General features: G+C 40.1%; 5 protein-coding genes across 6 annotated transcripts; 2 read left to right on the plus strand and 3 right to left on the minus strand.

Moving 5' to 3' along the window:
• Positions 1–614: 614 nt before the first annotated feature.
• On the plus strand, positions 615–38,036 carry STX3 (syntaxin 3). The gene is made up of 11 exons (XM_032219308.1): positions 615–945; positions 21,567–21,644; positions 25,870–25,969; positions 26,233–26,307; positions 27,276–27,343; positions 28,029–28,137; positions 28,734–28,807; positions 29,347–29,481; positions 31,378–31,488; positions 34,392–34,506; positions 35,547–38,036. The coding sequence occupies exons 1-10, from the start codon at positions 916–918 to the stop codon at positions 34,473–34,475; spliced, it is 864 nt and encodes a 287-aa protein (XP_032075199.1). The 5' UTR covers positions 615–915; the 3' UTR covers positions 34,476–34,506; positions 35,547–38,036.
• A 971-nt stretch (positions 38,037–39,007) lies between these two features.
• Positions 39,008–46,756, minus strand: MRPL16 (mitochondrial ribosomal protein L16). The gene is made up of 5 exons (XM_032212430.1): positions 46,618–46,756; positions 45,964–45,987; positions 44,976–45,041; positions 43,270–43,418; positions 39,008–43,105 (listed from the first exon to the last, which is right to left on the minus strand). The coding sequence occupies exons 1-5, from the start codon at positions 46,754–46,756 to the stop codon at positions 42,620–42,622; spliced, it is 864 nt and encodes a 287-aa protein (XP_032068321.1). The 3' UTR covers positions 39,008–42,619.
• A 2,839-nt stretch (positions 46,757–49,595) lies between these two features.
• Positions 49,596–62,594, minus strand: LOC116505170 (cobalamin binding intrinsic factor-like). Its single transcript, XM_032212431.1, is given in 10 exon segments — positions 49,596–49,615; positions 53,534–53,652; positions 53,995–54,061; positions 54,064–54,129; positions 55,587–55,773; positions 56,250–56,431; positions 56,822–56,977; positions 58,534–58,677; positions 60,408–60,584; positions 62,525–62,594. Coding segments are annotated over 10 exon segments (1,188 nt in total).
• A 6,133-nt stretch (positions 62,595–68,727) lies between these two features.
• Positions 68,728–84,013, minus strand: LOC116509995 (cobalamin binding intrinsic factor-like). Of its 2 annotated transcripts, none has more exons than XM_032219331.1 (9): positions 83,908–84,013; positions 77,343–77,519; positions 75,064–75,207; positions 72,654–72,809; positions 71,931–72,097; positions 71,594–71,780; positions 70,788–70,923; positions 70,325–70,443; positions 68,728–69,220 (listed from the first exon to the last, which is right to left on the minus strand). In XM_032219331.1, the coding sequence occupies exons 1-9, from the start codon at positions 83,969–83,971 to the stop codon at positions 69,159–69,161; spliced, it is 1,212 nt and encodes a 403-aa protein (XP_032075222.1). In that variant the 5' UTR covers positions 83,972–84,013; the 3' UTR covers positions 68,728–69,158. The 2 variants fall into 2 exon arrangements, with proteins under 2 accessions (XP_032075222.1, XP_032075212.1); XM_032219321.1 differs by lacking the exon at positions 83,908–84,013 and adding an exon at positions 79,525–79,805.
• A 7,177-nt stretch (positions 84,014–91,190) lies between these two features.
• Positions 91,191–102,296, plus strand: LOC116514093 (zona pellucida sperm-binding protein 3-like). Its single transcript, XM_032225540.1, has 9 exons — positions 91,191–91,834; positions 93,928–94,106; positions 95,660–95,772; positions 96,199–96,302; positions 97,071–97,242; positions 98,550–98,661; positions 99,060–99,246; positions 100,207–100,428; positions 101,987–102,296. The coding sequence occupies exons 1-9, from the start codon at positions 91,753–91,755 to the stop codon at positions 102,244–102,246; spliced, it is 1,431 nt and encodes a 476-aa protein (XP_032081431.1). The 5' UTR covers positions 91,191–91,752; the 3' UTR covers positions 102,247–102,296.
• Positions 102,297–113,357: the final 11,061 nt, after the last annotated feature.

Here is a 113,357-nt window from a genome sequence, read left to right on the forward strand (position 1 = left end):
GGCAACTTTAAGACTTGGGGACTTCAACTCCCAGAATTCTCCAGCCAGCAAAGCTTGAAGTCCCCAAGTCTTAAAGTTGCCAAGTTTGGGCACCCCTGACATAGCTGGTAGTTCAAAAGCCCATGGGGAAATACTAATCCTTCCCTCTTCTCTTGACCCATTTCTGCCTTGCAACCTTAAGACCTGTCCTACGACCTTTCCCATTCTCTCTTTTTTTAAAAAGAAACTTCACAGACACTCACTTTTTTGGCTTGTTCCTGCAAGGTTTTTTCCCCCCCTTTCTTTCCTCTCCTCTTTCCCCTCCTTTAAAAGCTAACCAAGCCAAACCGTACCTGGCAGATAATCAGCCTTGTCCTCACCCGGTCACGGTGTGAGTTCAGGGACTTGCCGGTCGGCTTGTTAACTGCTACAAAACAACCCAGCCTAGAACAAGAGGAAGTCGCGGGAGTCATACAAGCGCGTCGTCAATGCCCTCCCGGGCGAAGCCACGACTCCTGGCCGACAGAGCCGCTAGGCGCGGTCGCTGTCTCTTTAAGAGAGCTTTTGCCCAGGTAAAGGAGGCGGGGCCTCCGCTCTTCCCCGCTTTCCCCCCTCCCCCTTTTCCTTCCCTCCGCGTCTGTCACCGGGGATTAGCAGCTGCAGCCAGCTCAGCGCCGGAGGATCAGGCTCGCCGGGGGAGCGAGAGCCAGATTGAGATTGCGCGGGGTGGGCTGGAGATGCCGGCATGTACGTTCGCCCTCCCGCCCTGGTGCGACTCGGACGCTCTCCTAGAGAGTGAGCAAAGGAGGCGAAAGAGGAGGACGCTCGGCTTTTCGGACTTCGCGCTGGGATTCCACTTCCTGGAGGGGCCCTCCCCGTGCACAGGTCTCCTGGGTTCCCTGCTTGGCCGAGGGACAGGAGCCGCACCCGACCACAATGAAGGACCGGCTGGAGCAGCTGAAAGCGGTGAGTACCGACCACCCCAGCCATTAGATCTTCCACCCGGAGGAGCTTCAGGGAGATCCGAGAGAAGGAAAAACCTGGCCGCTTTCAATGGAAACTCCCTCTAACTCCTTGGGCTTTTTACTTCGCAAACATACACCAGATCCGGCAGCGGAATTCATTGACACGGGAGAGGGAGGGGGCCCCTGGGGAAAGACGTTCGGTCCCCTCCAAATCCAGCTGGATGCGCTATAGAGTCATTTTTGGAAGGGGGAGGGGAGTATAATTTAGGGACGGCACAGGTAGTCCTCGACTTACGACCCTAATAGAGCCCAACCTTTCTGTTGAGACATTTGTGAAGTGATTTTTGAGCCGTTTTACGACCTTTTTGCCTCAGTTGTTAAGTGAATCCCTGCAGTTGATAATCAGTCAGTAACTTCGGTTATTAAGCCAGTCTGGCTTCCCATTGACTTTGCTCATCAGAAAGCCCCAAAAGGGCCTTGGGATATAGCAAGGGTCATAAATACGAACCAGTTGCCAAGCATCTGAATTTCGATCACATGATTGTGGGGATGCTGGAAAAGTCATAACTGTGAAAAACGATCTTTTTTCAGTGAATGGTCACTAAACAAACTTTTGTAAGTCAAGGACTATCTGTTTTGCACCATTTCTGAGGTAAAAGCAAGCTGAGAATATATCTGTCACTTTGTTGATGTCTCCATTAAAAAATAGCAGAGGGAATGTAAGCCTGGTAGGCTTTAGACCTGCTGCAAAAGTGAAGGTAGAAGGTGTGGGAAGAGGAACACAGTGGGGCTGAAGCTAGGCATTCTGGCCAATCCTGAACCAATGCTAACACTCCTTAGCACCCAGGGTGTGCGGCACAACCTGCAGGGCAAATCCTAGGGGGCCACTACTGTTACCAACCGCCTGCTGTGTTTCTGAGTTGATGAGAAGGCATCTGGTTGTAGCAGTGTAGTCCCATTAGTAACAAACTTAATTCAAGTAGTTGGAGAAGGAGTGGCAAAGTAATGCCTTGGTAGCCTTCAGAAGCTTGAGGAGAGTTAATAGAGGAGCACCACCCATTTCTTTCCATGCCTGAAGAACATAAATAGAACCCGCAGCTTCCTCCTATTTGATTTCCCTCCTTGTGACACTCAGGTTTTATTCAGTAAATGTAGCCTTGTTGCTCAACTATGAGCCTGGAAACAAAGCTGTACTGAGATGCCATGATAGGGTTAGGCATATCATGAGCTTAGGTTCCTACTTTATTTTATCTCTTACAACTGACTTATTGAATGACTGGCAGTTGCCGAAGGTCACACAATTTAGAACATCTTTTCTTTTAAAGTTCCTTTGGAGCATAAGGAACGTGGTGCAACTAACCATGTTATAGTTTCCATTCTTAAACTGTTTGAGCCATTTGCGGAAAAACAAAACGGATCTGGCTTATAAGACAAGTTTGCTTGTGATTCTCATCCAGTGCACCCTTCTTGTGTAAGCTACCTGTTCTTAGCATGGGGTGATATTATAAGACTGGTCGTTCAGCTCAGGTCATTGGCACAAGGACAGCTTCTCATTGGCTGCATTGCCAAAATATTGTTAGTTCAGTATGTGTGCCAGGCTTTGCAGAGGCCCAGATGTTTTAACCTTCTGGGAAGGCCTTTTGTATTGTCCCTAGGTTGGCTGGTTGTTTTCTAAAAATAAAGTTACTGTATGGGATCTTTATACTTGCTGGGATACAGAATTAGCCATTTTTCTGGCACACCGAGTACTGCTTGTCTCATGGAATGAACCAGTTGCTTAATGCTGCAAACAGACATTGTGGCTAAGTCAGTGGAAGTAGGAAGTAAGTTAGGATAATTACAAGCATAGCTTAATTTATAGAAGAAGGGATGTCCAGGTCATTTTGTGAATTTGCAGGTTTTTTTAACACATGCAAAGTGGCAGTTTGCATAATCATGACTTATTAAAGAAACTACAGTTTGTTGGATTCACCCTGTATATTTAACCAGAAAGGATTGTTTACATGCCACCGTAGTTGAATTCACATGTGTTATAAAACCCAAGGAAACAAACCACATTTCAGTTTGGTATGATGTACACATTCCAATCATGCAAAAAAGAAAAGGCTGCGTCATAGGAAGGAGGGTACTGGGAAGGTTACTTGGTAGGTGTTACCAACATGCATTTCTTTTACATTTCACATGATCTGAGATTAAGTTCTGACTATGGGACTGCAGATAATCTGCAGGAGATGAAAATAGGAAGGCAAAAAAAAAACAAACCCCACAGTAGAAATAATGCTGTCTAACAGAAAAAGAACCTGTGGGTTTTCTTACATTGCTGGACTGCAACTCTCATGCGGCCTGGCCAGTTATGAAGGATGCTGAAAATTTTGAAAATATCTAGAGGCCAAAGGCTTCCAAATTTAGACTTCGTATGGAGTCAACTTAGTCTTTGAGTTGAGTTGGATTGATAGCTTTCTTTGGGTGGGCTTAATGTACTACGGTAAATTAAATTTACCATAGACTTTTTCATCAGGCTTGTTTTCCAGTTCAGCTGATTGAATAAAACTGTCAAACAGCTGATGTTAGAATTCAGATTTTAGAGGAAGACATATAAAACAAGACCAGTAATAGTTACCCATCATAGAAATTAGCAATAATAAGAATTCTCCTGCTTTGATAATGCAACAACTAACACTGACAGAAGCATATAATGTGTTGTCCCAAAATAACGTTTGCATCTTTAAAATTATGAGCTCCTCCAAAAATTGTAACCACCTGTAATTCTTCCTGTGATAAAAGAGGAGATTATTAATTATGTTGGGAATAATCCTATTCCCATAAAAAGACTTGATTTGGTCTATTTTTGATAGTATGATCCCTAGCACAGCATTAAACAGCCCATGATAGTGCTTCTTAAAAGGCTAATTACCCTTGCTATAATGAATGAGAAACCCTGGTTTAAGATTTATGAAATCAAGTTGTTAGTTACTTTTAATTGGACTGTTTCAATTTGCCTTTGCCTTGAGGTTTTGTTATTCTTGCTGAATTATATGATTTGGGGGTCAGTAATATAATAATATAATTTAATTTCTTGGGTGAGTGATATTTGCCTGCTAGACATTAGATCTGTGCCTACTTATTGTTTAGTTTGTAATCTTGTTTCTCCTCAGAGCAACCAAGTATTGTAAGCATTTATTCAGCTTTCAATATAGTATGCTACAAAGAATCTTCTGCTTTTACTGAAAATGTGTGAAACGAAAGTATCTGTTAGTTAAGGTCAAACAAAGTTCCTCTTCTCAAAACAAATTGTGTTTTTTTCTTATAAGATAAAGATGATTTTTATAATAAAGTGGAATAATTAGATTAATTTCTTTTACAAATTTTAAATTAAGCAACTTCAATTCTGCAGAAATTCTGCACATTTCATTTTCAATGTGTGTAATTCATTTTTCTTGCTCAAGTCATTGGGCAATATAACGGACTGTGCTGCATATTAAAACCCTGACTATAGGAAAAGCAACTGCATTTCCTTCTGGTAAAACCTTCCTTGCATTTCAATAATTTTTTTTAAGTGCAGATTTTAAAAAGTAAAATGATGAATTGTCAGCTATTTGGCCCTTGAACATAATTTTGGAGCAAATATGGTTTAATCTTTTGACTTGGAGCAAGTAAATTGTCTTTCTCATTACCTTTAATCTGAAATGTTTGTGCATGAGCTGGAATACCTGGAATTTTGATTCCTTACACTTTCCATAAATTCTTCTTTCTGGATAGCTCTGAGGAGAAGCCTGGGTCTTATTAATCTTTTATTTCAGGAGTCTCCAACCCCTGGTCCGCAGATCACTACTGGCCTATGGCTGTTCCCTACACATCTGTCTTGCTTTGCCTGGCACAAAAGTTAACTCAGTGAGAGAAATCACCTGCTAAACTTCAAGGGGTGAATTCTGCGGTTTCCTGTATTTGGAGGGTCCAAAGTCCATGAAACATTTTGAGGGAATGGACCATGGTTATGATGACCTTGCACAAATGAACTACTTGTTTCTCTGCCCAGCTTCAGAAAGAGCCTGGTGAAGGGAGGAAAGGAGTGACAGATTTAGTCAGGATTATAAAACCATCAATCAGGAGAAGAGAAGATAAAATGCTCGTGAGAGAGAAGGGGATTAATTTTATTTTTATTCCTCTGTGAACTTAAGTTCCAAACAGGCAGTGATTTTATGGAGGACTACAATTAGGGAGGGAGTTTCTGGGCAATAGTGTATGATATTTCCTCCCTTCTTGATGGAAAAGGTTCCAGGTGGAAGGGGAACATTCAGGAAGACAAAGATTTCAGCATGGAGTTGTTTTTCCCCTGCTTCCTTGGCACAACTGTATATAACGTTTCTTGAGGGTTATATTCATGACAGAAGTAGAAGCCTATGTCCTGCGGTGCTTTTATTGTGGTGTCATCTGAGTGAGAACATTGACTCTAGAGAATATTCCTTCAGGTATTAGAGGAAAAAACACGTTGGTGGATGCTGTTTCTGTGTTTGGGGACCTGGGTGGTTTGGATAAACATTTAGTCTCACTATATGGGCCACATAATTTCTCTTTGTATAATTATTTGTGCACTGCCTCCACAAGCATGTAAATATTTCACTATGCCATCTGACATGTGAAATGATGTGTCCATAAACATGCTTTTACTTTTCTTGAAAGGGAAAGGGAAATTGTTTTGGAGCACATATTACCCTTCTGAATATATTACTGTACCCCCTTTCCTTCATATTAGTTCCTGAAGAGGATGTATACAGCTTGAACTCTACAATTTGGATGTCCGTTATAAGAGGAAAGCTTAAATTTCCCAATTCCTTTACAATTTAGTAATACAACAAGGTGAGGTGTGAAAAGTCCATTTCTTTCTTACACAAGAGTTGTAGACTTAATTGGAGGTTAATTAATTAATCTGACCCAATACCCAATTCAGAATATACAACTGAGAACTAACCTGCTAGCTTTGTTTTAATTATTTCAAGGTACCTGCTATTCCCTAAGACTGCCCTCACCCACACAGACAAACAAGAGACCGCCTTCTGCCGATTACCTCCCTTCGTCCCATCAGATCGCATAGAGTAGGCCTCCTCCGAATTCCATCCGCCAGTCAGTGCCGACTGGGACTACGCGGAGGAGAGCCTTCTCAGTAGCAGCTCCGACACTTTGGAACTATCTCCCCGTGGAGATTCGTACCCTCACCACCGTCCAGACCTTCCGCACAGCCCTCAAGATCTGGCTATCCCGTCAGGCCTGGGGATAAGACCCTAATCTCGCCCCACCCGAATGCTGAATGAATGTTGTGTTTATTGTTTTATTTTATTATATTTCACATTTTCTTTTGTGTTTGTCTTGCACTCCCTTCCTACAAATTGTAAGCCACCCTGAGTCCCTCAGGGAAAAGGGCGGCCTATAAATGTCAAATAAATGAAATGAAAAAAAATGAAACAAGTCGCCAGAATATAAACTGACAGCACTGATGATTTTACCTAGTTTGGGGTAATAAACATCTGCAAGAAAACAAGCAAACTCAGAGAGCACCAAGGATCCCTTATGTCAACCCTGAGCTACAAATATTCTCCTTTATTTTTACCTGATATTTACCATTATCCTTTTTATTGAAGAAGTTCTATCTAGATAGATCACAGCCCAAGGTTCATTCATCTAATAAATCATCATCAACAATAACATCTTAATATATTTACAGTATTATGGGCATTGAAGAGACACTGTTACTATGTTTTAGGTATTTTTCTCAACGTGTAGTCAGAAGCGCTATACTTCTGCTACAATTCAAAACTTATATTTTAAGACTGAAATACTGTGCAACTATAAGAATTATATTTATCACATAAAGAATGGTATGCTCCTGATATGGCTCTTAATATCAGATCTGAAACTTATGTGAATTCCTCTTTCCCTTCAGCCCCCCTCTCCCATGACCCCCCTCATCACTTAAATAGCAAATATGTAAATCCTAAAATCATGAGAATGTATGATTTTCTGTGTAAAAAAGCAAAACCCCTAAAGCTTAAAACTCCATTCCTGGGAAAAGATCATCAGACAGAATGTAATAGTTCTTACGGGTTTTTTTTAAGAGTAATTTTTCTTTTTAAAAAATGCTTTCCAACTAATAGAAGTTTGTTCTGTCAAGTGGAATTTGGTTTTACTGCTTTGGTTTGTCTGTGATACCACGTGGATTCAAAAAATTTCTATGAATCAAGCAAAAATTACAGAACTTGTTTAAAACTCTGGGCAGAGTTTTGAATAATTTGGTTGGTTACCCAAAGAAAAACCCTTTGGAATAAGATTTAGAAATAAAGACAGAAGGCATTTCTTCTGACTTCCATTCTACACCCTATGATAAATTCCACCTCGGAATCTAAATGGCAGGACCTTTATCCTTTCTGCTTCATTGGAATGTGTGTGTCTTGCAAGATTCCTACAAAATGAGCAAGTTACGTTTTATTAGACTAAACTACAATTACTTAAAAATGGAGCTGAAGCTACAAAGGAAAGAATGAGTCAGATGGACAGGAGTGTCACTGCTCAAGACAGATTTATTTTTCAACATTTTAGAAATCTTTTGCTCCTTTCTTTAAAAAACCCCTAATTATTAAAAGCAAAATAAACAAAGCTTCTTGCTGGATCTATATAATTAAAAGGCAAATGTTTGAAACCTGCATTAGGAGGAAAATAATATCAGACTCATAATGTTTTAAAGAGGTCTAGATAATTAAAAAAAAGATCATTAATTGTCACTGCTGGACATTCATTTCCAAGGTCACCTTTTATTTGGCTAAAAATTAAAATGAAACAAAATCAACCGATAAGTTTTACTGTAATTGTATTGTCCTTTTCTAAACAGTTTATGCATCATTTGTGGTTATTGTCCTATTAATTTAAACCATAGGTTTAGAACAATATAGCATCTGTACTATTCACAATAGATGGAAAGGCTTAATTGACTCTAACTAACCTCAACTGGAGTTGGACCAAGTTAATATTATATTTGGATGGGAGGGTATCAGGAAATCCCAAGATAGACTGGGAAATTAAAAATAAACCCCAAAAGTAGCAATGGCAAGTGGCTTCCATCAACTACCAGGAAAACTGCATGAAACTCCTGGAAATGAGCTTCATTTGAGGGCATCTGTTTTCATTTTTTTCTCACCAGCTGTCAACAGCTTCTCTTCAGAGACACAGGTCACTCCAGCCAGCTAAGCTTCCAGCATATATGGAAGCTTTCATTTTGGACAGCAAGCTCCTACTCATCTGTAGGGAAGAATGCTCTATAGATACTAAGAAGTACTTATTATATTATTTATTATTTATTATTTATTTATTTATTTATTTATTATATTATAGCCTGCCTTTATTAGTCTTGTAAATAACTCAAGGCAGTGAACACACCTACTACCTTCTCCTCCTATTTCCCTCACAACATCAGCCCTGTGAAGTGAGTTGGACTGACTGCCCAAAGTCACACAGCTGGCTTTCATGCGTAAGACAGAACTAGAACTCACATTGTCCTGGTTTCTACCCCTTTTCTGCCTTTACCACTACTAGACCATACTTTAAATTATTTTTGAAGGGGTAATGACAGCAAATGGTTAAAGCAGGTTTTGCAAGAGTTAGTCTTTTATTTACTGATACCACTTCAGTTCAGTACATGTAAAGGTTCCTACATGACAAATCTAATTACAGGTTGTTGCTGGAACAGTTCTGTAGCATACAGAATCTTTGTGCTAAACTGTAGAAGTCAGCTTGCAAATAGACTAAAAGAACAGTTTGGGTATATGGTGTGGAAGCAAGGGAAACAGAGTTATAGACTTTTTATTTGCTTGCATAGCATCCCTGTGAGATAGTGAGTTGCTTTAAAACACATGGTTTGTTCATTCAGCTAAGCAGGAACTTGATAGTTCAGCTAAGCAGGAACTATTATGAAAATTTGTCAGAATTGGTACTCCCAGTAACAGAACCAACTATTCTGGGTATGATAGACAGACAGATACAGATAAACCCCTTAGCCTTTCAGCATATTCATTTATGGAGAAAACACATGCACAATTAAATAGCACATATCTCCCCGTCAGATAACAGAATGCAGGCTGTTCATTGTGGTTTCCTGAATTAAAAACTGTAGATGTACTTCCTTAAAAAGATTTTTTTTAAAAAAGCTGGGTTGTATGTTAGAGGGTGTATGGACAGTGATTGCTGTGTGATCTGAAAAATGTGGAAGCGGAACAGGGATAATCATCATGGTCTGGTAACGGAGGGTGCTGCTGCTTCCCATCTCCCTCTGAATGGGGAACTGGCTAGATAGCTGCTTCAGTAGGTAATGTTGTGCAGAGTGTAGTAAGAGCAAAGGACTTCTGCATGCATGTCACAGTTGAAGGTTGCAGGGAACATATGCCTAAAGTCTTTGGACCACGACAGTACGGTATACTGTTTGAAGGGTACAGGAGGTTCTATAGGATTGTAAGATTTATGATCTTACAAGAACATACGACAAATATTTTACTTATTTAAAAATCTTAAATCACTTATTAGACAAAGGTCCTTGGGCACTTTTCCAAAAGAACACTGAACAGTACAGTTTGAATTAAAACATCTACAAACGTATCAAATAAAACAGAAAATGAAATATCATATAGATCAGACAGAAGCAAGACAGTATCATCTAAAACCAAGGGAATTAAAAACAATTAAACTACAGTTAAAAGGCAATTTAAAAGCTTGGGGAAATACCATAGATCTTCAACTGGTACTTGTCAGCCCCATTAAATAGACCAGACAATGAAACCAATTCAACTCCCTAGGATCGTGGTGGCGAACCTATGGCATGCGTGCCACAGGTGGCACGCAGAGCCATTTCTTAGGGCACGCAAGGTATTGCCCTGTCAGCTCCAATGTGCATGCGTGCGCTGTCCAGTTGATTTCAGCCTTCATTTTCGACCATTTTTGGCCATCCTGAAGCTTCCAGAGGTTAAAAAACGACCAGCATATAAACCGGAAGTCAAAAACAGGCCATTTCTGGCCTCCAGATAGTCCTGCAGTGGGGTAGGGGAGGCTGTTTTCGCCCCCCCAGGCTCCTAGAAAGCCTCTGGAGCCTGGGGAGGGTGAAAAACAGGTGCACCATACCACTGCACAGCAAAAGTGCATGACCCCCCCACCTTCCCCCCACTTTTGGCACGTGGTGGCAAAAAGGTTAGCCTTCACTGCCCTAGGATGTCTACAACTATTTTTAGAGACTGGTTAGAATAACGAATGACATACAACTCTGATTTTCCATACCTCCTTCTAGTTTAGTGAATTAGGGAGGTGTCCATCTCAGTTGTTTCTGAATGTTACACGGATGTTCTAGATTTTAAAAATACCCTTAGCCCCTCTTAGCTTGGTCTGCTGATCTCCCAAAGATCATATTCTTTATTCTCTAGCGCACCAGAATGAGACCAATGTGGGCATTAGACAAAAATACTCCTGCTGTCTTATTATTGTCATGTCAGTTCAATCTTTGCTTCGTTTTGGAGCAATTTCTTTCCTATTGATATTTTCTTTACTGAAAATAAGTTCTTTGCACAGTGTAAATTTAAATGTTGCTAAAGAAAATGCTTTATGATGATTGGCATCAAATAATTATCTTACAAGTCTTTCTTTCCAGAATCATATGGATGCTTTGTACAACTTGATATACAATAGCTAGGCTGACATATTCTGTAAGGCATGGTAAGGAATCATGATTTATTACAGTAGTGGGCAACCTGTTGCCTGCCTAGCATTGCCAGAATTTAGTGGTAAACTGATCCAATATCGCCATTGCAATATTTTGTTCCTTTGTTTTAAAATTAAAGGGAGGGTTGGAAGCAGGGAGATTTGAGGAGATCAAAGTACTCCCATTTAAGTAACATCTATTTTCCCCTGAAAAATAGCTATGATTTTAATAAAATCCATACTTAAATTTGATTTTAGGAAACTACAGATAGTAATATGCAACTGTTGTACCAGGAATTCACATTAATGACATGTTCATTCCACCCAGTGTGCTGTAGATGGCTTTGAGAGGTGGCAAATGCCAGAATTAATGTTAACATTCAGGAAATTTCATGAGTAAAAGTGTGGATTAAAACTCATTGTCCTTTTCAGGAAGTTCTTCTTTAAACAGCTGTGGCACATATGTCATAACACTTGAAACTGATTGGAATTGCCATATAAGTGTGGTTAGGACTGTAACTGAAAGAATGAAGATGAATCCAGCATTAGTTTGTGCACATCAACAGCAACTTTGTGCACAAGCAAAAGAATGAAGGAACCTCTCAGTAAAGGGTGCTTTTTGATCTAAAACTTTTCAGAAGCCTTCTTCGAGTAAAACTTTTGGATGGTAGTTGTCAGCTTGATGTGTAAATGTTTAGGATTGTTTTTCTTTTCTTAACTTGTATGCAGTGACTAGAAATTATAGACACTATAGAATTTTATTCTGTCAACCCAACAGAATGTTGGAAATAGATTGTGGATCCTGATTCTGCCTGCCCATCTCCTGAAAGCTTAAACAGAACAGGATCAAATGGCTGTGTGGGAAGAAGCCAGCTTTAGAAAAAAATGAGTTTGAAAATGGATCAATGCAGAGAAAAAAAGCTCCCAATTTTCCTCAATGCATCCTTATGGAAGAGGCAGTTAGGCAATAATTTAGCATGTTGCTGACTGTTGCAGTCTAAGACATTTCCCATCAGATGACCTAGAACTGCACATAGTCTGTGCTTCCCAGTAGACATCAATAAATGAAATCGCAACTTGTTATTTTGTTATTCAGAAGAAAATAGAAACACTCCCACTGCTGGTAAAGTGATTGGAACAATTCTAGCAGTTGTACGCTACATATTTCCCCTTTATTTTTCAAATTTATTTTACAGAATAACTAAAAAATTGGGACTTGAGAAACGTGGGTTGAGATATAGGAGCAAAGAATTTCACTTTTTATTTTGATCATTATATTCTGAACGTAAAGGTGTTCCCCTCCCTTCTTTAGCATGTTTAGGATGTGAGATATCTGAGGAATATGAGTGGGCAGGATTGCACTTTCACTTAACCAGCTTTTCAATATCCTAATTATGGAAAGCAGGAAGGCTAGGATTAGGGCTATACATGTTTTTAAATTAACTCCATTGTTCCTGTACTACCGTAAATGATTTCCCCAAGGGTAGAAAAATTACTCAGCCCACAGAACTGAGTTTAAACTGAGAGCTCTACCTTTTGAATCTGTGTAACATTAGAAGTCAACTGACTGATTAGATCTTAATAACAAAGATGAAAAATATCGGATACATTAAAGGCAAAGCATCCCTTGAAGAATGTTGTTTTTAATTAGCCTATTTTTAGAAAACAAAATAACTTTAGTGCTTAGTGCAATAATGGAAATATCCAGTACTTCCAGTTCATATTTCCCATTGTCAGCGTTTCTCAACTTCAGCAATTTTAAGATGTGTGCACTTCAACTCCCAGAATTCCCCCAGCTTGCTCATGGTTGTTTCTTTGTCTGGTCATTATCCTGTTCAACATGCTTGCTGGGAGAATTCTGGGAGATGAAGTCCTCACATCTGAAAGGTGCTGAAGTTGAGAAATACTCACATTTTCTATTCAACTTTCCATCCTGCAACCCAGCATGCTGTGCTCTTTTCTTCCAACTCTATATATGTACCCTATGTCCTAATATGTAGATTGGTTAAATATGTGTTGGCATTGCTTGCAAACAGGGAGAAGTCTGTAGTTTGTAGCAAGAAAACTCAATTTCAGAAGTTGGTATAGAACAGTGGTTCCCAAACTTGGCAACTTTAAGACTTGTGGACTTCAACTCCCAGAGCTGCAGAGCTGACTGGAGAATTCTGGGAGTTGAAGTCCACAAGTCTTAAAGTTGCCAAGTTTGGGAACCACTGATATAGAAGATTTTGCTATTAACGGCAGCATATTGTTATGCTGTGGAATGTTAGACATTTTTCAGTACTTTTGACTTTCAACAAAATAGGTGTGGGAGACTAGAAAAAAATGAAGGATGTACTAAAATGTGAACCTGTAAAGTTGAATAAAAATATTGACTGCATTGGTTTGCAGCATTCTTATTTCCAAGTTTCAAATGCATGGGTGTCTCAGTAGAACGGCTGTGTATTTGGTAGGAAAAAGTCAGTAAATATAGCCTGTAACAATCATTAGCTGAGACGTGGCTTTAAATAGTAGCTCCAAAGGAGGAACAGAAGGTATGAAGAATATTTTAAGCTAGATAGAAGTGTTCAAAATCTTTGTCCCTGCATTTTTTGTAGTTCTGGGAGTACATACGTTCATTTTAGCTGTTCTGCTGATTTTTCCTCATGCCAAACTATAATCCACCTTTTCTCAATAATCTTTTCTGGTATAAATAAACTTGGGATCAGTGCTCCATCTGGTTAAAGATACTCTCTCTGTGTTGCTTCCAAGCACTGGAAAGCACTCCCTTAAATGTTGTTCTTGGCCTCACTCCTGCTTTTTAGGAAAAGAAGTAAAATCTTTCATTTGAAGCAGATTAGTTTGAATTAGTAGTCATTTAAAATGTTTTAATAAGATTTTAATCATAATTTATATTTTGTTGGCTATTTTGAATACTGTCTAGGACTTAAAGTGACCAGATTTTAAAATTGGTTAAGCGTGACACCATTGACGGGGGGGGGGGTGTTCTTGATTAAACATTTTGCCGCCTGGCGCTGTGGCTAAGGTGAAGCTGCCAAAGCTCCCGCTGGCGCCCCCGCCCATGGCAGCGGTGGTGCTCCCTCCCCCTCCGCTCAAAGCACCTGAGCTGGGCACCGTGTTACCCCTGCTGCCACCTCCTCTCCTCCACCGTGCTTTTGAGAAACCATGGGGCCTTTTTTTTCCTGCTCCTGTCCCCTCGGCCACCTTCCTACTAGCTCCCGCAGCCTCATGGCTCATGTAGTCCCCACACAAACACTTTCTTTGCAAAAAGCACCCCCTCCCTTTGCAAAAGTGTTTGGGGGTGGGAAGGAGAGAAAGGCAAAGGCGGACCCCCTGCCTTGCTCCTTTGTGTCTAGGGTAGGGGTCCCCAAACTTGGACACTTTAAGACTTGTGGACTTCAACTCCCAGCATTCTTCAGCCGGAGAATGCTGGGAGTTGAAGTCCACAAGTCTTAAAATGCCCAAGTTTGAAGACCTCTGCGTGTCCAGGGTGAGAGTGAGGGTCCCCTCTTCCCTGCCCCCCATTGTTCCTTTAGACCCTTCCTCACGCAGAAGACAAAGGTGTAGATGAGGAGGACGCTCTTCAGGCAGGTGATGACTGGCTTGGTCTGCAGCCTCCATGATGGGGATGCCATTGCGCTACTCATCCAGACCAAGCCAGACTTCTCCCGGCCAATTGCAAATCTGGGTGGACCTGCCGAGCCTGTCCGGGATTTGCTGAAAGATGGAAACACCCCTCCACCTCCCACTCCATAGCCGACGCTGATGCAGCACCTGATGCTAGCCGAGCGCTTTTCCAGAAGACCCGAACCCAATCAGAACCAACCCGAGCTTTTCCGAGCTATCCCAAAAGGAGGCAGGAGCTTCCTTCGGCTTTTTCTGACGTCTTGCCACGTGCGCGGCCTTGTGAAAAATCGGGACTTTTTAAATCGTCGCAGGACGTGGGACAAATTATTAAAACTAGGGACTGTCCCGCCAAAAGCGGGACGTGTAGTCACCTTAGTCTAGGTAGAAATGTGGATATCAATTGTGAATGACAACAGCCCTAACTCTACCATTTCTGTAAGCCTGACTGAGCACAATAAACCAAAAAAATCAACTTCTAGAGGAAAGTTAAAATTACATTTGAGATCAGATATAATAACAGAACCTTGGATATTTGATTATGCTCTCCCTCTCCTATTATTTATAGTTCAATGAATTAGGGAGATATCTGCCAGACCCACTTCCTAATGTTATCTGATTGTTGTGGACTTATAATATATGTTATATTTCTTGTCAACTTGGAAACAAAGCTTGCATATTTCCTTCAAGGTAACCTTTATTGGCTCTATTACAGTTATAGTTGATTTACTCAGGATAATGTATTTTATATATGTGCACTTAATCTGTCACTAACTTGCTCTTTAGTAACAAAGAATTCAAGAGGGATGGTGCTGAAATATATACAGGAAGTCTTCAGTTTATGACTTGGTTGCTTAGCAAACAGAGTTATGACAGACCTCCCCAGAGTTACTTACAACTTGGTTTCTAAGTTCCAAATGGCTGCCCCTGCCCTGCCCCTCCCCCAGCAGTCATGTGATATTGTGATCATATTTTGGATGCTTGGCAGCGACCTATTTTTACAGCTATTTGCAGCATTCCTTGTGACCATGATTTGACATGATTTTGCCTGAAATCAGGATTTACTTCTGGTTTCCAGCAAAATGCCCATTGGGTACAATGGATTCACTTATCTATGGTATTTGTTTAATGACCACCACAAAAAAGGTCATAAAATTGGGTGTGGTTGCATGGTGACCTGCTTAATGACCAACATAACTTATTACTATAATTCCAGACACAATTAATACCATAATTTAAGGACCATCTGCATGAGATTTCTGGCAATGGATTAATAACATTTTTACAGAAGGACATTCTGGTGGCCTTTCAATCCTACTGTTTAGCTCCTCAAAGAAAATAATTCAGTGGCATGTAAGGAATCAGCATCCTTTGAGTTTCAGGTGCAGTGGGTGACACAGGTATCTGTTTTCAGTACTAGGGATGAATCACCATTGTCAACTGCAACCTCTCCACACCCCATGCCCTTAGAACAAGGGGAAATAGCAGTTTGTGCCTCTGCCAATGTTGACATACACACCTTCTATTTTTATGATTGGAAATGCCCTTAGAAGAATATCTTTAGAAATGGGAAATCCTATGCAATCCAGTCTGGTAACTACTAGAAGACATAGAAATGTAGAATCTGAAATTAATGTGCACAAAATGATTTCCTTATTATGTGCGTGCATGTGTGCATTGTTTTAACATTTTGCATGTTTAGTATTTAATATTTACTACAAATGTGATTGCCTATATGGACCAAAATGGTTCTGTAGGCTATCTCATTTTAATGGATTCTAAAATGCCATCCCTCAAGTGTCTACATATTGCCAGAGTTGCCATCCTCCTCAACCCAACTTGGAGTCTTCTCTCTGTGTACAAATAGTGTGCAACACAACAACACCATTCATTAGCTTAAAGGCTTTCTTTGTCAAGCATGTTGGTGTAATGCAATTAAATAAGGACAGCAGCCATCTGGGCTGTTTTTCTCAGACTGAGAAATGCAGGGTGCACATGTTCCTGCGAAGATGTTGGGGCATTTTTCCTTTCCCACCCTGTTGAGAACATGGGGCACTGGTGATGCTGGGAAAGGGATGAGACTCTGTTAGCCTTTGCTTTCTGTTTTGTAAAAAATGTATGTTAGAGGGATAAGAATGTTGAGAATCTCTGCTGTGCCACTTTGTAAAATGTAGGTTAAGATGAAGGAGGAAACAGAGGAAAAGGTCTTAGCCCCACTCACATCAGCTTGCAAGAAAAGCTTGAAGAGGGACAAATTCTGCAAAGGGAAAGGTGAGATTATATACAGGTAGTTGGTGTATTCCTAAAAGTGGCGAGAGCAAGCAAGTCTCCTCCTCAACGTAGTCTGCTAATGCTGCTTGTTCAGTGTGAGGCACATTCAGGACTAGATGGGAGATTAGCTGTGCTCCTTTTGAGCCAGATGACTCAGTGACTGTTCAACTAATGTAACCTCTGACCTCCATTTCGAAAACATTTCATTGCAAAAAACCGGACTTCTGCTGCTCGGAGAGAAGACTTTTTGCTGCCTGGGTTACTGCATTTCTCTCCTCCTTTTTCTGTAAAAGTTGTGGGAAAAGGGAACTATTCGGTTTGCTTGTTCTTGGATTTTTTTGGCATTGGATAGTCATTGGTGAGATGACATCTTGTCTTCCCTTCTACTTCTGATAAATAGCACAGAACTGCTGTGGCTTTAGTGGTGGCAAATTACAAACTCCGTGAAAAGCGTCATTGGTTAAATTTTCCCCTCTTTACCTTACATTCCTGCTGTACTAATGTTTTCTCTCAGCAAAACTCTCCGAAATAGCATGGAATTTTGTTTCACCGTGAAATGAGATTTGATGGCAAGTCCATTCACAATATTACTAAAAACTGATTTCAATAGGGGTAAAGAGTACATGATGAATTATGTAATAAGAAGTTGGATGTGATATTTAATTTTGATCACTGACACCAGCCTAACTGAAGTGATCCTGTGTGAATATTTCTTGCATTAAAAAATACAGGTTGGAAATGTTTCTTCCTTGTTCCTTTCTTTGGGGCTTCAGTTTTCTGTGCACACATTGTTTTTGGCTTGTAGGCAAGAAAAATATATGTACTTCCCAAATTATTTGTCATACAAATGGAAGTATTTTGAAGTGGAACTATTCATCTGAAAAGAAGTTTGCCCCTGGAGGAGGATTTGACAAACCCTCTGTTTCCATTAGTAACATAGAAACTTAGCTCAATTAGGTAGCAATATGTAACTATATTTGATTGATTTTTGGACCATCACTAGGAATTACCAGGATATTTATGTTCCAATGATTGAATGGTCACTGAGATGTGCCTGCTCATCACCATCGTACGGTATCTCTCACATACTCCTCAAGGCCTGCAGACACCCAAATAGTTTTTGTGTTATCATCACTTAGTGCTTTGTTAATAAATTGCTGGGCATAGAAGATGCTTTAGATTCTCATTGGATATGGTGTCATAGAGAAGGGAGAGCAAAGAATACAGAAAAGTGTTTTTTTCCTTGTGACTTGAGAAGTAGGTTGAATATTGTTCTCAATATTTTGGTTTCTATAAAAAGGACATGTAATCTCATCCTCCAGCACCTCCCTGAAATAGAAAAATTATTAATACAAGCAGAGAAAGAAATCATTTATCAGACAAAGACAATTTGAACTAGCATATCTCTGGTGGCTTGTGCTTGGCCCCCCAACTGTCAATCTTGTCATTTCTCCTTCTAGCCATTTTAGATGATGTTCTTTGCACTTAGTTCTTTTTGTTTCCCCAGCTTGTATATGCGTTTCTGTTTGGAATAAAGAATCAATATTTTTTTCAAGTCTATAGTTCTACATTGGAAGTTGCACTTTGTCTGGCCTTTGAAAGTTCTTAGTGTTTGTGCCGTTTGAATTCCCAATCAACCAACTTTGTGACTTTAAATCTTTTGATCTAAGATCCTGGCATTCTTTTGCAACCTTTCTACCTAAGACAGGATAAATTGCTATAAAGATGGAGATTGTTTAGCTAATGTTCCTCAATGAGCAACATGAATAATGAATAACAACATGAATAACAATCACAAGATTGCATCCCAGGCACCGAAGTGGGCATATCCTTTGATATTTGAAATGTGAGAAAATCAGACATAGCCAATATTGCCATTGCCCAAAGAACAAAAGAGACTACGAAACTGGGGCAGTGTAGGGGACATTTTGAGAAAAGACAAAAAATTTTACCTGCCACTTTTCTACCAGTAGTTAGGATTCATATTTAGCTATCTTTTTTATTCACTTATTTCTCTCTATGAATAGTTAAAAATTGATGATTTTGAATGTTTGTAAATCATGTAGAGTATTCTATTGAGATGATACTATGTTAATATTGAAAATAAATAAACATGACATATATGATCTGTCTTTTCTAATTGTAACTAATGAAAAACCAGAAAAACCAACCAAGTACTTGTGGATAAATTGTAAGGGATTGTTTTTACCTCTTGGGCTTTTCCCCGCTCTTAGAATGCAAAATGCAAAGTTGGAGGACTGAAAACAAAATACGTGTGGAAACTAATTCCATAAAATGAGAAAACATGCTCAGAAAGAAATGCCCAAGTTTGTCTTTATCCCAGCTTGATACTGAACATCAAAACACGTGGATTTGGAATACTGCTCGTGCAATTCTCCCCCCCAAAAAAAACTTTCCTTTAATGGCCCTTTTACAGTTGTTTAAATGAACACAGTTTCTTAATTGAGAAGATTAAGATCAAATCAACCCTCTTCCCCAATTGGTCATTTGTTTTTGAATGCATGTTTAAGGAAACGAAAGCCACAGTAAATGCCACTCCCCCATGCTTCTCTATTTTAACTGTGAAAGAAGACTAGCGTATGTGAGCACAGGGCAAAAGAAGGGGTGATTATGGGTACAGATGAGTAAAAGCCAACTTCCAAGCATCTCTTCAACTTGATTGCTGTATAGTCCAGATTGGTGCAGTGCTTTTAGCTTTGTTTTCATATAAATAGACTTTCTCAAGTCTATAATGGACTTGGGGCACTTTATTAATCTGTAACTGTTTCTTTATCAGAGTGGAAGAACATACAAACTTGTGATGCTCAGCCTGATGTCATTCTTATGTTTTAGGCTAAAATTGCTCTGGGACTCAGTCAGCATAATTAATAGACAGGGACACATCTGAGAGATCAGGATGGGATAACCTGCAGCAATAATTTAAAAGTGTATTATTTTTTAAATCATGTAGTGACATGGTTGTCTGTCTCTGATTATTTCCTTGCTACTGATTTAGCAATTCTAAAGCCACTTAACCATTATTGGGGTAGAATATAATAATAATTCATATCCTTTAAATCATGGTTGCATATGCTATGAAATTACTGTGATTAATGAATGTAGAACTGAACTCTGTTTCTGTCAACTGTCTCTGGCTTGGATATGAGTGGCAAAGTGGTGGCAGAACAGGCTGAATGCAAGGTCTGTGCCATTTCTCTCTAGCTTTATTGTCTTTTCATATTTTGTTAATAATTTTATTGACACTTTTAATAAACACAGTAAAAACTAATACAAACTAAACTAGAAGAGAAAAGGAAAAGTAAAAAGTACAGAAAAATGTAGAAAAGAAAAAGGCAACAAAGAAAATATTAAATAAGCATTTTCCAACCTTCATCACACTGAGCAGAAGCTAATATACTAATTTTTAATCCTCTTTTAAAGTAACAAAACAATATTTTCTTCCCATAGACTTTTATCTTTACACAATTTAGAATAGCAATAGCAATAGCAGTTAGACTTATATACTGCTTCATAGGGCTTTCAGCCCTCTCTAAGCGGTTTACAGAGTCAGCATATTGCCCCAACAATCCGGGTCCTCATTTTACCCACCTCGGAAGGATGGAAGGCTGAGTCAACCCTGAGCTGGTGAGATTTGAATAGCCGAACTGCTGAACTGCAGTCAGCTGAAGTAGCCTGCAGTGCTACATTTAACCACCATCATCTTTTTCATCCTAGTTCAGCAAAAAAAATAACCAATTAGGAGTTGCCATAAACATCAAATAGTTTATCTCTGATCAAACAGTCAAACTTTATATTCTTCCTTTTTGCTCTGCACAATCTTGACTTGTAAATTATTTCTGTGACATCCAGGATTTGATATTTCATCATTCTTTAGCATTTAAAAGGAGTCTTCAAAGCTTTTATCAGCTTATTTTGTAAATCCCACAAAGAGGCTTCTTCAGAATTTTTGTTGCAGCTGTTCTGTGTCAAGATCCTTTTCTTGATTTGGCTTTTGTGTTCCCATTTTAATAATGTCAGTTTGTTGTCTTTCATACTTTCAAACTCTGTAATGTCTAGGTCAGGTAAAAGTTTTAAAAGGTTTTCTCACATAAGCTAAAAGTTTATCTATTGAAATCTCTATTCTTTCTGAGATGTTATTAATATTTCAGTCTTGTTTTAAAAAAACTCTTTAAAATAACCCAAGGTTATACTATAGCCAGCTTAGTCATTTTAATTCTTTTTTTTCCTGGTTCTTTAGTTCCCTCTAGTGTCCATTTGCAATCTGCATAAAACTTCAGTTTTTAACAGGTTTAATTCCATTTCAGTCATTTCCATAAGTTATTTAATTATATATTTGCTTTGCAAGTCTTATAGCAAAAATAATCAATATTTCAAATCTCTCTGGACTCCCAATCTGTTTAAAAACCCATTTTTGTCTTTGGCCAATTGCATATTATTTTAAATTCTTAAGTCTCTGTTTAAAATTTCTTAAATCTGAAGAAAGTGAAACTCCCTATGTGTCAAAGAAAGCTTGTTGTTTTGAAAGTCTCTAATATCCATAAAGCAGTTAAATTGAACATTTCTAAATGTTTATAAAGTCAGTTTGGCTGGGTTTATGTCCTTGTGAACGACCTCACCACTATGGAGAAGAAAGATGCCATCTCCCCTAGCTTCTGGTGCTGAAACCTGCAGGAGAAAGTTTTATGATCTCCTCTTGAGGAGTTGCCATTCAGAGCACTTTTGAGGATGTCCCAAATCTCTTTGTTAGTCAGCTATAACTCACACTGGAAGCTGCTTCATTGTCTTTTTATTATATTATATTTTCACTAAGTGGCCCAACTTGCAGGTCTTTCTGTGGCTTAAAAAAATAATATACTTGATTATTGTCATTCAGTCAATGGGAATACCACCAATATAGGTTCTGCATTTTTCCTTCACCACACCAGATTTAGGAAATCAAGAACCATATGATTCTAAATGGTGTTATTTGTCTCTTTACAGAAGCAGGATGATGAAGCCGAAGATGAATTGGAAATTGCTATTGACAACACTGCTTTCATGGATGAATTCTTTTCAGAGGTAAACATTGTGAGAAAAGAAAAAGCAGCTCTGAAATGAAAGCTGGGGCTTCAGAGTAATAAAATTGTGGAACATTGTGAGATTTATTTAATTGTGCTGTGAAAGCTCGTTTGTGGAGATGCAAAAACTTCAGAGATCAAAAGAGACTACCGGTAAATGCTGGAGGAGCCATAGGATGTCACTAGCCCACTTAATCTTCCAGGGGCCACGAAAGGCCATTGGCAATGTGGCAGTGTGATCAAGAATGGTTCCCAAATTGGCATTTCTTTTTCAGCTTGGGAAGCAGTTTATGAATTTTTAGCGTTGGGATGATTGGGGTGTAGGGTTGGTTGTGTTGTTTGTGGGGATGTAAACTTTGACTCTCAGAGGTTTCCTCCTCCCATTTCTACTGCTAATTTTGGCTAACAGCCAGTGGTGGTATTCAGCCAGTTTGGACCGGTTTGGGCAAATTAGTAATGGTGACTTGTGGCTCTGCCCTGGCTCTATGCTATCCTATTGAACCACGGTTTCTAAGCTGCATGCATGTGTGCAAGCAAAGTGCATGTGTGGAAGGCCGCGCGCATGCACAGAAGGCGCGTTAGCGAAGTGCGCATGTGCACTCGCTCACATTTTTTGGTGTGTGATGAGCTGGTGGTAAAATTATGTGAAACCAACATCTGCTAACAGCCATTTTGCCACTGAATCCTGGTGGCACAGTCTTACCAAGCAAATGATTGCTTGGTTTCAGGAATCCTGATTGAAATAGAGGTAGCTAGTTTCAGTTTCTTTAGCACATTTAGCACAAGATTTTTCCCCTTATCCTGTTTTTTTGCAAAAAGTGTCTAGAGTGGAGTCCATACATTTAATGTAGCGAGTGTCAAAGAGAATGTAATGCCTTCTCCACAGGTTTTCAGCCCATTCCTAGCCTGGGAGAAAAACTAAAGGAAGAATTGAACTGCACTAAGAATTGAAATTCTTAAATTTCATATAATGTCCCACTGGCTATAGTTCAGGAGGAAGAGGCTTGGGAGAGCTATTTTATTTTAATCAGACTTGATAGAATACTCCTGATTCCCATCTCATTTTTTATTTTGCTAAATGGAAAGGCTTTGGTCAGTGTATTCTCAAGGGGCCTCTTATATTTCCTTGCCGTGGGCCTCTTGGAAGATCAACAAGGGGCAGACAGACAGAGAGAAAGGTGGCAGGAAGCAATAAAGGAAGCAGTGCAACTTCCATCACTTGCTATTTTCTTTAGCTCAAATTTAAAAAGAAGATATTGGACAAAAAAACTACAGTCACAGTTACCTTCCTTATCTCCAGTGCCTATGAAATAAAAAGTAGAACCTGGAATCTTTGACAATGACTATGTCTGGTATGGCCTAAAAGAGTTTTAAGCTTGGGGTTACTTGAGGGCCCTCATGGTCCATGAGAACCATTTCCCCCACCATATCAACTGCTAATATTAGGTCTGCCGCTATGACAAAGGCAACAACATCTTCTTGCTTTGAGTATTTGTTGATGATAATAATTATAATGATAGGATGAGGCAAGCTGTTGTGATGTTATGAGCAGTGAAGAGCATAGGTCTGAATTCTGCATTAGTGTTCATGAAGCCATGAAGAGTGAATGTGAGCATAATCCTTAAAATATTCCATTGAAACATATACGTCATTTGTATATATGAGTGTGGAGTAAATGGTCAGTCCCTAGTGCAAATATATATCTAGATTGGCCATCTGGGAAACTGATTCTACTGATAGATCAAAATACCTTATAAGAGATGGAAGAAGGCGGGGCTTAGCAGTGAGAAGATGGAGTTTCAGGCTACTCCTGAAATTCCTCTATACCGAAGGATTTTTGGACGGGTTCTTTGAACCCTAGCTGTCCCGGAGAAGACAGTGAAAGTGAGGAGAGACCCAGGACCTCAGAGATACCCGCAAATCTCTGGGGGGGGGTATTAACTCCTCGTGCCAATTCCTTTCTGGATTAGCTGCGTGCTAACTGAAACTGCAGGTTGCCCCTAAGAATGCTAGAAGTGATGTCATCTGGTAAGCTGATTTTATTATCCAAGAGAGACTGTTCGCGTTAAAAACTTAAGATAACTGAAACCAAAGAACAGGGAAATTTAGCGGCGAATTGGCTTTTTCTAATGGATTTATGGCTGGTGGTTACTTTACTTCTTAAATGCTTCAAGAAACTCCTCGACACCTCCCCCCTCTGAATCTCCTTAAGTGGATCGTAAAATTTATTTTCTACTAATTAGCCCATCATGATTCGACACTTTTATTACTTACTACCCGGCTTTGTTTACAATCACAGCCTGTGAGAGACTAAGAAGTCTGTGGAAAAAAAAAAAAGAGTTTGCAATTTTTAACTGCGACACACATCATGGTGTCCCAAAATACCTCTAAGATTTCATTTCAGAGACTTTTTTCCGCATGTAGAGGACTCTTTGATTCTTATCAAAGACTGGAAAGAAAATTGGATCATCTGATTTTAAAATATGAAGCAAAAACTGAGATTGTTGAATGTTTAAATGCTCCTGAAATACAAACGGAAAATGTGAGAAATGGTGTCTGGTCTATCTCAGAGGAAGAAAGGAGGGGGGAAGCTATAAAGAAGACTCATTTAAAAAGACAGAGTGCAGGAGGAATGGAAAATCCACCCTTGAGAATTAAAGTTAATTTGGAAAATTTTACAAGTCCAGGACAACATTTTATTATTTCGTCACTGACATTCAGAGTCCAAAGGTGCCAAAATATCTTTGTCTGGATTTGATTATGAAAACATTTGGTAAATTTATCCAACGCGTGGCAATTGGCTGGAGAGGATCTTGCTATTGGAGAGACACTGGCTGATAGATGGAATGGATAGTAATATATACAATTTGGAACTGGCTGATAGATTGAAGAACACAATTGAAAACTAGTTAAACCTAAATTCTTTTTCTTGTAACAGATATAGTTGAATAATAATTGATATTGATAGTAATGTATAATGTGGAGTTGATATGATAACTAACAATTGGAAGATTATACATAAAGAGTATTAACTACAATAATTATCACTATTAAAAACTAAATAAAATACATACAATCAAATGTTAATCAATACTGGGAAAATGTTATGATATATGATATAATTAAATATTATGGATGTCCAGCTAAAATAGGATATGAGGATTTGATGATAATAGAGGATTTATAAATAAGTAAATGAATTGTCAGCATGTGTTATGGATTAATTATGTAATGCATGGCTAAGGATGAAGGATGTTTAAATAACCATAGGTAATTAAAACTGGAGGTATAATGATGTTGATATGGTAAATATTCGAGTTAAGATATTTGAATTAATATGAGTTAATGGAAGAGAAGCACCAAAGCATGTTGTAACCAGTTGATATACTTCTTTTTTTTCTCATGATAGACACCTGTTTTGTTTCGTTTTCCTGCCTTGTCTCTTGTCGTTTTTGTCTTTTTTTGTATTATTTTATTTTTTATTCTTTATTTTAATTTTTATCTTTTATCTGTCCCTTTTTTTTTCTTTTTTCTTTTTTTGATTTTTCCTCTCCCACCGGTGTGGGCAGGGATTGTTCAAGATTATTACTTTCATCAATATTGCTAAATAATAATTACAGTTAAATGAAAATGGATATATAATAATGCCTTAGTTAATATGAGTTATGTTGGTTGACTGTGGAGGAGATGTACCAAAACTTATCTGTAATTGATTGATATATTTTTTACAGATGTAAAGAAAGATGTGTACCTGTTTTAAAAAAATTAAAAAACATTTATTAAAAAAAAAAACCTTATAAGAGAGCACCTTTCAGTTGTATGAACCAGAAGCGAAGCTCACACATTTACTGACATTGCTGAAAATAATAGAACACTTCAACTGAATATTGTTTTTTTCCAGCTTTGTAGTGGGGATGGTGGGGGTAGATAGAAGATGAATTGCACTTTTGCTTGATGCAGAAGAAGGGGAAAGGTCTGCCTTGTTTTGTAAAATTCACCCTTTAAGTCACTGTAGAATGAGACAGGAACATCATACAGTTGCCTCCAGTGATAAGGAAGTCCTCTCCACTACATGCACAACGGTCATGGCTGCTGCTATTGCTATCTTTCTACATGAATTCCTGTAATGAAAATGAGTTTGAGCTTTTGACTGACTTGATGGAATTTGGTCTTCCTTCTTGGCCTGTGGCAGTGATTCCTTCTCAGCATCTCTTCATAATTTTCAGATTGAAGAGACTCGGCAGAATATCGACAAAGTTTCAAAGAATGTGGAAGAGGCAAAAAAGCTGTACAGCATTATCCTCTCTGCTCCTATCCCTGAACCAAGTGAGTAGGATGCAGTGTTCACAAACCTTTGTTTGAAAATTCTAATCCTAAATCCTTCTTCCCCAATTTTCTTTAAACATGAACTCTGTGTCAGATAGAAGTAGAAAGATGGTTGCAGCTTCTGGAAGAAGTTAAAATGTTTCCACTTTTATACTCGAATTGATTCCTCCAGACAGGGGGTGGGGAGATGCTGTGTGTAGTGCAGGGAGAAAGGATCTTTACTGCTACTCTCCTACTAGAGGAAATCTATTTGTGTTCTGTAGAGACAAAGGATGATCTGGAGCAGCTGACAGCAGAAATCAAGAAAACGGCCAATGCTGTTAGAAACAAGCTTAAAAGTAAGAGACCTCTTCCTGAAACAGGCTGGGTTTGTTTTATTTGTACAGTATTACTTAAACAATTACTAAATTTTATTTGTGTTGTTTAAATGTTTGCTGCTTACTTAGTTGCCTTTACATGCCAGATGCAAGTCCTGTGAGCATATTAGAAATTCTAACAGACACCTTCCCCAGTCTCTCTTCCCTTTGGATGTATGGAGTTGAAAGCCAACCCCAGTGAAGGATGCCCAGCTTCAGGAAAAGTTTTGTAGCCATTACATGAAAGGAGGGTACCATTCTCTTTAAGTACCAAAACCAAATCCATGCTCAAAGCTAAGAAATCACAATTTGGTTTGTTCTTTCTACCTGAACAACCCACTGCTTCAAAAGCTAACAATTGACTTAAGATTTACAAGAATGTAGAACTGGGTTTAATTAGAAGTCATTGTAAGCTTCTATTCTTCCCAGTTTAGATCTGCATTCCAATTCCTTTGTTTTGAAATATCACAAATTCAGTCAATCTACACTACAGTACAGTATTGTACTTGTGTCTATTCTAAAATTGGAATCTTTTCTTAAGCCTTTCTTAGCCTTTCCCTCTGCAATTATGTGTGTTGAAAAACTGAATGTTTATTTATATGGCACAAAGAGTGATTTATATCCATGTCTATATCCCTATCTATATATCTTTAAACTATTTTTAAAGTTCCTAATCACTTCTCATTGATAAAGCAACCCCAACCTGGGGATAAAACCATGAAAACAATTTAGATAAAAACATTTTGTTATATAAACTTTCTACAAAATTCCCTCATCTTAAAACCCTTAAATTAGTTTTAAATCCTGGTGAAGCAGGCCAGAACAATCAGAGTATCAACAGAGTCAATGGAAGCCCCATAAATACAATCCAAGAGAGGGATTAACTTTGCTAAATATATCCAGAATTCCTTTCAGACTGTGATACCTCTTCATTTTTCTTGGCTGCACAGGTATGGAGCAGAATATTGAGCAGGATGCAGCTCGATCGTCAGCTGACTTGCGGATACGGAAGTCCCAGGTAAGTGGAGCTCCACGGTGGTTGGATTAAAATGACTCCACCAGCAGTTAGCAAGGGGTAAGTGAATGATACAGAAGGATATGGATGAGACAACCATATTTTTGAAGCAATGGTGAATTGCTAGTGCTGAAGTCCTTGTCCGCTCAAGCCCATAACCCTGATTCGAATCCCAGTTGGAATTATGAGCATGTTCAGATTCCTAGTCATATTTCATGAGAAGCTCTAGGGTTTAACTGTTCCAATGACCAAATTAAGCACTGAAACCCAGCTTTAATTAAAGGGAAAGTAAAGAAAAGTGATGGTTCAAATGTAGCAGGGAAATTACTAGACACAAAATACCTTTTAATTTTGAAAGGACTACGGGATTGGACCATTTTTAATGCTTTAACAAAAATGTAGTGATTTTAAATGCCTTGAAAGTAGTTTGGGGGAAGAAACAGAAGTAATGATTTTTTCAAGTTTTTCAAAATAAAAGGAAAAGGAAAAAATAAGTTAGCTAGAATCTATTTAGTAACTATTTTAGACACAAATTAAGGCACATTTAAATTTTCATTTATCAAAAAGCCAAAAACAAAACAGAGGCTGTCGATTTTATGAAATGGAATGAAAGCCAGGGACTCTAAATAATAAACAAATACAAAAATACAAAATACTCTGAAGCATGACTTATTTTCTTATCCACCAGCATTCAGTTCTTTCTCGAAAATTTGTGGAAGTGATGACTAAATACAATGAGGCACAGGTTGATTTCCGGGAACGGAGTAAAGGGAGGATCCAACGGCAGCTTGAGATCAGTAAGGCTTTTTCTGTTTGCCTTACACATCATCTGAGTAATGTAGACTCTTGAAAGCTTGGAATATTATATTGTGTGTTATTTCTGGTTCCACCACAAAACCGCGGTAGACTAAAGCGTGCTCGACGAAAGTGCGTACCTGACGTCATCACAGCGCGATGAAAACATCACGCTATGAGCGGTAAAGTTAAAATTAACGCGAAAACCTTACCCTAAACCTAACCCTTAACCTAACCCTAACCCTAACCCTTAACCTAACGCTAAACCTAACGCTAACCCTTAACCTAACCCTAAACCTAACCCTAACGCTTAACGTAACCCTAAACCTAACCCTAATCCTTAACCTAACCCTAACCCTAACCCTAACCTTTATGTGAATCGGCTTGCTTTAAAAGCGCTTTTTAAAGCGCCCTTTTTTCTCCACGGTCGTATTTGTCGTGCTGCTGATGACGTCAGGTACGCGCTTTAATCGGGCACACTTTAGTGGACCACGGTTTTGTCGTGCCACGGTTATTTCTTACAATGTGCATGAACATGTTCATTCATATTATAAAAATAATATTCTGGTTTTCTCTCTGTCTTTTCCCTGGGATACAGCTGGAAAAAATACAACAGATGAAGAACTAGAGGAAATGTTAGAGAGTGGGAATCCATCGATATTCACCTCTGGGGTGAGTGTGCATGTGAAGCAGGCTGGGTGTGTGGGGGTTCATAAAAAATAAGTTTATGATGCTAAATACTGGTGATTGCAAATATGGTTTGGGTTTTTTTCCCTAATGGCATTAAGTGTTATTGATTGTAACAATAGAAGGATGAATGAGTTGGATGGGAAGTGAAAGTGAACTGTCTGTCTGTCTGTCTGTCTGTCTGTCTGTCTGTCTGTCTATCTATCTATCTATCTATCTATCTATCTATCTATCTATCTATCTATCTCAGTGTTTCTCAACCTTGGCAACTTTAAGTCCTGGGGACTTCAACTCCCAGGCTGGGGAATTCTGGGAGTTGAAGTCCCCAGGACTTAAAGTCGCCAAGGTTGAGAAACACTTATCTATCTATCTATCTATCTATCTATCTATCTATCTATCTATCTATCTATCTAATTTAGCATTTGATGCTGAATTGGGGCAAAATAAAGCATATGTTGAATATTGTTCAGGATTATTGCAGAAGAGGCATTTTTTCCATGCAATGGTCTCTGGATCTTCCCTAGATCATGGATTCCCAGATCTCGAAGCAAGCGCTGAGTGAGATTGAGGGACGACATAAAGATATTCTGCGGCTTGAGAATAGCATCAAGGAGCTTCATGACATGTTTGTGGATATTGCCATGCTGGTAGAAAATCAGGTAACTGACCCTTGGTGGAAGGAGGGTGGGAAAATAGCCAAGTAAATTAAAAGAATACCCGTTTCAGAAAAAAATAACATCTTGGGGGACTGAAATAACAGATCCTTGCAAGAAGCAGGAAAGGGAGAGGACAATGAGTATATTTCCTACCAATCCACCTCAAGGTCTTGTTGTATTGCCAGTGCTCCAGATTATCTGGCATTATCATTTCCAGATGAAGCAAAATACGAATTAAAAAAAGGGCAATGTATGTTCCCCAAATAAGACTAAGACTTTTTTATAATACACTAGGAGCTTGGGAAGAAAGAGGCGTTCAATGGCATTGTCAGTATAAAATAGCGCTTAGGCATGGGACAGTGAAATCCAAAATAGACTGTTCAGAATATAAGGATTTAAGAAATTATGCAGTGGAGGTGATGTTGGTCTAAACCTGGGAGACCTGCTTCTGTTAGTCAGTCAGCCACAGAAACCCATTAGGTAATTTGGGGTTAGTCATTATTTCTCAGTCTAACCCAGTTTCTCAACCTTGGCAGCTTTAAGCAGGATGCTGAGTAGGGAATCCTGGGAGTTAGTCCACACATTGTAAAGTTCCCAAGGTTCAGAAACATTGGCCCAATCCATTATACATGGGGTTACGGGAATAAAATTGGAAAAGGAATTCTCTTTCTTGAAGTGTTGGAGAAAAACTGGAGCATAAATTGTGTGAAAAAATAAATAGCTTGAAATTGAGTAAATGGATGGCAAAGTAGCAAATGAGATTCAATTAAGGTAAGTTTAAGTATGTTTTTGAAATCAAATAATTCTAATTGACACTCCAAACACTGGAAGTTTTTAAAGAAGAGATTGGACAATCATTCGTCTGAAATGATATTTCCTGCCTGACCAGGGGATTGGACTAGAAGACCTCCAAGGTCCCTTCCAACTCTGTTATTCTGTTAATTATAGCTGAAAAACACAAGAGGAGGCAAATTTTAAACTTGAATAAAGACTTTCCATTTTTAATGTGATAGAACGCACCCACTTGAGTTTATTTAAGCATGGCTTTGAATGCTGTAGCTCATACTATAAGACTTTGTAGCTTGTTGATTTGCATGATGGTTTTGTTGGCTCTGCATATAATGGGAGGCTAGAAACATAGCTGAGGTAACTTGGATATGGTATCAGAGGTAAGATTTATCTACACTTTTGCTTGCTGCATTACACTATTTTAATGTTATAGTATAATATGAATTTTTTTTCAAAAGGCTCTTTCATACTTCACATGATGATGATGGTTAATATAATCCTTGTTAGAATCAGTTATGGGTAAGAAGCAGTCTGCTTAACAGTATTTAGGCTTCGATGCCAGTCTTTAAGGGTTTTTTTGTTTTTTGCTTACAATGCATTGCTGAGGAGATGGAAATCAAGTCAGGTTATGGTGAGTATATTTTTAGACCGTAAACCTAGTTTGGGATGAGGCAGAAAATAAAAGGGAATTTATGCTTGATTATTGTGGCTGAAAGTCTGGGGATCTAAAACAAATTCTTACCCAGAGAGACAACTAGCTAAAATGAAGAATTGGCATTTGGGGAGAGGAAGCACAGCTCTGCAGAGGTGGATTGCTCCTGGTTTGGCCCAGTTTGGTGGCGGTGGCGATGGCCAGTGGCAATGGCAGGAGGCTCCACCCCCGCCCGAACACTTCTGTGCAGAAGCATCATGCGAGAGAGTGAGCGAACTGGTAGTAAAACTGGTACAAATCCACCATTGCAGCTCTACTAGGGAAGGATGGCTGGGTCAGAGAGAAATTCAAGTTTATTTAGACACAGGATGGTTGGGAAGCTGTGGGTAACTTTTGCAGTCCTTCTCCACAAAGCTTTCTAGCATGTTCACATTCTTTCCCTTTTTTAAACTTCACAGGGTGAAATTATAGATAATATAGAACTCAACATGATGCACACCGTGGACCACATAGAGAAAGCACGTGAGGAAACCAAGAAGGCTTTAAAATATCAGAGTAGGGCACGCAAGGTGAGCCTCTTCTACAGACCTCCAGCTTGGCACTCTCAGCCACTTTGCCAGTTTACACTTTTTGCTTCTGCCTCTCTCTTTGGCTTCTGCCATCTTCTTCCTCTTCAAGGGAGCCATGATTGACCGCATAGAGAGCAATATGGACCAGTCAGTAGGCTTTGTGGAGAGGGCTGTTGCTGACACCAAAAAGGCTGTAAAATTTCAGAGTGAAGCACGAAGGGTGAGAAGAATTACAGGAACCCAGCCCCATTTCACCTGGTTTAGACCCTTGTCCCAGTGTTTGTTAAACTCACCTCCTGCAGACATCTCTCTGTCAGCTTTGTGTTTTAGATTCAGACCCAGTTCTTTGTTCCTGCCCTCTTTCTGTACCTCAGCCTACCCTGTAGCCAGTTCCAAACCCACCCACTTTGTCAATAAATGTTATTAGTTATTTTGCTTTGTTCCATGAGTGGTCCTCTTCTGTTCCTTCCCTTCAACATGAAGATCTCTTCTTTCACAGCTCTTTTTAAAATGTTTAAAATGTCTTTGAAGTATGTGAGGCTTGAACTTCTCTCAACACTACTCTGAATGTCTTCTGCTTTAAGTTGTCTTTTCATTCTGTTATTGTGGCTTATGTGAAGGCTTATCCCTGTTAGTTTTGGTAGATGGTATGGCACATGATTATCAATAAACCAACTTCTAGTAAAATTCTCCCTCAACTTTAATGACTATATGATAGGCAGAGGTTCAGTCACCTAAGAGTACTTTTGGCTTAAGGAGTTGGTAAGTAAAATATACTGAAAGTTTAGCAGCTGGTAAAAGATAAGGAGGTTTGTGCTGAGTTGAAAAATGGCAAGGAGAACTAATTTACTTCTAGTTTTCTCTTTCTGCTGTAAGAAAGCCAGAAACTGAAAGTAGTTGAAATCCTTTGTTCAGTGTAGTGTCAAAGAACAGTGTGTCACTTATTTATTTCAATTTATATGGTTGCTTCTCTCAAATACATGGTTCTGAAAGTCTTACAATAATTTTAAAAAATATTTTTGTGCTGAGAAAATTAGCTGGTTTGGGGGATATGGCATAAGAAAGCCTAAGAATTACAGCTTTTTTGTATACCATTCACCATGCAAAATGTGTTACATAAATGAAGATTGAAATTATGTCTTTACCAGAGTCTGCTAGCACTTTTGTCTAGAAAAAACATTAAAGCAGGTTTGTCCACATTTGTAAACCTGAACTTTGGAAAATGAGTTTGTCAAACTCTAAATAGACAATTGCAAACACTTCGTTGGCCAAGGAAAGGATCCTCTTTATAGCTTTGGTACTTGGCTGAAGAAATAATCCAGATTGGGTAACAAGGCTGTGTAGAGTTCTTAGAACTTTTGAGTTCTAAGGAAAATGGGTGTTTAGAAATCCATATGAGCATGCAAGTAGCACCTATGGGTGACTCCTTACATTAAAAGATTCCAGGAAAAGACTCAACTGCTTTAAAAAACTGCTGAATGGCACAGATCATGTGCATACCACAGCATCTTTTTTTCTTTTGATTCCAAAGTCCTGGATAGCATAGAAATGTGCATTTAATTAATGCTCATTTCTGATTCAGGTGTGCAGGTTTGGACAGCAAATCCCAATTTTAAAATACAAACTAGATAGGAATCTGTATTGTATCCATAGCTGCAGTATGTTTGTGTGTCTGTATGCAATATCGAAAGCAAACTTTGTACTGAAATGAGGGCCCAATATTTTACAAGTAGCTCTATCTTAACAATTATTTAAAAACAAGATAAGGAGGGCATAGAGATTAAGGTTTCTGGAATTCTTTCCCATAGTTTAATAATAGCACTGCTGTGGGCTACAGGACCAGGAGGAAGGGGAGGTTCAAAGGGGGGGACTCAGAACGGAGCAGTCAACAATATTCCTACACATGGTCCAACTGCTTCTCCCATAAGAGCACACTTCAGAAATTTTTCTGAAATATTTTTCCCAGCAGCTTCTAGCCAGATCCAACCTATTTTTAAAACTTTTGTCTGATTTCTCTGACCATATCAAATTTGATCCCACAATCTCTTCAATTTTCAGAATTATCCTGCTGACAGAGTCCAGTGTCTCTTTACACTAATCATTCCCAAAATTCCATTATATTGGAAAAATGATCCAATTTGGAATTTTTTCTTGCTTTACTAATATAAACAGAAGTCACCAAGTCCAAATGAAGCCTCCATCCTATTCCCTGTCATCCTGATCTTTCTGAACTCTTGCCTAATAATTTAAAATAAAATCAGTCTTGTACACCAGGGATTGTCTGTCGCGTTGGCTCTGATAATCCAATCTATTCTAAAAGCTGAATAGTTGGATGGAGGCTTCTAAAGTCAATGTTCATTTGCATATTCATAACCATCACGATGTAACTTAACCTTTGAACTTTTATTTACATGATTACTTGCTTCTGTTGAATAGAACTGAGTGTTTATACATTTGGCAACATATTCATTGGTGATTAGATAATTTGTTGATTATACATATAGATTATCAATTCTACTAAGTCATAGAAATGCAAATCTCTTCCTGTGATGGTATGTGGAAATAAAAGGCAGCTTAGTCTGTAGAAGAAATGGGGACATGGCAAACATCTCAGAAGGGACACTTCCTAGTTTCTTGGGTTGTAAAGCAAAAAATGAAATGTACTTCCAGACTTGCAAGATTTTGTTAATGTAATCTACAATTAATTCATCTGGATGTGCTTCCTGTCTGATCTACCTAAAACTACTACTTAGTATCAAAGTACATTACTACTTCTAATAATACTATTGAAGTAATATTACAAAGTGCATTAACATAATCAAATGCTATCTGTCCAATTTGCTCAAACTTTACCTCCCATTTGTTGACACATTGGTTAAATCTTCCTTTTTTCACTCTTCTAGAAAACAATAATTATCATTGTGATAATAGTAGTCTTGCTGGGAATTGTAGCTCTCATTATTGGACTTTCAGTCGGATTGAAATAAAAGTAACCAACTGGGTTTCTGGCACTGAACCGTAAGTAGCCTGAGAAGCGGAATTATTATTTCAGTTCTTGACTTTTTCAGGATTAGTTTAATCTGTCACTGCCAGCAAAAATTTTTAATGTTTCCTCTCAGTTTGAAGAGCATAATACTTGGATCAGGGTTGATTGTTTTGTTTAATCACAGTCCCCAAATGTATCCCTTGGTTTATAAAAAGAACTGCATATGGATCTTTCTACAACATATGGAACAAGGGTCTGATGTCCAATTTGCACTTTTACATATGATTCTGAATTTTGGCTTCCCAGCATTGGAAAGTGATAGAAAAGAATGACCAGTTTCATGAATCAAACTAAGCCACAGTATGATTTGTGTGGTTTCAGCTTAGTACCACATGCCCTCTCTGCCATTGTTCTTTTAACAAACAATGGCTTAAGATCATTATACCTGAACTAGGTCACCATGGCTTAGTCAACTACTCTTAAAATAAACCTTGCAAATGTTTGATAGACTGGAGAAGTTTGGGTTTTCTCACAAAGGTGATGTATACTTTCTGAATAGGAATCTATTGTATGTTCCTTCACAGAAATAAATTGTAGTTGAGAATGGTATTAACAGTACTACTTGATCCTCTGGTAAAAAAAAATACAAGGCCATCTGTAGAAATTAGTTGAGTTTTATGTTTGGTTGATCTGTGAAATTTTCCCATGATAATATGTAGGTCCCTGATAACAGGTCAGTTATTTTTCCTCATATTAGTCCCATCACTTCCCCTCACCATTGTTCTCCGAACACCTCACCAGAGTGTAGCTTTTGTTATACCTCAAGGTTAATGTGTTGGTCTCCCATTGCCTTTTTGTAGACTGAAGCTTCAGGGCTAATAAGAAAGGCCATCATGGGAAAGAAAATAGAATTTTAATTTATTGAGGATACTGAAAGCCAGGTAAAGGAATGATTCCTTCCATGGTCTACCAGTCTATAGCACTTTATATTGATATATGACTAAAATAAAGTGGCCCACTCTTTCCTTTTGGAGACCTAACTTTTCCCACTTTGTTCCTTTCCATCTTCCAGACATTCCCAAGCTCCTTCTAAGTCAGTAGCAAGATTTCCCTTCCTGAACCTCCATGCCATGGTTTGTGCTTTCCTTCCCTATCCTGCTTGGATGAAGTATGAATGGTGCTCTGCAGGATGAGTGCACTTGCACCCTGCTTCCTGTGAGAGCCAGACTGTTCCAGTTCCATAACCTGAAGACCCTAATGTACCTTCCTGCAACCAGATCATCCAGAAATCTCATGGCATTCCAGAGAGGAGTTCCTATCTGATCTACTCCTTATCCATTCTCCTTTCCTTCCTGATTTACCTGCTGGCTTCAATTCAAGGATTTCTTCTGGAATCATCAACACCACAGTGGAAATGAACCTTAGAGGAATTTGGGGAGCCTTATTGCCTACCTCACTGCTTTGATTTCACCCTTTCAAAAACATTGTACAGATTATTGGAGATGTCAAGACAATGATATTTTCAAACAGTCCATTTAGAACTAAGACTTAAACCGCTAGGTAACTCCTAATCTTTACCCCATTTCACACTCCACAGGCTGGAGCAGGTTTTGTATTTTTACAGAAAACATGAGATGATAGCCCAGAGGGAGTCCTTCAATCCACATCAAGTGAGGGAATGGTAGCTATGAGCATGACAAATGAGTCTGCATGCAGTTAAGCTATTATTATTGGAAGACATAATGGATTTAGGGAAACTTGAGGCACTCCAGTTGGTGTTCAGTCCATGTTTTAAATCAGGCCAATATCTGTGTTTTGCATTAGAGATGGACTAATAGCACACACATACTGGAAGTCTGAGTTGCTTGTGTTTTATTAACCATTCAGCTCAAATGTTTTGGTATAGCCATGGATTTTCCATATTTTGGGAACTTAGAACAGGCCTAAGTAAGAAGGAAGACCTGTCTTCAAATACTCATTAGCAAAGACACTCCTTGGGATATGTGTTGCTTCATATTGGACACTCCTTTCACTTTTGAAAAGCAATTATATTTCTTATGTGGTGTAAGCAGTGGTGTATTCAAAGTGTTTTGAGTTTGAAATAATCCAGTTTTGAGCAGTTGCTCTGAGTTCACTAAAATTGTTTGGCCTTAGAACCAAAAAATGAATATGCCACCTTGAGGTAGGACCACTTCCAGTACACTTGAAATAGTCCATTTTAACTCAACATGTTTTGTACAGTTCTATTTGCAAAGTTTAATTTCTTTCAAATCAAATACTGAAGGCACAATTGTATCTCATCTCTTTTTCTAATACATAATTGTTTTTATGGTCTATCTTTTTGAGGACATGAAGATGAGGGAAATTGGGAGCTGGGAGGGTTCTTTCTGTTTTAATATTTTAAATTTGTGCTGGTAGCTCCTAGTTGATAAAAGGTTGCGCCCATCACTGAACTTGCTGTTTGTAACCTGACCAAGGTTTGTAGGCAGAAAAAGTGGTCTGGGGAAAAACATTGGGTTTAGTTGATGTGGCATGGCAGCTGAGACTCATTTTTTTTGAACATCTAATCTGTTTATAGAAGATATTTTATTGCTTGGTAAAATCCTTCTGTTTTGTTAAAGATGAAAGAGAAATCAGCTTTCTCATATGAATATGGTTATAGCATTAATGTTTTTCTGATAGAAATCCCAACTTTTTTTAACTTTTGTTTTTGTATATAAGAACATTTTGCTGTGATTAACAACTTGTATGCCCTTTGGCCTGCTCAGCTGCACCTTTTCCATTCCTACGGTGATATAACTCATGGAAATGGAAAGATTTGTGAATTGCTTAAAAAATGTGTGATTTATTTTAGTTGGGGGGGTACATTTTTTTTATTTTAGAGAAGCTAGTTGTATCATCGGAAGAGTGCCAGATTTTTCCCTGGGGGGAAAGTTAGCACAATCATTGTTGCCTTCAAAATCAGTATATTTGCTGCATGGAAATCTACCTCAGAGACTGAATCAACCAAATTCTCTGCTTACCTGATCCTTGATGTGGGGTTGTAGACGACTCATTTTACGGCAGATTTTGGGACTCTGGCAGTAGTGTTTTATACAGATTTAGAGATCAGCAGCATATTCAAATTCTATAGAGATAATTTACTTTCCAATTGTATGAGACATAACGGTCCTTTGGAACCAAAGAGAAAGTGATTCCCATTTTGTCTGGGGAAGAGATGACTACCTACTAATTCTTAGCAAAATCTATCAACTTCTCCACTAGTTCCACCGTTTAGATTCTAGTTTGTCTAGCCATGGATAAACAATGAATATAACACTTTCAAGGGTACACAGACAGAGCTAAGAAAGTGTGGTGGTCTCTCTTGGCTTTGATGTCTGTCTAACTTGTAAATGGGAGTGGCAGTGAAAGAACCATTTATGAAAACTATCTGTAAAGATGAAAAACTGCACGTCAACATAGTAAGCTGCCTATGGACAGCAGAGATTCTAGGAAATTGTTTTTGATGAAACTTTTTAAAGAAATGATTAAGCTTAAGAATAAATGAATTATTGGAACATCAGTCTGGAATTTTTGCGTCTGTCCACTGAACTCCTCATGTAATGGGTATAACCATACAATTAATTTTGAGGAACATGTACTTCCTTTGGCCTGTATCGTGCTTGCCATATGGTTGCAGCATCTGTAGGAAAGCGTGGTAAGAATGGTTCTATGAACATGGAAGTACTCTGTATTTTTAGGATACCAACCTTAGCTGAATATTTTCCTCTCATTGCTAGTAATTATATGGAGATGTCCTGGTAAATGAATGCACAACTAGAAATGGACTTTTGGATAGCACCCTTTCCATCTAAAACAACTATGAATTGTACAAGTTCCCAACATGAACTGGGCCCAACAGTGTTATAAAAAGAACTTAAGGGACAAAAACTCAAAGAGAATTTTGTAATATAATCTGGGTCTGTGAAAGAATAGTTTGTATCTTCTTCAACTCCTCTGTGTTGTGTCTCAACCTTCCTATTGTATAGTCTAAAATCACAGTTATCGGTAGTTCTCTACTTACAACCATTTGTTTAGTGACTGGTCAAAGTTACAATGGCACTGAAAAAAGTGACTTGCAACCAGTCCTCGCACATACAACCATCGCAGAATTCCCACAATCACATGATCAAAACTTGGATGCTTGTCAATTGGCATGTACTTAATGAGAGTTGTGGAGTCCCAGGATCACATGAAGGCCAATTGTGACCTTCCCAGAGAGGAGCTGACCAGCGAAGCCAATGGGGAAAGCTTAAATCACTTAACGAAGAATATGATTCACTTAACAAGTACAATGATTTGCCTGACCGCCATGCGGGAAAAAAAGTTGTAAAGGTGACTCACTTAAAAACCACCTTGTTTAGCAATGGAAATTCTAGTCCCAATAGTGGTTGTAAGTTGAAGACTTACCTGTACTATGTCAACTCATGTAAAATAAGCCCTGTTCTTCCGCCAATTCTATCAACTCCATGTTTATTAATATATCTGGGTATTTTTCCTCTTGCTGAGCAGAAGAAGATAATGATTATGTTATGCTGCATCATCCTCGTCATTATCCTGGCTTCTACTCTTGGGAGCTTCTTTATGTGAATACTCATTCCTTTACTTTGCCATTTGTCTCAGGTAAGTTGTATGCGAATATAGCAGCTTAGTGGTATCACCTTAACCAGGGCAATTGGGATCCTCCAAATTGTGGTTGTGTTGGGCTGTATTTCTATTTTCCACCTAGACTAGTGCATGCATAGATGTGGTGAAAATGCTTCACCTGATACTTCTCCTTAATAACTAATTGTTTACAGAAAAATAGCCATCTACTTAAATAAGCTTATGCAATCTAGGTAAGTGAGGTTAAATATCATATTCTTAAACTTAATCAAATGAAAAAATAAAGATAACTTATTCTAATTGACAGGAGGCAAACTATCTACATATTAGGGTAATAACTTCAAGGATCTCTTTTGGTTAATATGCTCAGACCCCACTGATGATCTCTATATCTTCTCATTTTTCTTCTCTTTTCTTTCAGGATGGATCTGTAAGATGATTTTGGCTTTTCCACTCCTTTATCTCCTGTTCTTCCAGTTTTGGAGATGTCATAGCCAATAATTAACCTATCAAAACGTCTTAGTTGGTACAAAGGGGAAGAAGAGCCAGAATAGAGCAATGCTTAGAAACTTCAGCTTGGAAGGGGGAAGTGGACGTTAGAACATAAGGGTTTTTTTATAACAACTACCAAAAGCCAACCAACCTAAATCTTGATTGGTTGGTCAACACTAATGCTTAGGTTTTTATGGGACATCATTACCAGTTATACTGGCTCCTTCTGCCCAGTGTAAACTTTTTGGCATTGAAACCCAATTCTTGGGAGACATTTTAAATGATTCTTATGGAAGATGACAAGCTACATATTCCCCTGCCTTACCTTTGCTGTCAAAATCTATATGCACCTCCTTGCTGTTAAATGTGAGGTGTTTTCCCTGGCTGTACTTTCTGCTTGTGCTATGTCAAATGTCAAAAGAAATGGCTTGTTCCAAGACTCCTTCCAAGACTTTCTTAGCTACAATGAAATGAAATTAGACATGGACAAAGAGCTGTCTCATATTTTCTCCCCTTTTGAATAATATCCAGAACAATCTTTTTAAATCTTGTGATTCCAGTCACAGATATGTATATATTTCCAGCTCATTTAACGGTATGATGGCAAATTTTGACCCAAGCTGCAGGCATCGTAGTGGAGGCAAGGCTTTTTAATGTTCATGAAGATTTATTTGGACATCAACTGTATCAACATATTTTTACATACTGACTTAATATATTTCTTATATACTGAGAAAAAGTTTGTCTTTTATTTAAAGAATTAAAACGTATTTATTCAAGCATGTAATATTTATTGCTTTGGATCATGGCTGTGGTTAGGATGAGTGAGTGTTATTAGCATATTATCATTTGTCCTGTTCCAATGATACCCATTTAGTTTCCATTTGGGTAAATATCTCCTATTTTCCCCTTGGAATGAATTAATCACTAGATAGGGAAAGGGAGATATTTGTACTATATAATGAACTATTCTAGTAATTCCAGATTTAAGTTATTCTGCTACCGTTCCAAAAGCATAGATGTTAAAAGGAATCCTCCTGAATAAAAAGTTTATTTCATCTAGAATCATGTGTGATGGACTAAGTCATAAAAGAATTGCTCAGATACAGTAGTATATGAAAAAAAACACACAAATTTGGGTCTTAGAATCTCCTAAGATCTTCCCAGTTCAGCTCCAAATACTGGAGTAACTTCTTTCCATCTAAATTTACAGCAGGGATGGGTCTAAATGCACACTTTAAAAAAATCTACATACTACTAAAACCGTTGTGTTTGTTTGTAATATTCAGTTGGGCAAAGTGATACATCACAGGACAACAATTTTTGAATCAACATACATGGGCTAACAGAATGTGTCCAAAACCCAGGACTCAAATGACTCCTGTGGGATTGAAATGTGGCGACTTAGTGTTGTCATAACCAGCTGCATTATTATCATTTCCAATGCTCCCTGTCAACTTCCCACAAGTCAGTGGCGAAGCCAGCTGGAAGTATAAACTCAATCTAATTGTCCATGATCCCTGCCAATTTCCCACAAACCTTGTCCTTGCTTGTAGGATGCTGCCTGAGAATATCAGGAACAGGGAAGCAGGCAGGAGAGGTCGCATATTGCTCAGGTACATTTCCCATCTATACAATCTCCCCATTCCTTTCTGTGCTCATGCCACACCATTCATTCACACAACCTTTCTGACCCATGCTGCATCCTACACACACTCCCCAACTTGTGGGGGTGCCTCTGCTCATTTTTGTGCACCCTGCTCAACCTACACACTCCCCATGCCCTCCCTGATTCCTCCTCTTGTGCACCCTCTCCAACCTATGCTAAATCATGGCATACCCTAAACCAATGTGGCACCTCTCATACACCCTCACACACACTTCCCAATCCATGCAGCACCCTCATGCATCCTTCCTGTCCTGTGTAACACCTCATACAGCTCTCTGCTTCCTCCTCAACACATACTCCTGAACCTACTGAGCAATCCTTGTACATTCTGATATACTCTTACTCATCCATGCTGCACACATGTGCCCTTTCCCCAACCCATATAGTACCTATTTTTTATTAAGTCAATGGAGACCTTGGCAGAAAGGAGGAAAGAAAGAGGAGAGAGGGAGGGAAGAAGATTTCCCTTGCTTTCTGCCAATGTCCCATAAGGAAACTGGGGAAGTTGACAGGAAATTGGAAATCGCTGCTGCTCCCATTGATTTTCTTTGCTGTGGTCATTCTGTTTGTTTAGGTAACGAAATATCTCTGAAACAATGACCCAATGGTCCAGTTTTTATTAAAGGCTGCCTATACCATCTGACTAGTATTTGTTAGTCTTTTAATTATATAATTTAATTATATAAATATAATTATATAATTTAATTATAAAAATAGCAGCAGCAAATGGCACCTTATTTTTACTTCTACATTGATTCCAGACACATTTTTATTGTAGTAAATAATAATGGCATGAAGGATGTGGCTATGTCCTTAGGAAAGAGGAAGATTCTTGCCTCGGCTGCATGTCATTCCCACATACCATTACAAATGATAAGCAGCCATAATCACTGCTTTGTGCTTGGAAATGCACTCTCATTCAATGAAAAGGGTGTGCTGGAAGGGTAGCAAGTACTTCACTGGTTTACTGTCTGGTAAATCTCTATTGAGAAAGATTGCAACAATTTTGTGAATAGGAAATAATTCCCATAAAATGTTCTAAAATGTCCAGCATATCTATTGACACATCCAAATATTTAACTGGATTTTGAGAATTTTGTACCACCTCTTTGCAAATCAAAGATGCACAGAATTTCTCATATGAAGGTCAAAATATCAAACACTGTAAAAAACTTCCATGATGAGTTTATTTATACCAAGTTCTACATCATTATCGCCCTCCATACTTATTGGACTTCCAGATATATAGCCACTCATTTCTTCACCCACCAATCTGTGTGTTGAGAAAGGCAAAGTTTTCAAAGAATGGTTGCAGCAGATCAGGTGCCAAAAGTTTCCACTCACACCCTGTCAGGCAAGAAGAACTTTCCCCAGTAGCGACCCTTGTACTGTAAGTCTTTAGGGCTCAGATATTTCCGTATTCCCAGCATATTGGCAGTAACAATGCGCTCAAATGTCCATGGATTCTGGTTATTACGCTGCCTCTCCTCTTCTCTGTCCCGCATCTCTTGAAGGGTTTCCCTGCTGACTGCTTGGGCTTCAAAAGGCAGTTTCTTGGCTACTTGAGTGAGGAAGTGTTTCACCTCAGCAAACTCACAATGCCCACCAATTTCCACTATGAGGCGACCTGCTTTCACTGCTGACACATAGTGATCAATTGCACCTTTGCCACCACCCATTCGGTGTCCGAGCCCTTTGCGAGTAATGGGTTTGTAAGGAGGAGGGACTCTCCACAGTGCAAACATAGTCTTGGAATTCATGTGCCGATTAATACTTAGACGCATAACTTCAAAGTGAATCCAGCGGAGATAGCCACCATTCATAGCCTGCAGGCCAAGGAAAGTTTACGGGGATTTTTTTTTTAATAATTCAAGTAAGAAAGACCATCATTAAGTAACATTTTTGAAATTGCAAGAGGGGATTTCCTCTTTCATAGCCAATTGCCACCATCTTACACTTGTTTTATACAACTAAGAAGATTCTTACTTACCAAAATACCAAATTTTCCTTCAGTAAATTCAGTGGCTTCTGTAGATGGACCTTGGATGTCACGTAAATTCTTGGGCTGTCGCCTAACCTTAAGCAAGTTTGGTGCTCTCTCAACAATTCTCAATTTGGGTTTCTCAGGAATGATAATTCCTAAAAGAATGGAATTGTAGACTCAGTTTTTTTTCTCACAACTGCCTTTTTTAGCTGGAGAAGTGCTCAGATTTCTGAATTTGAGCTCATGGATTATGCTTGTGCCTTCTAACTGCCTCCCTACCACAACTATATAGAAGCACCATCACATTATTTAGTAATTACTACGTCAAGAGACCAAGGCATCTTATTTAAAAGTGCTGGTTAAAAGTTCTGATAAATGTAACTGAAAGGTTGACAGAAATTCTGTCCTTTTAAGTTTTACGTAAGAACCAACTTTGAAGAAACACAGAGAAGGAATTACATGCCAGCAACTTAATCCAAAGTGATAAATAGAACCTACATACAGCAAGTACATGGTATTGACCAAAAGAGGGAGTACTAGAAGTGATTGCAAAAAATGTATGCGTATTTCAGCTTTGCAACTACAGTAGTCTAAATTGGCCTTAAGTTAGAATTAGATTTCTCCTTACATTCCAGTGACACTACTTGGAAAATTCATATGTATAAAACCTATTTTTATTCTCTTCAGTTAAATCTAAGTTGGGACCAAGGAAAGAGCTTATCGTGTTGCTAATGCTTAATTCAAAAGCAAAAGACAGGGTAGCGTGTCTACTGTCCACTGTCTTTATTGAGATTGCATGTGCACTTTAAATTGAGCAAGCTATCTCTGAGATTTAAAAAAGGAGGCTCAAATTCACATTTGAAATAATATAAGAGGCTCTGTGGAATAAAGTTATGATCTAAGAGCAAGTTGTGACTGAGCCTTAGCTAAAGAACTGTCAGTGGGATAACTAACATAATTAGATTTCAGTTCTAATACAAAGAACTGTTAACAGATGTCACGGTATTGTTTTGCTAAGTATTACAAAGCATATAGATAACCATGGACATGCATGACACCTCAAGGGCGCATACTGGAAATATTTTAGAAACATATCCCCCAATTCCATCAGAAAAAAAGAACAAAGTAAATATGTTCAAATATGTATATTTATCAATCTGGAAAATTCTCCCTTTTGAAATAAATGAGGCCCTGTATTATATTTTTAGGGGCCTATTGAGCACTTATTTTTCCCTTATGCCTTTCATTCATGTGTGTGTGTGTGTGTGTGTGTGTGTGTGTGTGTGTGTGTGTGTGAGAGAGAGAGAGAGAGAGAGAGAGAGAGAGAGAAAGAGAGAGAGAGCTTCACTTGTATTCTTCCTTCTTTCCCTCTTTTTTCAACTATATTTTTTTAAATTTATTATATTTTGTATTTTAATTGACTGTACTGTTTCAAGGTTTGTTCTTGAAATGAGAAATTATCTACAAACACATTAAACAAATAGCATTCATAGGGAATTATTTCATCTTTATGGTATTCAGTGATTTGCTACCAAACATCAGCAAAAAAAAGTTTGGAATGTTAAAAGTAAAAAAACAGATTGGGGGGAATATGTTAGTACAAACCAAAAGAATGGTATATTTCTCACTTTCAGGATATTACTATACACATACATTTAAAAGCAATACAAATAACACCATTTCAGTAACATTCTCCTCTATCCTTAGAGTACCTGTATAATCTGGAAGTGGATCATATTTCCTGTAACCAGCAGTAAGAATTTTGATTCCACCAAAACCTAAAAAAAATGCACAAAAAGGTTATTGCCAAAAAGGAATTGGCCCACACTCTTATAAAGGCATCTTCCACCTAACAAACCAGTAACATATCCCAAAAACATTTCTCTCATATTAGGAGGTGGGTTATAGTTATATTTCCTCTGAAGACATCAGGTTGTGTAGTCTATCAAACACGCTGACTGGATATGATGGGAATTATAGTCCTAACACTTCTGAAAGCCACAGCAGCTTATTGAGACTGAGAAAATTATGCTCAACAGCACCACCTACTATATACTAATGGGCAAAAACCATGTTACAATATCACATTAAAAGAAAATCATAATGAATCAACACAAAAGGTTGGCCAATTAACAGAATAAACTGCTATAAAGTTCCCATCCATTGTTTCTTGTCCTGCCCTCTGATGCTTTGGAAAATAAATGGACACCTCCCCTGCTTCTTTGTGGCAGCCCTTCAAATACTGGAATACTGTTATCATGTCATCCCTAGTCCTTTTCTCTAGACTAGCCATATCCATTTCCTGCAGCCGTTCTTCGTAAGTTTTTTGTCTCGAGAGCTTTAATCATCTTAGTTGCTCTTCTTGCACTTTTCCCAAAAGTCTAGACTTGCAGTGGGTAAAGACAATTTATAACCGTTAACGTTTGTTCTCCTTTCACAAATATTATAGATACGAAGTAGCTGCCTTTGCTGTAGTTATCACGCGTAGTTAACCTGGTTCCTTCGAGCCGTATGCGTGCTAGAGAGATAGGCACGGAATAGGAACTCAACCATTTCACGCCATATCCCTGAAAAGGGTGGTGGTGATGGTGTTTGGCTCTTGTTGCTGCATGGAAGATTTAAGGACTGCACTGAAAAAGGCACAAAGCGTTCATTCTCCCTCCATGATTCTTAACGAAGACGGCTCGACCCCCTTCTGACCTGTCGGCGTCTCCGCGAGGGCCGCTTAAAGGGCGCCTAGCCGCCTCCACATTCCTTAATACCCGAAGACGAGCCACCCTTGGTAGAAACACCGGGCTGGTGGTCCCTGCTATGATCGCGCCGACAAAGCAACGGAGAAAGCTGCCTCCTCTTCTGCTGTATTGTGAACGGCACGGGTCTAACCCACCCGGGCAGCAACGCTTCCGTCGGGAAGATCTCAAGACAGGTCCACGGAAACAAGCGCTGCGACATTTTGGTTCCGGGAAAGGCATGCGTGACGCCGCTGGGGTGGGGGGGGTGGGGGGAGAGTAGAGAGATAGTCTGCTGAGAAGGGGAATTTAGATTCATCCAGTATTTCGTGTATATTTTTGATATACCGAATTAATTTATTTCTGTGACATTACGGCGAATAAGGGTGTGTGTATGTGGTTTGACAAAATAACAGTGCTGTACTGAAACAGCCTAAATTCGTGGCAGTAAATCATCCTGCATCTTTAATATCAACAGATATTAAAGGCGCAGAGTATAGTTATTACAGCCTGTTGGTGTTTTATTTTAAAAAATAAACCAGCTGGATCCTGTCTTCTGATTTCTACATAGCATTTTGATATTTAGAATAACATTTAATAAATGTACATCAGATATGCAAAATACTTGTGATGGTATTTGTAGTTGCTGAATGTTCAAGGATGCCTCGAGGACTATTACTGCTGATGTTAAAGCTATATTGACAAAACATCTGAGAATAAATTGTAATGACTTTGAAAGTGTATACTTTGGCGTATTTCTGCATTAATGTCATCCAAATGAATTGTAAAACTGCTGTACATTAAAAGATCCATTTGAAAGTAGCAGTGTCATCTGGAGAAGAATAAAGTAGGGAAATCATGCACCCCTTCACTAAGCCTCATTTATAATTTGATTACAAGTTTCAACCTATTCCTTTGAAGGAATGTAAAATTATGTTATTAGTTCTTATCGTCTAGCTGGATATAGGTGGTCTTGTGATTATGGTAGCAATTGGGACTGGAACTTCCATTACTAGATTAGATTAGATTAACAGAGTTGGAAGGGACCTTGTAGATCATCTAGTCCAACCCCCTGCCCAAGCAGGAGACCCTACACCATTTCTAACAATGGCAGTCCAATTTATTTTTGAACGCCTCCAGTGATGAAGCTTCCACAACTTCCAAAGTCAAGCTCTTCCATTGGGTGATTGGTCTCACTGTCAGGAAATTTCTCCTTACTTCTAGGTTGAATCTCTCCTTGATCGGTGTCCATCCATTATTGCTTGCCTGGCCTTCAGGTACTTGGAAAACAGCTTGACCCCAGGGGTGGGTTTCCTACCGGCGTTGGAACGTGCATGCGCAGTTCACTGTAAATTGTTCTGTGCATGTGCAAAGACCATGAAAAATTATAAAAAGCATGTCGGCAAAGACCAGGGAACCAGTTCGGGGACGTCGCCAGCATGGGTCGCCGGTTGTGTTGACCCAGGCAAAATTACCACTACTGCACCAGTGCGAACCGGTAGAAAACCCACCTCTGCTTGACCCCTTCCTCTCTGTGGCAGCCCCACAAATATTGGAACACAGCTATCATGTCTCCCCTGGTCCTTCTCTTCACTAGACTAGCCATGCCCAGTTCCTGTAAACCGTTCATGTTTTAGTCTCCAGTCCCCTAATCACCATGGTTGCTCTTCTCTGCATTTTTTCTAGAGTCTCAACATCTTTTTTATAGTGTGGTGACCAAAACTGGATGCAATATTCTAGGTGTGGTCTTACTAAGGCTTTATAAAATGGTATTAGTACCTCACTTGATCTTGATTGTACCCTCTGTTAATGCAGTTAGGATTGCATTGGCTTTTTTGGCTGCCACTGCATACTGCTTGCTCATATTTAGCTGGGTTAACCTCTAAGACTCCAAGATCCCTCTCAAAGTTACTGCTGTTAAGCCTGGTTTCACCCAGTCTATATGTATAATTTTGGTTTTTCTTTTACTAAGTGATCCATTGTAAATCACAATTCATGTGACTGCAGTGCTTAGTGACAGCAATTTTGGCAGACCTGATTGTCATTGTAGCTTCAGGACGCATGGATCATTAAACAGGAAGACGCAGGAGTCCCAGGCAAGAAATCTAGGATGGAGGTGGGGAAGGGCCATGGGCAGTCCCTACAGACAACAAGAGATAATTTATTTTTTCTATTGGTTTGTTGTTGTAGTTTATTTTTGCTATACAGCATTAAACTATTTTGAGTATTTGAAATGAGGGAGCATCAAACTAGTTAATTAAAAAAAATCTCAGATGCCTGTGTCGCACTTTAGAGGGCAGCCTCTATTTCAACAACTATTATAAAAAATAATCATTGAAGAACAGAGTCCATCAGCAGTTAATGAAACGGAACATAGTCTTCTCAATTTCAGTAGGATGTATTATGTCCATTTCAATTGCATTATGCTTGCTAAATTTATATTCATATATGTAAGTCAGCATATGCAAGTGTTTCAAGTCTCTGTCCATTTCTTTTAGATTTTAGATTTTTTTTTTAGATTTTATTGAACATTTATAGGCGCCCTTTTCCCTGAGGGGACTCAGGGCGGCTTACAACAATGGGGGAAGGGAGTGCAAGACGAGACATAAAAGAAAAGAAAAAAACGTGAGTATAAAAATTAACCATAAAACACAACATTCACTCAACATTCGGGCGGGGTGAGAATAAATCCTATCCCAGGCCTGACGGGATAGCCAGATCTTAAGGGCTGTGCGGAAGGCCTGGACTGTGGTGAGGGTACGGATCTCCACGGGGAGGTTGTTCCATAGCGTCGGAGCTGCAACTGAGAAGGCTCTCCTCCGCGTAGTCGCCAGTCGGCACTGACTGGCGGATGGAATTCGGAGGAGGCCTACCCTGTGCGATCTGATGGACGCAGGGAGGTAATTGGCAGGAGGCGGTCTCTCAGATAGCCAGATCCACTACCATGGAGCGCTTTATAGGTGGTAAGTAGGACCTTGAAGTGCACCCGACGATCAACAGGTAGCCAGCGCAGCTCACGGAGGATCGGTGTTATATGGGCGAACCGTGGTGCGCCCATGATCACTCGCGCGGGCACGCGTTCTGGACTAGCTGAAGTCGTCGGATGCTCTTCAAGGGCAGCCCCATGTAGAGCACATTGCAGTATTCCAGCCTAGAGATCACTTTTGATACGTTTCAGTTTTGATACGTTTTTGATACGTTTCAGTTTGTAGAAGTAAATCTCTCTCCTCTCCTCCCTCCCTCCCTCCCTCCCTCCCTCCCTCCCCTCTCTCTCTCTCTCTCTCTCTCTTGCATGCTCATCTTTTTCTCTCTATGCTGAATATATGCTGGAAACATGTAATAAAATTGTCAGTCCCTTTGTCAGTATTTCAATATATAATGTCTTATAATAAAGTGCTTTTGTTGGCATTCAGTTATTAATTCATTTTGAAACATACAATACATTGAACGGATCAAATGAACATTTTTATTGTCATCTTGCCACATTTTTTGTCTGAAAAGGAGATCCTCTGATACAAAGCAGACTTGAATGTTTCTCCTATCTTATATTATAGGTGATAATTCAATATCTACTGAACATAGCCACAATTTCTTCATTATCTTTCAGTTTGTAGCTGCCAACCCTGCAAAGATAAAAACATGATGTTGAAAAGTAAATCATACTCTCTACATTAGATATATTATAAATCTTAATATGTGTAGAGGTTTGAAAACTAGTATTACATTAGATATGCAGATACTAAGCTGCCTTGCATACCTGACCACAGCCAGTCATGATGATGAAAAATAGTATGAATGCAGTAATATCACAATACAACCCTGCCCTGTCATAGTTGCTTCCTGATACAAATGCATAAGTTGTAGTATTTGAGTCATGAAGCACATTTTTATTTGCTCCATGCCCTCACCCGCAAGGATGCAAAAGCTGCTATATAAGCTCCAAAAGACAGTTGCTTTAAAGAATAGGAAGCAAGTACTGTATTCACACTTGTTCATGGGGATTCTCAGTTATCCAGATCATGATTGTCGCAAAAGTGCTTTGTTTCAAGAGGCAACTAAAATTTCTTCTTTTTCTTTGAAGATGTTTTGCTTCTCATCCAACTTTTTCAACTGACTGGATGGTGGGGAATGGAACAGTTTATATTCCTTGCTGACAGCTGGTCATTTGCAATATTTTAGAGAGTCATTGAGGCCACTTGGAGGTTTATGAAACACATGGCACATCATAGGAGAACAAACCCATCAGGAGAAAAGTTAGCAATCCATCTGCATTTAAAAGACAAAGGCCATTCTTTTGAAGACAGCTACATCCTCATTTTGGACAGAGAGGACCACTGGTTGAAAGAGGGGTCAAAGAGGCCATTTATGTCAAAATTGAATAGCCCTTTCTCAACAGAGGGAGAGGGATATGACATCATCTATCTCCAATCCACAACAGTTCTTTCAGCAGTTCCAAGAAGGCTCCCCACCCATTTGCACTACTCAGGTGACCCTGAGGGCAGATAAACCTCCAAGTGACCTCAACAACTGTCTAGAAAAATTTAAATGACCAGCCATCTGCAAGGAATACAAATCCTTCCATTCCCCACCATCCAATCAGAGCTGAAGAAGCTTCTTGGATGAGAAGCAAAACATCTTCAAAGAAAAACAAGGAAGTCCAGTTGCCTCTTGAAAAAAAGCACCTTTGGGATATATTCACACTTCAAGTGCACTGAAGCATTTTTTTAGAATCAAATCCAAAGCACTGCATAATCCTATCCACTACACCAGGCATGTCCAACAGACTGCCCACGTGTTGCATGTGGCCTTGGACAGTAGTAATACAAATGCACAGGATAATAAAAATTATAAAAATAAAGGAAGCTTGTTATTATATACATTAACTATATTATATGCATTATATGTGGTTCAAGACAATTTCTCTTCATTCAATGCAGCCCAGACAAGCTAAAGATTGGACAACTATGTTCTATACTGTATATATTTGTGTCAGCTTTATGCATATCAATAACTGAACATCACTGGATAATGTTGGGCACCCATTCATTAGAATACCAGTTTACTCATTCTTTAAGGTTCTGTCCCTCTGTTTCCACTGAATCTTCATTTTGCTGTTGTACTCCTCAACCTCTTCTTCATCTTGATCTTTTGCCCAGTCTTTTTCTGGGACTACATTTCAGCCCTAACTTCATTTGATTAATGCCCTTGCAGATGTAACTGTCTTCCTAGCCCGTGTGTCGAACTGATTAACAATCTTGATTTTTCTTCACTTGCATATCAGTCACTTTGGTAAATAAGTAAAATCTATATATTGTGTTTCCTCTTGCCCTTTGGGAATTGTGCATTTGAATAGGTTCTCAGTTAATTGCAGCACTTGGCAATCTTGTCTGGGGTCAAACGCTAAATAGAGTCAAAGCTAATTATTCTCTGGATAGGATATTGCTAGGTCATGCCAGCATTATAGTGTAGGGAAGTTGAAAGCTTATTTCAGGAAAAGTCAGTGACACATAATATCAGGGTTGCACTCAGAAATTACCTAGATATATGAGTGAAATCATGAGGAGTTGAGCTCAACTTGAAGACTTTGCCATTTGAACAGAAACAAATATATTATTTTGGTGTTCTTTTTTATTATTGCTATTATTGCTATTATTGCTATTATTGCTATTATTGCTATTATTGCTATTATTGCTATTATTGCTATTATTGCTATTATTGCTATTATTGCTATTATTGCTATTATTACGATTGCTGCTATTATTATTATTATTCAATTGTATCACAGCGGCCAGTTGTTTCGCCGGATTTGGCATTGGTTACTAGTCGGGCCCCACCCAGGGGCCTAGGAAGTCGTAACGTATTTTCATAATATGCGTGCAGATCCAAGCAGTGCGGCTTTTTGCATTTGACTGATGGTGATTTTGTCAATTTTTAACTGTTTCAAATGTAATTCCAGTGCTTTTGGAATAGCACCCAGTGTGCCAATTACCACTGGAATTACCACTGCTGGTTTATGCCATAGTCGTTGAATTTCGATTTTTAAGTCCTGGTATTTTGCTATTTTTTCATGTTCCTTCTCGGCGACCCTGCTATCACCTGGTATTGCGATGTCTATGATTGTGACCTTATTTTCTCAACCAGTGTGATGTCTGGTGTATTATGTGCCAGTATTTTGTCCGTTTGAATACGGAAATCCACAAGATCTTGACCATCTGATTTTCGGTGACATTATTATTATTATTATTATTATTATTATTATTATTATGTTAGATTGGTGAGATTCACAGACTTTGCGCTCCATGGCTTAGGCCCAGGGCACCTGCGAGACCACCTATTGCCACTGGTAGCCTCCCACCGTCCAGTGTGGGATGTATGTTGCCTACCATTTTATTACATGTCTTCCATCTTGATGTTTGTGTTCCCCCTTCCCAGTTTTATGTGAGCCGCCCTGAGTCCCCTTAGGGAAAAGGGTGGCCTACAAATTCTAATAAAACTCAAACTCAAACTCAGTGTGATCCCACAGAGTTGGCCTCCTCAGGGTGCCGTCGGCCAGACAGTGTTGACTGGTGACCTCCTGGGGGAGAGCCTTCTCTGTGGGAACGCCTTCCCTCTGGAATGAGCTGCCCCTGGAGCTTCGTACAATCCCCGACCTCCGGTCCTTCCAACACGCCCTAAAAGTTGGCTTTTCCAGCAAGCCAACCTGGCCTGAACAAAACAAATCAAAGTATTGATTATTGTTAATTTTAATTTTAATTCTTTTAAAAAATGTGTCATTGTTAATTTTAATTGGGTTTGGGGATATCCTATTTAATTCTTCTTAACTTTTGTAGTATGTGTTTCTTTTAATGTTGTACGCCGCCCTGAGTCCTTGGGAGAAGGGCGGCATATAAATCGAATAAACCTCAACCTCAACCTTTGGGGCTGGTTGGTAGCTCAACAGCTCGAGTCCTAACCCAGGACCTAGGAACTGTTAAGGTAACGTCAGAGGATATAAATTCTTCCAAGTAGGGTGGTTTTTTGTAGAGTCAGAATGTTCAAGTCCAATAAATTTAGAATTTCCAAATAGCAAGGTAGCCCTTTAGGTATTGCTCCAAGGGCTCCAATTACAATTGGGACAACACTCGATTTCTTTTTCCACAGTCGCTCAACTTCAATTTGCAAGTCCCGGTATTTTATTATTTTTTCTTGCTGCTTATCTTCAATTCGTGCATCACCAGGTATTGCAATGTCAATGAACCATATTTTTTTTCTTTTCAATTATTGTTATGTCAGGTGTGTGTAGGCCAGGTGCCTGTCAGTCTGAATTCTGAAATCCCACAAGATCTTGACTTTCTCATTCTCTAAAACCTTCTCAATCTGATGGTCCCAGTGGTTTTTGCTGTACTTAATTATTGTTGTTGTGTTATTGTTGTTATTACTATTCTATAGCTGCACATTCACTAACAAGTTAATCATATTTAAGATGTGTGATAAAGCCTGCAGGTATCTGGAGGAACTATGTTGTATCTTTCAGCACTTTCCTTCTTCCCAAGAAAATGTACCTTGTTTAAGGGATGTTTTGCCACTGAGGAACTGCCAGTAGGTCTTTTCATTGGTGCTGCCTCGGAGGCCATTGATAGAGGTGATCATGAGGCCCCAAGAGGTCTCCTTTGTTTCAAAGCTGCAAGGTGCCAAATTCATTAAAAATGTAGCAGGAAGGAAGGATGAATAAGAAAATGGTGAATTATATCACGGTAATTTAAGGAGTATTTTATATATGGACAAGAAAAAAAATGAAAGAACCAGAAAAGATCAAGAATGTTATAGGGGAAAATAGTTCATAGAAATCAAATATTGAAAATGCATCCAGCCTCCAACCCAAAAACAGTTTAAAATACTGATGAATGTTTAAGGTTTCTTGAAGTGAAAATAAGAAACACTTCACATCCTGGGCTGAATGCCCCCCCCCCCTTTAAAAGTTCAGAGACAGAATTCATAATGAATCTACCAGGAGTCTATTTACCTGAATTCACTTGCATTAAGTTGTTGAGCGGCTTTCAAGACAGCGAGCAGCACAGAACCCTTTGGTACTTCACAGTTATGGAATACTCGAAGTAAGGTCCTATTAGCTTATTGATTACTTTATAATGCACTGTTATTACAAATGAAGGAGAAGAGAAGGCAGGTGAAATAACTTATTACACCTTAATATCCTATGGCCGTTTCTAGATTTTCGCAGCTGAGATTTAGAAGAGTCAGGGATATGAGCTAGACTTGGTAAGAAATTTAAAGATTGCTCTTTCTTGGTGCAGTGAAAGTAGATCCATAGGCAGAATTAAAATATGGTTGTTATACCAGAGCTCTATATCTACATTATCCATTTTTCCCTTGCATCTGGTATAACAGCAATGGTGTACAGCTCTCCCGTTGTACAACTTTCCAGAATCACTGTACAACAACTCCAGAACCAGTCCTGGCCAGTATGACAAGAGTGATGCTAAAGACACCACTATTTCATCATTATGGATGAGCTATTGCAGGGGTGTCAAACCTGATTTCATTGAGGGCCGCAACAGGGTTGTGTTTGACCTCAGGATGGGTGGGGGTGGGTGTGTGTGACCAGGGGGGCATGGCCAGCTCGATGCCACTCATGTTGGGGAGCCTGTGGTGGCCTGAGTGCTCTGCAAGCAAAAATTGGCTCCTGAGCCTCCTGCAACCCCTCCTACAACTCTCTGCCAGGAAAACCAGAGCTCACGAGGGTCGCATGGGGCCCTCCCGAACTCCATTTTTGCTGGCAGGGGTACCACGGGCTAGTCCTTCACTGTTTCCAGGTGGCCCCGAGTGCCAGATCTAAGCACCCTGTGGGCCGGATCTAGGCCCCAGGCCTTGAGTTTGACACCCCTGAGCAATTGAGTAGGAGCTGCAGATCAACAACACTGAATAAATTGGATTGTTACAGGCTAGGCAATCCATTGCACACCTACCTCATCACCTTTGTTTTGTGGCTCCAAAAAGCATTCAAATTAGATGAAAATCTGTTTGGTTTTGGTGGCATAATTTAGTGGAGGGTTCTGTAATTCTTTCTAAATATGGACACAAGCCACTAATTAGTGATTTAAGCCTGTGATAGCATAACATTCATTTTGAATAAAAATAGATTTGAATTAAAAATGCTGAAAATTGTGCCCCATGCCTTCCAATGGCTTTAGAGTGTTCCCATCGTGCCTCTTTCAATCTTTGGGCACATCAAATAAATACATTTTGAAAGTAAGGCTAAAAAGTGCTTGTCCTTATTTACCTTATCTGATTCTGGCACCCTTCAGGGAAATATCCGAAATGCACCCAGATGAAATAAATATTACCTGGAAATGGCACTGTTTCCTCCACCTCCATCATTTCCTTTCTTCCAATATAGCTGTTATGAGGTCCAGAAATTCCAGCATAGCAAATAACTGCAAAACTGTACTTTTGTGTGTTATGGAAATATGGTGGTGAGGAAAGGTGGATCTACAACGCAGGCCTCATTAAGCTGTGCCTCCATTTCTCTATTTTTTTCTCCTTCAGAGAACAAGGGAGGTGTCAGAGGAGTTTCTTTTTGCTAAGAAGCTGCCTTACCAGTTTCGGAGCTGCAAGTGAGACCCCTCACATCCAAATACGTTTTGCCCACCAGGGAAGGCAGGATCTGAGAAGCAGCAGCTGGAATGCTAAAGGCTTTCTGGGTGATCTTACTCAGCACTTCTTTCAAGGTCTTTGGGCAGTTCCATGCATTAGCAGAGTAGAACTCAGAAGTAACACTGAGAGCCTGGAAATTAGCAAGAGGAGAGAGAGAGAAGAAAGAGAGATGATTAGTAAGATTCAAAGGGATAAAGACCAGATTGCTAGATTTTAAAGGTAAAGGTTCCCCTCACACATATGTGTTAGTCGTTGCTAACTCTAGCGGGTGGTGCTCATCTCGGTAGCAAAGCCGAAGAGCCAGCACTGTCCAAAGACGTCTCCGTGGTCATGTGGCTGGCATGGCTAAACACCGAAGGTGCACGGAATGCTGTTACCTTCCCACCAAAGGTGGTTCCTATTTTTCTACTTGCATTTTTATATGCTTTCAAACTACTAGGTTGGCAGAAGCTGGGACAAGTAATGGGAGCTCACTCTGTTAGGCGGCACTAGGGATTCAAACTACCAAACTGCTGACCTTTCTGATCAACAAGCTCAGCATCTTAGCCACTGAGACACCACATCCCCCTGGATTTTCATCCCTCCCAAATAAAAGATCAGATGTACCTGCATTGCAAGGCCAGTGCTATAGATATTTCCAAGGAGGCCATTAGCCTGCTGTTCATTAAGGATATTCTTTGTGGCCAGGGCCAAGGCTTCTTGTATAGCTCCTACAAGTTTGCTTTGCTGAGACGAGATCCTTCCTTCATAGAAACAGAACAGTGCCAGACTTGCTACAGCACCAGTATCTGTGAATTACATCAACAAGGGATTGAGCAGTGAAAAGAAAGTGAGGAGTATTTGCCAATCTAGGAAGAGTCGGGGATCTCTTTGATTTAAATACTGGACAATAGCAGATATTGAAAGAAGCAGGCCAAATTGAAAAAGGCTGCTTATTACAAATTGTCATTGTGGATGATGCAATGGATGATGGATTGCAAGTTTATCAATCACTTGTTCATCATGAAGATCCCTGGGGTCCCACTCGTCATCTCTCAGTGCAGCCTATTTCCCAGGATCATTAAAGGGTATTATTAAGAGGTCTATCTTGAAGCCTTTGAAGCTCAGAATAAAAAGGTAATTTAAAATCATATTCAAAATCATATATGTGTTGGTGTCTCTATGAAGCAATATCTTACCTACAGAATAATGACCATTGAATTGGAAACGATTAGCCAAGACTGCCTTGGCCAGGGTGGTGGCAGCCCTTTCAAGTTCTGGACTTTTTTCTACACACAGAGCCAAAGTATCTAGAGCAAATTGGTAGTAGGTTGTCTTGGGAGTCCCAGTGGTACCTGAAAAGTAAGCATGTTTAGCAGTTACTTCCTGTGTAGTCACAGAAGACATCTACCTTCAGCTTGTTACTATTTGGAGGTTGAGTTCAAAATGAGACAGAAATGGAAAACTCATTCTAAACAGTAGTTATTGGAGGAGGAGAGATCTGAAATCACAAACTAGCTATAATTCAGTGGGATCTCCATGGAATTGATAACCATAATGGTGCAGGATTCTAAATCACGAAAAATAACCTTTTATCAACTAGCATTTTCCAGATCTGTAGAAATCAATTGCAGAATTCCCCAGCTGGCATCAAAACTGAAGTCTACTCACCTGGAAGATGTCCAGGTGCTTGTGTATGGGGAAAGATTGGGTTTGTAGCTGCAGATTTTCCCCTCTAAGTTGGAAGGCAAGTTAGGTTTAAATACTGGGGAAATGATGAGAATGGGCAGAAAATGAAGTTCCATTCCCCTTCTGCAAGAGAGTTTATAATCTCTCCCAATAGGGATAGGGAGAATATCTCAAAAGGGCTATAAACCTCTCCTAGGCATAATTTATAATACTACCCCACAATACTGACTTTGTGAAAAGTGCCTGTGAGATATATTGTTGGAAACTCAGGATACAAAGATACAGATATCAAATTGCTAAACAACATTTTGTACTTTATGAATTCTACTCTTTCTAGCACAGAGCATGTTATATGAACTAAGACAAATCTTCCCCACAAGTACATTAGTGCAACATTACCTTTCAGAGAACTTGCAAAGATTTTCCTGTTTTCAGTAGGTTTTATGTACAGTGTTGATTGGCTGAGACATATGATGTGCTGCATGAGAAAGTTTAGCTGTGGTCCTGGTTCTTTTGGTTTTAATGTTTTTATTGTATTGATGCTGTTTTATTTTTGAATGGTGAGCTGCCCAGAATTTGGTACATGCTGAGTGGCTAGAGAAATGCTATGAATGAATGAATGAATGAATGAATGAATGAATGAATGAATGAATGAATGGAATGCAGTATACATATTACAAAGCCATGATCTATGATCATCAGAATTGTAGATCAATTTTGCAGCTGTTATAAAAGTACATTTTAATTAGAAAATTTAGTTCTGAAGAATAAGTGTGCATGGAGATCAGAATAAATAGAAATTGTGAGATATTGTATGTGGAAACTGGATGAAAATGTGCCCTAACTAAGGGTTTAAGAATGTTTGTAAGCAATTAAGCTTGCATTAGTCTTTCAAATGCAGAATAGAATATGTTGCTCATAATTGGGACAAAGAACAGGTAGCGTAATTGCCAGACTGACTAAGAGAATAATTATAAAATTGATTATTTGTATCCAGGGATAGACAGTTGAGTGGTAACTTGGTGTTGATCCTGGAACTGCTTGGAGCTATCTGAGTTGCATAGATAAGATTCCTAAAATAGAGGGACATTTCAATTCAACCAGGTACCATCCTTGAAAGCCAGTGGTGGGGAAGGAACACAGACAGTTGGATCCATGCATTAATCATCCCTTTTGTTATCAGAGTGAAAGGAAGGAATCTAATGCCCATTTGTCTCCTTACGTATATGCTTAATCTCTTCCTTTGTTTTCTCTTCAAGGACTTGGACCAGGTTGACATGTTTTTCTGGCGTGCTGACATCGGCAGGATTCTGGCAGGAGGACCGAAGAGCTAGGACATAAAGAGCCACTTTGCCAGAGGTCATCTCTGCAAGAAGGGATAAGAGAGGACAAAGACTGAGTAAGCAATGCTTCAAAAGCAATTAAGAACCCTATCCCATCCTGGCTGGAAGTCTAGACTGCAGCCCAAAACATTTGGGAGAACTGCTTTAAAATTGGAATCATATAACTGGAACCCCCCCCCCTTTCTCTTTTTTCCTTGCATACATTGCAGAAGCATGTGGTTGATATTTTAAAGACAAACCAATGATAATGTAAGGTTTCACGGACTGGAGTTGCTGGTGTCAGATGCATCATACTGCAATCTGTAGAAGTCTAGACACAGACGTGGCTGAATTAGTACAGACTCACAGTGGTTAATATAATTTCAGCTCCAGGAAAAAATGCTTCTAAGCCTTTTAATCAAAATTGTTTTGTTTTTGCGATGAGGTTCGTAATTTCTTTTTTAGCATAATTGGACCCTACTGTTTTGGTCTGTGGAGGGGATTTTTAGCTGCAATTTAATATCACTTACAGGACAGCAGGTTTCTTTAGACTTAATGAAACTTCTGAGAGGACTATAAATAAATCAGTTGTACTTATGCCACCCAGGACACTGTGTGTTGTTTGGAAATTTATTTTAAATATGAGAGAAAGAAATTCTGAGGATAGTATTCAGTTAACATTGATCCACAAATGTATTCCACATGAGTGGGGAATGATGATCCAGAGTAGGTTTAGGGTACAAAAGGTAAAGGTTCCCATTGCACATATCTGCTACTTGTTCCCAACTCTAGGGGGCGGTGCTCATCTCCTTTTCAGGAGAACCAGCGCTATCCAAAGACGTCTCCGTGGTCATGTGGCCGGCATGACTAAACCTGAAGGCGCACAGAATGCTGTTACCTTCCTGCCAAAGGTGGTTCCTATTTTTCTACTTGCATTTTTACATGCTTTCAAACTGCTGGGTTGGCAGAATGTGGGACAAGTAATGGGAGCTCACTCCATAATGTGGCACTAGGGATTCAAACCGCTGAACTGCCGACCTTCTGATTGACAAGCTCAGTGTCTTAGCCACTGAGCCATATCATACATACATATATACAAACATACATATATACATACATACATGCTTCCTATTATATCCTATATTTAAATAGCTACTTTGATGGTTATGTGACCATGGAGGAATCACCAGCTAAAAGAGAAGTGAGAGTAAAAAGGGGCACCGGCCTGGAGTAACACCCCAGGAGGAAACATCATAAATCAGCCTCCTGAAGCCTTACCAACTGGTTCCCAAAGGAATACAGTCTGGCAAGATTCTTTTAATACAGGTGATCAACAGTAAAAACAAAGTTGCTTTGGCCTGTTTCCAAAATTGTTCTGATTCCTTGTGACAAATGGTAACAGGGAAATATTTAGCAGATGAACTTTTGCCAGCGTGTACATATGATCACAATGAAAACTTTGCCATTTAGTGGTCATTTGCTACCAAGAAAAAGCTTACAGGCAATTATTGAAATAGAATAGGACATTTCATTTTATTTAATTTGGGGAGATATATTGCGGTTAAAACTAGGACGTACTAGTAAAAACAAAATCACAAACCTTCATGGTATTTTTCGTGATCAGATTAGCTTTTAATAAGTTAGCCGGTTATTAAAAGTGGCCACTGAAAAACTATTTCTATGTTTCCCTCTTTACAAAATGGAACAAATTAAAGAACTGAACTGGTTCAGAAGAAGTGGCTTATGTAAACGTTTCTCATTTCAAGCATCCTACCTGTTCCAGCTGTTTCTTTGATCTGCTGCACCAAATGCATTATCACACTCAGGTTGGGATCCTCAGCCAAGTTCAAAGCAATCAGGATACTTGGATCAGGTTTGCCCTGCATACCGCCCCACTTTTCCAGTTGAGTCTGGATGCCTCTAACCAGCCCTTGCTGATCATTCGGGACAGCTAGAATCAAGACAGCCAGAGGTTTATCAAGAACAGCATTTGATCCTAGACAACTCTCATGTAGCTTGTCCACAGAATTATAATTCAGCCTCAGAAATTGTATCTACAAGTAGTCCTTGACTTATGACTACAATTGGGCCCAAAATCTCTGTTGCTAAGCAAAACATTTCTTAAGTAAATATTGTTCCAGTTTACAGCTTTCTGGCTCCAGTTGTTAAGTGAATCACTGCAGTTGTTAAGCGCCGAGGTGGCACAGTGGTTAGAGTGCAGTACTGCAGGCTACTTCAGCTGACTACCAGCTGCAGTTCAGCAGTTCAAATCTCACCAGCTCAAGGTTGACTCAGCCTTCCATCCTTCCCAAGTGGGTAAAATGAGGAATCAGATTGTTGAGGGGCAATTATGCTGACTCTGTAAACTGCTTAGAGAGGGCTGTAAAAACACTGTAAAGCGGTATATGAGTCTAAGTACTATTGCTATTGCTGGTAACATGGTTGTTAAGTGAATCTGGCTTTCTCTTGACTTTGCTTGTCAGAAGGTCGCAAAAGGTGATCACATGACCCCCGCGACACTGCAATCGTCATAAGGATGAGTCAATTGCCAAGCACCTTAATTTTGAACACATGACCATGGGGATGTTGCAAACAGTCAGAAGTGTGAAAATGGTAATAAGTCACTTTTTCCACTGCCATTGTAACTTCAGACAGTCACTAACTGCACTGTTGTAATTCAAGGACTCCCTGTATTACATTTTTTCCCCTGCATTGGGTTGTGGATGGGGCTCTTCCTCCTTTTTTGTTCATCAAAAAGTTTTTGCCCACTAGGGAGTTCTGTTATTACAACAAGGATAACTTCAAATGGAATATACAGTATCGCTGTGTTTATCACTACTTTTCTTACTTTTATACGTTTCTATTATTCAGATTGAGACTATCCAGAATTACCTGAGCTTCACCCTCAGCTATGAATTTGCATAAACTCCAACCAAGGCATTGAATCCAGGCTAAAATTGTCGTCCTATGTACAGTATCCTCATGTAGGGCTTAGGCCTAGTTAACTCAATGGAATGTACTCTCTTGTTCTGAAATCTCACTGAAGTCAATGCAGGAAAATGCGCACAAGTTTAAGGCCCATTATTTTCATAGAAACTAAGATCAGTGTTTCTCAACCTTGGCCACTTGAAGATGTCTGGACTTCAACTCCCAGAATTCCCCAGCCAGCAAATGCATTTGCTGGCTGGGGAATTCTGGGAGTTGAAGTCCAGACATCTTCAAGTGGCCAAGGTTGAGAAACACTGAACTAAGATCAACTAGAGATTAGAAATAATGACAGATTGGGCTTTATGCAATATTACATTTTAATTACCTTTTTCTTCAGAACTATTTCCATGAAGTAAAGTTAGTCTGACATAAATGCTTTATGCATCAATAATCCACACAGTACACAAATATTATGCTTCTAGGGCTGTTAAAGAGGTGCTTTGCATAGTACAATATTGCAAATGAAGCACTTATTTTCAAAATAACAGAATAACAGAGTTGGGAGGGACCTTGGAGGTCTTCTAGTCCAACCCCCTGCTCAAACAGGAAATCCTGTACCATTTCAGACAAATAGTTGTCCAATTTCTTCAGAGAACCTACAAGTTCTGGAGGCAAGTCATTCCACTGATTACTTGTTCTAATTGTCAGGAAATTTCTTCTTAGTTCTAGATTGGTTCTCTCCTTGATTAACTTCCATCCATTGCTTCTTGTCCTGCCCTCAGGTGCTTTGGAGAATAGGTTAGCCCTTTCTTGTTTGTGGCAGCCCCTTAGATATCGAAAGACTGCTATAATATCACCCATAGTTCTTCTTTTCATTGAACTAGATATACCCAATTCCTGTATCAAAGTCCTTTGCAAGGAAGGAAGGCTGATCGAAGAGGAAGAGCGATTTGAAAAACTTACAGCATGTTCCTGAAGAAATGGAAGCCACATTGGTGCAGAACACATACAGGATAATAGTGAAGAGGAACATTTTGGGCTAGGAATCTGTGTTTGTCCTTTCTTTTACGCCAGGTCCTCCTTGATGTGGCACAATATTGGAAGCCAACGGTGAAAGCATGCTTCCCCCCCTTTATATAGACTGTTGGTACAACCTTTACATAGACTCCCTGCCAACCTTTTATCTTCATTTCTAGCACTCTTGGCTTTCCTTTTCTTTGCTTATCTCAATTTCCTCAACATTGCGTGGGAACTGATTTGAATAGAAGATGCCAAAGAACAAATCTTTTCAGAGAAACTGGTAGGGCAGGTGTACATATTAGCAGAAGGAAGATGGCTTATATAACTTGGCAATATGTTGACAACCATCTGTGAGAGAACAGCCACTTGCTAAGAAATCATTTGCTCAGCCATGCTGAGTTAATGGCTAGGAAGGGATAAATTTCATGGAAGAGAAGTTGGGTTGAGAAAAGAGGAAATAAAACTGAACTGGACCTGTCCCTCCGAGCTATCTTGCCTACAAAAAATAGCACTGTATCTTCCACCAGGGTCCTGACTCCAAACTCTTAGTTTGGGTATTTGTAGAACTGTAGAAATGCTATCGATGAGGTATGTTCAGAGGCAGGCTCCTACCGGTTTGGCCAAACCAGTAGTGGTCTGCCAGCCTGGGTTGTTGGAACCGGCAGTGACCCAGGCCTGCCACACCTGCACACTGATTCCCCGGTCGGTGTAGCATGTTTTTTTTTTCATTTTTAAATGTTCTGCGCATGCGCAGACCTATTTATGGGCAACTGCATGGACCACCGAAATTGCGCAAACACTGAACCAGCATTAATGCCAGCAACAACCCACCCCTGGGTATGTTATATGACTTAACCAAAAAAGCAGCCTGTGTTTTATCTGAGAAGGGAATGTGAACCCAGCCTGAGTATGTAGTATATCACTTCAATTGTCTCAAGGGTTGAAGAAATGGCTTCTTCATTTAGGTAAGGAAATAGATTATATAGTTTCATTGGAAGAAGCCAAAGCACCTGAGTATTGCATGAGATATAAATAAAGCCAATGAGAGGCCCCAGGACTTGGTTCCCCAAATGGTGGGATTCAATTTTTTTTACTACCAGTTCTGTGGGTGTGGCTTGGTGGGCATGGCAGGGGAAGGGTACTGTAAAATCTCCATTCCCTTCAAATCAGCTGGGACTTGGGAGGCAGAGAATAGATGGGGGCCGGGCCAGTTAGAAATGGTATTTACCGCTTCTCAGAACTACTCAAAATTTCTACTATCGGTTCTCCAGAACTGATCAGAACCTGCTGAATACCACCTCCATTCCCACCTGAAAGAATTCCTGAGTAGTTGCTGTAAACTATGGAGAATCATCTAAGAATATGAGCTTTGTTGTTTTTAATCACTGAGTTTTACTCAGAACTCCTCAGGTAAATGCAGAGAAGCAATACAACTTGGAGATATGGAAAGAAACTGCTTTGGTTGGTTGCTTTTGGTGTGCGCTATACTAATACTATGCCCTCAGAGGAACAGACTTAAATGTTCTCTTATTACACAATGTTTCCCATGAGTAAAGATCTACCAAGATACAAATCTAATGAAAACTATTTTTTTAATGAGAATTATTGTAATGAAATATTTTTTTAGGAAACTATATCAGTATTGGTGTGCATTATGATGTAACAGAAGAATTAGCTTTCATCCTTTAATGTGCTGAAAATAGAAAACACCCAGCTCACCAGGCTAGTGAACCATTGCCAGGTTAGGGGAGAAAGTATATTTATTAGGACATCTCTCCAAGTTGTAAAAAGGGGAAACATTGGGGAATCTGACTCAGAATTAAAAAGAAGACTAATGGTTTTTAAGTTCTGGACATTTTTACTAGATTTGCTGTTGTTTCAGATCACTAGGCAAGTCTTGTTTGGAAGCCCCTTAATTAGCTTAGCTTGTGCAAAATAGATTTTCAGTTGCATGAAGGTTTGCTGAGTTAGAAGAAAGTGGTTGTTTCTTTTTGTTTTTAAATCAGCTGATACAATCCATAGATTCTGTGAGATAGAAGTAAAAAACATGTTAATTCTTCCATTTATTTAGTAGAACTTTTTAAATGGAAGTTCGACTGGAATAATACCCAGTATTGGGGATATGTAGGTTCTAAAAATATATATTATCTGCAGCTAGCAAATTGCAGTCCACCAGGTTTTGGGTCCAACTTTGTTTGATTAAATCTTTTCCCCCCCAAAGCTGGGCCAACCAGGATTAAAAGCCAATAAAAGATGTTAAAAATGAAATCCACTCAAATGTCAAAGCACTGGGGCAGCTTTTGAATTCTCAATAATTCTTTTGTCTAGACCAAGGGTGTCAAACTGGGGGCCCAGGGGCTGGATGTATCACGTGCAGGCCACACCCACCCCACTCTGCAAATGGGAAAAACATTGTGAAACATCATGTGACAGCAACGTGACACCTGTCTCCAACCAGCTTTAAGACATGAGGATTTCAACTCCCAGAATTCCCCAGCCAACAAGTTGAAAGTCCACAAGTCTGCTCCAGGGAACAGACTTTGGATTGCTTACAAAATGGCTGACCCAGGGTATCATGACTCATTTCTTGAAAGGCAGTTGGACGAGACTGAGAAAAAGAATAGCTTCATTTACGTTGGCAACCATGGAGTTTAAAACCTCACCCTACCCTTCTGTATCCCCCAATACTCTGATACCTATTTCTCCAAAGATCAGTTGATAAAGTCAGCAATAAATAACTTGGCCAAGAAAGTGAGCAAATGGCGGGGGGGGTGGGTTGGAGGAGTAATAATATCCAATAACATATTCTCCCCCACAGTGCAAATAATGTTTTTTCACAGAACACTCTTTTAATGCTAAAGACCCCCTCCCCAATCTCTAATAAAGACAGAAAGAGGCAGAGCAGAAAGAGAACAAAATGAATTCTTTGTCCTTGGGTATTTTTTGTCACTGTTAGCTCACCTCTACCCACACCATCAGAGCCAGATGTACAACAGGCTGTCTTATTTATAAAATGTCATGTGGCGTGTGAGGGCCAAGCAACATGGGCTTTATTGTTTTTTACTTTTTACATTTGATCATAACCTTATAATGTAGAATGGAATGCAAATGTTTTGTGCCTTAGCAACTAAATGATTGTAACTTTCTAACTGCAAGATAAGAACTTTCTCAGGCTGAAATAAGAAAGGACAATACAGCTTTGTGTACTAACTGTTTCAAAGGCAACTGTATCTCTTTACAAGTGTAGAATTCTTAGTGTCGTAGAATTCCCAGTAGAATTCTTAATGTCTTTGGAGAAATGCATGCAAGGTAAATTTACAAACTCCTGGGACTGCAAACTACTAATTGCCCTTTAGATTTACATTTTGTAATTAGTTCAGGGTTGACAGTTGGGTGTAACTGAATAAGTCGTAATTTAGTTAAGCATGGGAAAGCAGGTGACATGTGAACAGGGACACAAAATGGCTTGATAGGACTGTCAAATTCTCTAAAGTTGAAGTCGCGCCAACAGAGGAGGCATGCTGCGGGTCCCATCAGCCCGTTATTCCCACTGGCGGGGCCCAGGAGGTGAGCCTTCTCTGCTGTTGCTCCTGTCCTCTACAACATCTTGCCCCCCAATGCGAGGATGGCCCCAACCCTTCTATCTTTTTGTAAGAGCCTAAAGACGTGGCTTTGCCAGTTGGTTTGGGCCCCCAGTTGGAGAACAGTGCAATGGAAACGGTTGATTGAGTAATAACAGATCCTGCTTTCTCCCCTATAAATAAATACTCGGGTAACGCCAGGTTATCAGCTAGTATTACATAAAACATTTTAAACTATCTCTTATTGATGTGTTAACAGGGAACTTTTTTTATTGCCATAGTAAAAATTTGGCTGTTGCTGTTATAATTTTAAGATTTTTATTTGTGAGTAAAACTTTAACACATCCAGAAATGTCTCTACTTGTCTTGATGTTAAAGTAGGTTTGATAACATCCTGCTGAAAATTCACAATGCAATAAAATGCAATCCACCTTGTAACAACTCTTAGCAGCCACATAAACAGATTGTCTCTATGACAGCAGCTCTCAACCTTTTGGGCACCGGTGATTGGTTCAGTGGAGAGAGGTTTTTCCACGGACCAGAGTGGGCGTGGATTTACATGCTGCCAGGATCCTGCAGATGGGGCTTTACAGACAAGTTGCTGGCATGCTACATACCAGTGCCAGTCCATGGACCAGAAGTTGAGGACCCGTGCTCTTTGATGATCCATCCCTGGTTTTTCAGGTTTCCCAAGGCAAACCTATCATAACTGTAACTGAGTCCACCCATCTTGCTACTGGTTATTCTCTTCTCTTTCCTTCCACTTTTCTCAGCATTAAAACCTCCTCCAGAGAGTTAGGATGTTGCATAATGTGTTCAGAGTAAGATAATTTGAGCCTGATCATTTGTGTCTCCAGGGAGAAATCTGTGCTAATTTGTTCAGTGTTCAGTATGCTTGTTTTCTTGGCTGTTGGTGGTTTTCTCAGGAGTCCAACACAAAAGTTCAAAAAAACCCTACAGTTATGGAAAGGAAATCACACTTTCCCTAACATTCAATCTTCCCTTGTTCCTCGATCCCAACCTCACAGCCATGTCCAGGGCAAAAAGCTGAGAAATTACGCTAAAACAAAAAATAACGAACTTGACAAAGAAGTTGAAATTGGCCAAAGGGGCAACCCATTCAGGTAAACATTTCTTTGGTGAGGACAATGAGATGTCCTAGGATTCCCATTTTTCTTAGAACATTTCACAGCTTTATGTGATTGACATAATCAAAGACTTGCCTATAATTAATAAAACACATAATGACTTTTCCATGTTCTTTGACTTTCTTAATTATCCAGGGTGCATCAGAAATAAAGTCTCGTGCTCCTCAGCTTTTGTTAAAGCCAACTTGAAAAAACATACCTGCTCTCACACTTTCCAAGTACAAACTCTGAGGAACTTTTGAAATCTACCATCCAGCATACTTGATAGCGGCACATTTTATCTGGCTCTTGAAAAGGCTGTTCTGTATCTAATTAATTAAATATAAACATGGAGCTGAAAAGTATATTTGCAATTCCTTTGAAAAGTCATAGGTAAACTTAGAAGTTTAGCCTTTGCCATTCTGTACTGAATTATCCCTCAATCTTTTTAAAATACAATAAAATGCTGATGTCATAACCTTAAAAACAAATAATAAGGGTCAATGCCAATCTGATTAATCATTTGGGCCATCTATTTACGTCATGTATCTGTAGCTATATCTATTTCACATAGCAATCCTTCCTTGTTCTCAAAGATCTATATTTGTGACCAAAACTTAACAATACTTAGCAAAATGTTTATTCAAAGCACATTGTTTAGTTTCCAGGGAAAAGAGTTTGGAACAATACTCTGAACTTTAAAGGAAATATTAAAACTTCTTCTACAATTGGGCTATGTTATTCTTGACAACTGTGATTCAGATTGGAGCTCCATATAAAATTTGAGGTTCAATCTTTACATTAAAAACCTCTATTGCTGCAGGGACAAATTTCCCTCTTTTGGATAAAAATATTGAAGCAAAGCCCCGCCATGGTAGTTTTTAATATTTATAATAAACAGGAAAAACAAAAAGATCTGGATGGTGGAAGTGGCAGTGTCTGTAGATTAGACGAGAATGAACTGGAGAAAATCACAAAATACAAAGACTTGCAAATAGAAATGGAATGACTCCAAAGCTAGTACCAATAGTAATAGGCAATTGGATGCAATCCCAAAACAACTGAAGCACCACTTGAACACCATCAGCACTGATAAAATCACCACCAGTCAGTTCCAAACAACAGTTTTCCTTGGAACAGTTTACATCCTACAACATCATCAAACAACACCTGCCTTTCCCAGGTCCTTGGGAAAAACTCAATAGGGTGATAAAAATGCCAAATGCCAAATGCCAAAGAGTAAGTTAACCAGAGGGAGGAAAACTTTCCCTTTTTGATAACAGCTATTCATTTATGTATTATGAATCTATGTATTTATTCAGTAAGGTGTATTTGTATTTCAATTACCGATATATTCATATTGTTTAAATTTATAATCATATATGTAAGTCAGCCTTTGCAAGTATTACTTAAGTGCCTTTTTATTTCAATTGTTTCAACTAGCCTTTAGATTCTATATGTTTAACTGCATTTTGAATCCCTATCTTTTCTTTCCCTATGCTGAATATACATAGCAACAAATAGCAACATTTGAGTAAAAATTGGCAGGGCTTTTTTTTTCCAAAATAGAAGTTTTTATTAGTATCATGTTGACTTGTAATCTACTTTTGCCTAGCAAAATGGATTTACTTTGTGAACGTGAAAGAAATCAGTACTTTACTATTGTTGGCATTTAGTTATTAAACAATTTAAAACCTACAGAACATTGCACACATCAAATCACTATTTCATTGTTATTCATTGCCAGAACTGTAACATATCAAAGTCGACGAGGAAGGCTTGGCTCTAAGTTGCCATAACTTTTTGACTCGAAGAAGATCATCTGATAAATACAAATTTAAACCTCAGTTCTTTATTATAGATAATAGTTCAGTATGTACTGAAGATGGCCACAATTAGCTCATTATCTCTCGGTTTGTAGCTGCCAACACCTGCCAACATAAAAAAAGATACTTTAAAGAGTAGAAAACAAATACTATATTCATATTTCCAAGTACACTGAAGCATTTTTTTAGAATCAAATCCAAAGTACTGCATACCCCTATCCACTATTCCAGGCATGTCCAAGCCACAGCCCATGAGTTGCATGTGGCCTTGGACAGTTAGTAATACAACACCACAGGATAATAAAAAAAACATAAAGGATGCTTGTTATTTAAATTAACCACATTATTAGCATTATGTGTGGTTCAAGACAATTCCTCTTCATTCAATGTGGCCCAGGCAAGACAAAGGATTGGACAACTATGTTCTATGCTATTATATACTTATGTCAGCTTTATGCACATCTGTAACTGAACATCACTAATGTTAGGCAATCATTCATTAGTTTAGAAGACCAGTTAGTCTTCTCAACCTTCTGTCCCTCTGTTTCCACTGAATCTTCACTTTGCTATTGTACTCCTCAACCTCTTCAACTTGATCCTTTGCTCAGTCTTTTTCCAGGACAACATTTCAGCCCTAACTTCATTTGATTGATGCCCTTGATTGATGCCCTTGGTTGATGCCCTTGGTTATTGTCTTCCTAGACTGTGCGCTGAACTGATTAATAACCTTGATTTTTCTTGAGTTGCATATCAGTCACTTCAGCAAATAGGTAAAATAGGTAAACAAATAGGTAAAATCTGTTTATTGTGTTTCTTCTGTATACCTTGCCCTTTGTGAATTGGGCATTTGAATAGGCTCTCAATTAATTGCAGCATTTTGGAAAACTTGTCTGAGGTCAAAAGCTAAGCAGGGTCAAAGCTGATTAGTCTGAATAGGCTATTTCTAGAACATCACACATAATTTCAGTGTTGCACTGAGAAAACTACCTAGATATATGAGTGAAATCATGAGGAGTTGAGCTTGACTTGAAGACTTTAGCATTTGAACAAGCATTATTATTTAGTCTAGTTGATGATGATGGTTATTATCCTATAGCTGCACATTCACTAACAAATTAATCATAATTAAGATGTGTGATAAAGGCTGCAGGTATCTGGAGGAACTATGTTGTATCTTTCAGCACTTTCCTTCTTCCCAAGAAAATGTACCTTGTTCAAGGGGTGTTTTGCCACTGAGGAACTGCCAGTAGGTCTTTTCATCGGTGCTGCCTCGGAGGCCATTGATAGAGGTGACCATGGGGCCCCAAGAGGTCTCCTCTGTTTCGAAGCTGCAAGGTGCCAAATTCATTAAAAATGTAGCAAGAAGGAAGGATGAATAAGAAAATGGTGAATTATATCTCAGTAATTTAAGGAGTATTTAATATACACACAAGAAAAAATGAAAGAACCAGAAAAGACCAAGAATGCTATAGGGGAAAATAGTTCATAGAAATCAAATATTCAAATGTATCCAGCTTCCAACCCAAAGACAGTTTAAAATACATTGGTGAATGTTTAAGGTTTCTTGAACTGAAAATAAGAAACACTTCACATCCTGGGCTGAATGCCCCCCTGCCCCCGCTTAAAAGTTCAGAGACAGAATTCATAATGAATCTACCAGGAGTCTATTTACCTGAATTCACTTGCATTAAGTTGTTGAGCGGCTTTCAAGACAGCGAGCAGCACAGAACCCTTTGGCACTTTCACAGTTATGGAATGCTCGAAGTAAGATCCTATTAGTTTATTGATTACTTTATATTGCACTGTTACTGCAAAGAAAGAGAAGAGAAGGGAGATGAGAAAGAACTCATTACACCCTTAGCATCTAATGCCAATCCTAGGCTTGAGCAGTTGAGATGAGGGGTAGGCATGAGCTGAGACTGGGAAGCACAAATTGGGATCCATTTGAAGATGCTTAAAATGTTACTATGGTTAGCAGCGGCGGTTGAGTTTCATCATTATGGATGATCCATTCAGTAGAAGTGTCAGATCCATAACAGTGAGTTAAATGGATCATTCCAAAATAGGCAATCCTCAGCCCCACAACACCTTTCCTTTTTTAAAAAAAAATCCAGAATTAAGTGAAAGTTAGAATCAAGCTATGTGATAGTTGGATAACTTTGGGAGCATAACTTTGTGGAGCATTATCTGATTGTTCCCAATGTCATTAGATACTAAATGGCATGACTGTGTTCCCTTGTTTTCATTTCCAACATTCATCAGTTCCTTTCTTCCAGAATAATTCCAGTGTCTCGAAGGTAATCAATATTAGCAAAACTTTACCTGTTCCTGGGATAGAAAGGTAGTGATGGGGAATGCGGACCTATAATGCAGAACTCATGACTCAATCTCATTCTAGACGAATCTGCTGTTTTTTCTTCTTCAGACAACAAGGGAGGTGCCAGAGGAGTTTCTTTCTACTAAAAGAGGTTGCCTTACCAGTTTCGGAGTTGCAAATGGGACTTCTCACATCCAAATACGTTTTGCCCACCAGGGAAGGCAGGATCTGAGAAGTAGCAGCTGGAGTGCTAAAGGCTCCTTCGATGATCTTCTGCAACACTTCATTCAAGGTCTTTGAGCAATTCCATGCATTAGCAGATTGGAACTCAGAAGTAACACTGAGAGCCTGGGGGGAGAGGGGAACAAAGAGAGAGAGGGGGAACGAGAGAGGGAGAGAGAAGGATGTGGGGGAGAGAGACATGCTCAGTAAGATTCAAAGGGATAAAAGACCAGGTTGCTGGATTTTCATCCCTCCCAAATAAAAGGTCAGATGTACCTGCATTGCAAGGCCAGTGCTATAGATATTTCCGAGGAGGCCATTATCTTGCTGTTTATTAAGGATTTGCTCTATGGTGTGCTTTAAGGCTTCTGTAATTTGGCTCTGAGATGAGCTCCTTCCTTCATACACACAGAACAGTGCCAGACTTGCTACGGCACCAGTATCTGTGAATTATATCAAACAATTGAGTGCACAGTGAGGAGAAAATCAGGAGTATTTGCCAATCTAGGAAGAATCATGGATCTCTTTGGTATAGGACCCGGACAATAGCAGATATCTGAGAGAAGCAGGCCAAATTGGAAACGGCTGCTTATTACAAGTTGTCATTGTGGATAGTGTAATGCAGTGGCCCCCAAAGTTTTTGGCACCAGGGATTGATTTTGTGGAAGACAATGTTTCCACAGATGGGGGGCAGGAGGGTGGAGAAGAGGAAGAAGGTTTTGGTTTTGCTCACTCACAACTGGTACCAGTCCATGGCCTGTGAGTTGGGGACCCTTGGTTTAATGGTTAATGGATTCCCAGCTTATCAATCATTTGTTCACCATGACGTTCCCCAGGGTCTCACTCACCATCTCTTAGTCCAGCCTATTTCCCAGGATCATTAAAGGGTATTATTAAGAGGTCTATCTTGAAGTCCTTCAAAGCTTAGAATAAAAAGGTAATTTAAAATCATATTCAAAATGATATATGTGCTTGTGTCTCTGTGAAGCATTATCTTACCTACAGAATAACGACCATCAAATTGGAAACGATTATCCTGGGCTGCCTTGGCCAGGGTGGTGGCAGCAATTTCTAATTCTGGACTTTTTTCTACACACAGAGCCAAAGTATCTAGCGCCAATTGGTAGTAGGTTGTCTTGGGAGTCCCAGTGGTACCTGAAAAGTAAGCATGTTTAGCAGTTACTTCCTGCTACCTTCAGCCTGTTACTGTTTGGAGGTTGAGTTCAAAACGAGGCAGAAATGGAAAACTAATTCTAAACAGTAGTTATTGGAGGAGGAGAGATCTGAAATCACAAACTAGCTATACTTCAGTGGGATCCCCATGGAATTAATAACCATAATGGTGCAGGATTCACAAAAAATAACCTTTTATCAACTAGCATTTTCCAGATCTGTAGAAATCAATTGCAGAATTCCCCAGCTGGAATCAAAACTGAAGTCTACTCACCTGGAAGATGTCCAGGTGCTTGTGTATGGGGAATGATTGGTTTTGTAGCTGCAGATTTTCCCCTCTAAGTTGGAAGGCAAGTTAGGTTTAAATACTGGGGAAATGATGAGAATGGGCAGAAAATGAAGTTCCATTCTCCTGCTGCATGAGAGTTTATAATGCTATAGGGTGAATTTCCCAAAAGGGCTATAAACCTTTCCTAGGCATAATTTATAATACTACCTATCAGTGGTGGGTTTCAAATTTTTTAAAACCTCTTCTATAGGTGTCGCCTGCTTTGTGGGAGTGGCTTGCCGGCCATATGACCAGGTGGGAGTAGTTTGCCAGCCATGTGACTGAGTCAGAGTGGCTTGGCAGTCATGTGACTGGGTGGGCGTGGCCAACTTGCAAAATGTGGTGAAACTCACTTAACAACGCTCTTGCTTAGCAACCAAAATGTTGGCTCGGAAACTCTGGCATTGAAACACGCAAGTCTTAAAGCTGTCAAGTTACAAGACCCTTGCACCCCTAACCCTTTAGAAAAAAAAACCCCAGGGGTGTTCAAACTTGATAGGTTTAAGACTTGTGGACTTCAACTCCCAGAATTCCTCCTCTCGCTCTTCATCTTGATGATGTGCGGATGGGCAGGGGGAGGGAGCTGGAACCGGTTCTAAACGGCACTGTAGATTTGTGGAACCTCTTCTATAGAAGAGGTTAGAACTGCCAGGAACCCACCTCTACTACCTACCCTATAATATGGACAGTCGTTAAAATCATTTGTTTTGCAACTGTTCAAAGTTACAAGGCTGTCATAGTGTCTACATAGTCATGTGACCAAAATTCAGGACCTTGGCCACCAGTATGTACCATATTTACAACAGTGGCTGTGTCCTGTGGTCAAGTGATTGCTATTTGCAACCTTCCCAGCAGGCTTTTGACAAGCAAAATCAATAGGTGAAATCAGATCTGAATAATGTCTACATGATTCACTTAACAACTGCAGTGGTTTACTTAACAGCCATGACAAAAAACGGTTATGAAATCAGGCATGACTCACTTAGCAACCATCCTGCTTAACAATGGAAATTCAGGTTCCAATTATGGTCATATTTCAAAGACTACTTGTTCTGACTGTTAGAAATTCAGGATAGATGAGATTAATTGCTAGATTGCTAAACTGGATTTTGTACTTTATGAATTCTACTCTGTCTAGCACAGAATTGCCTGAACTAAGACAAATCTTCCCCACAATTTCATCAGTACAACATCATCTTTCAGAGATCTTGCAAAGATTTTGCTATTTTCATTGGTTTTTATGTACAATGTTGATTGGCAGAAAATGTGGTATGCTGCATGGGAAAGTTTAGCTATAGTATCTGGTCTTTTATTGTTAATATTTTTATTGTACCTAGATACAGATTTATTTTTGTGGACAACTGCCAAGAATTTGATTTATGATGGGTAGCTATATAAAAGTTTTGAATAAATAAATGCATATTACAAATCCATCCTCAATTATCATTACCAGGCTGGATCAATTTTGCAGCTGTTATAATAGTTCATTTTCTTCCTTTAAAAAATAGGAAAATATTGCAAAATGCAAAATGTGGGGTCAGAATTCACAGCAGGATCTGTATTCCAACAGCAGATTGATTTGGCTGTCATCTGCATTGTGAAATAGGGAGAAAGGGGATTTGAGTTATCTGGGGGAAAGTTGTACAGATATTTTAAGTTGTACCAGTCTTTCAAATGTAAAAAAGAATACGTTACTTGCAACTGAGACAAAGAACAGACATTGCCAACATGGCTAAGAGAGCAATTATAATACACTACCAATTGGGCATTTCAGTTCAATTGAATACCATCCTTGGAGGCAATGTTGGGGGAAGAGCACAGAGAGTCAAGAAGCCATGCATTAACCATCCTTTTGTATCTTTTTATTTGAGTGAAAGCTAGGAATCTAATTCCCATTTGTCTTCTTACCAATATGCGTAATCTCTTCCTTTGTTTTCTCTTCAAGAACTTGGACCAGGTTGACATGTTTTTCTGGCGTACTGACATTAGCAGGATTCTGGCAGGAGGACCGAAGAGCTAGGACATAAAGGGCCACTTTGCCAGAGGTCATCTCTGCAAGAAGGGATAAGAGAGGACAAAGACTGAGTAAGCAATGCTTCAAAAGCAATTAAGAACCCTTTCCCATCCTGGCTGGAAGTCTAGACTGCAGCCCAAAACATCTCAGAGAGCTGCTTTAAAAATGGAGATATACAATGACTGGAATCAGACTTGTGGAGGCTTATCTACTGGTTCTCAAGGGAACTGCCAGTTGAATGAGATTCTTGTAATATAGATGATCAACAATTAAAAAAACGTTTTGGCCTATTCATGAAATTGTTCTGGTTCCCTGTGCCAAACAGTAACAGGGAAACATTTAGCCAAGTTTGTCAAGTATAGATATATGATCATAATGAAAATTTTGCATTGTACAGGTAATCCTCAAGTTACGAATGTAATAGAGCCTGCCAATTCGCAATCTAAGGATTTGTTAATTGGATCACATTATATGAATGTGATCCCTCTCTGCTTTCTCCAATGCATTAGTTAATAAAATGCACAGATTGTTAAGTGCACATGAGGTATTTCGGGGGGGGGGGGAGACCATGGAGGCCCTGCTTCCAACCACCCAACACCTCCTCCCACCCACTAAGCTATCTCATGCTCCCCTTACAATCTCCTGGGGTCCCCCTACTTCCGTGATGGCGAACCTGTAGCACACGGAGCCATTTGTCAGGGCACGTGAGGCTTTGGCCAGCTGACTTCGGCCTTCTTTTGAGGCCATTTTTCACCCTCCGGAGGTTTCCTTGGAGCTTCCAGAGCACGAAAAACCAGCCCTATAGACAAACTGAAAATTTGGGGATGTACTTCTGGTTTGCTCATAAGGCCAGTTTTAGCCCTCCGGAGCCTTCATGAGGCTTCCCTGAAGACTCCGGAGGGCGAAAAACGACCATACAATCATACCGGAAGTCACTTTCAGAACTTCCGGTTTGTCCGTAGGGCCGGTTTGGTCAGCGCTGTTCCCTCCCCACCATGCTCCTATAAAGCGTCTGGAGCCTGGGGAGGGTGAAAAAAACATGCCAAAAATGGGGGGGGACACTGGTTGTGCACACATGCGCGCTGGGGTCGTGCACATAGCATTATGGGTGTGGCACACCCGCGCACGACCCCCTCTGCACTCCCCCTGCTTTTGGCCTGTTTGCCCAAACTGGTATAAAAAAAGCTTAACAAAGTAAAAAAAAGTTCCGACTATCAGCTGTCCTGCACAATGGTAGGAACTGCTCAGATTCACTTTTGGGGCATTGGGCAGCCTTGGTGAGTCTAAAGGAGTGCGATCTCATGCTCCTTCAGGCTTCTGTCCTCTGAACCAAAAGCTTTTGCAAAAGGGACGGACACCTGAAGGAGTGCAAGATTGCTCCACTGAAGGCTTCCATCCCCTTTGCAAAAACTTTCGTGTGGAGAACAGAAGCTCCTCTGCAGACTTCCATTCCCCATGCCAAAAGTCTTTTGCAAAGGAGATAGAAGAATGTGTAAGAACACAGGATCTAATGAAAACATCTTCACCATCGTCTGAGAAGGCGACCACTTTTCTGCCACACGGCCCTGACTCTGCAGATGTTCGAAAGGTAAATGAGTGATCGGTGACAAGGTGGGAGGAGCCATTGGGCTAGCATAGCAGATCCAATGCCTGTTATGTCCCTGTGGGTGGGTGGGGGAATAGGCAGGGGGAATGTTGCAGTGTCTCTGTGGTTGGTCGTAAGGGTAAACGCAACATGTGCTGCAACATTCGTAACTCCGGGACTGTATCATGAGTACTTTGGGGGATGGTGTCATAACTTTGAACCATCGCTAAGTGTCCTATCATAACTTGAGGACTACCTATAGTGTTCTGCCCATTATATTACCAAGAAAAAGTGGCAATTCTAGAAATAGAATTGGTCTTACTAAGTTTTAATTAAGTTTGGGAGGTACATCGTAGTCAAAACTAGGATATACTAGTAAAAACAAAATAAATCATAAAGCTTCATAGTACTTTTCATTATCTCTTCAGCTTAGCGTGTTCCCTACAGTTTTCAAAAGTGACACATGAAAAACTATTTCCACATTTCCTCTTTCCAAAAGGGAACAAACTAAAGATATGAACTGGTTCAAAGTAGTTATAGAAATCAATAAACCCATTTATGTAAAAACTTCTCATTTCAATATCATACCTGTTCCAGCTGTTTCTTTTATTTGCCTCACCAACTGTGTTATCACACTAAGACTGTGGTCTTCAGCCAGGGTCAAAGCAATCAGGACACTGGGATCAGGTTTAATCTGTAGGCTGGCCCAATTTTCCAGTTGAGTTTGGAGGCCTCTAACCAACCATTGCTGATCACTCGGGACATCTAGAACAAAGACACCAGAGGTTTACCAAGAACAGCACCTGTTCCTAGAGTACCCTGATGAAGCTTGTCAACAGAAATGCATTTCAGCCTCAGAAATTGTCTCTATTATTTTTTTCCTTCTGCATTGGTAGCATTTGGGGCTCTTGCTCTTTTTTTGCACACCAAAATTTTTGTTCACTAGTGAGTTCTGTAATTATAATATGGATAACTTCAAATTCTTTGTATATGTCATGCACGATCCATACAACTGAATTGTTAATATTCATGTTGCAGACTTGTTATTCATAAAGGTATCAAGATCTCTGTGAATTTATCTGCTTTTGGGCAAAAACATTGCACATGAACTTTATCACTGACTGTGAGCCAAAAAAACAACAACACTATTTAGTTATCGGTATACATTTAATTTTTTCCCCACTTTTGTTTCTCACTGTACTTCTTTTTTTTTCTATTGAGGCTATATACAATTGTCTGAGCCTCACCTTCAGCTATGAATGTGGATATTTTGCTAAACTACAACTAAGGGATTGGATCCTAGCCAAAATTGCCATCCCACATACCCTTGTGCAAGGTTTTGTCACAGTTAATGCAATCAAACTTACCCCTTTCTTGCTCTATTTAAGCTGAACTGACTTATGGAAATCAATTGCAGAAGATACAATACATACAAGTTTAAGTGCCATTATTTTCAGTAGGAATACAGATCAAGTAAGTGAAGTAAATTAATCCAGTTCAATACACGTGAAGCATTTTTGCTCAATGAGGCACTAAGCATTTGACTTTTTGTATATCATCTTCTGAGGGGCTACTTTCCTATTCTCTGTGTCTTCTACTGACTCACTGTGATCAATGAAGCAAATGAAGTTATAGTAATGGATCAGCAGGTGATGGTGGTGGGACTTAGATAGGTTGCTGGTCATTATCTCTAAACAGCTGCTTCCCCAACTTCCTTCTGTCACTTCGTATAGTCTTTTGATAATATTGTTGAAAATTATCCCATTGACACACATTGGTGTGCATATTATACCAACACAGGCATTTGGAAGGCTTTTAGGTACGGAAAGGTTGCACTATGATTTTATTGCATTCCAGATCATATCAACAGCACAAAAGGAGATAAACCAGTTTCTGCATTGTACTACTTTATTTTTCTACATACAGAAAGTGATTATTTAGCTCTATAAATCTGTATAGAAACTATTTGTGTGTTCGGAAAGCTAATGTGCATGCTTACTTGGAATCTTAACTCTCAAGTTCAATTAGGTGGGAATCATATGAGAAAAAGCTTTCTCACCATGTCTTGTTTTTATTAAGAAGATTGAGAAGATTTGGGTAGGGCACAGTTTTTCGGTTTCATCATTAATGAGGAGAACAGAAACTGGCAGTCATGATGGCTCAAGTTCACAGTTCAGTTACAAAACTATTTCATGAAGGAAACTTGATCCAGCCTAAGCACCCTCTACGCATCAATATTTTATTCAGTGCACAAACATTTGAAATGTTTACATACATTATCTAGGGTTGGGCAAAGAGACATTTTGCACAGTATATTAGTGCAAATGCAGCACTTCCTTTTGAATCGTTAAAACAACTGGGTCCTTGGCGAAGCGCAGGGGGCTGCTGCAAAAGTTCGTTCTAGCTGTCTTATGTGCACTGCAGACATTTTTGGTGAGGCTATCAGTGAAATAATGTGACTGCATGTGCATATGGAGACTCTCAGTGATAGCCTTTGAAACATTTACCTGAGCCTTGGAAAGGACAGCTGCAAAGATGGGCTTTCAACTGTGTAAGAGACCTACTGCCACTTAAATATAAGTAAACCCTGCCCCTACTTGATCACCGTGACCAACCCATTTGGAGATCTCCAAATGTGTTGGACTATAACTCCTTCAGTCAAGTTATAGACTGACTCTCATATCATCCTTCAGTCAAGTTATTAGGTTAAGGGACAAGCATCAGGTTAAGAATGGCTAATGCAAGAGGAAAATTAACTTGAAATACCTACAGCAAGTTCCTGAAGAACTGGAAGCAGCATTAGTGACTGTGTAGAACACACACATGACAATAGTGAAGAGGAACATTTTGGGCTCAGATGTGGGTATATCCTTTCTTAGATCAAACCTTCCTTGATGTGGCAGAATATTGGAAGTCAGGGGTGAAAACTTGCTTGTCTTCCTTTATATAAACTGCCAGGACAGCTCTGGATCCTCCCTACCAACCTTTCACCTTCGAAAAGTCCCTTCAATTTCTAGCACTGTTGACTTTCCTTTGCTTATCTCAGTTTCCTCAACACTGGGACTGACAAGGTGATGCCAAAGAATAAAAGGCTTTTATTTTAAAAGGAAAATTGGTGGGTTGCTTATTAGCGTAACTTGGCAAGATGTTGCATACCATCTCTGAAAGAATAGCCACCTGCTAAGTAAGCATTTGTTGAGTCACGTAGGTTAACGCCTAGGATGGGATAAATTTCACAGAAGAGAAGTTGTGTTGAGGAAGTTGTGACCTTCCGACCTTTCTTGCCCAGGAAAAATAGTACTGTATCTTCCTCCAGGGTTCATGCTTAAAAAGGCTAAAGAAATGGCATTGTTAGGCTACTCTAGAGAAATAGAAGATGGCAACAGATCTTCTCCTAGGCCTTTTTGCTACCATCCACATGTCACCGTGTATGCCAAAACTGTGTCTCTTAAAAACACACTATTGCTCTAAATGATCCTACATTCAGAACAGTGGTGGTTTCCGGATTCCATTCCAACCGGTACGGAATGGTTGGAATGGCTGCGGCGTCACCCACATGGACGCATGCAGTGCACACGCACATGCGCAAGGCACGTGCATGCATCATACTTGCCTGCGACGCTACCACAAGCCTTTGTGATGTTCCAGCTGCTCGGCAGAGCATCACGCAGGCGCCGTACATGACATGTGCATGTGCAGAAGGGCCAAAAGCTTAAAGCACATGTAATTAGCAAAGGTGGGCAGGTGGGCCCTTCGGAGCACTGTACTGGAATGGTATCTGGTGCTCCTGGCAGGCTCCAGTGTGCCCGTACCCAGACGTACTGCCTGCAACCCACCACTGATTCAGAAATAAGTTTGTTCAGGTTTTTTTAAATGCAAGTGTAGAACCATGTGGAAAAACACAATGGTACAATAATTATTATAGCAACGTCATGCAGATACTAGAAGCTCTTCAGAAATGAGTGTTGAATTAACAGAATTAGATCAGGTATTAACATGAAAAATTAATAAAAAATATATAGCTATTTGTTAAGTATTAAGAAGGAAGAGGAGCAAGTAAAAGAGACAATGATAGTATGGTCTAAAAATTTTAGCTATTCGATTGAGTTAGATAATGGTACAATAATTATTATAGCAATGTCAAGCAGATACTATAAGCTCTTCAGAAATGAGTGTTGAATTAACAGAATTAGATCATATATTAACAGATGAAAAATTAATAAAGAAATATATAGCTATTTGTTAAGTATTAAGAAGGAAGAGGAACAAGTAAAAGAAACAATGATAGTATGGTCTAAAAATTTTAGCTATTCGATTGAGTTAGATAATGGTCCAATAATTATTATAGCAATGTCAAGCAGATACTATAAGCTCTTCAGAAATGAGTGTTGAATTAACAGAATTAGATCATATATTAACAGATGAAAAATTAATAAAGAAATATATAGCTATTTGTTAAGTATTAAGAAGGAAGAGGAACAAGTAAAAGAAACAATGATAGTATGGTCTAAAAATTTTAGCTATTCAATTGAGTTAGATAAATGGCAGAAATTATGGGATAGAAATTATAAATTAACAATGTCTACTGCAAACAAAGAAAATCTTTATAAAATGTTTTATAGATGACATTTTCACCCTCAAGGTTAGCAAAGATGTTTAAAGATAAATCTGCAAAATGTTGGAAATGTCACAAGATACCTGGTTCATACTATCATATGTGGTGGACATGTCAAAAAGCGAAATAATGTTGGACAAAAATACATACATGGCTGGAAAAAATGATAAAAGCAGCATATAGATTTGAAATCAGAGACATTCTTGTTGGGCATTTTACCAGAAAAGTAACAAAGGGAATGTAAAATCTGATTTTACATGTATTGACTGCAACAAGAATAGTATTTGCACAACAATGGAAAAGTGAAGAGATCCCAACAGATGAAGATGTGATTAGAAAAATATTAGAAAGTATGTATTAGATACTATGTAGGTATTAGAATGTAGGTATTAGAATGATAGATAAGTTGACTAGAATATGATGGTCAGAAATTACTGTACACTAGCACTGTTTAAAATAGTATATATGTTATTTTGTTTTTACCTTTGTTTTATGGCAAGTGGAACGCCAGGACAATTACATTGTATTCAATATATTTATATGTCAACAATAAAAATATATTTTAAAAAGAAAAATATTATAATGTGCAGAAATGGATAAGCCGATATTACAATTAAGGAAAAGAAAGAAACTGTTTTTTTACTTGGGACTTATTTTATGAATGGTTAGCTGACAAAAACAGGGAAATATATGGAAGGATCAGTGATATAAGGAAAATATGTTAATTTGGTTAAACAAATAGTATGATTATTATTGTTATTAATATAATTGATATTAATGCAATGAATATTGTTGTAAATACTTTGATTATTATTTCCTAAAATGATTTGTACCCAGACAACACACTGTTCAATTGAAATTGGAATTTTTGTATGCTATAAAATAAAATAAAAACTTATTACAAAGAAAGAAAGAAAGAGAAAGGAAGGAAGGAAGGAAGGAAGGAAGGAAGAAAGAAAGAAAGAAAGAAAGAAAGAAGTGATCAAGGCCAGCCCAAATTGCAGAAATGCATCCTACTCTTCTTGAGTTTACCTCTCTGGAGGATCAAAGGCTTTTCCTTAAGTGTCAAAGCTTAAATGGAGCTTTTGGGGCAATTCCTCTGATTACTAAATGAGAGATGGGCATTATGCATATATTCAGTTAGTGTAATTCTGCTGATATTGCTGGAATTCTGAGTATGTTTTACTTTATTTTTCAAATCTCACACCTTAACCATGAAAGCCACTGGGTGACTTTAGGCTAGTCACTCTCTCTTAGCCCAACCCAGCTCACAGGGTTTTTGTTGTGGGGAAAATAGGAGGAGGAAGTTATGTTCACTGCCTTGAGTCACTTGTAAAAATAATAAATAGTAAAAAGCAATACCACTTAGACTTATAATCCACCCCATAGTGCTTTAGAGACCTCTCTAAGTGGTTTACAGAGTCAGCATATTGCCCCTGACCATCTGGGTCCTCATTTTGCCGACCTCAGAAGGATGGGAGGCTTGCCTGACCTTCAACTAGATGTACTCTAGCCAAAAAGAGGGTAGGATTTGATGTCAAGAAGATGAAAAGGAGGGTGAATATGGAGATGGAGACAACTGGAGCTGACAAAATTGATATGAGAAAAATCTAATTCAGTCACCTAATCCAATTGCGGTATTAAAAATTCAACTTAATCGCCCAATTTGTAGGAAATTGTTAAAGTTTTTCAGGGTATGAAGATAAGCTTTCGTCTCTGTGGATTGCTGCAGAGTCTCAGCAAAAGTTCAAGGAAATGATGTTGCATAAGGCAGAACTGTGTGAATGACCAGGTGAGCAATGAGTTTTGGAGGACAGATTAATCTGAATTCTTTTTGAGGATTCATTTCCAAAACATTTCCCTGAATGAAGAAATTAGTATGATTACCGCTAAGGCAATCTGTCTTAAGACACAACAAAGGAACAATTCAGAACCACTGTAGTCTTTTCAATGTCTCATAAATCAAGTTATTGCCGGAAAACTATAATAATACATTGGAAATGGAACTTGGACAATGTTAGTGGTGATAATTCATTTTTCTTACCCAACTAAGAATCTGGTGGTATGGATAGTAATACATAGACTACTGTGCCAAATTTGGAACAGATAATAAAAGACATGGTAAGATATGTTATGCCAATAAGAGTTCCCTAATAATAGGGAATTGATATAAAACAAAGATCAGTTATAGTAAATCTGTTATTCTTAAATTCTGTGTACCTGCATAGTTGTATTAATTAATTATTTTATCATGGAAGGAGATTATGTTCTTCCTTCCAAGGAAATTGATGCTGAGCATCCATTAACATTCCCAAAATCACCCTTTAAAAGTGGAACACAGGCAGCTAACAGTAGGAAAGCAAAAACTTTGAAGTTGATTACATCCATAAAAAAGCTAGTGAAGCATAAGTTATCACAGCCGATTGTTGGTACTGAGGAAAATGTATTGTGTTTTCTAAGAGCACCCCTTGAAATAAAGGAAATAAGGACCTAAGGAACTAGGAATCCAAATGGCCACATCCAGTTTTTTCTACTTACCACAGCTAAAGCACTGCTGCCCTGGGCTGAGAAGCAGGAGCAGGAATCCCACTAGGGCTCTCATTATCAAGCAGGACTATCATGCAATGTGAGGAGCACAGGGAAGTATTTATGCTGTGATTGAAAAGTAGAGGCAGCAGGCTCCTCCCTTGTCCTGTTATTTTCCCATAACAAAGCAAGAGGTGTTGAGTAATGCCTCCTAATGTGGACATGTCCTTCAAGACATGAAGGCTGACACAACTGTGATTGTAAGGTGGGTGATGAGTACTACTGAAATATTATTCCCAGAGAGTCCTGTTTAATAATAAAACAAGGTTCAACTAAAACCATTGGATGAGCCAAATGTTTATCTTGCCCAGTTTTCAGTTTTGTAGTCAAAGATCAGAGAAGAAAGAAGAGATTAGATGAGTTTCGCCCCATTTTATGACTTTTCTTGCCACATTTGTTAAGTGAATCACTGTAGTTGTTAATAACACAAGGTGTTAAATAAATCTGTTTTTTCCATTGACCTTGCTTGTCAGGAGGTTACAAAAGATGATCATATGACCCTGGGACACTGCAACCGTCATAAATATGAGTCAGTTGCCAAGCATCTGAATTTTGATCATGTGACCATAGGGATGCTGCAACCGTCATAAATATGAAAACAAGTATCAAAACCTGGTTTGCTAGTTGCCGTGTGCCCCAAGGGGAGGGGTTGTTGGTGGAGGTAATTGATAGGGTAAAATCCTTGCTGTCTGTCCCTTTGGTTCTATTTTTACATATAGTCTTTAAAACTTGTTTTTAGGAGGCAAAACCTACTTAACCACTGCCTCACTTAGCAACAGAAACTTTGGGTTCAATTATGGTCATAAGTCGAGCTACCTGTACTCAGGTAGGATAATCAATTAGAGGCTAAGATCTGTGCCTTCTCACTGGCAAATTTCAAAGATCTACAGAGTAAGAGGATGAGGTTAAAACTAGAACCCAATGTCCTTTTAAATAAGTTACCGGGAAAAGGGTTGTTTCAATTAATACCTCTGCACATATTACATACTAATATGTAATTACATAGTGTAGGAAGTTAGCACCCAGCCCTCTCCTAGAAAAATGAAATATCCTAGGAAATATTGAAAAGGCAGAATATTATATTTCTCCGGATGTGAAAAGAGAGAAACATGTCATAAAGACAAAGTAGCTCCCTGCAGCTTCCTGCCCATCCCCCTTTGTCAATGGGCCATTAAGATGCCCAAGCCAGTCTATTCTACATAATAAAGAATTCTCCCCTTCAGATCTGGGGTGATGGGATTAAGGCATGATAGTATTAGCCCTTTACCCAACTCACCACATGGCGTCTGAGAATTCAATCAAACTTGGGACTCAAAACACAGCCTAGAGAGTTTCCCCTACATGGCCCTATGGGAGTCTGACAACCAATCAGAATACATTTCTTACACAGGAACAGGAAACAGAGAGGTGGGGCCGAACAGATTATAAAAAGCCCAGCAAGCCCCTTCCTCGCTCTCTATCCTCTGCTCTCTTCTTCTTCACCCAGCATTGAAGCATGTGATCACCTTTTCTGTTTAGGACTCAAGCCATGTGGTCCTGTCTACCATTAAACCATCTTTCCAAGCAGCCTCCATGTCTCCAGTGTCTTTTTCCCCACTTGGAGCCGAACCCAGAAGGACATTTCTTCCAACAATAGGAATTGAGCTCAGGTGATCTCTCATGGGTGAGATCATAGTGTTTATGGGCTGTTTTAGACAGATATGGATGTGTCCCCCTCCTCTCCGGTCCCTTTTTTTCTAGTCTATTTGCTCTTATCTCCCTATAAAGTTGAATAGAGAAGTGTCATGTTGGTGGTCTATGTTGAATACTAGCGCGGGAAATACAAGCGCGGGGATAAAGGACTCCCCTTCTGATTGGTTCCCGGGCGGAGCCGGTTCAATCCTCGCCCCGATTGGTCGAGCTAATCGACGCCCCATTGGCTCCTCGTTCAAACCCGGGGGTATAAATGTTTGGCGCGAACCACGCCACGTTGAATCGTAGTCACTCTGTTCTCAATAAAGGTTGCTGTTGCATACCCGCTTGTCGCGTCCCTTTCCCTTCGCTCCAAGATGCAAAACTGGCGACGAAGGTGGGATTCCGATTCCCGCGACCACGGAGTAGAACAAGCCAGCTGCCACCGCGTCTGAATCAGCACGAACGTTATCTCAGGCTGAGAACTCCGGCAGCGAACGCAAAATTTTCTCCGCCCTCTTCCTCCCCCCTCTCTGGCTCCACGCCACGATGGCATCAGCGCTTCCTCCTTTCGCGCCATTCGGATCCGCCGGAGAATCATGGGACGGCTTCATGGAGCGTTTCGAGTGCTACTTAATCGCATCGAGGAACCAGGCACAGACCGACGAGGAGAAATGCAGTTTCTTCTTGTCTTGCTGTGAGCCTTCCATGTTCGCCTCTGCGAGAGCCCTGGCCGCCCCGAGGCCAGCCTACAAACTCGGGTGGGACGAGCTGATGTCCAGGCTGAGGAACCACTACGCTCCCTCACCCTCTCTGATCGCACGCCGCTTCACCTTCCGCCGCCGAGTGCAGAAGCCCAACGAATCCATCAGCCAGTTTCTAGAGGCTTTGCGCACCGTGGCCGCCCAGTGCGATTTTGCAGACCTGGAGGAGAACCTCGTAGAGCAGTTTGTATGCGGGGTCCGCGACGCGCATTTGCGCAGCCGAATGCTCCGGAACCACAAAATCACCTTGGTGCAAGCCGTGGAGACCGCGCGAGCAGCGGAGCTCTCCGAACAATCCACGGCCGACATCGAACGCCTCCAGCTGAAAACCCCCGCGCAAACCGCCGCGGGGCCTTCCACCCAGACGAACCTCGTCGACGACCTCTCTCCTGCTGAAGACGAGGAGGAGGAAACCGTCGGACAAATGAGGACGCAGCCGAAGCGGAGGCCACACCAGCAACCACCGACGCCAGCTCAGCCAGCCTCAAACGCACCTTGCCGCGGATGCGGCGGCCGCCACAGCCGCACATCCTGCCCGTTCCGTTCTGCCGTCTGCCGCCGCTGCCGAGGAGAAGGACACCTCGCCAGGGTCTGCCGGGCTCTCGTGCCAGCCCCATCATTCATGCAGCCCAGCGACCAGCGCCAGGCACCGCAACGCCGCCAACAGCCACGTCCTGCGAGGCGAGCTGAGGACTGCCACTCAACCTACCAGCCCTCCAGCGCCGACTGCGTGGTCTACCAGGCTTCCCACGTTCCCGCCGGCGATCGCAAAATCAGCACCGCCGTCCGTCTCGAAGGTCAGCTTTGTCGAATGGAGGTGGACTCCGGGTCTTCCCGTTCTCTCCTATCTTGGGCCCTGTTTTCCCGCCTTTGTCCCGGGGTTCCCCAGAGCAAATTGCGCCCCGTCGGGGTCTCCCTCCTAGACTACCAGGGAAAGGGGATTCCCACGGCAGGAATATTCCACATCCGAGTGGAATACGGAGACTTTAAGGGGAAACTCCCAGTTCTAATCGTCAGGAACGATCTGCCCGCTCTCCTTGGGTTGGATTGGTTTCCCGCCTTGGGCCTCACCATAGAGGGGGTGCACAGGGTAGTTCCCCTCACCGTAGATAGCGTTCTAGACGAGTTCGCAGATGTGTTCGATGGGAAATTGGGCTGTTATAAGGGCACCCCCATTTCCCTCTGCCTCGATCCCCAGGTCGCTCCCATTAGGCTGAAGGCACGCAGGGTCCCCTTCGCATTGAGAGCAAAGGTAGACGCTGAACTTGATAAGCTTATAGAGCAGGGGGTAATCGAGCCCGTAGATCACGCCCGTTGGGAAACCCCCATAGTCCTCCCGGTCAAACCCGACGGATCGGTGAGAATATGTGCCGACTATAAGTCGACCATCAATTTGGCCCTGCAGACAAATCCATATCCGGTCCCCGTAGTGCAACACCTACTCCACTCCTTAGGGCAAGGCCGCATTTTCGCCAAGCTAGATATGGCACAGGCCTACCAGCAGCTTCCCGTAGACGACGATGCGGCTACAGCCCAGACCATCGTCACCCACCGCGGGGCCTTCCGTTGCCGCCGCCTCCAATTCGGCGTTTCGGTTGCCCCGGGGATTTTTCAGAGCCTCATGGAGCGGTTGCTCCACGGGCTCCCAGGCGTCGTTCCCTACTTCGACGACGTCCTGGTCGCAGCCCCCAGCCACTCGGAACTCCTGAAAATACTGCGGGAGGTCCTCACACGTTTTAGGGAGGCAGGACTGAAACTAAAGCGCAGCAAATGCGAAATTGCTGTTCCCAAAGTAGAATTCTTGGGTTTCCTCATTGATGCCCAAGGCATCCACCCCACTCCTTCCAAAGTTGCCGCCATCAAAAACGCACCTGCACCCACCTCTAGGGCGGAATTGCAGGCGTTCCTGGGGCTTTTAAATTTCTACGCCCCGTTTATTCCCCACAAGGCGTCGCTAGCTGAGCCGCTACACCGACTGCTTGACCGGTCAGCGGCCTAGCAATGGGGTAGCCGTGAAGCGCACGCGTTCGCGGCTATAAAAGACATTTTGACCTCGTCGGCAGTCCTAATTCAATATAGCGACAGGATGCCCCTAGTTCTGACTTGCGACGCCTCTCCCTATGGCATAGGGGCGGTCCTGAGCCATGCCCTCCCGAACGGCTCAGAGGCCCCCATAGCCTTCTATTCCCGGACACTCTCCTCCACGGAGCGGAACTACAGCCAAATCGATAAAGAAGCCCTGGCTGCAGTGTCCGGCATTAAGCGGTTCCATGACTACCTCTATGGTAGGAATTTCACCCTTGTCACGGATCACAAGCCACTCCTGGGGCTACTGGCAGGCGACAAGCCAACCCCCCCCATTTTGTCTCCCCGCATGACACGCTGGACGGAGTTCCTAACGGCGTATTCGTATACGCTGTTATACCGTCCGGGTAAGCAGCTAGGGCACGCAGACGCCCTGAGCCGTTGCCCCTTGCCAGAGACGGACACAGCCCACGTGCCCGCTCTCTCTATTTTGTCCATCGCCGAATCCGACCTCCCCGTCTCTGCCGCGGACGTCGCAGCTTGCACAAAGGCCGACCCCGTCCTATCCCAAGTAGCTTCATGGGTCTTGAGGGGTTGGCCCACGGAAAAGGTAGCGGAAGGATTCCGACCATTTAAAGCACGACAAGCAGAACTCGCCCTACACGGGGGTTGTCTCGTCTGGGGGGACAGGGTAGTGATCCCCACAGCCCTGCGGGCACGAATCCTGCCCGCACTCCACAAAAACCACCCAGGCATAGCGCGAATGAAAGCCTTAGCCCGTAGCTATGTGTGGTGGCCCTTGCTAGATTCAGAAATTGCAGACTACGTAGGCCGCTGCAGGATCTGCCAAAACTCTAGGCCGAATTCCCCCACAGCTGCCCCCCGGGAGTGGGAAATCCCTAGAGGCCCATGGTCCCGTTTACACATTGACTTCGCCGGCCCCTTCCACGGCCGAAACTTCATGATAGTAGTCGATGCTTACTCCAAGTGGGTGGAGCTGGTAATCATGACCTCCACCACAGCAGAGAGTACAGTGAGGGCCCTTCGTAAGATGTTCGCCACCCATGGGTTACCGGATGTGATAGTCTCAGATAATGGGCCCCAGTTTACCTCCACCACGTTCCAAGAATTCCTGGCCGAACAAGGAATCAGACACGCAGCCACAGCCCCTTATCACCCAGCTAGTAACGGCCGGGCGGAGCGCGCAGTTCGCTCAGCCAAAGAAGCCTTGGGCCGCATGGACCAGGGCGACTGGCAAGAAAGAGTGGCAGCTTACCTCTTGAGCCAGCACTCCATACCCTGCCCAACGACTAATAAAAGTCCCGCGGAGCTCTTGATGGGTAGGAGATTGCGAACCTCCCTAGACAGGCTCCATCCACTTTACGCAGGGGATCTGCCGAGCAACCTGGGGGCCCTCCCTTCCCACGCGTTTAAGTTAGGGGATCCTGTATGGGCCCGCTCCTTTTCTGGGGATCCACGGTGGGTTCCCGCAACCATCACAGCTCTGACCGGCCCCTGTTCCTTCAGGGTCGGTCTGGCCGACGGAACACAATGGAGGCGCCACGTGGACCAATTAAGGCGACGCCTCCCCACGGAAACAGACGGCCCGAGCCTCTCAGACACCCACTCTCAGCACGAGCCACCCTCGATGACCTCCCCCCCAACGGACCGCCTCCACCCGGGGAACGGGGGACCAGCCGATACGAACCTTTCGGACAGACGCGCCTCACCCGGCTACTCCCTTCCTCGAAGCCCTTATCGAGACTCTGAACCTACACCTCAACCAGACTGCGCGGGGCCGCTGTCGGACACTCCTGTTGCCACGGAGACGCCACCCCGGACAAATGGACATTGGGCACGGGGCCGGGGGCCAGCGCCATCTCACGAGGCCGCGTCGCAGATTCACCGCCCCGCCACAGACACACCTCCGCCGGCGCCCCCCCCCCCGACGACAACCGCCGGGGAGCTACGAAGGTCGGGACGAGAACGTCGCCGTCCCACCTATTTACAAGACTATGTTTGCCCTTCCTAAGGGAACTCTTTGACTAGGGGGGGAGGGGTGTTGAATACTAGCGCGGGAAATACAAGCGCGGGGATAAAGGACTCCCCTTCTGATTGGTTCCCGGGCGGAGCCGGTTCAATCCTCGCCCCGATTGGTCGAGCTAATCGACGCCCCATTGGCTCCTCGTTCAAACCCGGGGGTATAAATGTTTGGCGCGAACCACGCCACGTTGAATCGTAGTCACTCTGTTCTCAATAAAGGTTGCTGTTGCATACCCGCTTGTCGCGTCCCTTTCCCTTCGCTCCAAGATGCAAAAGTCTACATGATCATCATTAACACTAACATTAACATTAAGACTGCCATTGATACTAGATTATTTTGGCAGTATTCTAAAGAAATGAATTCTTATTTGATGGCCCAGTATTTAATGCCACACAACATTCTTGAAAGACGAACACGTTGAAAATCCATGCACAAGTGTTTGAAAATAAATTATATTGAATGTGCGTTATAAATTATCCCATTTGTAGCTCTTTTATTCCTTGTAACAATGCTTGATACAGCAATAGCGATAACACTTAGACTTATATACCACTTCGCAGTGCTTTCCAGCCCTCTATAAGTGGTTTACAGAGTCAGCATAATGCCCCCAATAATCTAGGCTCCCATTTTACCCACCTCGGAAGACTGAGTCAGCCTTGAGCCGGTGAGCCCCGAACTGCCAAACTGATGGCAGCGGGTGATCAGCAGAAGTAGCCTGCAGTATACTGCATTCTAACCACTGCACCACCATGGCTTGTTTTAGCTATGGTCTGCTAAACAAGCAAACTGCTGGGTTTAAATATCATACTATCCAAAGCCAAAGCAATTATTAGTTCTGTCTATGAGTTTGCTTAGAATATATTGTAAGAACTTTCTGTATACTTCAATCTATTGAACATGCTAGAATGCTGAATTCAGAGTAGCTGCCATTTTGGATTAATAGAAACTAGAATGCGTAACAACCTTCAATAAACCTTGCTTACAAAGTCTATTCCTGGTTCCAAAATGTCTTAGTATTTGAACTACATGGTGGAATTGCTATTTACAAAAGTATATTACATGAATTAAGCAAAAAGCAGCCTGTCTTTTATCCCAGAAAAGAGTGTGAACTTAGCCTGAATACCACTTCTAAATTCTCTCAGAGTAGAGGAAATGGCTTCAACATTTAGGTAAGGAAATGGCTTCTAGAGTTTCATTGGAAGAAGCCACAACACCTGAGTATTGCATGAGCTATAAATGAAGCCAATGAGAGGCCCCAGGACTTGGTTCCCACCTGAGAGAATTCCTGAGTAGATGCTGAGAACGATGGAGAATCATCTAAGAATATGGGTGTTGTTGCTTTTAATCACTGGTGTTTCTACTCAGAACTCCTCAGGTAAATGCAGAGAGGGAATACAACTTGGAGAAAGGAAAAGGAAGAAAGATTAATTTATTGCTCCTTAATTAGCTATTATAATTTGTTTTTGGTTTGTACTCAATCCAGAGAGAACCAGGCTTAAATGTTTTTGATCATAGATTGTGAACCTAGGCTAGTGAACCAGTGCTGGGAATGGGGAGAAAGTATATTTATTAGAACATCTTATCAAATTGTAAAATGGGGAAAAAGTGGGGAATTTTGGTTCAGAATTAGAAAGAAAACTCATTGGTTTTTGAGTTCTGAGCATTTTGCTAGATTTAGTATGCTTTCAGATCAATGGACAAGCCTTATTGGAGAACACTTAATTAGATTAATTTGTGCAAAATCTTTTTAGTTGCAGGAAAGTTTGCTGGCACAGAGCTAAGAAAAGCATTTTTTTAAAAACAAATGAGCAGATAATGCATAGAATCTGTGAGTTACATGTAAAGAAATATGTTCAATTTATCTTCTGGAACTTTTAAAATGGAAGCTCAACTGTAATAGTAACCAGTTTCTAAAAATATAAATCTACTGCAGATAGCAAATGACAGCCCACCAATTTTGGTTTCATCTTTGCATAGTTTCCAAACTGGGCCAACCAGGGAAAAACCCAAAGAGAATTTTTTTAAAAAAATAGATCCAGAGTAAGGTGTGTCTCAAGCTGTTTTATTTATAAAATGCCTGTAGGGTCTTAGAGAATTTAAAGACGGTGTCAATTAGGTCATCTCTAGATACAGAAAAGGGAATGTTAAATAAGTTCATGACTGTTAAGGGGGAACCTAATGGTCAACATTAAAAAATGTTACTACTGGACACAGCCTGACTTTACTATAGATTCATGCATAGGCAGTTTATATGTGCACATTCTTTAGCATAAGAGTTAGGTTACATTTTCCTAGGAGTCCTTAACTTGGCCTGTTTGCTGGTCAAAAGTTTGTTTCTTAATTATTAAGTAAAATACTGGAAGTTTTCCTACCATTGTCTGATTAATTGGGATAGCTGCTGGGCCACAATATTTGGAAACAGCCCATAAGGCAAATGTGTGTGTATTGTGTGTATACACACACACATAAATTGAAAAAATAAAAAGCTAAAAATGGAACAAAAAAATAGAAAAAAGAAGTAGTTTCTGATTTCTTTGCAGAAATTGTAAGTACAGTTATAAGTAATATCAATATATTATGTGCATCGGAATACAGGGTAAACCATATTAAAAGAATTGTGTAAACTCAGCCAATGTATCATTAAGGGGAGCTTAATGAGAAATGCATGCAAGGTAAATTTACAGAACTCCCAGGACCGCAAACTACTAATTACCTTTTAGATTTACATATTGTAATTAGTTCAGGGTTGACAAATGGGTCAATTGAATAAGTTGTAATTTAGTTAAGCATGAGAAAACAGCAGGACATGTAAACAAAGCCACAAAATGGCTTGATAGGACTGTCAAGTGCCCCAAAGAGCTTAATGGCTTAGATATAACAAAGAGTTTGATCCTAATTTTCTACCTGAGTAGTTACTTCATCTAAAGTGGCTGCTTCTGTGCACCTAAAATATACAACAAGCTTTGAATATGTGATTCAATTACTTGTTGGTTTTATTACAAAAGAATGAGGTTGTTTGAAAAGCTTTCTAGACCCTCTGACTTTTAAGCAGAGGCTTATGGTTACAAAGGTTTGATGGTGTTAGAACAGCACACTTCTGATGGCAGTAGACTTGACATAAGGACTTCAGACCAGCCAAGGTCCTCTCTTCCTCTTATGGCTTTCCTCACTCTCCCCATTATCTACCCTCTGAGCTGGCTAGTTGCTTTGCCAGCAGTTTTGAAGCTAATTGGTGGGACCAACAACAAATGAGGCCCTTATGTCTTGGTCCTGACCTCTTGGAGGCATCTCATGCAATGGTTATAATGATAATCTCAATTGATTGGAGCTCTGATTTGATTCTCTAGATCCTCCATCTTTTCAGGAGCATATTGGTGCCATTTATGAAATCCCCTGCATGTTCCTGCTTGTGGAAAAATATGTTGCTACAGGTTGCTCTCGCCTGACCCCTTCTTATATCTTCTGCAGTTTCAGTGTCATGTGGAAGCTCGCATCTAGTGATCATCGTTCCTGTGAATCTCTTTGGGACTGGTGTGATGGTTAATGCCAATGAACTCATTCTGGGATCTGGCTGTACAGTGACAGCTGTACGTCCAAATGTTCTCCTGCTTGAATATCCTCTCTTTGCTTGTGGAGCCACCAGACAAGTAAGATAGCTCTCTGTTTGGAATTTTATGAATAGTTTTAATTATAGAGGTCTCTGCAATAACACTACTCGGGAAGGCAAGTACCCTTCTGGATAATAGCAGTAGAGTGACAGAACCGCTAGATCTCTGGAGGTCTAACCTGAACCTCCTTCCTTGTTATTTTAACCCTTTGGATATGATTCTGCCATAAATGCACTGCTGCTTCTATGCAACAATCTTCATGCTATCATTTCTCCCCTCAGTAATTTCTTTTATAGATAGGACATACCCAGATACTTTAATCACAGTTTGATTTCTATACCATCCATCTTGGTTGCACTTTTGTGAAATTGTTTCAAGATGTCATTGTCATTTTTGAGCTGTATTGCCCAAACACAATATTCTAACTATGTCCTGATTTGCGCATAATGGAATGAAATGGTTGCTTTCCCATGATTTGAATTTATGGCAAATTGTGTCTTGAAAATTATTTAGCAACAGTTGTTGGATATTTGCTACAAGTGCAGATATTAGTACTGGGATGTTATCAGTAATAAATAGTATTTACAAGCATAGTGTAATATATACATTTCTCCAAAGTTTTCATTTAGTCTTATTTCTAGCCAAAAAAAAACAAATAACAAACTACCAATAAAATCTAAAATTTGGCATTAGATAAAGCAATTTATACCTACTTTATAGTTCTTTATAACATTTCTTCTTTTTCTTTGTGTTCTTATTTATTTAAACTTTTGAGATAATTGGTGTCATTTGTTTTCATTTGTAATTTCTTGTCTGGAAAGCAATGGTCTGCTTATAACCTTTGGGCATTTTGAAAGTTATTTCTCTTCCCAGATTCTTCTGCTATATCATATATCTCCGTTTTCACCATTTGCTGAATCAGTTTGGTGAGGGTAAAAATTGTCCTTATACTCTGTTACAAAGTTTTTGATTAAGATAAATGTGCACCCATTTTCTTACTTAATTTATTAATAGATGACTGAAGTTGCTCCAAAATATCTAACACCAAGTAGGAGGTTTTCTGTTGCAAAGTAATAAATCTAGCAGACGAGGTTGCTTTGTCAAAAGATAAGCTGGTTTTATTTGTTCTCATGTCATCCTCTACCCAACTATAGATGCCATTTTTTGGGATTAAGCTATAGCTTAATTATTGGCAAGAGTGAGCTGCTTAACAAGAATCACATTAATTTCATTGATTTCCCCCCCCCCCCAAAAAAAAAATCAGAAAGAAGGGTCTGTTAATACAACCTTATTAGCCTTGGGAAAAAAATTGATTATTTGCAATCTGTTGGGGTTTCTTTTCATTCTTCCCAATTCAACAGGATGTTGGAACAAAATTATGCAATCTCCAAATAATACTATAATGTTCACCCATGAGCAGAACAGAGGCATTAAACAGGATAAGGATCAGGGGGGGGGGGGTTATATCCTCTTGAATTCATGTTTGTTTATTCAAGGATGGGTGAATGGCACTTTAATTCAGAAGTGGGGTAAGGTCCTTAGTTTTCTTAGAATATAACCTTAAAATGAGCTTTTTTTATTTGACCTCATAGCTCCTTCCAGGAAGCATCCATTATAAGAACATTCTCCACTATGTGCCTTCAGCTCCAGATGGGGTGATCAGAGCCAATCCATTCTCCCATGCTATAAACTGTTTCTATCCTAGGTAAGTCACGGAATACTGGTGAAAGAAGTGAGATAGTTTCAGTTGTAATTACTCTGTGAATTTATAAACTAGGTCTGAAACACTGAAATGTGGGAATCCAACTTTCGTCATTTGTTATCTATTTAAAGCAGACCAAGAAGCTACATGCATAGAAAGTCTCTTATATGATCAGAACTGGCATTCTTGCTACCAGCATCCTGAGCTCTGAGAATTAATTTGAATTGGATTTGCACTTAGCTGCCTCTTTCCTTCTAGGAAATTAGACAATGTCCTTTATTTTTTACATTAAACTTATCTACTGCCCCTCTCACCTATAAGATGACTTTGGGCAGTTTATGGACAGTAAAATGATAAATGTAAAAACAATGAAAGAGCTTTGGAAATGAAAAGAGGATGTGAGTAGGTAAACATGGTGTCTAAATTTAGGTCCTGGAATGTGTCTTCGCTTGGACTCCGTCCTACCTGGGTCCCTTTCACTTCTACAGTGATGGAGCATCAGAGCCTGGTGTTTGCCCTGGAAGTCTATGACAGTGAGTGTGCTAATCAAGATGAATACAGTTTCCGTTGACTTATAGAAAAATGTGGTACAGGTAGTCCTCTATTTACAACCACAATTTTTTATTGCTAAGTTTAAGTGAATTTTGCCTCATTTTATGACATTTCTTGCCACATTTGTTAAGTGAATTGCTGCAGTTGTTTAATTAGTAACATGACTGTTAAGTGGATCTGGCTTTCCCATTGGCTCTGCTTGTCAGAAGCTTGCAAAAAGGAATCGTGTCCCTGGGACACTGCATTAACACTCAGTAATATGAATCAGTCGCCAAGCATCCGAATTTTGATCATGTGACCATGGGGATGCTACAATGGTCATAAGTGTGAATAATGGTCATAAATCACTTTTTTCAGTGCCATTGTAACTTCAAATAGTCACTATATGTACTGTTGTAAGTTGAAGACTACCTGTATCAAGTAAATCTAATAGATAGCCATTTTAAAATCCCTAATGACCATCTTAAAGAGTATTTAAAGCAGAAGAACACTGATACTGACATCCCTTAAAGTCCACTGAAGATGTTACCTCACCTGGTAGTGAAATGTTCAGAAACCAACCTACAAGCTGGGAGAACAAACCTTCACCCTCAGTAATTAAAGCATTAAATCCATACCATTGAAACCTGCATTGGGAAAGAAAGAGCTGAAGAAATTATTAAGAAAAAAAAAGATTTTTGGGTTGCTGGCAGGCTACCAGCTGTTTTTCTGTGATATTGATGATGCTCTATTAATATATTGTTTTTCAGGCAGCTGGTCACAACTGATGCCTAACCCTACTTACTATCTCGGGGACTTCATCAACATCCAGGCATCAGTAAGAAAGGATAACCATGTTCCATTGAGAATCTATGTGGATGAATGTGTCGCCCGGCCAAGTGCAGAATCCTCTGTGAAATATGAAGTCATCACAAATCATGGGTAAGTCTCTGGGAGTTTGGGCCCAGCAGAATGAGAGGTGGTAGTCATTATCTGTACAGGTAAGCCTCATGTTTTCTAGTAGAAGTAAGCATTTATAAATGAGTTCCTGTGTTTGTGAAAATAAGCTCTACTCATTGGACTTTGAGGGTAAATGGTGTTCAGTTATTTCCTTGGAATTGAGTGGCGACCACACCACTTGGAAGCTAAATTAGGCAAGAAACCAGAATGTTTGGTAAAGTCAATGGTTGAGAACTTGACAGCTTATAATCTTTTACCACTGGAAGGCCCCATAACATTTTAGCACACTTGTACTATGTATAAAAAGCATGTAGGTGCCCCAAAATGACTGCTGGAGAAAAGATCTACTCTGAGTTGAATTGTGTCCAAAGACACATTTTTTCTTGTTTTTCTTTCTGTCTGTTCTCAGACTAAACCTGAGAAAAAAGAAGTGAAGGGGGAACAGCCATTTGGAGGTGTATGGAGACCTGTAGAAAACATGATTATTGTTTATTGGTCCTAAAATGAATCTCCGCAACCAACCTTCCTTTGACCCACTGAAGTGTCTAAGGCTAAGCCATAGAATGAGGTTGTAGTTTAGCATGATGAAAGAAGCTGGCCATTATTTCATCATTATGTCAACTTGAACTTAGATTTGGAGGAAATTATTTTTGTTTCCAAAATGTGTAGAAATGGCAATGATTTCCTGTTTCTCAAAATAAAGTGTCTTTCTAAAGTAAGGGGTTTATCTGGAAATCTACCACTTCTACTGCTACTAGCTTACATGCAGAGCTCAAAATGGTGATTTATTTTGTGATCCCACTTTATTTTGTACAATTTATTGTGTGGTACATAATGTTCCCGCCTCCTGTGTCCCAATAGACAGTAAAGAACATGACCTTGATGGAGATATGCACAATGCTAAGCAAAGGAGCCTAAACATATTTAAACTCAGCAATGTCTACATAACATTGAGAAGTGGTTCAGGCACCTCCCATAATCCACTGAACTATAGAAAGGAGGAGGGGTGCCGCACAATCAGATTTGCAAGTTTATGTTGTAACCAATCTCAGTAAGAGTACTTTTAGCCATCCCCATGGAGTTTATCATGGTCTGTTCCACCTAATAGTCATTTTCGCACAACGAGAATCCTGTGATGTGGGCTGGACCTAAGAGAGGGCTTCTAGCTCAAAATCACCATTGTGTTCATCATTGCAATAATGTTGATAAACACAAAGCCATAATTAAAAGTATTGATAACCTGGGGAAGGACAATGAGCCCATTCATGTTGTCTCTGTCTATTCTGCAGATGCTTTGTAGATGGGCTCCAAAGTGGCTCCCATTTTCTTGCCACGCGAGAAGACTGGTTTCTCCGTTTCCAGCTGGATACATTTACCTTCATTGGAGCCTCCAACGATCAGGTTAAGATAGAAGATGGGAAGAAATGGAAGTTGAATTTCTAAATGTAGAGCTAGTATATTTGATTAATGTGTGGGTATGAGTTGGAGTGGAAAATCTAAGCATATATTTATATAGAGATATGATATCTTCAAAAGGTGAAGAATAAAGCCATCCTCCTAATTTAGTTCTGGAGCTGACTGTATTGAGGGGAGGTAGTGAAATGGAGCAAGTCCTCCTTATGCATCACTACAGATGTCAATTATTATTATTATTATTATTATTATTAATAGTAATTATGCCAATAATAGCAGATATTTTGGTGTAAGGGATTATTATGGATTCTTCAGTACCTTGTCCTCCCTTTCCCAAATACAGGACAGTTACAGTTACTAGCTAATACCTATTCTGATTCTTTTAGATCTACCTCATCTGCCACTTGAAGGCAGTACCTGTGGGCTCAGCAAACCATCTCAATAAGGCATGTTCCTATGATCAGACGACTGCAACTTGGAACTCTAACGAAGGGGTTGACTGCTCCTGTTGTGCAGAATCTCATACTGGCTGTGGCAGCAAAAGAAGAAAAAGGAGACAGCAGCAGAGGAGAGGTAGTGTGATCTCCCCTATTAGAATGCTCCATCTCAGGCATCTGGTGGACTTGGTCCAGTGATCCCACTTTGGCCTCTGGTACCAGGAGGACAGTTGGGCCCTTGACAAGATTGTGTCTTGGTTGGTCAGTACAAGCAAGTCCTCTCATTTTCTGCTTTGTTCTGAGAAATGAAGTGCTAGAATCAATACCTGGACAAAAGGGGAGGGGAGGTAGAGAGCTCCTGAAATTGCTGGTTTTAATTTATAAACTCTTATACTTTGGTGGCCAGATATCTCTTCTTCAGCCAGAATCAACCCATCCAATGTAGTTGTCCTGGGAGAAAAGGCTTTTGGTGCCACCCTTTCATGAGGCGAGAGGTTGAAGCTACAAGATATTATTTCTGGATAATGGTACCCATATTTGGAAATAGCATCCTGGAAGCAAGAGTAGGTCCCTCTGTGGTAGCTTTCCAGAGGCTGGTGAAAACAGAGCTCAGGACATTTTTCAGAAGATATTTGGGGATGAATGAAGATATTGCCATCTGGATTTATTGGTTACTGTTTTTCTTTTCCTTTGTAATTTTGGGTCAGGTTTTTTTTTAAATTATTACTGTAGATCCCAAGATCTCCAAGAGTCCAGTATATAAATTGAATAAATAATATCCGCTTTGCAGGGGAGAATCCTTGAGCTTAATGTTTATTTAAAAGTTCAGGAAAACCATGCTTTATTTACTGATCCTGTTTGGCACCTGCTCAAATAGAAGCATCCGGTTTGTTCCCCTACATTCAGGCTAATTTGGGAATTTTAAAGTCCATAAAATTTATTTCCTTATCTAATTTCTACACCAATCTTGCATGTATCCCAAGTAGAATTAAAAGAACAGCATGGAGAAATTGAATCCCATTGCATAAGAGACATTATGGTAATAATGTATGGAACTGGAGGGCTGAATTCTAAGCTGTTGTTTTGCTCTTTCCAGGAACATTTGGAGAAGGAGAGCTCAAACTTGGTCCCATTGAACTGAAAGGGGAGCAGACCCACACCTCTTTGCAGACCCACTCCAGAAGGACCTTGGAGCTGGTGTCCATTGTGACCAACTCTGCCCCTACTGTATCCAACACATCTCCTGCTGCTGGGCCATCGCTGAACCAGATGGCGAATATTATCGTAAGGAAAGAAGGAATGAAAGAAGATGTCTCCAGTGAGAATACCACATTTTTCCATTTTTTGATGGGTTGAGATTTGGGGCAGGGAGTGGGACAGAACTGAGACCATGGATATGACGATGTGTTTTATAGAGCAATTGGTAAGATGGCAAATCGCACATTTATTCTTTCATGCTGCAGTGGCCAATGAATCTGTTCACAAAGCATCTGCAAATGTCTGTCAGAAACAGTTATAAACATAATTGTCAGGGAGAGTAAGCCTTTAATTATAAGCTAGCTTGTTTTGGAAAGCTGCCGATAAATACTGAATTCCGCTTGTGGTTCTTGAGAATCCAGTAGCTGTTATCAGGATGGTTTTTCCTTCTGATCTATTGGCAATAAGGCAAAGTAAACATTTCCTTTTTCCAGAGAAGTAAACTTTTTATAGCGAAGAACAACATGGTCTTGTGATATCTTTTAATTTTTAACTAATTTATTATGGTATAAGGTTTCATAGCTAGATTAGGCTTAATTGGGTACATGAGATATTGTCATTAGCCTAAATATTTGAATCAGGGCTTTGCTACGGAGTCTTATAATTGGCAAATGGCTCGGCTATGAAAAACTGTTGATCAGTTTTTCATAGCCGAGCCATTTGCCAATTGTTGATCAAAATACAAATTCTGGTTCTTTCTGTAGTAATAATGTATTTCTGATGCATGAAGGAGCAAGTCCTTTATATAGTTTCAACTTGGTGTTCTCCAAAGGAGGTACATGTCAGATCCCAGGGCTTTTCCTTTTTGCCAAATTAAAGTTTTCAGCAGAAAACTTTAACCCGAGTGAAATTTGCTGTCCCCATTGTGGAGCCTTTTCCTGCCTCTATTTTGTCTGTTCTCAGTCAGTGTCCATCACCTGATTTTCCTTTTAAGGGGTCCTTTCACTTGAAAGCTGTCTTTGGACTGCATCGAAATAAGGAAGTATTATTTTAATACTGATACAACTAAGGGCCACTTCAGCCTGTCTTGCTAATAAATGAAGGCAAAATCATGGGCACACAACCAAAAAGATCTATTGCCAGGGGATGTTTGTTCTCTGGTTGGGGAAAGCACCCAATGCCGGGGCAGGAAAGGCTGCCCCAATAGAGTATTTTTTTCCCAGTGGTCTTTAAAATCTAAAGAGATATTCAAAGAGAAAGCCACAGCTGTGTCCATACTGCACAGTTAACAGTTGCCTTGTGACATTTGCATTAGAACAGATATTATCTACACAGCAAATATTCTGGGTAAAAACACCAAGACTTTCTTTGAAGCCTTGGTTTAATCAGAAAACCTGTGTTTGAACTTAAAGATTAGTGCATGAAAAAAGTGTGCACTGGCATTTCTGCAGCATATATTTGGAACCATGTAGCAAGAAGAGGCCCTACAATTTGGAATGGAATTGAAGAAAATTCTTTGGCTCTGATATGATTTTCTAAAAAGGTTGAGAGAATGAATAGGTCTAGGAAGCATTTGGTTTTCTAGTTGATATACTGGTAATGATTTAGTTTGTCATCTTCTCTGTGAATTGGCATTCTGACTTTCCATTCTCTCTTTGCCTCCTTTATTCTTCTTACAGGATTTCATTTCCCCTTTTCCACTGCCACCATGGTCATATCAGTTGCCTGCTCCTTCATTGTCTTGGTGTCCATCCTGGCCTGTTTCTACTCCAACAAACAGGCACGCAGAATATACCAAATGGGGATGATCCAGCCAGTTCTGGGCGAAACTAGTGCTGTGGCCATGGCGCCTGCATCAGCTGGAACATCTGGTGCTGGAGCCTCTGGGCAGTCCAGCATTGCTTCTAAGAAACCCGATGACCTAGTAGCTGTATTTTAGAAGGGCAAACCACCTCCTTTCTGGATAGCAAATATTTAAGAAAATAAAGATGCCAGTGCAAAACAGAAAGTGTTATTATACAATGTGTAACAAATCACTTTTTTGTTATAATCGTAGACCAAGGTAGTATGCACACTCAACCCAATTCTAATCCACAAAATGTTTCAGAGGTCCCAGTATGTGAGTTTGTAATAACAATCCACAAAACGTTTCTAAGGAAACCCAGGGTAAGCTCCAAAACCAGAACTAGCTTGCTGGTTTTGCACTCTGCAAATATATATTTCATCTGCTATCACTGCAAATATATTTCTTATCACAAAAACATCACTTGGCTATTAATTGCTTTGTTGATCAGCTGAAACACAACTGCAGATATCATCTGACTCCTTGTCACACTTTAAGCGGCTTACCTTCAGCCATCCACATGGAGAGCTATATTTAGAAATCTTTAATGCTCAAGAATTAGAGAGTACAGGACTAAATGTCCTTCTCGGTTCATGTGGACCCTTCCTCCAAAGCTCATTATAATACATCTCACACACATAATCTTCAAAAGGCAGGGGTGGGAGACTAATGTAGAATTAGGAGGTTGCTCAAGATATTCCTAACATGGCTTACATGTATAGTATGGGCATAACTGAAGATCTACAGCAACAAGACTTCAATAACTTACTTTGTTCTTAAATTCAGGTTTGGGATGGCAGTGGGGAAACAGTAGCACCCAGATTTTTATTGGTGGAGAACTCAGCTACCTGTTTCTCTTTTAGTCTCATCCCCAAAATGTCAGGCTTGTGTGTTTACCCCAAACCAGGTTTACTTCTTTCCTTTCTCTGGAGTTGTGTGATAGGAGAAAGAAGAAAGAAAAAGAAAGAAAGAAAAGAAAGAAAGAGAATGAATGAATGAATGAATGAAAGAAAAAGATGAGCCCTTTTTCATTTGCATCCAAATGCAGCACAGTCCTGCCCCTAAACCTCAGCTGCCTTCATTTGATTCCCCAAGTCATACCTGAGGCAGTATAAAAATTGTTCTTAGCTGTAGCAGGGTTAAAATTGTATTTTCTCTCTTATCCAAACACACATTGACACACTATGATGTGTTTCATCCAGTGACTACTACTCTATTGGTGACAAAGTCAAGTGACTAGAGAGGTCAGGCTTCCTCCCCTCAGATCAGTGTCCTTCCAGGGCTATGCTGCTTGAATAGCAAGAGAGTCTGTTTTCTTTCAAAATAAGGTCTTCCCCAGTGTCTGCCAGATCTCTGAGCAAATACCCAACTTAGAAACCTTGATCAACCTGAACAGTGTCTAATAATTGGAGGTAACCAGGAAGTAGAGGCTGCATGGAAACAATGAGCCAAGCCAACTATGTTTCTGATGACTCCCTTAACCTGTCAGTTGCTATTCCCCCCCCCCCCACACACACACTGCTGGTTAATGCTCTTCTAGAATTGTTCAGTTCTGTGTCCAAAAGGGATCCAACTATAGTTGTTTGATTGTCAAGCTTCCTTTGGAGAAGGAAAGAAACATTTGCATAAAAACACAGTGGGTTTTGACAGGTGGTTAAACCCATGTTTTTGTACTGGCTGATGACTTTTGCCAGACATGGCTGGGAAACAAAGCTGGGGTAATTCACCAGTCTCCCAATCCTTGTCTTAACATGCCCTTTACACTGTAAAAAAAGAAAGCACTGTTTGCCAAATGTGCACTATGCACATTTAGGTTCCACCAATGACAACATATATTTGGTAGGCATAATATCTGCCAGCTCAAGGTTGAGTGGGTAGCCCTAACTCTTTTGGGGAGAGGGTCCTCTCCATGTTTCTCATACAGATGGGCTCTCATCATTTATTTGCCAAATAGATAATAAGAATAGTTATTTTCATCATCACCTTAAAAACACCCTGGCAAGAGCATATAGGACAAAATCCATGTGTACTTTTAAAAGTGCAGATATGAAACAAGTACTGTATAGCAGATTTCCCTTTCATGCCCTTAAAAGTAGAGCTATGAAAAATTGGAGAAGACTATTTTTTTCCTTTAAAGCATTTAAGTAGAATATTACAACATACAACCGCTACAAATACAGTATTGCAGTGTTGAAATGTAACTTTAAAAGGCATGGAGGGGAAATTGCTTAAAAATATATACAGCTGAATCACCACCCTATCTTTCGCCATTCCTGCCTTTGTCAATACAGACATCTGATTGGTATTGCTCCATTTTGACTTGCTTTTTATTTCAGCCTGATCTTGCAAAGGAGAGTTTTGCTTTCCATCTGGAAATCCACTGTTTTCTGATCTAACCAGTACCATTTGCTTCTGCAGCAACTCTCAAGTTTAACAGACTTTAATTTTGTTTTGTTTTTTTATTCATTCTCTATTAGCAATAGCAATAGCATTTAGACTTATATACCACTTCACAGTGCTTACATTTTAAGTGGTTTACAGAGTCAGCCTATTGCCCACAATTGTCCTCATTTTACTCACTCCAGAAAGAGGGGAGGCTGAGTCAACCTTGAGCCTGGTGGGATTTGAACTGCCAAATGGCAGGCATATTGCAGGCATCTGGCAGGCAGCAGAAGTAGCCTACAATACTGTACTCTAACCACTGCGCCACTGTGGCTATTGCTGCTTCTTTAATACAAATGTAATTCAATGCTTGGGAGCCATTGACTCGATGGTTGCAATCAAGCCTGTTTCAACTTGCTGTGGTTACTAAGATAAGAAAATCAAAATTTTCTGTTTGGTATTGCCAAAAAAGGATTGTGTTGAAAGCTGTGCACTACAGAAAGAGTGGTCGTCTGTGGGAGAGACTGGGACACTTCCTTCTCTGTAACAGTGCTCCTGTCTAAACAGAAACATCTCTCTATCCTCAATGGGGAGAGAATAGTTGATGAGGAACTGGGGGGGGGGGGATTTAAGTTCTATGCTACAGGAGTGCCATAGGTGAGTGATGGACTAACTGGGGCAGGGATTGGTGGTCCAAAGATATCCAGCTCAATAAGAGCAATTTCCCCTTAATATGGACAGCCCTCATGATCTTTCATTTGAGTTTGAAGCACAAACTTCAGTGCAGAATTATTTTAGTTTCATCCCATTAAAAACCAGGATTGTGGATTGTGGAGCTAGCCCTGACAAAGGTATACAGGAGCTGCTGGAAGGGGGTAAATGTAAACGAAAGCAAGGGGTGGGTTCTGGCAGGCATTACTGCCAGTTTGCTCATGTGCGCTCCGCTTATGTGTGCACACTTGATGCATGCCGTGCACAGTGCAATATAAATTATTCCGTGCATGTGCAGAAGTGAAAAACAAGATGGGGGCACCTATGGCGCCGCCCAGAGAACCGGTTTGGGGGCGTGGCAGGCCTTGGTCGCTGCCGATTCCAGCAACCCAGGCCGCTAAACCACTACTGGTTTGGCCGAACCAGTCTGAACTGGTAGGAACCCACCACTGATGACAGCTCAATCCTGGAAGCAGGGAGAGCAGGAGACAAAGACTCAAAATAAGCCCACTTTGATTCTGGTTGGTAAAAGAGGAGATAGACAGAAAGACTGCTAGAAGCCTTTTGAGATCTTGTGAATATATCCTACAACATAGAAATTGAATCTATTGAAGTTCACTAATTTTAATTCTTTTCTATTATTTTTTTAATGTTTTATTACATTGTAGGCTGCCCAGATTCTCATTGAGATGGGTGGCATAGAAATTAAACTAACAAACATTTTTTGTAGCCCTAATGATATCTGGGTCTCAAGCAGGCCTACCTCAAAGTGCTGATATTAATCTTAATTTGAAGATTCTTAATTCAAAGTCTTGAATTGATGTATATCCTTATAGAGAGCATAGTCTCTGCAGACTAATGTGAATGGGTGGAACCTTGTTTTTGAAATGGATAGAATAGGTTTTAATGGAAGGATGGAAACTACAAAGACATTTCTTGCAACTTGCTTTTTGAGACTCTTAGGAATGATGGTAAGGTTGGAGTGCCATCTAACTCATCAGCCGCAAACTTACAAATGATGTGACATAACTAAGATGGACCTTTGTTTTCCTAACTCTATAGTTACTTATACTTACTCTATAACACTCATAGGTGCTAGGCTACAGAAGCTATAACCAGTAGTGGAAAACATGCTGGAGACAGCACCCTTGTTATAGAAATTTCTTGGGATTCAGCTAAGAACATTTGGGGTGAGTGACAATGTATCTTCTGTCGCTCTCTTTTAGGACAAGATCAGAAAGAATTATGAGACCAACTCAATTTGGAAGTCCACATGTACTACCTTGGGGTGTTTTCAGGTGCAGAAAAGCAGCACTACCATTCTAAAGGTGTGGTGCAAAGTTCCCCCCTTGTTTCTCCTTCATGGATTTTCTGTGGTCAGAAAAAGTTGGAAAGTGGTGGTGGGAGACTTGAGTGGGCTCTGGTGTGTGCAAACTGCCTATGGATGAGGCAGGATAGATGCATGACAACATTCTGCTCTGGAAGTAGCTGACACAGTTCTGCTACTAACCTCAAGGCTGGGGTATTGAAAGGTGGAGGAAAACAGGTTGCATAGCCTTAGAATTTCTCTATCATTTTCTAATTTGGCTTTAAGTCTAGACTTTCAGGCTGATCCACTTCTCATATTAAGAACAGAGTTTTAGGTGCTTTAATAAGAATTCCTGCTTCATAAGGCCACACTCTATGTCCAATGATCAACAATAAAAATAAAATGATAAAAACCTTAGCAATTTGTCTGTCCTTGAGGCCATGGTCCCTGTTGTTTGCCTTAGTCATCTTGCTTACTGCTTCCCCTATATTGCCCCAACAAAGAAAATGTTACAGTCCGCTGCTTTCCCTATTTTTCTCTTTCTGTTTTAATTTTTTATTTTAACTTTTTATTTTTGAGATTTAATAAATATTTTTAAATAATCTTTTTGTGATTTCACTTATCCTTAAGGTTTTGAAAGTGGAAACTGAAAGTAAAACTAAGCAATAGCCTTATCCTCATTATAAAATGACTTTTAGAATTCCTGCTTTCCCCAAATATAAAATCCATAGATTTACAAAATGACTCCTTCTGACCAATATAAGTCTATCCTCCTCTCACCCCAAATTCTGAATCCCTGAGGACCATGTACTTGTTTTAAAGGAAATGAAGATGAGTATCTAGTTCAACTCATGCTCTAAGTCCCAGGTATTGTATTTGAATTCTGTACATATAACTCCATGGACTCTCTTTTTCAGGCTGTGATGGTAATACTTGGCCTGCAACAGGTGACTTTTGGTGTCCTCTTTCTAATTGTCCGCTGTTCTTATACAGATGACCTTGGCATTCACTTCTTCTCAGTTCCCTGAGAAGTGAATTAATGTGGATAATCAGAAATTCAGAAACAGAAGAAAACATTGATTCGACGCTCTTTGTAAGATTGTACAAAAGAGAAAATCAGTGGCAGAAATGGCAAGATATAGCTGCTGAAATTATGTTTTTCTCTCTTTGATTAAAGCTAAAAATACCTTATCTTCTTTTTCTTACTGTCTTAAGAGGCTCACTTTCACATGAGTGTCTGCTAAATGCTTCATCTTCATAATTCTTTACAAAGTTTTAAATAAAACTTTCTAACTCAAATATACACTATATTGCCAAAAGTATTTGCTCACCTGCCTTTACTCTCATATGAACTTACTGTAAGTGACATCCCATTCCTAATCCATAGGGTTCAATATGACATTGGTCCACCCTTTGCAGCTATAACAGCTTCAACTCTTCTGGGAAGGCTGTCCACAAGGTTTAGGAGTGTGTTTATGGGAATTTTTGACCATTCTTCCAGAAGCGCATTTGTGAGGTCACACACTGATGTTGGACGAGTTTAAGTGGCCTACCACGTCGTGCCTGACTTGCTGTTGTTCCCAAACACTTTCACGTTCTTATAATATAGCTGACAGTTGACTATGGAATATTTAGGAGCGAGGAAATTTCACGACTGGATTTGTTGCGCTGGTGGCATCCTATCACAATTCCACGCTGGAATTCACTGAGCTCCTGAGAGAGACCCATTCTTTCACAAATGTTTGTAAAAACAGTCTGCATGCCTAGGTACTTGATTTTATACAACTGTGGCCATGGAAGTGATTGGAACACCTGATTCTGATTATTTGGATGGGTGAGTGAATACTTTTGGCAATATAGTGTATATTGACAAATAAATAAGCTTCAATGATTATGCCCTGCTAATAATTAGTGGGATTTATTTTTAAGTAGTTATATGTTGACCTGAATTACATAAAGTCCTTTCCTTTGTCAGGATTTTCTTGGACAGCGACTTCCATCATCCACCGTTAGCTATGCTAGGCATGATGGTTGGAAGTTGGAACTGAACCACACTGCCCAATGTTGTTGTGTCCTCAATGCTATGAAATTCCATAGCCATAGCCAAGAACAATAACATTTGTTTTGAGGTTTTAAGCTGTTTCTTGCTTATTATTATTATTATTGTGTATTTATACATTTATTTAACGAATGTACAATATCTGCTGCCCATTCCCAAAGTTTTGGGTGTCTTACAAATCTGCAATGATAGTCCCCTAATTAAATTCATGAACTCTCTAAATTAGTGCTCATTATTCCTTCTTTTTCCTTTTGGTAGTTATTTCTGGCTGGTGTTATTTCGGTTATAGCTGATCCATTTCCCTCTATATTGGTTTGGTGAGTCCTGCCTTTCTTTTCTCTTTGGATATCTCATCTATTTATAAGCCTACTTTAGCCTGGGATTCTATAAGAGTGAATTAAATGTCCCTCTCTTCTAGATAAAAAGCCTGTTTGATCTTCTGCATTATATCAAGCTACCACTGCAGATGCAATCAACTTTCTGTATCTGAGAGATATACTTTATTTTCTTCCTTCCTCTTGTCCCTTTACTGACAAGTTCCAACATGGTTGCAGAGTGAGTGCTCAGTTGATAGTAAGACATTTGTGAATTCAGCTCTCTTTCAACCAATCAAGTCCTCATGTTCTGCCTGACCATACTTCTGTAGAGTCTTAGATCATTCTGAACAGAGTAACTGAGGTTACGTCCACACCACCAGTGCTTCCATCATTTTCCACTCCCGTTACAACAGGGGTAGGCGACTATGGCACCTTTACAACCTGTCAACTCCTAATTCATGAGCCAGCATGACAGTTCTGGGCTTGAGTTGAAATCCACAGGTTTTAAAGTTGCCACAGCGGTCCACCGCTGCTTTACAACAGTGGTTAAGCTGTCCTGCAATGTCCTTTATTTCCTCTTGACCTTGAAAGGTGAACAGGAGAGAAAAGAGCAAGGAGACAGGGTGACTTAAATTGCCACCAGGAGGGGAATGGACTATTTCAACGTTCTGTATAGTTAAAGAGGTTTTGGGGAGTGGGGGATGGCTCACGGTGGTTTTGTATGTCCAGCAGCAAAATCAGCAAATCAGTCTCTACAACAGTCAACATTGCACTGATTTTGCACTACTGTTGTTGGCCTGCTTTAAAAGAGAGCTTATTTTCTTCCCTTTGGAGGAGCGTGCTTATGCCTTGGACCTGCCTTGTGCAGATGCTCTGTTCCATCAGTGGTACAGATAGTTAACAGTAGACTGTACTATCCCAGGAACAGAGGGTGGGGAGATGTTTATATCACCAGACATCTTAATTGGAAATAGGCATCATGCTTGTTTTTTCTTAGAAGGAGTATACAAATAATAATAATAATAATAATAATAATAATAATAATAATAATAATAATAATAAAATGAATAGCTGTATTTATTTAGGCAGCTACATTTTTTTACTATAAATCTTTTGAAACAGAAAAGCAACCCTCAACAAGCTATGTTGGGATGGGCTGCCTCATGTCAAAATCAGCCCAGATATTCAGACTGGGTCTCTGTTTAATCATCTACAGTGGTGTTTTTTGAACTTGACAACATTACAGTGTGTGGATATCAACTCCCAGAATTCCTCAGCTAACATCCTTTGGCATCCCCCCAATTTTTTTAGGCTGCCCCTAGAGCCAAACATCTAGCCATGATCATTGTAATCCCTAAAATAGTCTTAATTGAGCTCTAAAAGCAAGAAAGGGCCTCCCAAAAGCCAGAAAACAAAGCCTCAAAACCTCTGCCACTTGCATCACCACCACACCTCCCACTGCTCACGCATATCAAATATCACCACCACAACCTCACCACCTCCCTAATCTGCACAGTAACTTTGGAAAAACTTCACTGCAAGGCCAAGATATGATTATGGAAAGAGTTGCACTGAGATTATGGAAAGTGAAATTGTCATTTCATTTCTCCTTCTCCATCACCAAGTAAACAGGAGGAAATGTGGAGACAGCAGGTAGAATAAATGTTCCCACAAATGTTGTTGCCATCTGCAAGATGCAACATTATGGGCTTTTAGGCTGTTCGGTCATCCACAATTAAAAAGAAAACTCGCAAGAGCTGTCTCTTCATCTTTCCTTCTCTGACTTCCTCTCTAGTTTCATTGTACTGGACTGCATGGACTGGCATTCACAGCTGGCACCGTAGGCATCTGCCTAACCATAATTTTGGCAGGTTTTAGCTGTAAAACTGCCTGCTACAACACTTCAGAAGATACTGCGGTCATTCCATGAGAATTCCAAACAGGAAACAATAAAGAGTGTGATTCTGTTCCTTAAAAGAATAAATATAATTCTTGACATCTCATAAATTTTAATAGTGAAGCTAAGGAATAGATCAAGTTACCCCTACGCAAGTAATGCTACAGCCTGCTTTCTCAGGGACATTTTCCTTTATTGGTACAGCAGCCTTTTGATGCTGCTTGTAAAAATGTATGAATGAAGACAGATCAATCAAAAGTCAGTCTGGAAGCATCCAGCTGAGTGTAATTAGCTGATCTAGAAAAATATATGTGTGGGGGGGATCCCAACTTGTCTACTGCTTTGTGTTGGCATACTGACATCTTGTGGCTAAGTAAAGAGCTGCTAATAAATGCTTATATTGAAACTAAAAATATACCAAGGAACCCTCCCCCCCATTCATGAGATAAGTAACTGGAAAAACATATTCCCACAGCAGCCAAGATGGGTCAGTGAGAAATCTGAAAGCAAGAAGTTGAGGACTTTCAGTAGCGCCCTGCTGTTTCTGATCTTAGATACACAATGTGATAGTAGAGCCAGTTTCATTTGGTGGTTAAGGCATCAGGCTAGAAACCTGGAGTCTATGAGTTCTAGTCCTACCTTAGCAGGGGTGGGTTCCTGCCAGTTCTAACCTCTTCTATAGAAGAGGTTTTACAAATCTACAGTGCCGTTTAGAACCGGTTCCAGCTCCCTCCTCCCGCCTATATGCACATCATCAAGATGAAGAGCGAGAGGAGGAATTCTGGGAGTTGAAGTCCACAAGTCTTAAAGCTGTCAAGTTTGAACACCTCTGGGTTTTTTTCCCTAAAGGGTTAGGAGTGCAAGGGTCTTGTAACTTGACAGCTTTAAGACTTGCATGCTTCAAATGCCAGAGTTTCTGAGCCAACATTTTGATTGCTAAGCAAGAGCGTTGTTAAGTGAGTTTCACCACATTTTACAAATTGGCCACGCCCACCCAGTCACATGGCTGGCAAGCCACTCCCACAAAGCAGGCCACATCTACAGAAGAGGTTCTAAAAAAATTTGAAACCCACCACTGTACCTTAGGCACAAAGTCTGCTGGGAGGCCTTGGCCAGTCACTCTTCTTCAGCCCTAAGAAGCATAGAATGACATACCACTTCCAAAAAATGTTGTCAAGAAAACTGCAGGGATGTGTCCAGTTGCTTGTTGCCAGGAGTTAAAAACTAACTTCAGAAGATACATGGAGAATAACTGAGAAATTTGCACCCAGCAATGCCCTAGCAATCCTTATTTTGCTCTAGCTCCCAAGATGAAGATTTGTCTTGTCATGATTTAAGTATGAATTAACTGAATGTCTACGGAGTTTCTAAGTCATCCAGGTCATGGTTGTCCCAATGGTGCTTTTCAAGCACAGCTTGAAACTTCTCAAAGAAAAACCCAAAAAGTTCAGTTGCTTCTTGAAAAAGCACCTTTAGAACATGATTTAACCCTTTGACACACAATAGAACACTCAATTCTTCCTGCTTAAAGCTCCAGAGCCCCACTTGAGCCCTGTTGTCCTTTTTGAAGTAAAATTCAGGCCAGTCTTGAGTTTTACTGGTGAATTCTCTTGCTCAGGTGATATCAACATAAAGGAGGCATCTCTGTCTTAGGAAACCTGGTGAAAAGTGCTAAGTCCTCAACTTGCGACCGATCCTAAAGTCCTCAACTTACGACTGGCAGCCGGAAACAGCCTATCCGTGCTTGATTGGCTAAGACGTGGCTGGCTGAGCATGGGCTGCCAGAAGCACTCCCATTGGCCGCCCTGCTTGACAGCTCCCGTGTAAATAGCTGTCAAGCAGGGCGAGGTGCTGAATCCTATCTGTACACAGTTATCTGTTGGAGTTTGTAATAAATAGCTGTTCAACTCACTTCAGCTGCCTCACGTCTCATTTATCCTTCAAACTTCTACAGAAAATACATGTAGATTTCACTGGCTATTCAGCACCCTCATAATATATACCTAACCAATCAGTCAATTTTGTCCCAAATATCTAGAATAGTGGCCACCCCAACCTGTTGGGCACCAGGGTCTGTCTCCATGACAAGAAGTTTTTCCATGGACTAGAGAGGGCTTGGTTTCACATGCTGCCTGCATCTCGCAGCTGGGGCTTTGCTTGTTTGTGCGACCCAGTTTCTGGCATGCTGGTGCCCAGTGCCCATCTATAGGCCAGGGGCTGGGGAGCCCTGACCTAGAGCCACAAAAAAATTAGGCCAGTATTTCTTCTGCAGATCATTAGATAGCCAAAGCAAGCCAGGAATTCCATGAAGGCTAGCTAGAAAAGAAACTCTTCCTGTTGCCAAAATTGTGCAGAGAGCTGGCCACATCTGAATATTTTAAGTCAGAGTGCATTTGGGATCTCACCATGTCTACATTTCACATTAACATCTAGCTTCTGTGTTACATCTTCTGAAGAATCCTTTTCTGTGGCAGGATTGATACAATGATTTTTTTTAATTTATTACATTTTTATCCTGCCTTTATTATCTTA

This window comes from Thamnophis elegans, chromosome 1 (assembly GCF_009769535.1).
Source record: "Thamnophis elegans isolate rThaEle1 chromosome 1, rThaEle1.pri, whole genome shotgun sequence".
NCBI lineage: Eukaryota > Metazoa > Chordata > Lepidosauria > Squamata > Colubridae > Thamnophis > Thamnophis elegans.

Excerpts from the sequence above, each read along its gene's own strand:
- STX3 (XM_032219308.1), top strand. The coding sequence starts at position 916 with ATGAAGGACCGGCTGGAGCAGCTGAAAGCG. Across the intron at positions 946-21,566 it reads GGCTGGAGCAGCTGAAAGCG|AAGCAGGATGATGAAGCCGA; the intron begins GTGAGTACCGAC and ends GTCTCTTTACAG. Across the intron at positions 27,344-28,028 it reads TGCGGATACGGAAGTCCCAG|CATTCAGTTCTTTCTCGAAA; the intron begins GTAAGTGGAGCT and ends CTTATCCACCAG.
- LOC116509995 (XM_032219321.1), bottom strand. The coding sequence starts at position 79,600 with ATGTTCCTCTTCACTATTGTCATGTGTGTGTTCTACACAGTCACTAAT. Across the intron at positions 72,098-72,653 it reads TGATGGTCGTTATTCTGTAG|ATACTGGTGCCGTAGCAAGT; the intron begins GTAAGATAATGC and ends TATAATTCACAG. Across the intron at positions 70,444-70,787 it reads CTTAATGCAAGTGAATTCAG|CTTCGAAACAGAGGAGACCT; the intron begins GTAAATAGACTC and ends GGCACCTTGCAG.
- MRPL16 (XM_032212430.1), bottom strand. The coding sequence starts at position 46,756 with ATGCAGAAATACGCCAAAGTATACACTTTCAAAGTCATTACAATTTAT. Across the intron at positions 45,042-45,963 it reads CCTCGCGGAGACGCCGACAG|GTTTTGGTGGAATCAAAATT; the intron begins GTCAGAAGGGGG and ends CATTTTTTTTAG. Across the intron at positions 43,106-43,269 it reads AAGGAAAATTTGGTATTTTG|GCTATGAATGGTGGCTATCT; the intron begins GTAAGTAAGAAT and ends CTTGGCCTGCAG.
- LOC116514093 (XM_032225540.1), top strand. The coding sequence starts at position 91,753 with ATGCTGAGAACGATGGAGAATCATCTAAGAATATGGGTGTTGTTGCTT. Across the intron at positions 95,773-96,198 it reads ATAAACTGTTTCTATCCTAG|GTCCTGGAATGTGTCTTCGC; the intron begins GTAAGTCACGGA and ends GTCTAAATTTAG. Across the intron at positions 99,247-100,206 it reads GAGACAGCAGCAGAGGAGAG|GAACATTTGGAGAAGGAGAG; the intron begins GTAGTGTGATCT and ends TGCTCTTTCCAG.